The sequence below is a fragment of the Papio anubis genome, unplaced genomic scaffold, assembly GCF_008728515.1.
Source record: "Papio anubis isolate 15944 unplaced genomic scaffold, Panubis1.0 scaffold282, whole genome shotgun sequence".
Taxonomy (NCBI): domain Eukaryota; kingdom Metazoa; phylum Chordata; class Mammalia; order Primates; family Cercopithecidae; genus Papio; species Papio anubis.
In genome coordinates this window covers 1-117,184 of record NW_022162912.1, presented here as the reverse complement: position 1 = coordinate 117,184, position 117,184 = coordinate 1, and the positions used below count along the sequence as shown (strand labels likewise).

At 44.1% G+C, this 117,184-nt stretch overlaps 3 protein-coding genes across 4 annotated transcripts; 1 reads left to right on the top strand and 2 right to left on the bottom strand.

Annotated features, from left to right (window-relative positions):
* Nucleotides 1-5,260: 5,260 nt before the first annotated feature.
* LOC101006239 (succinate dehydrogenase cytochrome b560 subunit, mitochondrial) lies at nucleotides 5,261-43,951 on the bottom strand. The gene is made up of 5 exons (XM_031661877.1): nucleotides 43,880-43,951; nucleotides 35,685-35,741; nucleotides 31,148-31,249; nucleotides 19,532-19,593; nucleotides 5,261-5,448 (listed from the first exon to the last, which is right to left on the bottom strand). Exons 1-5 carry the CDS (start codon nucleotides 43,897-43,899, stop codon nucleotides 5,276-5,278), a joined length of 414 nt encoding a protein of 137 aa, XP_031517737.1. The 5' UTR covers nucleotides 43,900-43,951; the 3' UTR covers nucleotides 5,261-5,275.
* Nucleotides 43,952-48,632: 4,681 nt separating this feature from the next.
* Nucleotides 48,633-70,990, top strand: MPZ (myelin protein zero). Of its 2 annotated transcripts, XM_031661875.1 has the most exons (7): nucleotides 48,633-48,813; nucleotides 51,208-51,374; nucleotides 51,705-51,918; nucleotides 52,162-52,297; nucleotides 52,458-52,518; nucleotides 54,252-54,302; nucleotides 70,962-70,990. In XM_031661875.1, exons 1-6 carry the CDS (start codon nucleotides 48,723-48,725, stop codon nucleotides 54,297-54,299), a joined length of 717 nt encoding a protein of 238 aa, XP_031517735.1. In that variant the 5' UTR covers nucleotides 48,633-48,722; the 3' UTR covers nucleotides 54,300-54,302; nucleotides 70,962-70,990. The 2 variants fall into 2 exon arrangements, with proteins under 2 accessions (XP_031517735.1, XP_003893018.1); XM_003892969.4 differs by lacking the exons at nucleotides 54,252-54,302; nucleotides 70,962-70,990 and adding an exon at nucleotides 52,649-53,863 and having other exon boundaries at nucleotides 48,663-48,813.
* A 5,792-nt stretch (nucleotides 70,991-76,782) lies between these two features.
* Nucleotides 76,783-101,953, bottom strand: LOC116272961 (Purkinje cell protein 4-like protein 1). The gene is made up of 3 exons (XM_031661876.1): nucleotides 101,694-101,953; nucleotides 78,510-78,564; nucleotides 76,783-77,895 (listed from the first exon to the last, which is right to left on the bottom strand). Exons 1-3 carry the CDS (start codon nucleotides 101,700-101,702, stop codon nucleotides 77,753-77,755), a joined length of 207 nt encoding a protein of 68 aa, XP_031517736.1. The 5' UTR covers nucleotides 101,703-101,953; the 3' UTR covers nucleotides 76,783-77,752.
* Nucleotides 101,954-117,184: the final 15,231 nt, after the last annotated feature.

Sequence of the window (117,184 nt, the reverse complement as noted above, 5' to 3'; positions counted from 1 at the left end):
GGTTCACGCCATTCTCCTGCCTCAGCCTCCCGAGTAGCTGGGACTACAGGCGCCCACCACCTCGCCGGGCTATTTTTTTGTATTTTTTTAGTAGAGACGGGGTTTCACCGTGTTAGCCAGGATGGTCTCGATCTCCTGACCTCGTGATCCGCCCGTCTTGGCCTCCCAAAGTGCTGGGATTACAGGCTTGAGCCACTGCACCTGGCTTGTGTTTTGTTTTTTAGAGACAGAGTCTTGCTCTGTTGCCCAGGCTGGAGTGCAGTGGCCGGATCTCAGCTCACTGCAAGCTCCGCCTTCCGGGTTCACGCCATTCTCCTGCCTCAGCCTCCCGAGTAGCTGGGACTACAGGCGCCCGCCACCACGCCTGGCTAATTTTTTGTATTTTTAGTAGAGACGGGGTTTCACCGTGTTAGCCAGGATGGTCTCGATCTCCTTACTTCATGATCCGCCTGCTTCGGCCTCCCAAAGTGCTGGGATTACAGGCGTGAGCCACTGCGACCGGACCGGCCTGTTTTCGTATTTTAAGTAGAGATCGGGTTTCACCGTGTTAGCCAGGATGGTCTGGATCTCCTGACCTCGTGATCCACCCGCCTCGGCCTCCCAGAATGCTGGGATTACAGGCATGAGCCACTGCTCCTGGCCTCTAAACAATTCACTAATGTACACTGTGAATCTCCAAAAGACAGATATAATATGCATGATTTCCTAGATACAGTCAATCTCAGAATCTTTTTATAGAGGGAAACTGTTTATCAGAGGACTAGTATTCTAAAGTATACTCTGAGATCTAGAACACTATTTCTCAATTTTGTTTTGACTGTGACCCCACTAAGAAATACCTTTAAAATTGGAGCCCAGTAGATATGTATATATAATATAGCAAAAGCTGATAAAACAATATTTACCATTACTGAGTGGTACCATATATATACAAATACATATATATTTATATATAAATAAATTTCATTTAAAAAATACATTTTTTTTTTTCCTTTTTGTGGAGAAAGGGGTCTCATTTTATTGTTCAGGCAGGTCTTGAACTCCTGGGCTCAAGCTATTCTCCCGTCTCTGCTTCCCTAAGAGCTGGCATTACGGGCGTGAACTTCTGCACCCAGCTTCTCCAATGGCACCATCTTGACTCACAGCAACGTCAGCCTCCCAGGTTCACTGCCTCAGTCCCACCAGTGGCTGGGACTACAGGCACATGCCACCATGCCCAGCTAATTTTTGTATTTTTAGTAGAGATGGGTTTTCACCACATTGGCCAGGCTGGTCTCGAACTCTTGACCTCAAGTGATACACCCTCCTCAGCCTCCCAAAGTGCTGGGATTATAGGTGTGAGCCACCGCGCCCAGCCCCTGCTTATATTTTCTATTCTATTTAAATTTCTTTTTTTGTTGGTAGCATGCCACTAAATTGGTTTTCTACCAATTGAGTTAAAACCCACATTTCTTTTTAATATTAAAAAATAGAGACAGACTCTTGTTATGTCTCACCCAGGCTGGTATTAAACTCCCGGGCTCAAGCAATCCTCCCGCCTCAGCCTCCCAAAGTGCTGGGATTACAGGTGTGAGCTATCTCACCCAGCCCCCACTGCACAACCCCCCACCTTTTAAAAAAGTTTTGAGACAGGGTCTCACTTTGTCACATAGGCTGGAGTACAGTGGCACAATCTCAGCTCACTAAGGCCTTGACCTCCCAGGTTCAAGCAATCCTCCTGCCTCGGCCCCCCAAGTAGCTGGGACTACAGGCACCCGTCACCATGCCTGGCTAATTTTTTGTATTTTTGGTAGAGATGGCGTTTTGCCATGTTGCCCAGGCTAGTTTCGAACTCCTGAGCTCAAGCAATCCACCCACCTCGGCCTCCCAATGTGCTAGGATTACATGCGTGAGCTACCACACCCCCGGCCCCACATTTAACAAAACACTAATTTTGACTCTCTTGTGTCTTAGGGATATTAACATATTAATATTATATTATAAGTCACTAAATGAGCCCCTAGGGCAAATGTAGTCTTCATTTTCCACACTTCCCACATACATGGCACCTTAACACACACATACACACATACGCCTACAGTCTGAGTGTACAACTGCCTAAATTAGGAGTCAGTTCGGAGAAAAGATGGAGAGAGTCCAGGAAAAAAAAAAAAAATCAAGATGAGAAGATGCCTTCACCTCAACCCTCAAATAGCTTCTAAGTAGGAGATCAAGAGTCAAGCAGATTCCACAAAGAGTTGTTTTACTTAAATAAGGACAGTGTTTCTATTACAGAGTTGAGTCCTACAGGGTAGTGGTAGTAGGCGGGGATATTCCGTAGAATGCCACAGACCCTATAACCCCCTACTCTTTCACTCCTCACTCCCCCATTAGATCTTCTGGCAAGTCAACAATCAAGTTCAGAGGCCAAAAACTACAGACTGTCACAGAAAACACAAAATCCTGACCCACACTCACAGCCAGTACTTGCTAGAAGAAAAAATAAAAGCAGACTTAAGGATCTTTAGGTTCTTCACTTCCCTCAACAAAAAGATTACCATCACAAGCAAGAACCAGGGCAGAAAAGCTCTAAGTTCTGCGATTTTGTAAAACCTCCCCTCTCTTCCCCCCATATTGAGACAAAGACAAATATAGGGCAAGTCTCTGCCTGAGCCAAAATATGAACAGAGGAAGCTGATCAGCTGATTTTCTTTACAGAGCTTTGTTCTGGAGAATAGGAAGTCATTAATGGAAATGTCCTCCCTCTCTACCGCCTCCCCCTCAGGGAAGTGAAAAGTCATTTTAAATCAAACTGAACACTGCCCCAGGGAACCGTTGATACAGACACTTAATTTAATAAGTCATTTAGTCTCTCATCTTTTTTATTCCATTAAACTTGCTATTGGACCAGACTGAAATCCAGAAAGTGCTTGTCTCTAATGCTATGATTTGGAAGTAATAAAAAGTCAAATTAAGGCAAAAGCATCCATCTGACAGTTGGTTCAGGTTCAGAATTAATGAAAATACAGAAACAACTGAATTTTAATTGTCTTTTTGGAAGCAAAACTAGGGAGACTACAAAATATAAAATCCCTCTTTCTTTTTTGTTTTGGGACAGAGTTTTACTTTGGTCACCCAGGCTGGAGTGCATGGCATGATCTTGGCTTACAGAAATCTCTGCTGCCTGGATTCTCCTGCCTCAGCCTCCCAAGTAACTGGGATTACAGGCACACACTACTACCTCTGGCTAATTTTTGTATTTTATTTTATTTTATTTTTTGAGACAGAATTTTGCTCTTGCTGCCCAGTCTGGATGGAGTGCAATGGCGTGATCTCAGCTCACTGCAACCTCTGCCTCCCAGGTTCAAGCGATTCTTCTGCCTCAGCCTCCCGAGTAGCTGGGATTACAGGCATGCACCACCATGCCCAGCTAATTTTGTTTTTTTAGTAGAGATGGGGTTTCTCCATGTTGGTCAGGCTGGTCTTGAGCTCCCAACCTCAGATGATCCGCCCACCTCGGCCTCTCAAAGTGCTGGGATTACAGGCATGAATCACCACGCCCGCCTATGTTTTTTTTTTTTAGATGGGGTCACTCTGTCACCCAGGCTGAAGTGCAGTGGCACAATCTCAGCTCACTGCAACCTCCGCCTCCCGGGCTCAATCGATCCTCCTACCTCAGCCTTACGGGTAGCTGGGACCACAAGTGCACACCACCATAGCTGGCTAATTGTAGAAACCAGTTTTGAGCAGACCATGAGATCACACAGGAGGCAACGTGGACAGTTTTCACTCTATTAAATGATTCCTGCCATGTGCGGTGGCTCGCGCCTGTAATCCCAGCACTTCGGGAAGCCAAGAGTTCAAGACCAGGCTGGCCAACATGGCGAAACCCCATCTCTACTAAAAATACAAAAAAAAAAAAAAATTAGCTGGGTGTGGTGGCGGGCACCTGTAAGGCTGGCCAACACGGCAAAATAAGGTCTCTACTGAGATTGCACCATTGCACTCCAGCCTGGGCAACGGAGCAAGACTTTGTCTCAAAAAAAAAAAAAAAAGAAGATTCCTAAACTCAATATTAAAACCTGGGATTCTTGGCACCCAGTTTCTATTAAAGTTGGCCCCATTCTGTCCAACAGCTCAAAACAAAAATGCAATATAATGTGTAGATAAGAAAAGGTAAATCTATTTGAGTCCCATCAGAAGCATTACTCTGGGTCAACAGGAACATAAGAATGAAAGCAGCAACAATGTTTATCTAGCTCATAACTGAATCCCCCGTGTCTACAACAGTACCTGACACATAAATAGGTACCAATTAATATTTATCTCATAAACATGCATTCTATGCCTTCAGGGATCTCTTTTAATAATATACCTCTCAAAAATGAAGAGTTCAGCAGGACACAGTGGCTCACGTCTATAATCTCAGCACTTTGGGAAGCTGAGAGGGGTGGATCACAAGGTCAGGAGTTTGAGACCAGCCTGGCTAACATGGGGAAACTCCATCTCTACTAAAAATACAAAAAATTAGCCAGGCGTGGTGGCATGTGCCTGTAGTCCCAGCTGCTCGGGAGGTCGAGGGAGGAGAATCTCTTGAACCCAAGAGGTGGAGTTTGTAGTGACCCAAGATCACACCAACTGCACTCCAGCCTGGGAGACAGAGCAAGACTTTGTCTCAAAAAATAACGTAACGTAACGTAACGTAACGTAACGTAACGTAACGTAACATAACATAACATAACATAACATAACATAAGGAAGAGTTCACAATGAGACCCTGCAAGTATCTGTGAGGCCTATACCATTGCTCAGCTACACCACCAGCAGGACTGCTAGAAAATACACAGGGGAACTTGTTTGACTTTCCCCAAGAGGGCTTTGAGTCACAACTAATCTTAAGAACAGCACTAGTTGGGCGTGGTAGCTCACGCCTGTAATCCTAGCACTTCGGGAGGCTGAGGCAGGTGGATCACCTAAGGCCAGGAGTTTGAGACCAGCCTGGCCAACATGGTGAAACCCCATCTCTACTAAAAATACAAAAATTAACCAGGAGTGGTGGCACACGTCTATAACGCCAACTACTTAAGAGGCTGAGGCACGAGAATCTCTCGAACCCAGGAGGCAGAAGTTGCAGTGAGCTGAGATCGCACCACTGCATTCCAGCCTGCGCAACAGAGCGAGATTCCAATCTTGGGAACAACAACAACAAAAAAGAACAGCACTAAACCCAGTAATGAAGGAGGGAATCCTCCCAGTCTCCCCACTCCCTTCACAGAGAAAATGTGCAAATCCCCAATTAACTTACCAAGTGTCGGATCCCATTCCAGGTATGATACATGAGAGGGAAGACGAGTGCAAACTTAGCTGTGTGGATCAGTGCTGGCCCCAGACACAGGGACTTCACGAGTTCCAAATAAGACTCAAAGTTCCCAGGGAGTAACAGGGCCGACATGCCAAAAAGAGAGACCCCTGAGGAGAAAACCAAGTAGTTCGTCACAGCTGCTCACAAGTTACAACTAATATGACACATAAAACTGGGACCCCTGGCACCTCATACAATTCTAAACCATTTTGAAATGGAGAAGATTTTTGTTTTGTTTTTTTCTTGAGACAAGAGTCTCATTCTGTCACCTAGGCTGGAGTGCAGTGGTGCAATCTTGGCTCACTGCAACCTCCACCTCCCAAGTTCAAGCAATTCTCCTGCTTCAGCCTCCTGAGTAGCAGGGATGACAGGTGCCCACCACAACACCCAGCTAATTTTTGTATCTTTATATACGGGGGTTTCACCAAGTTGGCCAGGCTGGTCTCGAACTCCTGACCTCAAGTGATCTGCCCACCTTCGCCTCCCAAAGTGCTGAGATTACAGGTATGAGCCACTGTGCCTGGCCTTGAAAAGGAGAAGATTTAAACTCATGTTCAAGTTTATAGTGGGAGACAGACTACTTGGGATCTGATCATAAACTAAATGTGCCATATGTTTTAGTACATTATTCCTCCTTTCAACATCCCTCTCATTAAAAACTTCACCTGCCAGTTCAGAAGTCATGCCTTGCTATATCATCTAGTTCATCATCTAAGTAAGAAAAGGTAAAAACAGTGTACTCAGTTCAGAGAAAAGTGAGAAAAAAAATTAGGTTCTCTTTTTTTTTTTTGAGACAGAGTCTCGCTCTCTTAACCAGGCTAGAGTACAGTGGCGTGATCTCGGCTCACTGCAACCTCTGCCTCCTGGGTTCAAGCGATTCTTGTGCCTCAGCCTCCCAAGTAGCTGGCCTTAGAGATGCATGCCACCACACCTCACTAATTTTTGTATTTTTAGTAGAGACAGAGTTTTGCCATGTTGTCTAGGCTGGTTCGAACTCCTGGCCTCAAGTGATTCGCTCACCTTGGCCTCCCAAAGTGCTGGGATTAGCAGCATGAGCCACTGTGCCTGGCCCATTTTTTATCTTTATTTTCTAGTGTTGCTACCTCTGAAGAGAGAAAAAATTTAAAATCATTCAAATCTCTATTACACAAAAATTTAAATTAAAATGAATTAGAGACCTAAATGCTAGAGCTAAACTGTAAAACTCTCAGTAGAAAGCACAGAAATAAATCTTCATGATCTTGGATTAGGCAGTGGTTTCACAGATGACACCAAAATCATAAATGACAAAAGAAAAAACAGATGAATTGGATTTCATCAAAATTACTAACTTCTGTGCTGCAAATAATACCATCAAGAAAGTAAAAGGACAACCCAAAGGAATGGGAGAAAATATCTGCAAATCATGAAGGACTTTTATCCAGAATATATAATGAACTCTTACAACTCAATTAATAAAATGACAAATGGATCTGAATAGACCTCTTTCCAAGGAAGATAAATAAACGGCCAATCAGTGCATGAACAGATGCTTAACATCATTAGCCATTAGACAAATGCAAATCAAAACCATAATGATATAATATAAATACTATGTGTACATATTTGGAAGATTATTTCCTTATGTGAAAGAAAAAGTATGAATACTTTAATGTCTGACAGGGCTACATTATTTGTTGGGGCTCAGTGACTATCAACCACCAATGACTGACAAATCAAGTATAATAAATATGAAACTCAAATTAGAAATAAGATGTTATCTTGGCTGGTGCAGTGGCTCATGCCTGTAATCCCAACACTTTGGGAGGCCGAGGTGGGCAGATTATTTGAGGTGAGGAGTTCAAGCAGCCTGGGCAACATGGTGAAACCCCATCTCTACTAAAAATACAAAAATTAGCCAGTTGTGGTGGCACACGCCTATAGTCCCAGCTACTCGGGAGGCTGAGGCAGGAGAAACCCTTGAACCCAGGAGGCGGAGGTTGCAGTGAGCTGAGATCGCACCACTGCACTCCAGCCTGGGCAATAGAGTGAGGCTCCATCTCAAAAAACAAAACACAAACACACACACACACACACACACACACACAAAGAAATAAGACGTCATCTGTAAAATGGGAATAAAATTTAAAAAAAAAGAAAAAGAAAAAAGTAAGAGGCCAGTTGTTTCCTATAATCACCAAAAAATATTTTGGGGAAGCAAAAAAGAGTACCCACACCACAACTCCCAGAGACCCTGATTTGACAGTTTGGGATCATTGTTAGAAATGTGGTTTTCAAACTGTATACCAAGCTGCCCTAGGGTACCACAGCAAACTCACAGGTCCTACAGGATACTTTACATATTCAAATGAACCACAGTGATACTTAACATCTGTTGGTCATCATGTGAACCACTACTAGCTCAAGATAGTTCGGTTTTAACATTAGATGTTAGATTTCTTACAATGATCACATCTTCGCAAAGCTGGGTTTTCAACAAAAATGAAGCGCTGTGTGAAAATCAGTGTGGAACAAGAAATGAGGCTGGCAGTGTCCAATCTGATTTCTAAGGTTGGAGGAGTTGTATAATATCCAACAGCATATACATCCCATTAGTAATTAATTATGATTGGCTGGGTATGGTGGCTCTAACTGTCTTTTGAATTTCAGTGCCAACACAAAGCTCTGAAACTTCAATAGCCAAACATATGCCTTAGATATCTGGGCAAACTCATCCCTGATCTAGGCACCAAATGGGACAGCAGGCTCATAGCTGAGTCCTAGGGATGGCCACATACCAATATTAACCAACAGAAGACCAGACCCTGATATGGTGTTATCCTAGGATAACACCACCTACTCTCAAACGACCTACGAGAGTTAAAACTCATGGAAATACTAGGATGTGAATAACAGTGTCTTCAGCTTTTGTCTTCCTATGAATAATACAGAATTATGTCAATTAGTTTAATCAATTCAAAAAGAGAAGACTGCCTCTAAATAAGTCAAATGTTCCCAAAATCATTCTACTACTACATACCCCCACACCAATTTTTTCTTTTCTTTTCTTTTCTTTTCTTTGAGATGGAGTCTTGCTCTGTCACCCAGACTGGAGTGCAGTGGCACAAACTCAGCTCACGGCAACCTCCGCCTCCCAGGTTCAAGCAATTCTACTGCCTTAGCCTCCGGAGTAGCTGGGACTACAGGCATGTGCCACCACGCCCAGCTAATTTTTTTGTATTTTTAGTAGAGACAAGGTTTCACTACGTTAGCCAGGCTGGTCTCAAACTCCTGACCTCAGGTGATCCACTCACCTTGGCCTCCCACCCGCCTCGGCCACTTCAGTTTCTTAAGCTCTTAAATGAAGATACTCCTGTTTCTCAGATTATTATGAGGGTTAAATAATTATGTAAATGTTTAGTAAATAATGGCTACAGCAATAGTCGTATTTGAATTAGGTGGTGTTTTTCTGATGGGTTGAGTCCTTAAACAAAAAACATAAAATGATACAGTGTCTGCATATACACAGAATAATGGTTACTTCTGACTGGTGGGATTATGGGTAACTTTTCTAACTATACATTTCTATAATATTTTCCTTCTTGGCAATATGTTCTTGTAATCAGGAAAAAAAAATTTTTTTATACAAATCTCTGGGAGATCAAGGAGATCTGGAATTATTACCAGATTCCAACCCAGATATAATTAAGAGAGAGATCATGTTGGCTGGCTGCCTCACTAATTTTTCAAAAAGACTCCACCTCTTCAAACAGGAATATTAATCAGTTAAGTCAATTGAAAGCTACTTTAGCCAAAGCTTTAATCATTACAAGTGAAAAACATATGAGAATTAAATATGAGATTTTCTGAATTCTCCTCTGATGTTCGGTATACTGGGAATCAGGAAACCGACCCCACTCCTAGAACTGGAGTGCCTCAGGAGAGTCCTCTAACAGCTAAACAATTTCAATTGGGAAAATAAAGCCACTGAAGTTGTCCCATCTAATCACTAAGAAAAATTAAATGGTGCTTTTTCTTGACTGCCAAGACCAGTTCCTGCTGGCCCCACCCCATTAAGTCCTATATATGTAACTGTGCAGACTGTCAGCAAGTCCTATTGTTACTTCCAGAAGTCATCATAAGCTCTTTCAGACACTTCTTCCTAGCAAGCCCCTGCAGATGTCACAGCAAATGAAAAGAAAACACCTAAAAGAGCCTTCATGAAGCTGTCCAACTGATGATTAAAACTCAGTGTGACAGCATGTAACTGTTCTTTTATATACATTGTTGTTACACTAATCTCATCATGATGTATTCTGCCCATCTGCTTCCCCACAGATCCTCTCTCAAGGTCAAGAGTATTCATGCAGTGAGGTAAAGTAAAGCATTTCTGAGAAGCATCTTCTCTTCTGGTGGGAGTTTTGCCAGGTCATCCCAACTTGGTAATGCAAGGACTAGATGTAGCAGTCAGCAGTTGTGAAATAGGAAGGGCTGAGAAGGACTTTTTAAACTACAAATAATCACACATTTTCTGAGAGGTATAAGATTAACTATTCTGATTATTAATGTAAATAATAATCACCACCAAGCCTGTACTGGGAATTTCATATACAGTATTTAATTTTCATAATCCTTAACAGGCATTAAGTAGAAAAAGAAATGATAACGTAGCAGACTGAAAAGTAACTACAAGATCTCTCAAGAGAGCTCAAAGATGACAAGAACTCTTGTTGCATTTTCTACAGCCCAAGGCCTACCTTCAGGCTTGTCAAAATTACGAGAGACTAAAGTATAGAAGATAGATGGCAAAACCTCTTCTAATAACCAAAATCCAAGACCCAGAAAGCCAAATTAAAAATAAGCAGATTACAGCAAATGGAGGAAATAATTTTGACAGAAATGTCATTTAGGCCAAGCTGAGGCTGGATAAACCAGAATCACACATGCACCACACACACTTCTCCACTGACTAGATAATTTGTGCCTTCCAGGTTCAATGTCTCTCTCCTTTGACTCTAGAGAATAAACACTGAATATCTGGTTCCTTGGCCTTCTCTTTTTTCCTTTTTTGTTTCTGATTACCCATCTCCCTCTTACTGTCACCACCACTCATCTCATTCTTTGTCCCTCCCAAGAGGCAGGTCAAACCCAGATGCCTACAGGAGCCAAAGAGATGTGTGAATCAAACAGAGCAATTAAGGCCATATAGACTAGTGGTGCTCATAGAAAACTGCTGGACAGGGGAAGTATGTATGTTCCACCTAAACGCACTCAAATTTCATTTCTTTTCATCACAGTACAAAGAAACAAAGTACATCTGTTGACCAAGCATGGCCCACAGGCTGCCAGTTTGTATCCTGAGAAAGAATATAATACTACCAACTGAATTATTGCCTTACTTAATTTCAATCACATTCTGATCTTATGTCTCTAACACATTTGGGTTATCTTGATTTTTTTTAAAAAATACCATTATTTGGTATAATTGAAACATGAAAAAAATGTACATATTTAATGCATATGTTTTTATGAGTCTGGAACTTTCATTGATGTTTTAAGCTACACTACATTACTCAGTGGCATGCATAAACTTTTCTTTTTCTCAAATGCAGAGCAAATCATATCCACTATGAAAGAATTTATACTAGTTTCAAGGTCTCTAAATTCTAACTGTTGCCCCATACATGGCAAAAAGGTATTATCAAGGCTGGGCATGGTGGCTCATGCCTGTAATCCCAGCACTTTGGGAGGCCAAGGTAGGCGGATCGCTTGAGCTTAGGAGTTGAGACCAGCCTGGGCAACACTGTGGAACTTCATCTCTATTTTTAAAAAATTGTTTAAAAACTAGGCCAGGCACATGGCACACCCCTGTAAACCTAGCACTTAGGGAGGCCGAGGCAGGTGGATCACCTGCAGTAAGGAGTTCGAGACCAGCCTGGCCAACATGGTGAAACCCTGTCTCTACTAAAAACACAAAATTAGCTGGGCATGGTGATGTGTGCCTGTAAGCCTAGCTACTGGGGAAGCTGAGGAAGGAGAATCACTTGAACCAGGGAGGCGGGGGTTGCAGTGAGCCGAGATTATGCCACTGTACTCCAGCCTGGGAGACAAGAGCGAAACTTGGTCTCAGAAAAATTTTTTAAACTAAAGAGAAAAAAAAAGGTATTATCCAAATTTGTGGACAAAAAAACTGAGGCTTGGTGGCAGGTGTAGTGACAAATAACTTTTTCAAGGTAAGGTCTCACAGTTAGTGACAGAGTTAGAACTGAATTCAGATCGGCCTCATTCCAAAGTCTGCAATTTTTCACTTTTTCTATACTCAGTCTGAATAACCAGGATTTCTAAAATATAACAGATGATATGTAAGAATCAATAACTAATATCCCATCTCATGACAGGCCCAGAAGAAAAACACAGTTATTTTCAAAGCCCATCAGTTACTTTATGAATCTAAATCTTTTGGCTTTTCTAGAGAATAGGCTACCTGCCTGAGCAGCAAGTTTGCCTACAAATTCAGGCAATCTCTCACGAAACTTCTGATTCTTCCATCTGACCTTGTTTTTATTTTATTTTTTTATTTTTATTTTTGAGATAAAGTCTTGCTTTGTCACCCAGGCTAGAGTGCAGTGGCATGATCTCGGCTCACTGCAACCTCTACCTCCTGGGTTTAAGCGATTCTCATGCTTCAGTCTCCCAAGTAGCCCAGATTATAGGAATGTGCCACCTACACCCAGCTAATTTTTTGTATTTTTAGTAGAGATGGGATTTAGCCATGTTAGCCAGGTTATACTCAAACTCCTGGCCTTAAGCGATCCACCTGCCTTGGCCTCCCAAAGTGCGGTGTTTACAAGCATGAGCCACGGCACCTGGCCTGACTCTGTTTTTAAAGACTACCCAAAACATTCAGGACCATTCTTATATCCATTCAAGCTAATTATACAATTCATATACAGATATATGAATATCTATATATATTGGTTCAAAGCTTAAAATATCTGTTGTTTAGCATCTTTATTATCTCTTCCTAATCTCATGCTTTATGTTATATGTTTTATCTGTTATTTACGCTTTCCTAGACTCATTCATTATTGCAGCTTCAGCTATCTGCCATTCTCAAAGCATGTACCTAATTTCAACTAGACTTTTTCTGTCACTATGAAAAATCCTGAGTATTTATTTTTTTTACTTATTTATTTTTGAGACAGAGTCTCGCTCTGTCACCCAGGCTGGAGTGCACTGGTGCAATCCAAGGTCACTGCAACCTCTGCCTTCCAGGTTCAATCAATTCTCCTGGCTTAGCCTCCCAAATAACTGGGATTATAGCCACGTGCCACCACAACTGGTTTATTTATTTATTTATTTATTTTGTATTTTTAGTAGAGATGGGGTTTCACCATGTTGGTCAGGCTGGTCTCAAACTCCTGATCTCAGGTGATCCACCCGCCTTGGCCTCCCAAAGTGCTGGGATTACAGCCGTGAGCCACCGCACCCAGCCCTGAGTATTTTAATCCTTATGAAACCTAAGCAATGGAAGAGTGCTATTAGTCTCCTCTTTCAACCTTTTAAAACATTGTAGGCCAGGCGCAGCAGCTCATGCCTGTAATCCCAGTACTTTGGGAGGCAGAGGCAGACGGATCACTTGAGGTCAGGAGTTCAAGACCAGCCTGGCCAACATGGTGAAACCCTGTCTCTACTAAAAATACAAAAATTAGCCAGGCATGGTGGCACACACCTGTAGAACCAGCTACTCGGGTGGCTGAAGCAGGAGAATTACTTGAACCTGGGAGGAGACAGAGGCACAGAGGGCCATGATGGTGCTATTGCACTCCAGCCTGGGCCACAGGGCAAGACTCCATCTCAAAAAAAACAAAAATTTTAAAGTTCCTTTTCAATAAATTCTATTTTAAAGTCAAACTAGTGTTAACATGTTTTTTAAAATTTATATATTAGCCATAAAATCTCTATAGTTAAAATAAATAATTTATTTTGTATTTATCCAGGCCAGCTTGTCCTGTTACTGGAACTAAAGAGAATATGAACTTTTAATGGCTTATCATGGTCTACAGCATGGCAATCAGAGTCCTTCACCGTCTGGCCCACTTTCTAGCCTTATCTTCCATCACTTCTCCCATAAACATAATTTTTTTTTTTTTTGAGTCTCACTCTGTCATCAGGCTGGAGTGCAGTGGCGTGATCTTGGCTCACTGCAACCTCCGCCTCCTGGGTTCAAGCGATTCTCCTGCCTCAGCCTCCTGAGTAGCTGGGACTACAGTCGCACACCACCACGCCCGGCTAATTTTTGTATTTTTAGTAGAGATGGGGTTTCACCATGTTGGCCAGGATGGTCTCAATCTCTTGACCTTGTGATCCACTTGTCTTGGCCTCCCAAAGTGCTGGGATTACAGGTGTGAGCCACCGCACCCGACCCCATAAACACCATTCTTAAGAAACAGACCTCAGCTGGGTGTGGTGTCTTGGAATGGTTGTAGATGCCTGTAATCCCAGCTACTTGGGAGGCTGAGGAAGAGAATTGCTTGAACCCAGGAGGCGGAGGTTGCAGTGAGCCGAGATCGCGCCACTGCACTCCAGCCTGGGCAACAGGGCAAGACTCTGTCTCAAAAAAAAAAAAAAAAGGAAAAAAACACAAGATTTATAAAAAGTTAGCAAATAAAATAATTACAACTGCCAGGCGCAGTGGCTCACGCCTGTAATCCCAGCACTTTGGGAGGCCGAGGTGGGCGGATCACAAGGTCAGGAGACTGAGACCATCCTGGCTAACATGGTGAAACCCCGTCTCTACTAAAAACACAAAAAATTAGCCAGGCGTGGTGGCGGGCGCCTGTAGTCCCAGCTGCTGGGGAGGCTAAGGCAGGAGAATGGCGTGAGCCCGGGAGGCGGAGCTTGCAGTGGGCCAAGATCATGCCACTGCACTCCAGCCTGGGCAGCAGAGCGAGACTCTGTCTCAAAAATAAAAATAAAATAAAATAAATAAAATAAAATAAACTAGAATAATTACAACTTGTGTAATAAAAGCTTTGTAAGAAACAACACAGTACAATAAGAACTATGAAGGAATAGAGTACTGTAAAACAGAAATAAGGAAGCTTCTACTTTAAACATGGTGGTAAGCAAAGTGCTCTTTGAGTTAACATTTTGCTAAGATGTAAAGGGTAAGAAAGAACTAACCAAGCACAGTGCAGCAAGAAGTCAGAGTGGGCATTTCAGACTAAAGAAACAAAACATGCAATGGCTCTCAGGTGGGAAATAATTTTGCCTGTTCCAATGAGTTCAAACACCAGTGTGGCTGGAGCATAGTAAGCAAAGGGAGGAATGGCAGGAATGAGTTAGGGAAGAGCCAGAGCTGGCAGGGCAAAGGCCATGGTGGATATTTGAATTTTAATCTAAGTGCTAAAGTGAACACAGTCATTGGGAGAGTCTAAGAAAGGGAGTGACATGATTCCATTTATTTTCAAAAGATTTTTCTTTTTGTTGTGTGAAAAATGGATGGGACGAGGGCCACAAGAATGCAAAGATCACAGTTGCCGGAACTGACTTCATTTCAGACCAAATGATCCAGTTTCTCTTGCCATTCGGTCCAGGGCACACTATCTTCTAAGAGACAGTTGCTATTAAATGTATCATGTTTCTCATCCTTGTTTCCATAAAGCAACACCAAGAGCATAAAGTTTCTTGAAATCCCCAGAATTCTGAGATAGGCATTATTAATATGCCTATTTTATAAGGAATAAGCTGAGGTTTAGAGAATTAGGTAATTTGCTTAAGTCATGCACCTGGCAAAAACCTGTTCCTTTGTGATTTTGATGGAGGGACCTTCAGCATTTGAAGAAAACAGTATAACTACTACTCTATAGAAAACAGCTACTATATTCTATCATGGAATTAGGAGAGAAAGTTTGGGAAAAACAGGTGATATGCTGATGAATGCAAGGCCACCATTCAAAGGGGTAAAGACAGAAAAAATACAACTTTTTTCTTTTTTTTTTTTTTGAGGTAGGGTCTTGCTGTCATCAGGCTGGAGTGCAGTGGCACAGTTATAGCTCACTGCAGCCTTGAATTCCTGGGCAATCCTCCCTACATCAGCCTCCCTAGTAGCTGAGACTATAGATGCATGCCACTACTCTGGGCTAATGTTTTAATTTTTTTTTTTTTTTTTTTTTTTGAGACGGAGTCTCACTCTGTCGCCCAGGCTGGAGTGCAGTGGCACAATCTCAGCTCACTGCAAGCTCCGCCTCCTGGGTTCACCCCATTCTCCTGCCTCAGCCTCCCAAGTAGCTGGGACTACAGGTGCCCACCACCAGGCCCGGCTAATTTTTTGTGTGTTTTTTTAGTAGAGACGGGGTTTCACTGTGTTAGCCAGGATGGTCTCGATCTCCTGACCTCGTGATCCGCCCACCTCGGCCTCCCGAAGTGCTGGGTCTTGATAGGTTGCCCAGGATGGTCTCGAACTCCTGGGCTCAAGCAATCCTCCTGCCTCAGCCTCCCAAAGTGCTCGGATTACAGGTGTGAACCACTGCACCCTGCCCAAATAATTCTTCAGTTGTGAAAAATACTCAATTCTAGCCAATACAAACGTGTGTGTGTGTGTGTGTGTGTGTATATATATATATATATTTTGAGACGGAGTCTCGCTCGTCGCCCAGGCTGGAGTGCAGTAGCACGATCTCGGCTCACTGCAAGCTCCGCCTCCTGGGTTCACACCATTCTCCTGCCTCAGCCTCCCGAGTAGCTGGGACTACAGGCACCCGCCACCACGCCTGGCTAATTTTTTGTATTTTTATAGAGACGGGGTTTCACCATGTTAACCAGGAAGGTCTCGATCTCCTGACCTCGTGATCTGCCCGCCTCAGCCTCCCAAAGTGCTGGGATTACAGGCATGAGCCACCGTGCCCGGCCCAGATGAATATATTTTTTATCATCATAGTGTATAAAAAAGTCAATATCCTTTTTTTCATGTAGTGGTGACACATATATTGAGATAATAAGGGAAACTACAGCCTAATAAATAAACTGCTCTTGTTCTTTCAGTGATTTTTAGGATTAAATCTGTTCATCAATATCACCAAACTGAGTAGAAAGCATCCATCTAGAAATTCCTTAATCAATCTAAAAATTTCTTATTCTAAGTAAGCAGAAATAAAAATAATTATGAATCTACAGTTAGAATAGCCTAATCTTGAGATTTTCCCTATTATCCCCACCAGCTCAGTGCCAGCAGGTTAAAAACCAGGAGCTACATATGGATTCCTAAAAACACAAATCATCCTTATACCTCGATTCCATCATCCCTTTACCAACCAAAAGAATGAAAAAGAACAGAAATGATGCCATCAGATCTTAGATAGGAGTCTCTATCCTTATCAACAAAACTACATATATATGTCTATAAATAGACATATATAAATATACACACACACACACATATGAGATTGCAAATAGCAGAGGCTTAGATTCAGATAATTGCTGCCAATGTCTCATCAGCAGCTCCTTAAATACAGGATCCCTACACTAGAGCCACTAGCCCTACTGATGACCACATCAGTTAAAAACATAAGTCTACAGAAGCCTAGGAGAGATCCTGCAGGGTTTCAGAAGACAGAAACAAGAGCACTTTTCCAATACCACCATTGCTTTGACAAAGCAAAAGTCAAGAGAAACTCCCTTTCCTACCTCAACAGCTCTATTTGGCACCAAATTTCTGGAGCAAGAGCACACTTACGCGCTGGGACCTGAAGGCTGCCATCTGCTCTACTCTGTACAAATGGGCCATCTCCTGGCAAGACTGTAATGATGCCTCATGTGATGAATAAAACTTAGGCATTGCTCCCAGGCTAAAGTACCAAAAGAGACGAGATGGAGGGGCTCAGACAAAGCTTTACATAAGGTAAAACAGTGGGGCTTCTGTCTCTCAGGTATATGTTTCATACCGATTCTAGGCAAGATATTTCCTCTTATTCCCTAGGATGAGGTTAAAGACATACTAAGGGGCTAGGCACAGTGGCTTACGCCTGTAATCCCAGCACTTTGGGAGGCCGAGGTGGGCGGATTACCTGAGGTCAGGAGTTCAGAAACCCCATCTCTACCAAAAATACAAAAATTAGCCGGGCATGGTGGTGGGTGCCTGTAATCCCAGCTACTTGAGAGGTTGAGGCAGGAGAATAGCTTGAACCCGGGAGGCTGGTCTCATGAGGCTGCAGTGAGCCAAGACTGTGCCATTGCACTCCAGCCTGGGCAACAAGAGCGAAACTCCGTCTCAAAAAAAACAAAAAAACAATAAAACAGACATACCAGGGAACTATCCACAGGAGAGAAGAGTTTGTACACACAGCAGGGATTTACACACTGTTCTAAGTCATAACCTCATTTTCCTTTGCCAGCAAAGGTCCTAGGACTATCAACTTGGAACAGAAGTCTTGTTGAATATGTGCTAACAGTTCATTGGAGCACTTCTTTTAGAAAGCACTCCACGTGCTCGCTTCGGCAGCACATATACTAAAATATAGAAAGCACTCCACTATTCCTAGTTTGCATCTGTTCTCCCTGTGGATATATAAGGGCTAGATCACCTTTGCTGGGAGAGAACACAAGTTCCCCCAAGGTCTCATGGAGACTAATAGAGAACAAACTCAGATTTACCTATGCAACACTCTAATGTCCGATAACCTCTTCTTGCTCCCACTGAACTGAATAGCATTGCACAGAAATGCCAGTTGAAATACAATACTAGTTAGGCAGTTATTACAGTCAGTATGCAGGGGACCAAAATAAGATACTTCTAGAGCCAGAAAGTATGATTATAAACAGAATAGAAATTTAGGACACAAATATATAAAACACATTAACAAAAAAGAGAGTGGTATTCATTTTGTAGTCACCAAATATTTACTAAATTATCTACTGCATTCTAGGTACCATACTAGATGATTAGAAATACAAACAGATGCAGTCTAAGCCCTCAGGGAACAGACAATCCAGTAAGGAAGAACAACAATGAACAAGTAAATGACAACCATGATTATGAAAGAAAAACTAGAATGCTTTGAGAGTGTGTATCTAGGGAACATAATCTAGTTTTTGTTTCTGGTTTTGGTGGGGGTAGGAGAGCAAAGTATGCTATAAGGCTAAATAAAGGAAAGCTAAGAAAGTAAAAATATGTTACATGCATATTCTTGTGAGAAAATAAATACATAAAAATAAAAAAGCAAAAATGTCTATGTCTCCAGCACCAGCCAGACATAATTTTAAATCTAGCTGACCCTCTTGTAAAGTATATCCCTACTGTGAAAAGATACACCAGATCCCAGAAAACTGATTTTAATTGGCACTCCACATAATAAACCTTCCTACCTAAAAAGGATGTACTAATTATCTAAGACCAGTAAACAATTCACTCTGTAGCTGCAGTTCATATTATATAAATGAATGAATAGACATTCTGATCTGTAAATCAAGATTTTGTGAGACTGACCAGTGAGCTAGTCTTTGGGGGACTGAGCAAGTCTAGGTGATAAGAATGGGTGCTAAAACTGACCTTCTGGAAAAATAAGGTTGATTATTTATCTTGGACTGTGTTCCATCAACGATCAGTCAGCCAGCCCATCTCTATTACATTTCTCTGCTCTCTTTATAATTTCTCTTTATAATTTCAATAAATACAATATCAGGAAGTGCTAGGGAATGGTTTAAAAATTTGCTAAGAAACTAATCTGGGCTAGGCGCAGTGGCTCATGTCTGTAATCCCAGCACTTTGGAAGGCTGAGGCGGGTGGATCACGAGGTCAGATCAAGACCATCCTGGCTAACACGGTGAAACCCTGTCTCCATTAAAAATACAAAAAATTAGCCAAGCGTGGTAGCACGCGCCTGTAATCTCAGCTACTCGGGAGGCTGAGGCAGGAGAACTGCTTGAACCCAGGAGGCAGAGGTTGCAGTGAGCTGAGATCGCGCCACTGCACTCCAGCCTGGGCAACAGAGCGAGACTGTCTCAAAAAAAAAAAAAAAAAAAAGAATCTGAGCACAGTGTAAACTCATAATTAATTGTTAAAGGGATGAAGGAACAATAAACTTAAAAGAGATGTATTGTTCCCTCTAAATCAAGTGCTGAGTTTCAAAGGAAGCAGAGACTAGGACCAGTGAAACAGCCAAGTTTTTCAAAGAAGCCCATGTATGTGTGTAAAAACATATATATACATACCTGCACTCAAAGCAATACCAGTGCCACGGTGGCAGATGGACATCGCCATGGGAAGAGACCAACTGTAAAGAAACACACAAAGACAATTTTAAAAAGGAAAAGATAACACCATAGTAGAGAGTCTATCTTTGCAAAAATATAAACTAATTCTGAAACAGGCACTTTTTTCTTTTTTCCTGGATACAGATTCTCACTCTGTTGCCCAGGCTGGCAGCGAGCGGCACGATCTCAGCTTACTGCAACCTCCGGCTCCCAGGTTCAAGCAATTCTCCTGAATAGGTAATATTTTCTTTAAAAAAAAACAAAAAAAAACAGCTTTTGCGTTCCTGTCTTTTCATTTTTTTTTACCCTGGGAACAGAGTCTTGCTCTGTCGCCCAGGCTGGAGTGCTGTGCCACGATCTCAGCTCACTGCAACCTCTGCCTCCCAGGTTCAAGAGATTCTCCTGCCTCAGTCTCCTGAGTAGCTGGGATTACAGGCACCTGCCACCAGGTCCGCCTAATTTTTGTATTTTTAGTAAAGAGGTTTCACCATCTTAGCCAGGCTGGTCTTGAACTCCTGACCTTGTGATCTGCCTGCCTCAGCCTCCCAAAGTACTGGAATTACAGGTGTGAGCCACCGTGCCCAGCCATGTTTCTACTTTTTACTTTAAAAATACAAATCTGGGCCAGGTGCGGTGGCTCACGCCTATAATCCCAGCACTTTGGGAGGCTGAGGCGAGTGGATCACCTGAGGTCAGGAGTTCGCAATTAGCCTGATGAACATGAAGAAACCCCATCTCTACTGAAAATACAAAATTAGCTGGGTGTGGTGATACATGCCTGTAATCTCAGCTACTCGGGAGGCTGAGGCAGGAAAATCGCTTGAACCCAGGAGAAAAAACAAAAAACAAAACCCTGTATCAGGATTAGGTTAAAAAAAAATAAAGAAAGAAGAAAACAGATTTAGGGAGAAGGATCCCTACCTTTACCAGACTGCATCACTGATAGGGCTAAGGAAAAAAAAATGATTATAACTCAAAAACTCCTTTCCCAAGGAGAAACATGAGTCAAAGACACTCATTAAAGTTGGAGGTAGTGTAGTGGCTCACACCTGTAATCCTAGTACTTTGGGAGGCCAAGGCGGGGGTGGGGGGGGGGGGGGGTTGAGTTCAGGAGTTCAAGACCAACCTAGGCAACATAACGAGACCCCCATCTTCACCAAAAAAAAAAAAAAATCTGGGTGTGGTGGCAGAGGCCTGTGGTCCCAGCTACTTGGGAGACTGAAGTGAGAGGGTCACTTGAGGCCAGGAGCTCCAGGCTGCAGTGAGCTATGACTGTGCCACTGTACTCCAGCCCGGGGTGGGGAGAGAGAGACAGAGATCTTGCCTGCAAATAAATAAATACAGTTGGTACAATTAGAAAGTAATCACTATAGGCCGGGCGCGGTGGCTCACACCTGTAATCCCAGCACTTTGAGAGGCGAGGTGGGCAGATCGTGAGGTCAGGTGTTCAAGACCAGCCTGGCCAACACGGTGAAACCCTATCTCTACTAAAAATACAAAAATTAGCCAGGCGTGGTGGTGCATGCCTGTAATCCCAGCTACTCGGGAGGCTGAGGCAGAGAATTGCTTGAATCCAGGAGGCGGAGTTTGGCATAATCATGCCACTGCACTCCAGTCTGGGCGACAGGGCACGACTCCATCTCAAAAAAAAAAAGAAAGTAATCACTGTAATACCAACTGGGTCCCTCTGTTTCTCCAGGTATAACACTGATGGAAGAAAACCTGAGTTTCATTTATCCACAGTTTCATATAATATATGGTCATCCTTGAATCCTCCCTTATTATATGCCCCAAAATATCCAAACTGAACATACCACTTATTTCCTAATAAATTACCTATCCCAAATGTTTATATCCAATCTTCTAGATTTAGTATATAGTTCTTAATCCACAGTAGTTCTGAAATACTTTTTGTCATCAAACCTCTTTTTAAATTATGAATCATCAACTTTCCACTGAAGGACAACCAACATTGTTATTCTAGACCTAGTTCTCATGCTCAAGAGAGAACTGGTGGGTAAAATGGAAAGAACAAGAATCTGAAGAAAGCTAACACTCACTTTGGAATGTTAGCTTAGACAAAGAATACTTAGCGTAATCAAACCATATCTTCAACACTTTAAAGAGAAATAAGGAGGTTAAAAAGATCTCAAAAGAAAATTCTGCCTACATAATGAAAATGGTCACAGTAAGAAAGGAGTATTTCCAAATAAATTAAAAATATTAATACTAGCTAGATACCACTCTGATCAACTCAGATTTAACAACAGAAATATAAAAGGTGGAAGAACAGCCACATAACCAAGGACAGAGAACGATGACATAATTTGGTAAGAAGAATCAGGAGACCGAAACCCAAAATGAGCTGAGGCTTGCAAAAATTTCAAGGACAACAAAAAAAAGCTTTTAAAATTGTATTCTGACACAGAGAGCCTCCTAACTGGGATGAACAATTTTATGCTAATTGATGACAGAGTGTGAACAGATTGCACAACTATTTTATTTGTCAAAGAGAATGATTATCAGCATGAAAAAGACAGAACAAATATTGATTTGAAAGACTTGAAACCCTAAAGAGGTGAGGAAATTGGAAGATTCCAAACAAACTTGGGGCTCTGGGACCAGATGAATCAAATCCCTTGACTGAAAGAGCTAATAGAAGAAACATATGCACTGTTCTGGAAATGTTTCAGAAATACTGATACAGAAAATGGGAGTCATATAATATGAAACTGCTGAATTCAAATGTTACCCTAATTTTCAAAAACGGTAAAAATCATAGCCTGGCTAGCCCAGTAATGACAAGCTAAAATATTTTGTTTTCTAAAAATAACCACAACATTATTTCCAGTCCTCCATGATCTTCCAGAATCTTGTCATTTCTCATCAAGCAAGTATTTAGCCTCTACCCTTGAACCTGGGCAGGACTTGATGACCGACTGCCTCAAAAGTAGAATACGGCAGAAGTGATGCTGCATGACTTACAAATTCTCCTTCCTTCCTCATGCTATGTGGAAACCCAAAGTAGCCTACACAGATATGTGAAAAGACCTATGTGGAGAGAAAATAAGGGCCCCATCCAACAGCCAGAATCAACCCAAGACATTTGAGTGACTGGATCTTCAGATTAATTCAGGCCCTAGCCTTTGTGTTTTCCAGCTGAGGCCTCAGGCATCATGGAGCAAAGACAAGTCTTCTTCACTAGTCCCTGTTTGAACATTAGGTAAGAGTCTAGTATAGAAAATCAAGATGTGGCCAGGCACAGTGGCTCATGCCTGTAATCCTAGCACTTTGGGGGGCTGAGGTGGGCAGAATGCCTGAGCTCAGGAGTTTGAGACCTGGGCAAGACGGCAAAAAAAAGTCAAAAAAACCATTTCTACAAAAAATACAAACATTAGCCGGGCGTGGTGGCATGTGTCTATAGTCTCAGCCACTTGGGGGGCTGAGGAGGGAGGACTGCCTGAGCCTGGGAGGTCGAGGCTGCAGTGAGCCGTGATTACGCCACTGCACTCCAGCCTGAGTAACAGAGGGAGACTCTGCCTCAAAAGCAAAAAAACAATAAAAAATACCTCCAGAAAGTAAAAACATTTCTCCAACAGCCAAGACTGCCAATGGCCAATAAGTACATGAAAAGATGTTTAACATCACTAACTGTTTACTTCTAGGCCTCTTTCAAAAAACCCGAAAAATGGGTAATAGAAAATATGACTTCAGGTATCTCAGATATCTTTCCCTGACATGCCAATCTGGATATAGCCCTGTGTTCCCTGCTGCTATTTTTCCCCCAAGTATGTCTGGAGTTACATAACCAGAAAAGCAAATAAGGTAGTGAAAGACTCACCTCACCAACCTAAAACCATTCTTTATATGACCTACGAAAAAAGGCCAGGGCTTTAAATACGGATTCAGAATAATTTGGGATGCTCTTTTGTCTTTTTCACTATAATTATTCCCCAAAACTTTTTTATTTTTTTTTTTTGAAACAGAGCCTTGCTCTGTCGCCAGACTAGAGTGTAGTGGCGCGATCTCGGCTCAGTGCAAACTCCACCTCCCGGGTTCAAGCGATTCTCCTGCCTCAGCCTCCCGAGTAGCTGGGAATACAAGCATGAGTCACCACCACCAGCTAATTTTTGTATTTTTAGTAGAGACAGGGTTTCACCTGAGATCAGGATGGCCTTGATCTCTTGACCTTGTGATCCGCCCACCTTGGCCTCTCAAAGTGCTGGGATTACAGGCATTGAGCCACTGCATCAGGCCTTCCTAAAACTTTTATCTCTTAAAAAAGAAAGTTTCACGATTGAGCAGCAAGAAATGAGATCACTTATTAGCCTCCTTCTGTTTTAGTGGCAAGTCCAGTTTCTACAAACAGGATTATTCCTGGAATCTGGCTTGGAAAAAACTGAAGGATTATGGTATTTGTGGAGGTGGTTAAAAAATGGGCAGACTCACTGGCAGGAACCCAAGAGAGTAGCAGAGCTCAAGATGCTTTGCTGGGTTAGCCTAAAAAAACAAAAAACAGATTTACAGGGACTTATCTTCAAAGACATCAGCAAAAACCACTGTCAATGCCACTTTTGAAGATGAGATAAACAGAGATGTATGTATATATGCATGTATGATGTATGTATCTACTTATATATACACACATGTGGTATGTGTGTGACAGAGACTGCATACACATATATGCTATCTCTATCCACAGAGAGGGCCTAGAAGCAATGACATCCTAGTAGCAATGAGCACATCTAGCACCCAGACACTGATTTCCCAGGAGTCATTTTGAAGAACTCCTATTGGCCAGGTCTGGGACAATTTGAACACCAAAATAAATAATAACGAAGTATAATCCTTTGGGGAAATTAATGCTTGATCCATGTTATCCTTGAGTCCATACTGATAAAGAAAACAAGCTTTACCCTATCGCAACAAATAAATCTAGAAAATATTATTATAATATATAAAATTAGTAACATTACATTTGGCAACTATCACAGTAATAAATGATTTAGGCAAGTACCTCCAACAGATACTGGTGAGTAAGTATCTCATAAGAAAGAATATTTAGGTTTCTAAGTATCTCCTGCCAAAATATGTATTAATAAATAAAACATCCTTATTCAGTAACTTTACAGGAGAAATCTAGCAGACACATCTTAAACAGTGACAAAAGTTAACATCACCAGTAATGGGTTAAATCAGCAGCAGCACATGCCTCCTGATACAGTGTACTGACAGAAGTATAGTATTACTGCAGGCGTATTCTTGCCAAAAATGTATAAATCATGAAACACCAAACAAACCCAAATTAAGGAACATTCTAAAAATGTCCAGGTCATAACAAATAAGGAAAGACTAAAAATCTCTCCCATACTGTAGGAAAAAGAAACATGACAACTAAATGTAATATATAATTCTAGGTTCAATCTTAGGCCTATAAAGGACATTAATGGGAGAAGTGGCAAAATCTGAATGGAACTAAGGTTTAGATAGTAACACTGTGATGGCTGTACTTTGGAGACTGTCTTGCAATTGAGGAAATGCATACCCAAGTATTAAGAAGTTGTAATAGGCAGAATAATGGCCTCCTTAAAGATGTCCATGCTCTAATCTCTAGAACCTATGAATATGTTACCTTTTATGGCAAAGGGGAATTAAGGTTGCAGATGAAATTAAGGTGCTAATAAGACAACCTTAAGATAAACAGACTAGGCTGTGTGTGGTGGCTCACACTTGTAATCCCAGAACTTTGGGAGGCCAAAGTGGGAGGACAGTTTGAGCCCAGGAGTTCAAAGCCAGCCTGAGCAACATGGCCAAACTCCATTTCTAGAAAATACTTTAAAATTAGTCAGGCATGGTGGTGCATGCCTATAATCCCAGGTACTTGGGAGGCTGAGCTGGGAGGATCACTTTAGCCTGGGAGGTCAAGGCTGCAGTGAGCCATGATTATGCTCCACAAGTTTTATTAAAAACTTGTAGAAAACTTGTGCATTTCAGCCTGGGCAACACAGTGAGAGACCCTGTCTCAAAAACAAAACAACATAGACTATCCTAGATTATTAGGACAGGCCCAGTGTAATCATAAACGTCTTTAACAGCAGAGGAGAGAAAAGAGAAAAAAGAAAAGCAGAAGAGGCTCACAGAAGAAAGGCATCAAAGAAGAAATGAGATGACGGAAGCAGGGTCAACATGATGTGACTGAGGAACTCAATGCAGCATTGCTGGTTCGAAGACTGAGGAAGGAGGGCAGAAGCCAAGGAATTCAGAAAGCCTCTAGAAGCTAGCAAAGGCAAGGCCATGGATTCTTCCCTAGGGACTCCAGAAGGAAACAGAACCCTGCCAACACCTTGATTTTAGCCCAGGGAGATCTTGTCAGACTTCTGACCCACAGAACTATAAGGTAATAAATTTGTGTTGTTTTAAGTCAGTAAATTTGCAGTAATTTGTTATGGCAGCAAATAGAAAATCAGTATAGATTGTGGTGACTAGAAGAGGAATGCAGCTGTAATGAATACCCAAAAATGTGGAAGTGCCTTTGAAATTGGGCAGTGGGAAGGGACTAAAAGAATTTTTAGGACCATGATTTTTAAAAAGCCCAGACTGCCCTGAAGAGATTTTAGCAGAAATATGGATTTTACCAGTTGTGCTGGTGAGGATGTGGAGAAACTGGAACCCTTATACACTGCTAGTGCAGCCACTTTGGAAAACAGTCTGGCAGTTCCTCAAAATGTTAAACATAGGCTGGACGCCATGGCTCACGCCTGTAATCCCAGCACTTTGGGAGGCTGAGGCAGGTGAATCACAAGGTCAAGAGATAGAGACCATTCTGACCAACATGGTGAAACCCTGTCTCTACTAAAAATACAAAAATTAGTTGGGTGTGGTGGCGCATGCCTGTAGTCCCAGCTACTCAAGGGCTGAGGCAGGAAAATCACTTGAACCTGGGAGGTGAAGGTTGCAATGAGCTGAGATTGCGCCACTGCACTCCAGCCTGGTGACAGAGCAAGACTCTGTCTTAAAAAAAAAAAAAAAAAAAAAAAAAAAAGTTAAACATAGAGTTACCATATGATGCAATAATTCTACTCCTAAAAAAAAATGTTAAACATAGAGTTACCATATGATGCAATAATTCTACTCTTAGGTATATACTCAAGAGAAATGAAACATGTGTGCACACAAAAACTTGTACACAAATAAATGGTCATAGCAGCATTATTTGTAATAGCCAAAAAGTGGAAACAGCTCAAATGTCACTCAGTTTATAAATGGGTAAATAAAACATTGTATGTACATACAATGAAATATTATTCGGCCATAAAAAGGAAGAAAGTACTGATATATGCTAAAATATGGATGAACTCTGAAAACATTATGCTAAGTAAAAAAAGCCAGTCACAAAGGACCATATATTGTATGACTACATTTAAATGAAACGTTCAGAATAGGTAAGTTTATAAGATGGAAAGTAAATAACTGATTGTCTAAAGCTGGGACGAACAAAGGATTGGTGGTGATGGCTAAAAAATGTAGTGTTTCTTTCTGGAGTGATGAAAATATTCTAAAATTGGCTGGGCAGGGTGGCTCATGCCTATAATCCCAGCACTTTGAGAGGCCAAGGCAGGCGGATCACCTGAGGTCAGGAGTTCGAGACCAGCCTGGCCAACACAGTGAAACCCCCCATCTCTACTAAAAACACAAAAATTAGTCAGGCGTGATGGTGCACATCTCTAATCCCAGCTACTTGGGAGGCTGAGGCAGGAGAATCACTTGAACACAGAAGGCAGATGTTACAGTGAGCCAAGATCATGCCACTGTATTCCAGCCTGGGTGACAGAGCGAGACTCCACCTCGAAAAAAAAAAAGAAAAAAAGAAAATATTCTAAAATTGTGGTGATGGCTGAACAATTCTGCATTTAACAAAAGCCACTAAACTGTATGCTTTCAATATGTGAACCATATGATATAAAAATGTATTTCAAAAAGGAAAATATGAATGTCAATTCAGCTAGTAAAGGCTCAGAAGGAAATTAGGAACATGTTATTAAAAACTTGTGGAAAGGGGATCCTTGTTACATAGGGGCAGAAAGTTTAGCAGAATTATGTCCCACAATAATGTGGAAAGCAGAATTTACTAAAGTGGCAACCTGATTTCTTTTTGCTCTTTATAGTAAAATGTGAAAGGAAAGAAACAGACTGAGGGAAGAGCTGTTAAATAAAAAGCAAGCTGAGCATGGTGGCTTGCAGCTGTAACCCCAGCACTTTGGGAGAAAAAGGTAAGAGGATCGCTTGAGCTCATGAGTTCAAGATCAGCCTGGCTAACATATTGAGACCCTGTCTTTACAAAAAATTAAAAACTAGCCATGTGTGGTGGCATGCACCTGTAGTCCCAGCTACTGAGGAGGCTGAGTCAGGAAGATCACTTGAGCTCCTGGGAGTTCAGGGTTGCAATGAGCTATGATCACATCACTACTACACTCTAGCCTGGGTGACAGAGTGAAAGCCTGTCTCTTAAATAAAACAAACAAACAAAAAAACAGGACTTAATGATTTGGGAAATTCTCAGCCTTCCCAGCAAAAATGCCTGTAATCCCAGCACTTTGGGAGGCCAAGGTGGGCAGATCACAAGGTCAGGAGCTTGAGAGCAGACTAGCCAACACAGTGAAACCCCATCTCTACGAAAAATACAAAAAATTAGCCAGGTGTGGTGGTGTGTGCCTGCAATCCCAGCTACTTGGGAAGCTGAGGCAGGAGAATAGTGTGAACCAGGGACGTGGGGGTTACAGGGAGGCAGGAGTTACAGTGAGCCGAAATTGCGCCATTGCACTGCAGCCCTGGCGATAGTGCGAGACTCTGTCTCAGAAAATAAAAAAAAAAAAAGATATTCACTGTAAAGGCCTGGCACAATGGCTCACACCTATAATCCCAGCATTTTGGGAGGCCAAGGCAGGCAAATCACTTGAGCCCAGGAACTTGAGACCAGCCTGGGCAACATGGTTTTATAGAGATGGTGAAACCCTGCAAGATTCTTTTTTTTTTTTCTCCTGGAAACAGAGCCCAGGCTGGAGTGCAGCAGCACCACAATCTCGCAATATCGGCTCCCTGCAACCTCCACCTTCCAGGTTCAAGAGATTCTTGTGCCTCAGCCTCTCAAGTAGATGAGACTATAGGTGCACCACCACACCAGGCTAATTTTTTGTATCTTAGTAGAGACAGGGTTTTACCATGTTGCCTAGTCTGGTCTCAAACCCCCAAGCTCAGGCAATTCACCTGCTTTGGCCTCCCAAAGTGCTAGGATTACAGATGTGAGCCATCGCACCTGGCCCCCACAATGTTCTCAAGAATGTTATACCAACAGAAATACTGTCAGCATAGACTAAAAGTGACAGAGAGAAAATGAAAAGAAGACTGTCATACCCCAAAAATTCTACAGACAAAAAAGAGGCTGTTAAAAATGACTAGCTGCAAAAGCATGTGTCACCTTTCACAAAGAAGGATAGCGGATGGAGCTATAAGCCCAGAGGGCAAAGCCAATAGCCGCAAAGGATTATTCTCAAGCCTTGAAATCAAATGGTGTTTGCCTGGCTAAATTTCAAACTGGTTAGAACCAGAGACTCCTTTTTTCCTTCCATTTTCTCACATTTTTTCTTCTCTTGACCTGCCACTTCAGGACACACTTTCTCACTTTTTGAGCAGGAATGTCTACAGTTGTTATACTATATCTGTCCCACCACTGTATTTTGGGAGTATGTAACTTGGTGCTTTAGATTCACAGATGAAGAAAAAATGTTCCTGAAAAGGGACTATACCCAGAGCCTCACCCATACCTAGTTCAGACGGGGAGATTTAGATGAAATTTTAAGACTTTGAGATGAGGCTATAATAGGTTGAAACTTCTGGGGCCACTGGGATGTGGTGAATGTATTCTGTCATGGGACAGACATAAACTTTGAGGGCTAGAGGGTAGACTGTGGTAGGTAAAATAATGCACCCACCCCTCTGGAGATGTCAATGTATTAATCCCCAGAACCTGTGAATATATTATCTTATATCACAAAAAGAACTTTGCAGATATTATTAAATTAAAGACCTTGAGATGGAGGCATTGTCCTGAAATATTTGGGGAGGTCTAAATGTAATGACAAGGGTCCTTGAAAGGAGAAAAGGGAGGCAGAACAAGTCAGAGTGATACAAAGTGAGAAGGACTCTGCTATGGCTTGCTTTGAAAATAGAGAAAGAATGCCATAAGCCAAGGAATGTGGATGACCTATAAAAGCTGGAAAAGGCAAGGAGCCTCTGGAAAAGAATGCAGCCCCTGCAAACAACTTAATTTTAGCCTAATGAGACCTGTCTCATACTTCTAACCTAAAGAATGGTAAGACAGTACATCTTTGTTATTTTAAGTCACTATGTTTGTGAAACTTATCGTAGCAATAGAAAACAAATACAGGGACCAAGCGTGGTGGCTCATGCCTATAATCCCAGCACTTTTGGAGGCTGAGGTGGGTGGATCACTTGTCGCCAGGAGTTTGAGACCAGCCTGGACAACATGGCAAAACCTCATCTCTACTAAAAGACAAAAATTAGCCGGGCATGGAGGCTCATGTCTGTAATCCCAGTTATTCAGGAGGCTGAGGCACGAGAATCGCTTGAACTCAGCAGGCAGGGGTTGCAGTGGGCTTAGATTGCACCACTGCACTCCAGCCTGGGTGACCAAGCAAGACTCTGTCTCAAAAAAATAAAAAAAGAAGAAAACGAATACAGGAATAATACTTGGATATCATCATCATTGCAACTTCTTCTTATATCATTCAGACATGTTAACGAGCTGGGAATCTGCTTGTTAGCATGTCTGAATAATTTAAGAAGTTGTGGCCAGGCATGGTGGCTCTCACCTGTAATCCCAGCACTTTGGGAGGCCGAGGCGGGCGGATCACTAGGTCAAGAGTTCGATACCATCCTGGCCAACCTGGTGAAACCCCATCTCTACTAAAAATACAAAAATTAGCTGTCCGTAGTGGTACGCGCCCATTGCCCCAGCTACTGGGGAGGCTGAGACAGGAGAATCGCTTGAACCCAGGAGGCAGAGGATGCAGTGAGCCGAGATCGCACCACTACACTCCAGCCGGGCAACACAGCAAGATTCTGTCTCAGAAAAAAAAAGGAGAATTATTTGCAAAGTTGCAACTTCTATATAACTTCGCATATATACCATATACCTACCATATAAAAGTATATGGGAACTCTGTATGTTATTTCTGCAATGTTTATGTAAATCTGAAATTGTTTCAAAAATTTTTTAATTAATGGGAATTATATTTTGACTTACTAGAATTTTCTAAATGGTAGTTTTGAAAAATAGATTACCCTTGTAATGACAGAAGATAGAATTTAGTCATCTCCGTATTAAAAAGGCATAAGATAATTCTTATGTTATCTCCCTCTACCCTGAAGAGTTCACCTCATCTACATAGCAGTATTTTAGTTGAGTAAAAGTGAGGGAAGTTTCAGGTAGGCCAAAGATCAACCTTCAGAACTTTCACCCACTACCTCTAGATTCTCTGGCTCCAGAGTCCTTACCTGTAGATAGTGATGTGGGGAGATACAGGACGGTTTGAACTTATATTCTTATTCCAGAACCGCTCCATCTCTTCTTTGGCTGTGGTTCCCAAAGGAACAGCACTAAAATAAAACCAGAAAGTTTGAAAAGAACTGAAAGTAAGCTTGGTTTAGTATTTTGCATAATGTTTTGTTAAGTCAATATTTTACAATACTGGCCAGAGGCATGGTGGCTCACGCCAGTAATCTCAGCACTTTGGGAGGCTGAGGTGGGTGGATCACCTGAGGTCACGAGTTTGAGACCAGCCTGACCAACATGGAGAAACCTCGTCTCTACTAAAAATACAAAATTAGCCGGGTGTGGCGGTGGGCGCCTGTAATCACAGCTACTCGGGAGACTGAGGCAGGAGAATCGCTTGAACCCAGGAGGCAGAGGTTGCGGTGGGCCAAGATTGCACCATTGCAGTCCAGCCTGGGCAACAAGAGCGAAACTCCATCTCAAAAAAAAAGAAAAAAATGTTGCAATATCTTTTTAGAAAAGGTTTTGTTAGGGAAGCAGGAGCCTAGAAGACCCAGAGTGACACTATTTTAAAATCCACTCCATCTTGTTATAGCAACACAAAACAGAAAATAATAATAAAAATAAAATAAAATAATAGGCCAGGCACAGTGGCTCAAGCCTGTAATCCCAGCACTTTGGGAAGCCGAGGTGGGTGGATCATGAGGTCAGGAGTTCAAGACCAGCTTGGCCAACATGGTGAAACCCCATCTCTACTAAAAATAGAAAAAAATTAGCCAGGCGTATTGGCGTACGCCTGTAATCCCAGCTACCTAGGAGGGTGAGGCAGGAAAATCGCTTGAACCTGGGAAGCAGAGGTTGTAGTGAGGCCAGATCACACCACTGCACTCCAGCTTGGGAGACAGAGCAAGACTCTGTCTCAAAAAAATAAATTAAATAAATAAAATAAATAAAAATAAAATAAATAAAATAAACTCCATCTTAAAACTAGCAAAGCACATTCCTTGCCAGTGACAACCCACGGTTCTAAGATGTTTACAGCTAAGGAAACAGCTTGGTAATACCTGCAAGGACAAACTGCAACAACATAAAGTCCAGATGTCCCAATACCCATAACAACATATGCTTTCAAAATAATTACAGTCACGCTTTGATGTACTTACACACTAAAATGTCAAGGATACTTTTCTTTAAATCAATAATAAATTTTGTCATGCTCTCTGGTCCCCTGCATGTAGGCACAGTTTAGTTTAGTCCTTACATAGACAAGATCTCTATATAAGGAAAACTTAGGCCAGACATGGTGGCTCATGCCTATAATTCCAGCACTTTGGGAGGCTACGGTGGGCAGATGACTTGAGCCCAGAAGTTTGAGACCAGCCTGGGCAACATGGCAAAACCCTGTTTCCACAAAAAATGCAGAGAAAATTTAGCCAAGCATGATGGTCTGAGCCTGTAGTCCCAGTTACTCAGGAGGCTGAGGTGGGAGGATCTCCTGAGCCCAGAGAGGTAGAGGCTGCAGTGAGCTGTGATTGCATCATGGCGCTCCACCCTGGGCAACAGAGCAAGACTCTACCTCAAAATATTTTTAACAATTGGCCAGGTGCAGCGACTCATGGCTGTAATCCCAGCACTTTGGGAAGCTGAGGCAGGCAGATCACAAGGTCAGGAGTTTGAGACTAGCCTGACCAACATGGTAAAACTCCATCTCTATTAAAAATATAAAAATTAGCTGGGCGTGGTGCTGTGCACCTGTAATCCCAGCTACTCAGGAGGCTGAGGCAGGAGAATCACTTGAACCCAGGACGTGGAGGTTGCAGTGAGTCCAGATCACGCCACTGCACTCCAGCCTGGTCAACAGAACAAGACTCTGTCTCAAAAAAAAAAAAAAAAAGACTAAAAATTTAAAAATTAAAAAAAAATAAAACCTTAAAGACCTAAACAATATATAAATATATACATATATATGTGTGTGTGTGTATATATATATTTTTTAAAAAAAGAGAGAGAAGAAAAAAAGAAACTTAAAGACAGCATGTTCCCCCAGTTGTTTTCTGAGGACACCCTACTATATAATTGAGTAGTTTCTAATAAACTTGCTTCTTTTCACTGCACTTTGCTACTCACCTTGAATTCCTTCCTACATGAGATCCAAGAGCCCTCTCTTGGGGTCCGGGTCAAGACCCCTTTTCTGATAACAGTATGGTGGGCTGGATAAACCCACAGTATTAGGAAAACATGTTCCTCCGCTTACCTTATTTTTATACCAACTTTAATTCCGTTAACCTGAATCATCTGATGAGGTCATATCAGACAATAACTCTGTTTTGTTTTTTTTTTTTTATTTTGAGATGGGGTCTCGCTCTGTGGCCAGACTGGAGTGCAGTGGCGCGATCTTGGCGCACTGCAACCTCCACCTCCTGGATTCAAGCGATCCTCCTGCCTCAGCCTCCTGAGTAGCTGGGACTACAGGCAAGTGCCACCACGCCCAGCTAATTTTTGTATTTTCAGTCGAGATGGGGTTTCACCATGTTGGCCAGGATGGTCTCGATCTCTTGACCTCATGATCTGCCTGCCTTGGCCTCCCAAAGTGCTGAGTTTACAGGCATAAGCCACCGTGCCAGGCCGATAACTCTGCTTTCTAATCCCACCCAATACACAGGTCTGGCAATGAAAGCACAACTTCTTGTTGGGTGGCAGGGCAAGCATATTTTTTAAATATTCACATAAATGGATTATGCTTTTCCAAGGCCACGGTTTTATCTCATACATTACCATCTGCTCTCATCTGGCTTTTCAAGATTCCCTTTCAGGTTCTCAAAAATCAAGAACTAGATTCAGCTCGGTACCTTAATAGTTTCTTGGTTTTGTCACTGGGCTAGGTTGAACCCAACTATTAAACAGCTATGCTCAAGCTATGCACAATTCTGCATTGCCCCATCCAGGTGATCCTCTTATCTCAGCCTCCCAAGTAGCTGGAACTAGAAGCGCACACCACCACACCCAGCTAGTTTTTGTATTTTTTGTAGAGAAGGGGTTTCACCGTGTTGCCCAGGCTGGTCTCAAACTCCTGGGCTCAAGCGATCTGCCCACCTCAGCCTCCGAAAGTGCTAGGATTACAGGCATGAGCCACCATGTCCAGCCTACTAAATTGTTGAGGATAGCTGTTTCTCATTGATTGATTGGTTGAGACAGGGTATCCCTATGTTGCCCAGGCTGGTCTTGAACTCCTGGGCTCAAGGGATCCTCCTGCCTCAGCCTCCCAAAGTGCTGGAATTACAAGTGTGAGCCACGACATCCAGTCTTTTTTTTTTTAAATAGAGATGGGGTCTCACTCTGTTGCCCAGGCTGGAGTGCAGTGACATGATCATAGCTCACTGCAGCCTTGAACTGCTGGACTCAAGCCATCTTCCTGCCTCAGCCTCCCCATAGTTAGGACTATAGGCACACACCACCACACTCAGCTAATTTTTTTATTTTTTAATTATTTGTGGAGACTAGGTCTCTCTCTGTTGCCCAGGCTGGTCTTGAATTCCTGGCCTCAAGCAATCCTTCTGCGTAGGCCTCCTAAAGTGTTGGGATTACAGGCATGAGCCACCGTGCCCAGCTGATTGTATTTCTCTAAAATATATTATTTGGGACAAATGAAAAATCTGAAAATCAACTGTATATGAGATAAGAGTTCATCAATGTTAAATTTCCTGAATTTGATAATTATGCTTATATAATTATACTGCATTATGTAAGACAATTTCTTTGTTCTCAGGAGAAATATTTAGAGGTAAATAGTCATGATATTCACAACTTACCCTTAAAGCATTCAGTGAAAATACTAATAATTAAATATATATTAGGCTGAACTACACTAAATCATTAATATTTCACCAGCTTTGACCTAAAAAAATAAAAATTTCATATGGCATAATCTAAAATACAAAAAAGCAAGATAAGCAAACACAATAAAATGTTAACAATTGGCAAATGTGGGTGAAAGGTATATAGAACTTCATCCTACTATTCGTATAACTTTTCTGAAAGTATAAAATATTTCCAAAATAAAAAGTTTTTAAAAAATAACACAAAGGCAATTGTTGACATCAACAGGCTGAGAATAAATATATAGCATGAAAGTCCAGGTGCGTGGCTCATGCCTACAATCCCAGCCAAGGCAGGGGGATCGCTTGAGCCCAGGAGTTCAAGACCAGCATGGGCAAAATGTGAAACCTCGTCTCTACAAAAAATACAAAACATTAGCCAGGCATGGTGGCACACCACACACCTATAGTCCCAGCTATAGGAAGCTGAGGCTATGGCAAGCCCTGATCGTACCACCGCACTCTAGCCTGGGCAATAGAGTGAGAGCTTATCTCAAAAACAAACAACACACATACACACAAACGATAAATAGTGACCACAATTACTTAAGTTTCAGTCAACTGTCTATAACTGCCCACTGTTGTACATATCCATCAAATCTAAGTCAACAATCTATTGCTCTTCCCTAAGGAAAAAAAATAATTTTCAGACTTAGAGACTTACTTTCTGATACAGAGCTGAGGGCTAAAGTGGGCTCGGAGGCAATGACGACCAACATGTCTGCAAGATAAGAGAATCAAAAATCAATACACATTTAGAGATCAACTTTAGTATATCAACTTCTCTATTTTTAGGGGTGAAGGGATAGATTAAAAATAAGATAAAAACAATGACAGTATCAGTGTCCTTGATACCATTTTCTAGTTGAAAAGCTACAACTCTAACTTGAAAATAATGAGAAATATTACCTAAAAATGCAAAATAAAGTTTTAATCAAACACAAATAATGCAAGATAAAAGAATAAGAATAATCACAGTTGGTAATGTTCAACAGAGAAATAGAGAAAGTGATTTTTTAAAAGCTAGGTCTTACAGGAGGTGATGTCTAAGAGACAGGGTTAACACAACAAACAAATAAAAAAAAACAGAATAAGCCCACTGGTAACTGCAACCATATAGCTTAGCTTTAGCAGAGACCTACTACAATGGATGAATTTAAAAGGTCAGGCCAGGTGCAGTGGCTCACGCCTGTAATTCCAACACTTTGGGAGGCTGAGGCCAGTGGACTACTTGAGCCTAGGTGTTCAATACCGCCTGGACAACATGGTAAAACCCCATCTCTACAAAAAACATGAAAATTAGTTGGGTGTGGTAGTGCACACCTATAATACCAGCTACTCTGGAGGCTGAGGTGGGAGTATCACTTGAGCCTGGGAGGCGGAAGTTGCAATGAGCCAAGATCGCACCACTACACTCCAGACTGGGTGACAGGGCTAGACATCGTCTCAAAAAAAAAAAAAAAAAAAGGTTGAAGAGTGCAAGGGGCTTGTGAAGAGACCTAGCTAAATATTAAGCCAGGTCATTTCAGGAACTAACATCAATTAAACTCCATATATCCTGAATGAATTTCAAGTCAAAAAGTCTTTCATGTAATTACAATCATGTGCAAAAAAATGGGAATAAAAAAAATTTTTTACTGACCCCATGAAAGTTTTCTACTTAAAAATTGCTATTTTTGAAATGTATACATCAGTGCCAGAATTGCTTTTCAAGTCAGTAACTAAGATGTGCCTAGGCATTCTATCTAAGGAGAATTTAACTGATCCAAAGTTTACATGGTACAGGTTGAGCACCCCTACTGTGGAAAATCCAAAATCTGAAACCCTCCATAACCCAAAACGTTTTAAGTGCTGACATGATGCCCAAAAGAAATGCTCATTGGAGGGCCGGGCGCGGTGGCTCAAGCCTGTAATCCCAGCACTTTGGGAGGCCGAGACGGGCGGATCACGAGGTCAGGAGATCGAGACCATCTGGCTAACACGGTGAAACCCCCTCTCTACTAAAAAATACAAAAAACTAGCCGGGCGAGGTGGCGAGCGCCTGTAGTCCCAGCTACTCGGGAGGCTGAGGCAGGAGAATGGCGTAAACCCGGGAGGCGGAGCTTGTAGTGAGCTGAGATCCAGCCACTGCACTCCAGCCTGGGCGACAGAGCGAGACTCCGTCTCAAAAAAAAAAAAAAAAAAAAAAAGAAATGCTCATTGGAGCATTTTGGATTTCAGCTTAGTGATACGCAACCAGTAAGTATAATGCAAATACTCCAAAATCTGAAAAAATTCGGAAATCCTAAATACTTCTGGTCCAAACAAAGCTTTTCAGAAAAGGGATGCTCATCGTGTATTATGAAAAACACACAACCATTATACCCTTCAGTCACATCATTATATCAAATCTTTCCAAAAGCATTTAAGAAGGTAAATAGAGTGAATTTCTGGAACTAAAACTTAAAAATACATTGATTCTACAAAAGTTTATTGCATATCCACTACTTGCAAGGCACTAGGATACAAGATCTCATAAAGATCTAATGATCTTCTAAAAAAGCTCATGATGTCCCTCACACCATTGATATTAGATGCACAAACTTTTCAAAAGTTGTATGCTTCACATTAGTACACTAGAAGGGCCCACTATTTGAAGGAAAAAATCTAACCAACACTTCCTTCTTCAGCTCTTCCCTCTTTCCAGCTTTGAAGGCAAGAGGTGAATACAGACATTGTATACCCAAGGCTCCCAGAAAGAAGTGGGAACAAATCTCTTTTAATCAATTGAATTGTGACTCTGAAGTTGCAGGGCACGCATTCCTCACACCAGGCTAGGCCCAGTCACTCAGCTACCCAGCAAGAGTTTGCAGATGTGGGCTGGAATCTATGGCGTGCCCTCTCTGTCTAGCGCTATTGTTTCCGAGACAAATATCAATGTAAACTTTCTACAAGGCCCTCACAGAAACTAGCTGCACAAATGCCATAACCTTATTTGAAATCTGACAAAAGTAATTATCTATCCTTCCCTTTCATGTGAAAACAGGAACTCTGTATTTTTAATTGACAAGCCAGAACTTATAATTTCTAGTTATTGCTGCCCCTTCTAAATGCATTAACATGTCTCCCCAAAATGTAATCATTGCTCAAATCATTTTTTAAACTCTTCTCTGGATTGAGGCAGCAACGGTAATGTAAAAATAACATTGGAAAGTAAAAAATCAAGCCTGAAATCTTAGAATAAGTTGTATAACTTGAGTGAGTCATTGAGCATCAGCGTTTTCAATTATAAAATAGCATTGATAATACCTACCTTATTGGTTGCTGAGGGGACTGCACAAGAAAACATACAGGAAAGCATTGTCTAAACTACAAAACACCACATATATATGTAAGATATTATCACTGGTCTCCCTAACGTCTTTAGAATTTGCATTGCATTCTTTCTAAAACCCTCAGTGGTGACAAAAATACTCATCTACTGAAAATAAATTTGATTTCTGGAAAAAAAAGTTATTCAAAGCCAAGTCTATGTGATCAAACTGAATATCATTTTTAGTCCAAAACAAGATGTGACTATAATTTATCTTATTATAGTCATATATTATATGACTGTAATATAATGAGTTTCTAAACTTGATCTGATGGTATACCAAAAAGTTTCAAAAATGTCTAGGTAACAGCAACAATAAAATAGATATATAACTTTGAATGACATGATGAATAATAATTTGTATACAAAAGTTCTTGTTAATGATTATTACCACCCAACTACCAAACTATAAGCTAAGTCATCCTTGATTTATTTTCTTTCACCACCCCTCCATATGTATGCATGGCATCACCCAATCCTATCATTAATAGCTAGGAAAATTCATTCCAATCCATTGCTATAGTCTATATCGTCTTCATTTCTCACTAGGACTGTAACAAGAGCTCCTGAACTGATCTCCCTTGCACCGATCTCTTATATATCATTCAATACCACCAACACTAATTTACTGAAAAATAAATAAAATAACATGGTTTCATCATTCTTCTGCCTAAAAGTCTTTAACAATTTCCCACTGCTTACAGTGTAAGATCCAAACTGTGGGCAAACAACGCACTTCACAATGTGGCCAACTCTCTGTACCTAACCTCCCACAAATTTCTTTCAATCCACTGTAATTCTGCCACACTGAACATTACATTACGTCCAGATACAGCAAACCCTCTTTTGACCACATGCTCATGCTGTTCTCTGACTAGAGCCTCCCTCAGAGCCTGTTACATTCATCCTTCAAAACTCAATTCCTAAGGGCCAGTGTGGTAGCTCATGCCTGTAATCCCAGCACTATGAGAGGCCAAGGTGGGTGGGTCACTTGAGGTCAGGAGGTCGAGACAAGCCTGGCCAACAGGGTAAAACCCCATCTCTACCAAAAATACAAAAATTAGCCAGGCATACTGGCACACCCCTGTAATCCCAGCTACCTGGGTGGTTGAGATAGGAGAATCACTTGAACCCAGAAGGCAGAGGTTGCAGTGAGCCAAGATCACACCACTGCACTCCACCCTGGGTGACAGAGCGAGACTCAGTCTCAAAAAAAAAAAAAACCAATTCCTGGATAGTAAGATCACCACTTCTTTAGCCTTACTTGCTATGTCTGCCATGCTCTCACACTTGTTTATATCTATCAATATTTCTTATGTGGTTTAATAATTAATCTATTTATCTCCCTGCTAGACTTTGAGCTCAAGGATAGGACTCAAATATTTTGGATCCATAGTACCACAGTACTTTAATTTTTTTAATTTTTTTGAGACAGAGTTTCGCTCTTGTTGCCCAGGCTGGAGTGCAATGGCGCAATCTCAGCTCACAGCAACCTCCACCTCCCGAGTTCAAGTGATTCTCCTGCCTCAGCCTCTCGGGTAGCTGGGATTACAGGCATGTGCCAGCAATCCCGGCTAATTTTGTTTCTGTTTTTGAAATGGAGTTTTACTCTTGTAGCCCAGGCTGGAGCGCAATGGCGCAATCTTAGCTCATTGCAACCTCCACCTCCCAGGTTCAAGCAATTCTCCTGCCTCAGCCTCCCAAGTACCTGGGATTACTGGCACCCACAGGCACCCACAACCATGCCAGGCAAATTTTTGTGTATTTAGTAGAGATGAGGTTTCTCCATGTTGGTCAGGCTGGTCTCGAACTCCTGACCTCCAGGAGTGATCCTCGCCTGACCTCCCAAAGTGCTGGGATTACAGGCATGAGCCACTGCACCCGGCCTTGGATCCACAGTACCTATAATAATGTCTGACACATAGAAGAGGCTTAAAAAAAAAAGGAGGCTGGGGTAGCGGTGGCTCCAAGCCTGTAATCCAGCACTTTGGGAGGCGAGGCAGGATCCACGAGGTCAGGAGATCGAGACCATCACGTAACCTGGTGAAACCCGTCTCTACTAAAAATACAAAAAAACCCAGCAGGAGGCAGTGTGAAGCCTGATCTAGCCTTTCGGGAGGAGGCTGAGGCAGGAGAATGCGTGAACCCAGGGGAGGCGGGCTTGCAGTGAGCCAAGATCTGGCCACTGCACCTAGGCGACAAATGAGACTCGTCTCAAAAAAAAAAACGGTTTGTGAATGAATATGCTTATTTTAAAAAGCAGTTTCATAAATTGAGAGTTAAACCTTAATATTTAGAGGCATTTCACATACAGCATTAAATACAATGAGTACTGGCCAGAGAGTAACTCTTGGGGACTTTGTGCTTAAGGAGCATGAACATTATTAGACAGAAGCCTAGCTCTCCTTAGCTTAGTTCTCTAACTCCTTGGCCTTGGCAAGTCATTCCTTGACTAACTGCCAATGGTTTGTGATACTTGGCTGGTTGTTCATCTCTAGCTGGTCCCTAAACTGTTTAGAGAATATACAAAATAGAGAGCATATATTCAAAAGCCATGACAATACAATACTCTGATAACTAATAATTCTTAATTAGCCAAGCATTAAACATATTTACATGTGGGGGAGGGGGAAGGGGAAGGGGAAGAAGTTGGTCAAAGGATACAAAATTTCAGTTAGATGGGAGGAGTAAGTTCAAGAGATCTATTGTACAACAGGGTACATTGTGTTTTGTTGTTGTTGTTGTTGTTGTTGTTTTTGAGACTGAGTCTTGCTCTATTGCCCAGGCTGGAGTACAGTGGCATGATCTCGGCTCACTGCAACCTCCGTCTCCCAGGTTCAAGCAATTCTCCTGCCTCAGCCTCCCAAGTAGCTAGGACTACAGGTGCGCACCACCACACCTGGCTAATTTTTGTATTTATAGTAGAGACGGGGTTTCACCCTGTTGGCCAGGATGGTCTTGATCTCCTGACCTCATGATCTGCCTGCCTTGGCCTCCCAAAGTGCTGGGATTACAGGCATGAGCCACCATGCCCAGCCACAATTGTTATTATTATGTTAATATGTTGTTATTATTATGTTAATTATAGTTAATAAGCCATTGGTCAGGCCTTGTGGCTAATGCCTGGCTCAGGTGGATCACCTGAGGCCAGGAGTTTAAGACCAGCCTGACCGACATGGTGAAACCCTGTCTCTACTAAAAATACAAAATTAGCCAGGCATGGTGGTACATGCCTGTAGTCCCAGCTACTTGGGAGGCTGAAGCAGGAGAATTGCTTGAACCTGGGAGGCGGAGGTTACAGTGACCCGAGATCGCGCCACTGCACTCCAGCCTGGGCAACAGAGCAAGACTCCATCTCAAACACACACACAAAACCAAGGCATTGTATACTTGAAAATCACTAAGAATAGACTTCAAGAGTTCTCCCCACAAAGATGTAATGCGTATGTTAATAGCTCCACAATGTATATATATTTCAAAACACCGTATTGTACACCATATATACAATTTTTATTTGCCAATTAAAATAAGTAAATATAATTTTTTTAAAGTTTAACCAAAAATAAAATAAAGGCCAGGCATGGTTGCTCATGCCTGTAATCCCAGCACTTTGGGAGGCCGAGGGAGGTGGATCATGAGGTCAGGAATTCAAGACCAGCCTGGCCAAGATAGTGAAACCCTGTCTCTACTAAAAATACAAAAATTAGCCAGGCATGGTGGCATGGTGGCAGATGCCTGTAATCCCACGTGAGCAGAGATCGCACCGCTGCACTCCAGCCTGGGTGACAGACCCAGACTCTGTCTCAAAAAAATAAATAAATAAAAAGAACAAAAAAAAGAACAAAAAAAAGTTTAACCAATATTTCTCTTAAGTGGGCCCAAGTTATTGCCATTTGCAACACAAATGAGGAAACCACAGCCATGGAATCAATGACCTTGACTTGTCCAAAATAAATGTAGAACCAGAAATCAGTTCCTAGGATTTCTTAGAAGATACTTTCCTTTGAGATTAAATCAGCACATTATAAACAGTTCCAAATCCCTCTAGCGAAATGGAATTAGACTGGGAACTTCTATCAAGAAAAAAAAAATTTTTAATTCCTCATTTCTCCTCCTAAAAAAAGCCCTTATGAGAAAAAGAGGTGTCCTTTCGATGAGAGCTTCAGATTACCACTAATGAAAAATATACCTTTCTTGGCATTGAATCCTAGTGTGGATGGCGCTGCACAACTCAAAATGATACCGTATGGATACACTTAATGAGTATAAAGATCCTCAGCTTCTAAATACTAATCCCAAAACTCCTAAAATGAACTGTTTGGAACCAATATGATCATTTCAAACTAAATGTTAATTCTACCAAAACCCCCTAACATCGATACCAAAATATATCAGAGATATCAAAAGCATTCAATTATGGTCAAACCATCTGGAATAAAGAAGGCAGCACTGGCAAGACAAGCCTTGGCATACCTTAGAAAGAAGATACATATGGAGATGAAAAACAGGGCGAAAACGAAGGACTAAGATATCCCTGATTTCAACTCCAAGAGGAATCATTTTGCCGCAGAAAAACTAAACAAAGTCCCTCTATTTTTAAACTGGGTGATTGAAGTGGAAAGAGAAATGAGAACACATTTGGGGAAATCAGGGATTGAAATCTCAACAGCATTGAAGCTAACTTTCCATAACAAACAATTTCCAAAAATAAGGCTGGCACAAAACTATGCGGGGATTTGTACCAGGCGTGTCTAAAGACGCTAGTCGCTGTGACTAGAGAGGCTGAGTTGAGAATGAGACCTAGATAGCGGAAAGTTGAGAATGAAAGAAAATCTAGGGTATTTCTCTGGACAACTAATTCACATTTTAGAGAAAAACTGGGACACTCACTCTCCTTCCCAAATAAAAAGATGAACTAAAAATGAATTGCCCGGGCTGCTTTGGGGCTGCAGAGGTCTGCCCTGGGTGCTAATGCTAATCACCACCCCAGTAGGGGTCCAGGCCTTCTGCACCGTTTGCCAGCAGCCGACTGGGAACCCAGACAGCGCCCACTCACGGCGGGAGCAGCTGCTGTTTGAAGGCATTCGAAGCAAAGGCAAAATACACCAAGATCTCCCTCTCCGAAGCTAAATGTCTAAATACGCTCTCGAAATCGTAGGACCCATGGGTGGCTGACCTTTAAGTTATTTTCTCAGAGCTCCGCTCTGGATGCAAGCCCAAGAGCAATTTGCGTTAGAAGTACTAGACGAGGTGGGGAAAACAGAAGGGGCAAGAGCCGAGCGCCCCTCGATACGAAATCAGCGACCCCGAAGCCCTATGGAACGCACGGGAGCGGCTGCGGGGGACGGGAAAAGGGGTCTCTAGGATCCCCGAGCGCTTGGCCTCCACACCCATGGGTCCTTTCCCTGCCCAGGCACAGGATAAAGAGTTATCAGCAAAACGTGAGGGGCCAGTTCAGGTCTCCGGAGGGCCGCGGACACCAACTCCTAGTCCCACACTAAAGTCACCTCAGCAAGATCGCAGCCATCTTGGGTTCCGGTCTGGACGGAAGTGACGCCAGGAGGCCCCGCCACCTGAGGGCGGAGGCGCGCGGGAGGGGGTTGGAGTTGGGGGTGTGATGTGGCCAGTCTCTTTAAGGCTGTGGAGCTTCTCCGCTCAGCTCTACCCAGCTGGTTTGCTGGTTGTTTTCTGGGGGGGGGTTTTGTTTGTTTTTTGTTTTTTTGAGACGGAGTCTCGCTGGTCGCCCAGGCTGGAGTGCAGTGGTGCGATCTCGGCTCACTACAAGCTCCGCCTCCCGGGTTCACGCCATTCTCCTGCCTCAGTCTCCCGAGTAGCCGGGACTACGGGCGCCCGCCACCACGCCCGGCTAGTTTTTTGTATTATTGGTAGAGACGGGGTTTCACCATGTTATCCAGGATGGTCTGGATCTCCTGACCTCGTGATCCGCCCGCCTCGGCCTCCCAAAGTGCTGAGATTACAGGTGTGAGCCACCACGCCCGGCCGTTTTCTGATTTTTTAGTCTCCTTTCCCGCTTCCTGCCACTGACTTCTACCGAAATTTGCCAGGATTTGGGCAGAAACGCCGCTGGCTCAAAATCTGCAGTCTACGTTCCACCTGCGTACATACTTATTTTGCATCACACTCCCAAACAGCGAACGGCGGACTTGTTTAGATTCTTCCTTAAGGACTTCGCAGTCTGTTGCGTTCCTCCTGCCTCCAGGTCGGCCTAAAAACGTGATTGGCCGGTTGAGACACCCAAGAAAAAAGATACTTTGGGCTCCCTCCCGTTCTAATACGAAGCTTTAACCAGACAGATACATAAATTGTGACCTAAGTTGAGGAATGTGGAGAGGGGCCTCGAAAGGCCCTTACGGACCACCATTCCCGAAAACGAGGAGCCTCATCTAACCACCTCGGTTAGACCGCACAATTCCTGGGTTTGAGCTGCCACATGAACCAGGCGCCCACTAGCCGAGGACAATGCTCCCTTGTTCCTTGTTTCAGCGCTGTGTGGGTGACACCCCCAGCTAGAAGAAGCCGGAGTGAGGGGGAGAACACGCTTTGATTTATATATATATATACAGTTTTAAGGAACCCAAGCACAGGAATCAACTGCCGAGCACTCAAGACTGAAGAATGAAGAAGAGCAAATGATAAAGGAAGGAAACAGAGAGCAAAAGTTCTTGACTGTTGTGGGGAGTAGGGTGGAGAGGAGTAAAAGGGACAGCCTAGAGCAACTCCTATTTTTACAAAAAAAAATACTCAATTATATTACTATTCAGATCTCATGTATATTTAGCATCCCTGCACTTCAGCATTTAAATAGCACAAATTCACTTATTTCTGCATCAGATGACTAATACTACTTTGCGTTTCTGTAATGCTTGACAAAGAAAGCACATTCATACACTTTAGGATTGGAAGAGGCTCTCTAATCCAATCTTCTATCCATGCAGGGATCTCCTCTGCAACATCCCTGACAGCTGATCTTCAAGACTCTACCCCCCCACGTTCAATGATGGGTACCTCAAACAACAAGTTTTATTTAAAACAACTTATTCGTTAGAAAGTTATATTTAAATAACAGTTTTGTGCTATCGAACCTCCAGTCATTGACTTGGCTCTCTGAAGCTTCACGTTAACAAACCCAAGGAATGCCTCTTTCACTCAGATCTTTTTTGGCTTTTTTCTCTCTTTCTTTCTTTTTCTTTTTCTTTTTTTTTTTTTTTTTTTTTGAGACAGAGTTTCACTCTCTTTCCCAGGCTGGAGTGCAATGGCGCTGTCTCAGCTCACTGCAGCCTCTGCCTCCCAGGTTCAAGCGATTCTCCTGCCTCATCCTCCTGAGTAGCTGGGATTACAGGCGTGCACCAGCATGCCCTGCTAATTTTCTGTATTTTTAGTAGAGACGGAATTTCACCATATTGGCTAGGCTGGGCTCGAACTCCTGACCTCAAGTGATCCACTGTCCTCGGCCTCCCAAAGTGCTGGGATTATAGGTGTGAGCTGCCGCTCCCAGCCCGCTTAGCTCTTTAAATACTAATAATTTCATTTAGCATGTAGTTACGGACTTTTTCTTAGTCCATGAAAAGTTCTGTAGGGGGTTCAAAGATACAGATGTTTGTATTATCCCCAAGAAGGTTATAGTCTTAGCAGGATCAATAAAGAAATGCGACAAAGAAAGTAGCAACAACCCCTTGAAAAGGGTATAGATAAAAGGAGTGGTTAAGTCAGGAGAAAATGATGACTTACAGTTGGGAGGTGGAGTTAAGTGGAAATTTTGGAGGGGAGAGTTTTGGGTTTTTGTTTTTTTTGTTTTTTTTGGGTTTTTTTGTACTTTGAATTGCTGTTTTATAGAAATGTTGACTACAACACCCTGTAAACATTTGTCAATGATGATGATTTTGCCTATGGACTTCATAAGCAATCCCATATTTAGAATTCCACAACCCAAATCTAATACTATTGACCAAACCCACCAGGACTGTAGTCTAATGAGATGCCAGGAAGGTGCCAGGACACTGGCCTTCACTGGGTGAGCCTGCAGTGGTCTCATAGCAGGAATAACAATGACCACCCCACTTAAATTAACCTCTAGAGGTCAGGCACGGTGACTCACACCTGTAATCCCAGTACTTAGGGAAGCCAAGGCAGGAGGATCACTTGAGTATAGGAGTTCAAGACCAACCTAAGCAACATAGTGAGATCCCCATCTCTACAAAAAATTTAAAAATTAGCTGGCTGTGGTGGTGCCTGCCTGTCACTCAGCTAATCTGGAGGCTGAAGCAGGAGGATCGCTTGAACCTGAGAGGTTGAGGCTGCTGTGAGCTATGACCACACCACTGCACTACAGCCTGGGCCACAGAGCAAGACCTTGTCTCTGAAAAAAAAAAAATTTTGTTTTTTTTAAACTAGCCCAGCATGCTGGCATGTGCCTGTAATTCCCAGCTACTTGGAAAGCTGAGGTAGGACAATTGCTTGAGCCTCAGAGGTCAAGGCTGCAGTGAGCCATGATCATGCCACTGCATTCCAGCCTAGGCAACAGAGCAAGACTGCCTCAACAAACAAAAAAACCTCAGCTCTGGTTATGTAGACATCCCCATTGCTGACTCCACCCCAACACCTTTAGATTCTCATGATGTGCCAAATTGAATTCACCTTCTTTCACCTGTCATTTAAGGCCTTTCACAAATTAACTTCAACTTTCCTGTCTGGTCTCATTTCCGACTATGCCACTTCAAGTCTCCCCAAATCAAGTCAAAGTGGATGGCACAAGATCTGCCCTGAATATATCCAACACTTCAGAAACCTACATCTTGTATATACACACATACACAAACACACACACACACACATTCTCTCTCTTTCTCTCTCTGTCTCTCTCACCTCTTTGTCCTTGCTTTTGCTGTTCTATCTTCTGGTAACCTCCCCATCTTCCTTTCCAAAATGACAGTCATCCTTCAGGACTGGTTCATATCTAACATTGTCTCCCAGACACAACTATTCTTCCCTCTGAACTATTTATTTGTTTGACTATTTACTTATTTATTTATTTTTGAGACAGAGTTTCATTCTGTAGCCCAGGGTGGAAAGCAGTGGCGCAGTCATAGCTTGCTGCAGCTTTGATTTCCCAGGTTCAAGCGATCTTCCTGCCTCAGCCTCCCAAGTAGCTGGGACTACAAACATGTGACAACATGCCCAGCTGATTTTTAAAAAAATTTTAGTAGAGGCGAGGTCTTGCTATGTCACCCAGACAGGTCTCAAACTCCTAAACTCAGGTGATCCTCCTGCATAAGTGTACCAATACGCAAGTGCTGAAATTACAGGTGTCAGTCACTGTGCCTGACATAAACTTCATTTATTAAATAAAGTTTATTTTGTCTTTAATATCTCATATAACTTACTCAGTCTTCCTGATGTTGCAGTTGTGTGCACTCCTCTTTTGTATTCCCAGCATTTTGTTCATTACTAATGGAAGTATCATGGCTTATTATAGTTGACTGTTGATGGGTTTGTCCTCTGATCTTCCCACCTCCACCTCCCCAAACCAAATTTTCAACTCCTTGCGGGAAGGACTTAATTTTTATTCCTCTCTCTATTACCTGCATTATCATACTTTACATATTGCTGGCACTCAACACAATTTTGTAGCCTTGAAATAAACTGAAATGGACTTCAACAGCAGCATGAAGCACTGAAGGACTTCTCGACAAAGAGGGAAAGGTCAGGGGCTTCTTGCCTGGAAATAGTCCAGTGGAGAAAAACATCTATCTGGGAAGAATTGCACAGGATACAGGGAGGTGTGAGGAATAAAACTCCCATAGGACTTGGTCATCTCAGGAAGTCTATAATGCAGCCCACATTAGTGGAGATAACAAGGGATACCCTATTTTCAGAGTTCTCTTGGGAAAACCTGCCTCTAGTTGCTACGGCTCTGAGGCAGCACCTCTCAGGCAAGGAGACTGAGGAGGAATCCCTTTTTATGGCCTTTAAATTAAGGTTCCCTATCTATCCCTCAGAGAAGTGTGTCTGTGTCCCTGTTTTTGTCCCTCTCCTTCACCACCCCCCCGCCCCCCGCAACATTCCAGCCTGGGGCAGGGGGAGGCCAGTGGACACAAAGCCCTCTGTGTATGGGGTGGTATGTGTCCCCCCACCCCTCCACCCATACTATACAATGCCCCTTCTGCTCCCTGCACTCTGCCCCCCTCCCCACCACCTCTCAACTGCACATGCCAGGCTGCAATTGGTTACTCGCTGAGGACAGCCCCCTCATGCTGGGGCTCCAGGGGATTTTAAGCAGGTTCCAGGAACCCCCCGTTCAGTTTCTGGTCCCCCACTTTCTCAACCCCACAGATGCTCCGGGGCCCTGCCCCAGCTATGGCTCCTGGGGCTCCCTCATCCAGCCCCAGCCCTATCCTGGCTGTGCTGCTCTTCTCTTCTTTGGGTAAGTGGAGCCACCCTACTCTGGGAGCCTTGGGACTCAGGTGTCTCTCAGCAATCCCCACTGCCTTTGCTGCACTCCCCACTGCAACCAAAGAAAGAGCAAGCAGGAGCAGGAAGGTGACATTATATTCAGAAAGAAAAAATATGCGGCCGGCCGGGCACGGTGGATCACGCCTGTAATCCCAGCACTTTGGGAGGCCGAGGTGGGAGAATTATTTGAGCCCCAGGAGTTGGAGACCAGCCTGGACAACATAGCCAGACTTCATCTGTAAAATTTATATATATATATGAAAAACAAGAAAAAAAAATGCATTTAGAGGGAGGCGGTAGAGGTTTTATTTGAAGAGAAAGGGTAAAAGAGAGTGTAGCAAGCTTCCCTGAGTGGTAGGCATGGCTGGACCCAGGTTGGAAATAGTAGCATGCCCCCAGAGCCATGGTGGGAAGCAGTGTTAGATTGTGTAAAGGAACAGGCTCAAACATCACCTGGGTTTGATTCCCACTCGTCCCCTAGCAGTGCAGGAGGTGCCTTAACCTTAGTTTCCCAGAAGGAAAAAGAGAGTGTGATCTAAGTAAGGAGCCCAGATTTGTGGTCTCAGCTCCTCAGACTTTTTGTCTCTTTGTGGCTCCTCACCTGTTGTGTGGCTGAATGGAGCGAGATTCTATGAGATTCTGGGATCTTATCCCTCTAAAGCTGTCTTCCTTCATAAGCTGACCAGCCCTTTCCTTGCCCCTGGCAGATGTTGGGTGAGCAAGAGGTCAAAGCAGGATTATTGGAATGGCCCCTTCCCTTCTCTGAACTGCCCTGAATCCTAGTGCAATGAGTGAGCCATAGGCAAGTGGGGGTGGTGGGGAGGACATCAAGGGAAAGGGGGCTGGCCAGGATGCCCACAGTTCTCTGCTGTCAGCTGCTTGAGCCCTAGACTCTTCTGGGTTGTACTGGGCTATTTGGGGGTACCCTGAGAAAATGTTAAAGATAGAGAGTTGGAGAAGGGCATAGTGAGGGAAATAGGGGGAAGGAATATTGGTGTATAAGGAAGAGGGAGAGTTCTGTCTCAACACTTGTTCCACTCATAGAACCATTGAGCAGAGCTGAGAAGGGCAATGGCTGATATTGTAACAGGAGGAATAGAAGTTATAGCCAGTGAATTATCTCCCGTGTTACACAAGGGGGATTCCCAAGAAGGTTCTAAGGTGGAAGTTCCAGGAAGTAAGTACATGGTATTGCATGCTGAGGTGAGAGATTCAGGACAATTGGGGTGGAAGTAGGGGTGGCATGGGCCCCCCAACATTGGTCAGACAATGGGACTTTGTTTGGTTGCCACCTCCCACTCCTGTAGAACAAAAAGGTCTACAGTTGCCCCTCCCTGGGGCCAGCCCACACACATAGTCTCTCTGGAATGACCTTCCTTGTGTGGGTAAGTCTTGGGGGTGGCACTGGGCCAGAATGGACAAGAGGAAGGTGAGGACGGTTGAACCACAGAGGGCTCACATGTAGAGTCATCTGAGCTGTAGGCTTAGGGTCTTGCTCTGCACCCAGCTGAGAGGGGTATGAGGTCCTTCCCTTCCTGACTTCCCAGTCAAGAGCAAGCTGTATGGCAACCACGGATTCAGCAATGAGGACAGTTGTACCAAGGAAGAAGACTTATATTTTCTAGTTATCTTCATTTTTTTCTGCAAGAAATTTGAGTTTGCTGTATTGCAAAATCCAATGCAGCTGTTAAAATAAGATTAATATCTATGAATCAACAGGGAAAGCTCCTCCAGATACATAAGTTCTTAAGCAAAAAAACACTAGAATACAATGCAATATGTATGTAAAAAAAAATCCACAAAACAAAACTATTTGTTGTAAGTACATGTATGTCTTGAGTTTATTGAGTTTATATTGAGTTTGTTTCATATTAAATGGATAACTTGTTACATCTTGGAAGGGAATACAGGAAAAGAATTTATTGGGCTGAGTGTCAAAGGAGACTTTTGTTTTTATTTCTATTGCTTGAATAGTTTATAAGAACACAATATGTATTATCTGTATAATTTATAATAAATTTTAAAAATTTAGAACACTGCATCTAAAGGATAGCTTAAGAGTTAGATACTGACCCAAAGAAGAAATGAGACTTAGAGACGGAACCCAATCTCTAGAAGTCCTCAAGAGAATTCTGTTACTGCTGATTTCATCTCCTCTACAGACATGCTGAAGAGAGCTTGACAGATACAGCATTTATGATCAGCTGTTCAGTTAGTCCCCAGAGACTTGAGGCTCAGAATTTGTTGTTTCTTTCCAAATTGGCCTCTGACCTGTGACTCGGCCCTTGATTTCCTACTGATTTCACTTCCTCTGTATCCCTTACTGGGCCCATAAGTGCTTCTGATCCCCACTTTGTGCTTGCAGTGCTGTTCCCGGCCCAGGCCATCGTGGTTTACACCGACAAGGAGGTCCATGGTGCTGTGGGCTCCCGGGTGACCCTGCACTGCTCCTTCTGGTCCAGTGAGTGGGTCTCAGATGACATCTCCTTCACCTGGCGCTACCAGCCTGAAGGGGGCAGAGATGCCATTTCGGTGAGTGCCTGGGGGAATCCTGGGGTTGGAAAACAAAGTGCTTCAAAGAACAACAAAAAAGATAACTTGGGCTAAGGAGGGGGAAATCCTTTTTGAGCCATAACCCCAAATTTGGCAAGGTAAATAGCAATCTTTGTCACCCTGACTACATTGTCCTCCCTTCCCCAGCAGTACCCTTTCCAGCCCAAGATCCCTTACCCTGAGGCTGAAGCGAAGCTTTTTTTTTTTTTTTTTCCCCCTCCCCTTTCTGTAACAAATTCTGGAGCTAAGCTTTGACAGCTGTGTTCTCATTAGGGTCCTCTCACATGCTTCCCCCCTCATTCCTCATAGATCTTCCACTATGCCAAGGGACAACCCTACATTGACGAGGTGGGGACCTTCAAAGAGCGCATCCAGTGGGTAGGGGACCCTCGCTGGAAGGATGGCTCCATTGTCATACACAACCTAGACTACAGTGACAATGGCACGTTCACTTGTGACGTCAAAAACCCTCCAGACATAGTGGGCAAGACCTCTCAGGTCACGCTGTATGTCTTTGAAAAAGGTGTGAGAAGGGATGGGGACAAGGGTATGGGAAGCAGTTTGGGAGGGGATCAGGGAGGACTGACAGGCTGGGGGAAGAGGCAAAAAGCCCGCCCTAGGGACCTTCATTCAGGCTCTGGGAGCGTGGGCAGAAGGCAGTTTTGGCTGGGAGTCCTACATCCTCAATGCAGGGCATAGACGCGGACTAGGAACCACAGATACAGGGCCCTGCTCATTCTCCCACTTCTTTTCTCACCCCTCCTAGTGCCAACTAGGTACGGGGTGGTTCTGGGAGCTGTGATCGGGGGTGTCCTCGGGGTGGTGCTGTTGCTGCTGCTGCTTTTCTACGTGGTTCGGTACTGCTGGCTACGCAGGCAGGCGGCCCTGCAGAGGAGGCTCAGGTAAGGGGCGGAGCCTAGCTCCCCTCCCACTCTCCCCACTATCCCCCATCTGGGCGGAGACTACTCCAGTGAGTGGGAGGGCCAAGGGGAAGAGGAAGCTGTGTCCGCGGTGCAAGGGGTTCCAGCGAGGCCAAACGTACAGCAGTCTGTCTTCTTGCAGTGCCATGGAGAAGGGGAAATTGCACAAGCCAGCAAAGGACTCGTCGAAGCGCGGGCGGCAGGTTAGTGGGACTTGGGGCCTCGACAAGATGGGAAGGAGAAACCTGGGAGCCGCCGGGCAACAGTGAGGGGTGGGATGGGAACAGTCAAGCCCCAATCGCTCGGTGACTGATGTGTGCGCCCCTCCGCCAGACGCCAGTGCTGTATGCCATGCTGGACCACAGCAGAAGCACCAAAGCTGCCAGTGAGAAGAAGGCCAAGGGGCTGGGGGAGTCTCGCAAGGATAAGAAATAGCGGTTAGCGGGCCGGGCGGGGGATCGGGGGTTAGGGGTGGAGTCCGCCAAAGGCTCAAAGGTGGTGGTCATCGAGATGGAGCTACGAAAGGATGAGCAGAGCTCGGAGCTCCGGCCTGCTGTCAAGTCCCCCAGCAGAACCAGCCTCAAAAACGCCCTCAAGAACATGATGGGCCTGGACTCGGACAAGTGATCGCCACCCCCTACCCCACGCCCTGCCAGAGCAGGGGGACCTAGGCTCCTCTTACCCCGGTCTAGGTGCTTTCCCTCCTTGCTCCCCCGCCCTGCCCCGCCCTCACCTCCCTTTGAGATGTAAGTTTCATTCCAGAATTCATTCCCCAGGCAATTGTATTCTCCCCCACCTTCACCCCTGGCTTTCTGGGAGCCCAGGAGCTAATCCTACCCCTCACCTGCCCCAGGGGCTGTGTGTTTGGTGCTTGTCCGCCTGGGCACCGAGAAGAAAGGCACCTTGATACCCTCTGCCTCAAGTCCAGGCCACCTGGCATTCCCATCTCCTGCATCCCCCAGCCTGTCCCCCTGGCTGTTTCCCTTCCCTCCCTTCCCTCTACCAGGTGGCCCAGCTCCATACTCTGTCCCCCCCAGCTAATACCCAGAGCACTCAGATCAGACTCTCCTTCAGGGTTTATTTAGGTTATTTTTTTTTTATTTTTTAATCCATTCTTTGTTTGTTTACCTGTGCTCATCCTCTGCCCTTACACCCATGACTGAGGACCAATGACGTCATGTGGCTTTTGCAGTTTGTCACCCCCACTTAAGTCCTTAATGAAGAGCCAGCCCAAGCAGAGGGGCCCCTCATCCTCACACTTCGGTATAGCATCGGTGCCCCCTGACCACTTTGGAGCATTGTTCTGGGACTCCAGGTCTTGAGAGAAAATGGATCCTCATAGGTCAGGGAGTGGAGGAGGGGGAAAATGAGCCTTAAGAAATGGTTTTTAAACAACCAAACAAAAAGTAGGAAAAACAAATGGTTGGGGGGGAGGAAGAGGCTGCACTCCAGCCACAGGGGATTCTTAGGATTTTTCTACATTCTGTATATTTCTTCTCAAACCTCCAAATGTCCTTAAATGTTTAATAAACACTGACATTTCCAGAAGCTGCTGCCTTGTCTACGATTTCCTAGTTCTCCTGGGAATAATTCCTGCCCCTTATCCCATCCCCAACCTTCCATACTTGGCTTCAGTTGTTGAGTTTGTTTTTTGGGGGTGGGGTTATATGGTATACTAGAAAGAACTCTGAAATAGCCTCACAAGACACATTCATACCTTCAATATCAGTGAGATTATACTACGTTGTAAAGTCTATCAGTCTCTGCTTTTATATGAGTTAAAACGCAGAAGCTGTCTTCACCAAGATCTGAATTTTAAAACATCCCAGCCACTCTCTAGCTGTGTGATCCCCAGGACAGTTACCTGACTTTGGTAAGTTTGTTTATGTACTCGTAAACAACTGAGATAATGATATCTGCCCTGCTTAATTCCTAGGGATTTTGTAATAATCAAATGGGATCCTGTGTATGGAAAACTTTGTAAACTGTAAGTTGATATACAACTAAATATTAAGGTGTTTAATATTTGTTTCTAGTGCTTGCCTAAGGTAGTACACTTTACAAATTAGCACAAATCCCATTCACCTCTCTAAACAGACACTGCTTTGTTTTGTTGGTACATGATTTTACCTCTGTTTACCTATTAATAGGTATACTGTTAATATCTCATTAGCTAGTTTGTTGGTATGTCAATTTAGGTATGCCATTAATATCCTGGTATCCTGAATTGATTGTGGAAAGACATATATGTATCATTTTCCCCTGGGAATTACCAATGGCACAAGAAAAACCAAAATGCCCACAAGTAATTTCTTCTCCTTGTTAAGAAGCTAAAGATATGATTAACACCAGCTCTACCAAAACCCAGAGTGCTTCCATTTGTTTGAGGGGTGTCTTCAATGTCTTAAAAAAAAAATTAATCTTCCTTCATTTAAATATAAAAGCTAATAGATTATATATAGCCTTTTGTTGGGGGGAAGTGGGAGAGGAAACTTAGTCACAACCCAGTAATAAAGTTGGGAATATCTTAAGCCCAAGATTCCTTATTAGTTAAGATGCTAAACTGTCCATTATTCATTAGATAGTTGCAGCTGGGTTCCTTGCTTATACTTCCCAGGCTGTCAGGAGAGTCAAATGAGGTAGGATGCGTTGGCTGACGCCTGTAATCCCAGCACTTTGGGAGGCTGAGGCCGGCAGATGACTTCAGGCCAGGAGGTTGAGGCCAGCCTGACCAACATGGCTAAACACCTCTCTAAACGTCTCCACTAAAAATACAAAAATTAGCCGGGCATGGTGGTGCACACCTTCTAATCCCATCTACTTGGGCAGCTAGGGCACAAGAATTGCTTGAACCAGGGAGGCGGAGGTTGCAGTGAGCCGAGATCATGCCACTGCACTCCAGCCTGGACAACACAGCGAGACTATGTCTCATTTAAAAAAAAAAAAAGAGAGAGAGAGAGAGTCAAATGAAACATTATGCTACTTATGAGCTAGAGTATAGCCCAAAGCTTCTCATTTAATTACACTTTTGTTCTAAAATTTATCAGCCACCTGCATTTTGCTAGCTCAGTTTACCCAATTATTTTAATATTTATTATTCCATCAAGAATCCTGGTACCCTGGGACAACATTTTGCAACCTTTGCATTAGGCATTTTCACAAGCATTGCACACTTAATGTGGATTTTTCCAGGACTCCCCATTTTTCACAATCCTCAACAAAGTAAGCCACATCCCCCTTTTCTTTCCTCTGCAGTAAAGCATTAACTAAAGTCTAGAATAATGATTCAGGTAAAGGGAAATCACATTGTTATATGGGAAACTTTGAATCCCATCTGATTATTACTTTGAAATAAATCGTTCACAATCCTCAGTGCATTGTTAATAATAGCAATAATGTTGCCCAAGCATGTGAGCACTTTAAGAATAATTTACAGCCTTTTTCAGTGTTAACCATGAAAAAAAATCCAAGATTATAACCCAATTTATGAATATACATACAAAAAGTCTAAATAAAATATTTGCAAAAGAGAATTCCACAATGAGTTAATAAAACAATGAATTACGACCATGAAGAATTTATTCTGGGAATGAAAGAATAGTTCAGTGTTAGGAAATCTACTAACAGAATGTTATATTAACATGGGGAAAAAACGTAATTCTATCAAGAGGAGATGTAAAAAAAAAAGCAATTGTTTTTTAGTAGCTATTCCTACAAAACATTCTAAGTAAAATAGGAATAGAAATAAACATAATGGAGACTATTTTTCAAAAATCATTTAAAAAGCATATTAAATATGAAACATTGCAGCCATTGTCATTAAAACAGAAAAAAGACAGTACGTACATTATCACTGATAATATTCAATATTATATTTGAGGAATTTAGCTAGTGTAATAAACCAAGAACGAGGAACAACCTGTATACATAGATGAGAAACTTATCTTTATTTGCAGGTAATATAATTGTGTTTCTAGGAAATCCATAAGATGCAACTAGACAAGTATTGAACTAAGAAGTCAATCTGGTGGTGTGATTACAAATTAAATTAATTTCAGTCTATAACTAGAAATCTAGCTAGAAATGAAAATAAGGGGGAAGCCCACTGATGACAGTAAAAAGAATAGAAACAAAAATTAACAAGAAAGGTACATAACCTGTATGAAAAAAATTATAGTATTTATTAAGTAACAATATATGAAAGTTGTCAGAATCAAAATGGAGACACTCGTGTTAAAAAAGAAAAACAGGGCCAAGCGCAGTGGCTCATGCCTGTAATCCCAGCACTTTGGGAGCCAAGGTGGGTGGATCACTTGAGGTCAAGAGTTCAAGACCAGAAACTCCATTCTACTAAAAATACAAAACATTAGCCAGGCATAGTGGTGCTCGCCTGTAATCCCAGCTACTCAGGACGCTGAAGCAGGAGAATCACTTGAACCTGGGAGGTGGAGGCTGCAGTGAGCTGAAGTCATGCCACTGCACTCTAGCCTGGGCAACAGAGCGAGACTCCATCTAAAACAAAAAACAAAAAACCAACAAACAAAAACACAAAACAAAACAAAAGAGAACTCTGACAAACAGAGCCAGAGAGAGCTATGAAGAAACAGGTTCTTATGTATAAATACTTGATAACAAAAGCTATGACAAAAGAATGCAAAATGGGGACTCAGGGGAAAGAGTGGGTGAGGGTGGTGAGGGATAGAAAAACTACAAATTAGGTTCAGTGTATACTGCTCAGGTGATGGATGCACCAAAATCTCACAAATAACCACTAAAGAACTTACTCGTGTAACCAAACACTACCTGTACCCAAAAAAACCTATGGAAATAATTTTTTTTTTTTTTGAGACTGAATTTTGGTCTTATTGCCCAGGCTGAAGTGCGATGATGTGATCTCGGCTCACTGCAACCTCCGCCTCCCGGATTCAAGCGATTCTCCTGCCTTAGCCTCCCGAGTATCTGGGATTACAGGCATCCACCATGCCTAACTAACTTTTGTATTTTTAGTAGAAATGGGGTTTCACTATGTTGGCCAGGCTAGTCTCAAACCCCTGGCCTCAGGTGATCCATCTGTCTTGGCCTCCCAAAGTGCTGGGATTACAGGCGTGAACCACCACGCCCAGCCAGAAATAATTTTTTTTTTTAATTCTATGAGAAATAAACATTAAATGTTTTTGAAATATTCTCTTTCCCCCATTAAATTATTAAATTAAATGATAAATCTATTTGGATTAGGCTATAATCAAATGGCTTTCTGATCTCCTTGCAAATGAATTTTGCCTACTATATTGCAGCCAAATTTTTTTCTTTATCTTTGCATGTTCTCACTTACAAGTGAGAGCTAAGCATCAGGTACATATGGAAATGGGAACAATAGACACTGGGGCCTATTTGAAGGGAAAGAGAGGAGGGAAGGGCTGAAAAACTACTTATTGGGTACTGTGTTCACTACATGGTGATGGCATAATTTGTACCCCAAACCTCAGCATCACACAGTATACCAATGTAACAAAACTGTTCATGTACTCCCTGAATCTAAAATAAAAGTTGAAATTAAACGAACAACACAAAAAAAAATGGAAAAACTGCAACCTTGCCCCAAAGGCTGTTCACAACCTTACACAAAAATTACATCTACAAGGACATCTGCCCAACAACTGTCTGTCAACTCTCCAACTGGCATTGTCTTTATTGATTATTGTAGCAAAGGATAATTATTAATATTTCAAAACAATTATGTGAGCCTCCTCGTTTTGCCTTTAAAAACCTTTGTCAGCTGGGCACATTGGCTCACGCCTGTAATCCCAGCACTTTGGGAGGCCAAGGCAGGTGAATTCCTTGAGTCCAGGAGTTCGAGACCAGTCTGGGCAAAATGTTGAAACTGCCATCTCTACAAAAAATACAAAAATTAGCCTGTCGTGGCCAGGCGCGGTGGCTCAGCCCTGTAATCCCAGCACTTTGGGAGGCCGAGGCGGGCGGATCACGAGGTCAGGAGATTGAGACTATCCTGGCTAACATGGTGAAACTCCTTCTCTATTAAAAAATACAGGCCGGCAGCGGTGGCTCACGCCTGTAATCCCAGCACTTTGGGAGGCTGAGACGGGCGGATCACGAGGTCAGGAGATCGAGACCATCCTGGCTAACACGGTGAAACCCCGTCTCTACTAAAAAATACAAAAAACTAGCCGGGCGAGGTGGCGGGCGCCTATAGTCCCAGCTACTCTGGAGGCTGAGGCAGGAGAATGGCGTGAACCAGGGAGGCGGAGCTTGCAGTGAGCTGAGATCCGGCCACTACACTCCAGCCTGGGCGACAGAGCGAGACTCCATCTCAAAAAAAAAAAAAAAAGAATTAGCCGGGCATGGTGGCAGTCGCCTGTAGTCCCAGCTAGTCTGGAGGCTGAGCTAGGAGGAGAATGGCGTGAACCCGGGAGACAGAGCTTGCAGTGAGTCGAGATCGCGCCACTGCACTCCAGCCTGGGCGACAGAGCGAGACCCTGTTTCAAAACAAACAAAATAATTAGCCAGCTGTGGTGGTGCGTGCGTGTAGTCTCAGCTACTCGGGACGCTGAGGCAGGAGGCTTGCTTGAGGAGGTGGAGGTTGCAGCGAGGCGAAATCGCACCACTGTGCTTCAGCCGGGGTGATAGAGCAAGATCCTGTCTCAAAAAAAAAAAAAAAGCATTTCAGTTTAGTGGTAAATGAATGGATTATTTAATATATATATTGGCATTGGCACAATTGACTTATATGCCTGGAAGAAAACAAAGTAACATTTTTTTCCCCTCACATCCTATACAAAAATAAAATAAAATTTTTAAAAAGACAAATATTAGAAGGAAATAAAAATATTTGTTTAATCTCCAAATGGGGAAGGTCTTTAGGCAACACAGGAAATCCAGAAATCATAAAAGAAAGTGATAAAAAGTTCAACCTCCCGAGGCTGTGGGCCCTGAAGATGTGGCGCTGTATAGTAGCCGCTGCCTCATAATTCCTGGGCGCTGTGGCCTGGGCGCTGTGGCCTGCGCCCAGTGCCCTCCTAGAACAGCAGGTGGCTCCCCCAGACTTGGGGTGGGGGCCCTGCCAGCTCCAGCACCACCCTTGCCCGAGTCTTTTAACCTGGGGGTTAGCATTTTAAAGAGACCCTGCAGGAGTTCTGGCCTCTGACTAACTGCCCCACTCCAGCAGAGGCCTGCGGGAGACTGTAACTAGTGATGTTCGTACAAGCAAACACTCTGTTTTGTGGTTTAAGGAGAACAAAGTTGACTACATTAAAAAAAAAAAATTCAATCTCTCTCTTTTTGGTTTTTTTTTTTTTTGTTTTTTGTTTTTTGAGATGGAGTCTCGCTCTGTCACCCAGGCTGGAGTGCAGTGGCACTGAAAGAAATCAGGCACATTCCTCAGCCCCAGGCTCAACACAAACAGGCCCAGTACAAACACATCCCACCATATATCTCTCAACTTCCTGAGCCCAGTACAAACACCACCTGGAAAATCCCCGATAAGGACACAGCCGTTTGTGGTTTTACTGAAAGCGCGGGAACCAATAGAAAAACTACTAAATGTATAACTTAAAATGTAAACCAACTGTAATGCTGTAACCAAAAGAATTCCCTTGTTCCTCTGTAACTTTACGTATCCTATTTACATCGGGTTATAAAAAGCAAGCACTCGCATTGTTCGAGGCCCTCTTGTATGCTGTGGAATGGAGGGACCAAGTTCGAACTTGCAGTAAAAGATCCTTGCCGCTTGGCTTTGACTCTGGACTCTGGTGGTCTTCTTTGGGGAACAAACGGTCTGGGCATTACAGCACAATCTTGGCTCACTGCAACCTTCGCCTCCTGGGTTCAAGTGATTCTCCTGCCTCAGCCTCCCGTGTTGCTGGGACTACAGGTGTCCACCATCACGCCTGGCTAATTTTTGTATTTTTAGTGCAGACGGGGTTTTGTCATGTTGGGCAGGCTGGTCTCAAACTCCTGACCTCAAGTGATCCTCCCACCTCGGCCTCCCAAAATGCTGGGATTACAGGCATGAGCCACCATACCCAACCTATTTCAACCTCTTTAATGGCAAAATACATTATAAACAAAGGCATTATAAATACATTATAAACAAAGGCAAAAGGCAACTGGTGATGATGTATAAAACATAAGACATATGAAATGTCTTTCTACACATTTCTTTTTCTTTTTTTTTTGAGATGTCACCAGGCTGAAGTACAGTGGTGAGATCTTGGCTCACTGCAACCTCCATCTCCCAGGTTCAAGCAATTCTCCTGCCTCAGCCTCCTGAGTAACTGGGATTACAGGCACACGCCATCACGCCCAGCTAATTTTTTTGTATTTTTAGTAGAGACAGGGTTTAACCACATTGGCCAGGATAGTCTCGACCCTTGACCTCATGATCCGCCTACCTTGGCCTTCCAAAGTGCTGGGATTACAGGCGTGAGCCACTGCGCCTGGCCTCTACACACTTCTTAATATCTCCGAAATTTCTACCTCCAGATACTGCCCCATTTCTCTGCTTCCCTGTATAGCAAAACTCCTTGAATAAGTCTAGGATACTATCTTTAATACCTCCCATTCTCTCTTCAACCCACTTCAATCTTGTCTCTATCCTCATCACTCCATTAAAACTGCTTGTTTCAAAGGGCATTAATGATGCTTGTTTTGCAGATTCAGTGGTCACTTTTGTCTTCCTCATCCTCTCAGCAGTATTCAGCATTACCAGCCACTTCCTCTTTCTGTTAACACTTTGTCTCATTTTTTTTTTTTGAGACGGAGTCTCACCCTGTCACCCAGGCTGGAGTTCAGTGGCGTGATCTCGGCTTACTGCAACCTCTGCCTCCAGGGTTCAAGCAACTCTCCTGCCTCAGCTTCCTGAGTAGCTGGGATTACAAGCGCCCACCACCACACTAGGCTGATTTTTGTATTTTTAGTGGAGACAGGGTTTCGCCATGTTGTCCAGGCTGGTCTTGAACTCCTGACCTCATGATCTGCCCACCTCGGCCTCCCAAAGTGCTGGGATTACAGGCGTGAGCCACTGTACCCGGCCAACACTTTATCTCTTGACTTCCCTGAAACACACTATCCTGATTTTTCTCCTGCTTCTTTGAGATATGTATGTTAACTTTCTTTTTTTTTTTTCTTTCTTTTTTTTTTTTTTTTTGAGATAGTCTCATTGTGTCACCCAGGCTGGAGTGCAGTAGCAGGATCTCAGCTCACTGCAAACTCTGCCTCTGGGGTTCAAGTAATTCTCTTGCCTCAGCCTCCCAAATAGCTGGGACTACAGGCATGCACCACCACACTCGGTTACTTTTTGTATTTTTAGTAGAGATGGGGTTTCACCATGCTGGCAAGGCTGGTCTCAAATTCCTGGGTTTAAGTGATCCGCCCACCTCGGCCTCCCAAAATGCTGAGATTACAGGCGTAACCACTGCACCTGGCCGATAAATTAACTTTAAATCAGAGAGTGCAACAACTGGAAAACTGAAGGGGTGGCCTGCCCCTCCACACCTGTGGGCGTTTCTCCTTAGGTGGAACGAGAGACTTGAGAAAAGAAATGAGACACAGAGACAAAGTATAGAGAAAGAAAAAGTGGGCCCAGGGGACCAGCACTCAGCTTACAGAGGACCCACGCTGACACCGATCTCTGAGTTCCCTTAGTATTTATTGATAATTATCTTTGCCATCTTAAAGATAAGCGAGTGGCAGGACAATAGGATCATCAAAGGGAGAAAATTAGCAGTAAGACATATGGATAAAGATCTCTGTGATGGCTGGGCGCGGTGGCTCAAACCTGTAATCCCAGCACTTTGGGAGGCCGAGGCGGGTGGATCACGAGGTCAGGAGATCGAGACTATCCTGGCTAACATGGTGAAACCCCGTCTCTACTAAAAATACAAAAAACTAGCCGGGCGTGGTGGCGGGCGCCTGTAGTCTCAGCTACTTGGGAGGCTGAAGCAGGAGAATGGCATGAACCTGGGAGGCGGAGCTTGCAGTGAGCCGAGATCACGCCACTGCATTCCAGCCTGGGAGCACAGCGAGACTCCATCTCAAAAAAAAAAAGCGAGTCCCACCTTATGCCGTAAGGCGGTTTTCTCCTATCTCAGTAAACAGAGCATACAATCGGGTTTTACACCGAGATGTTTCATTGCCCAGGGACGGGCAGGATTTTTAACCAGCAAGCTGCCTTCAGGCACTTGTTTAACAAAGACACATCCTGCACAGCCCAAAATCCATTAAACCTTGAGTCACCACAGCACATGTCTCTTGCAAGGACAAGGTTGGGGGTAGGGTCACAGATTAACAGCATCTCAAATACAGAACAAAATGGAGTCTCTTATGTCTACTTCTTTCTATATAGATACAGTAACAGGCTGATCTCTCTTTCTTTTCCCCACAGAAAACATCTTTTGTTTGTCCTATATGTTTGCTTATTCAAATAATGCTACAATTGATTGTCACCAGACAACAATCACTTTGAACTGAATATTCCCCTTTAGATGAGATCTAAATCCTCACTTCCCTCATTTCCTTACCTGCCTGACCACTATGAACATATAAGTTTGCTACCCTGCCTTAAAACATCTGAGAAATTATTGGACAAATATTCATGTGTAGAAGTAAGGTTGGAGGAGGAAAGGCATGGGCAGACTACACACACAGAGCTTTTCACGGTTCTTCAAATAGGCCAACAGTTATTGTATTCATCCCTGATTATGTTAATTCAGTCATAGTCCCACCAAATATTCTGTGATGTAGTGTTATACCCAGACCGTTTGTTCCCCAAAGAAGACCACCAGAGTCCAGAGTCAAAGCCAAGCGGCAAGGATCTTTACTAAAAGTTCGAACCTGGTCCCTCCATTCCACAGCGTACAAGAGGGCCCCGAACAATGCGAGTGCTTGCTTTTTTATAGCCCGAAAGTTACAGGGGAACAAAGGAATTCTTTTGGTTCCCGCGCTTTCAGTAAAACTTTGAACGGCTGTCTCCTTATCGGAGACTTTCCAGGTGGTGTTTTTACTGGGCTCAGGAAGTTTGAGAGATATATGGCGATATGTGGTGGGATGGGAGGATGGGATGTGTTTGTACTGGGCTTGTTTGTTTTGAGCCCGGAGCTGAGGAATGTGCCCAGCTCCTTTCAGTAGACTATATTGTCAAGTTCACTTCCAGTAACTCGTCTAATAATATAAAAAGAAGAGAAGAGAGATGAATAAATGGCTAACATAAACACATATCTATTATAATAAGCAAATAGAAAATAGGCCAACTTCCTACAGTTCAGTCCTCATTTCCATAATTGGATCAAAAGCCATATTCCACTTCTTCTACTCATTCTATATTTCCCCACTCTCACTCAGAACCTCAGATGGTCAGAGTTCTTCACTGTACAGGGACCCAAACTTCCATTTCTCGCTCAAGGTCTGAGTTCTCAATTGTCTTGCCTTTTTTGTTTTGGTTGCTATATTTGTCCATTAACCTTTACTATTGGGCTGGGAAGTACTAAGTGGCACTCCCAGGGAATCCCCTGTGTTCTGGAAATAACTTTCCTTGTCCCCACTGTGCAGCAATTCAATTTCCCCTATGTAATCAGGATCAGTTACACCAGCCAGCGGAATATAGTAGCCCTCCTTTATCTGTGGGCGATGCATTCCAAGAACTTCCTGGATGCCTGAAACCAGGGATGGTACTGAACCCTATATATGCTATGTTTTTTCCTATGCATATATATCTATGATAAAGTTTTTTTGTTGTTTTTGTTTTTTTGAGTTGGAGTCTAGCTCTGTTGCCCAGGCTAGAATGCAGTGGCACAATCTTGGCTCACCACAACCTCTGCCTCCCTGGTTCAAGCGATTCTCCTGCCTCAGCCTCCCAAGTAGCTAGGATTACAGGTGTGTGCCACCACATCTGGCTAATTTTTGTATTTTTAGTAAAGACGGGGTTTCACCATGTTGGCCAGGCTGATCTCAAACTCCTTACCTCAGGTGTTCCACCCACCTCGGCCTCCCAAAGTGCTGAGATTACAGGCATGGGCTACCGCGTCTGGCCTGTGATAAAGTTTAATTTACCAGTTACGTGCAGTAAGATACTAACATGGATAACTACTAATAATAGAAAATAATTATAACAGTATGCCAACATCACTACTCCTGCACTTTGGGGCCATTATTGAGTAAAATGAGGGTTACTTGAACACAAGCACTTGGACAATTGATTTGATAACTGAGATAGATACTAAATGACTAAAGGGCAGGTAATGTATACAGCATGGATATGCTGAACAAAGGATAATTACGTCCTTGGCAGCATGAGATTTCATCACGCTACTCAGAACAGTATGCAATTTAAAATTCATGAATTGTTTATTTCTGATTTCTGGGATTTTCCATTTAATATTTTCAGACCACAGTTGGCTGTGGGAAACTGAAACTTTGAGAAGTGAAGCCATAAATAAGTGGATGGGGGAACTATTATAATCCTTTTGTTTGACTTTTTTGTTCAGTGTCATATAAAGCCCCAAATGGCCAGGTGGCATTCTTGTCTTCCAAGTCAATGAAACCATTGCTGTGTTCACTGGTGGACAAAATCTTCCTTTGGAGACAAAGTCCTCCAAACCAGCAGAGTCCAAAGCTGCTGGGAAACAAAAGTTCAATGAGTGGGTTATTAGTGTAACAGTGGAAGAGCCATTCCCACATCTACTTGCTGACTCCTGAACCCATATATTCTGGCTATAGAGGAAACACCACCATATAATGGCCTCTCATTCAAAGCACATACTGCACCTTGTAAGATAGATCCCCATTGTTTCAGGGTATTGTCTCCCAAGTGTTGCTGTGAGTCTTTAGTAAGTCAGTCCATGTTTTAAATAGGCATCTGCTTCCAGGTGATGAGAAATGTGGTAAGATCACTTAATTCCCTGAACATCGAGCCCATTACTGTACTTCCTTTGCTGTGAAATAAGTTCCTTGATTAGATACAATGCTATAGGGAATGTCATGACTATGGATAAGGCATGTTTTGAGCCCACAAATGGTGGTCCTGGTAATGCATTGTGGACAAAGAAAGCAAATGCATATTCAGAATGTATATTTTGGCAGGACGTGGTGGTTCATGCCTGTAATCTCAGCTACTCGGGAGGCTGAGGTGGGAGGATTGCTTCAGCCCGGGAGACAGAGGTTGCAGTGAGCTGTAATTTTGTGATTGTGCCACTGCACTCCAGCCTGAGTGACAGAGCAAGACCCTGTCTCAAACAAAACAAAACAAAACAAACAAAAAACCCTCTGCCCCCTCCATGATGGAGGAAGGCCAGTGTAAGTAACCTGCCATTAAGCATCAAGTGGGAATGTGGTCCCCTCAGAGAATAGTGTGTATCAGGGACTCAATGTTTGTTTCTGCTCTTGACATATTAGGCACTCAGCAGTAGCATTAATTAGATCAGCCTTGGTAAGGGAAACTCTATGTTGTTGAGCTCATGCATAGGCTCCATACCTGCCAAAATGGCCACTTTGTCCAAGGGTTTATTGAGCAGCACTGGGGATGCCAGGAAAAGAGGCTTTTGGTGGACAGTCACCTGGAACATTAATTTTTTCACAGTCTGCATCCATTCTGTGTTCCATTCATAGATCTCTTCATCTATAATATAAACCAATATAGATATAGATATATGTTTATTATAAGAAATTGGCTCACATGATTTTGGAGGCTGGGAATCCTCAAGATCTGCAGAGAAGTTCCAAAACCTGCAGTCTGCAGGCCTGACTACCAGCAAGCTAATGGCATAAGTTCCAAATCAAGTCCAAAGGCAGGAGAAGACCAATGTCTCAGTTTGCATACCATCAGGCAGAGAGAATGAATTTTCTCTCATTCAGCCTTTTGTTCTATTTACACCTTCCATAGATTGGATGAGGCTCACCCATAATGGGGAGGAAAATCTGCTTCAGATTACTGATTCTAATGTTAGTCTCATCCAGAAACACCCTCACAGACACACCCAGAATAATGTTGAACCAAATATTTGGACACCTTGTGGCCCAGTCAAGTTGACACTTAAAATTAACCATCACATATAACCATTTTCACTTAATGATAAATTGCTGCTTCCTGGCTGGGCACAGTGTCTCATGCCTGTAATCCCAGCCCTTTGGGAGGCAAAGGCATGTGGGTGACTTGAGCCCAGGAGTTTGAGACCAGCTTGGGCAATGTGGCAAAACCCTATCTCTACAAAAAATTCAAAAATTAGCCAAGTGTGGTGGTGCACACCTGTAGTCCCACCTACTCATGAGGCTGAGGTTGGAGGATCAGTTGAGCCTGGGAGGCAGAGGTTGCAGTGAGCTGAGATATCACCACTGCACTCTAGCCTGGTCCACAGAGTGAGACTCTGTTTCAGGAAAAAAAAAAAAAAAGTGCTGCAGCTGGGTGCGGTGGCTCACGCCTGTAATCCCAGCACGTTAGGAGGCCAAGGTAGGCAGATCACCTGAGGTCAGGAGTTCGAGATCAGCCTGGCCAACATGGAGAAACCCCCATCTCTAATAAAAATACAAAGATTAGCCGGGCATGGTGGCAGGCACCTGTAATCCCAGCTACTTGGGAGGCTGAGGCAGGAGAATAACTTGAACTCAGGCGGCGGAGGTTGCAGTGAGCCAAGATTGCACCACTACACTCCAGCCTGGGTGAGAGAGTGAGACTGTCAAAAAAAAAAAAAAAAAATGTTGCTGTGTACACCCAATATTATGGTTAGGTGAGTTAAACAACATCCAGTTCATGAGGAGAAGCTAAGGCCCCGTAGTTACCTGACGTCTTCTAATCTTTTCCTGCTGAGTTCGTTTAAGGGAGCTGAGTGTGCCCTGGTCTACAAATCAAGGTCATATATATATGTGTGTGTGTGCGTGTGTGTGTGTTTGTTTGTTTTTGAGACAGAGTCTCGCTCTGTCACCCAGGCTAGAATGCAGTGCAGATCTCGGCTCACTGCAACTTCCACCTCTTGGATTCAAGTGATTCTCCTGCCTCAGCTTCCCAGGTAGCTGGGATTACAGGTGTGTGCCACCACAGCCAGCTGATTTTTGTATTTTTAGTGGGGATGGGGTTTCACCATGTTGGCCAGGCTGGTCTCGAACTCCTGACTGCAGGTGATCCACCCAACTTGGCCTCCCAAAGTACTGGGATTACAGGCGTGATAAACTGCAACTGGCCCAGGGTCACATATTGAGCACAGTCGATTTCTTCTTTTTTTTCTTTATCTTATTTATTTATTTTACTTTATTTTTATTTTTGAGATGGAGTCTCACTTCATTGACCAGGCTGGAGTACAGTGGCGCCATCTCGGCTCACTGCAACCTCCACCTCCCAGATTCAAGAGATTCTTAGCCTCCTGAGTAGCTGGGATTACAGTTGTGCGCCACCATACCTGGTTAATTTTCTTGTATTTTTAGTAGAGACAGGGTTTCACCATATAGGTCAGGCTGGTCTCCTGGCCTCAGGTGATCTGCCCGCCTTGGCCTCCCAAAGTGCTGGGATTAGACACATGAGCCACCATGCCCGGCCCAATTTCTTCCTTTTAAAAATTATTTTTTAGTTTTAATTTTTTGTATAGATGGAGTCTCACTATGTTGTCCAGGCTGGTTTCAAACTCCTGGCCTCATGCAATCTTCCAGCCACAGCCTCCCAAACTGTTGAGATTATAGGCATCAACCACCACACCAAGCTACGCAGTTTATTTCTGAATTCAGGAGACCAACAGAGGAGCATTAGGGGTCTAAAATAAAATATGTGAGTTATGAATAGAAACGCCTAAAGTTTTAAGGAAGTATTTAGTCTCTCCTATGAATCCTTATTAATCTATAAAATAGAGTAATAATATAACTGTTAGAGAATCAAAGGAAACGTTGAATGTCAAATTATGGTGCTAGAGAAAAGTTATTTACCATAAATACACTAGATTCAGCATCTCCATTAGTACCCTTCTTCAAAAGTGTTCTGAGTCATGGTGATATCTTAAGTCAGATTGATTGGACTGATTGATTGATTGATCTGAGGCATGGTTTCACTCTGCTGCCCAGGGCTGGGAGTGCAGTGGCACGATCTTGGCCTGACTGCAACATTGTACCCCTTGGGCTCTAGCCAATCCCCTGCCGCAGCCCCATGAGTAGCTGGGACTACAGGCAAGCCACTCATGCTCAAGCACTTTTTATTAGGCAGATCACTTGAGCCCAGGAGTCAAGACCAGCCTGGGCACAGGCATACCCCTCTACAAAACATACAAAACTAGCTGGGTATGGTGGCACAGGCCTGTAGTCCCCAGCTATTCAGAAGGCTGAGGCAGGAGGACACTGAGCCCAGGAGATGGAGGCTGCAGTGAGCCAAGATGCTGCCACGGCACTCCAGCCTGGGAGGCAGAGCAAGAAGGGCCCCCAAAAACAAACAAAACAAAAAAAAACAAAACCGCTGTGAATGTAACAGTAATACATGTAAACTGATAGGTATTTAGAGTCTCAGATACCACAAATAGTAATGTCTTGATGATGGATTCCTGAAATGGTAAACAACTCTTGTAAAGTTCTGAATAAACAAATTATGATGTCCCTTCAATCTACACATAACTTGTATTTCTTGGAAATTCAGGATCTAAAACAATGACAAAAATACTTTTGCTTTTTATAAAATGGAGTTGTGTTCTAGGCTCCTTCCAATTATAACGGGTTTTACTTACCTAAGCACACATCCAGCTGGACTTTTCTTTTTTGAGACGGAGTCTCGGCTTCTGTCTCCCAGGCTGGAGTGCAGTGGCGCTGGATCTCCACTCACACTGCAAGCCCGCTCCTGGAGTTCACGCCGCCATTCTTCCTGCCTCAGCTTCCAGTGTGGCTGACTACAGGCTTCCCCGCCACCACTCGCTAATTTTTTGTATTTTTAGTAGAGAGACGGGCTCTCACCATGTTAGTCAGGGATGGTCTCTCATCTCCTGACCCTACATCCGCCTATATCTCTGGCCTCCCAGTGCTGGGATTACAGGCGGAGCCACCGCTACCGCCTTCCAATGGGACTTTTCTTTTGGCGAGCAGAGTCTCTCATCTCTGTCACTCCAGGCTGGAGTGCAGTGGAAGGGACCTCAGCTCACTGCAACCTCCACCTCCCTGGTTGAAGCGATTCTCTGCCCCAGAGTCCTGAGAATCTGGGACTACAAGTGCACACAAGCACGGCCAGCTAATTTTTGATTTTATTTATTATTATTTTTAAAGATAAAGTCTTGCTCTGTTGCCTAGGCTGGAGCGCAGGCACGATCTCGGGCTCTTCACTGCAGCCTCCGGGCCCCAGGTTCAAGCACTCCCCTCCTGTCTCAGCCTCCCGAGTAGCTGGAATTACAGGCACCCACCACTCATGCCTGGCTAATTTTTTATTTTCAGTAGAGACGCAGGTTTCACTATGTTGGCCAGGCTGGTCTCTAACTCCTGACCTCAGGTGATCCTCAAATACTGGTTTCAGGAAAGTGTTGGGCTTATAGGTGTAAGCACTGTGTCTGGCCTCCAATGGGATTCTTTTAAAAGCCAAGTGTGGAGATGTGGGACAATTCTTTTGTAGCAGCAATTAACTGGCTGGCTGCAGTGCATTGTCTAGCATCCTTGGCTCCAAATACCAGGAACCTTTCACCACACCACATCACCCCACCCCACCCTGCAGCCCAACACACACACACACACACACACACACACACACACAGTGACAAGTAAAAAATAATTCCCCACCATCACCTCACCCCACCCCCCAGCCCAACACCACACACACACACACACACACTGATTACCACACACAGTGACAAGTAAAAATACCCCCACAGATTCCCCATAAAATATTCCCAGAGGGCAGTGCACCCCTTGTTGAGAACTGATTTGAAAGAATAAATGAGGGGCCTAGACCTTCCTCTATGAGCATGGAGGAGGCTTCACCTTTTAGTTTCAGGAGTCCACACCTACTCACTGTCATGCACACCAGCTGGAGCCATTGACCCTTCTTTCCTTCTAGGCCTGCATTTCAGCCTACTTTGCAAGTTCTGAGCCCCATTTCTCTATTTCACTTGGAAACCACTTTTAATTCCATGAGAGCCTGGTCACATGTTCCCTAGAGTACCAGGAGAGGCAGCTAAGAGGAGGAGATCAAGGCACTGAGTGATACAATTCTGGAAGGAATCTGCTAGGACAGTCAGGTAAAAGCCAGGATCTGGTTCTTCCTTGGAAGGTGAGGGACCAGAGAGGTACAGATCTTACCTGTCTAGGTTATGAGGACCAAGTGGATATGCAAGAGCTCAGCTAAGGAAACTCTGCCCTATAAGTTAGGCTGGACAACATTCTTGACAACCAATCACTGCCCTTCCTTATCAGCCTTATCAGGGGTGGCTCGGGGAGCCCAATTCTGGAGCCAGACTGCCTGAGTTCTGGTCTAGCTCAAACACTTACTTGTTTTGGGCAGATTATTTTATGTTTATGTGCCTCAGTTTCTTCATTTATAATATGGGGATAATAATAGTATAGTATCTATATGTCATCAAGCGGCAAGAATTAAATGAGTTAGCCATATGTAGCGATGCTTGGGAATGGGATCTGATACACAGCAACACAAATCTTAGATATTACTATTATCATCACCATTCATGTTCTGTAGGTAACATAAGGCTGAGGAATCACCCCAACACCCAGGGGGTGAACATCCCCTGAAGACCCTAAGTCTGATGTAACCTGAGCCAACAAAGTTCACGTGCAGGTAAGGATACTCTCAAGTGATCAAGTGGTGGCTCCCCTTTGCTTCATCGCAGTTGGTGAGTAAGGAAAGCCTGATAATGATGACTGTGATGATGATGATCATGATGATGAAGCATGATGCTGGGAGGAAGGTTCACCTAACCCATTGGTGACTGCAGGAGAGAAACAGCCAACAAAGGGTGAGGGGGCTCTTCCTGCACCCTAGTGAACAGGCTGACTCTACTTATCTGTGGACTGTGAATCTCTGCCTTTACAGATCCGGGTCAAAGCTGCCACCTAAACAACCAGAAGAAAGACACCATCTTACCACAAAAAGCAAACCTCATGACCCCAGCCCTCAGTTTCAGAGGCACAGACAACCAGAGGAACTACATTTGGAGAGAAGATGATGAAGGAAGACAACAGCTCACGGAGAGTGCTTCCTGTGAGGCAGTTTTTCAGGGACTGAGCACAGCAGGGACAAGGGGCACCAGGAACCCTCCACTACAAACAGTTTCAAAAATAAGGGGAAACTCAGCAGGGCAAGAGGGTGGAGAGAATGGCAAATAGGTGGGCACAGAGGCGGCTCCCAAAAAGGACATTAGGGCAGGGATTTGTTGCAAGAGGAGGAGATGGAAGAGATGAAAGTGGAAAGAGCTGAAGCTCCTAGATTGGGGGCAAGATCAAAAGGGGACATCAAGGGTCCCTGCAACAGCACCAACTCTCTGAAATTAGAATTGCAGGATCATCCAGGGGAGCAGAATCCTTCTACCTTTAGCTGCCTGAAACTTTACCAAGACATACATATTTGGACTTCCAGGAACATAGTACAAGTATATCCCCTGCTTGGATTGCCAGACCTCTCCCACATATAGATGGGACTATTATCCCAGCTCACCACCCCTCATGGTTGAAAAAAATCAAAACAGATATCAGTGATATGGATGTGATATTGTGATATAATAAGAAATATATATTTGGTTTCCCTCCTCCAGTTTGGCACAGTGGGTTCCAGCACAGAGCTCACAAAACCCTTAGAATTTCCCAAGTGAGCCAGGTACAGTGGTGCATGCCTGTAGTCCATTTCTCGGGAGGATAGGTGGGAGGATTGCACCTGTGAATAGCCACTGTACTGAAGACTGGGTAACATAGTGACACCTCATCTCTAGAAACAAATTTTTTAATTAAAAAATTAAAGAATGTCCCTGAATGTTAGGAGGAGCATCTTTTGTGTAGTAAGCCCACCCCAGCCTTTTTTTTTGACATGGGTTTTGCTCTTGTTGCCCAGGCTGGAGTCCAATGGCGTGATCTCAGCTCACTGCAACCTCAGCCTCCCAGGTTCAAGCAATTCTCTGTCTCAACCTCCCGGTAGCTGGGATTACAGGTAGCATGCGCCACCATGCCTGGCTAATTTTGTATTTTTTAGTACAGGCCAGGGGTTTCTCCATGTTGGTCAGGCTGGTCTCCAACTCCTGACCTCAGGTGATCAGCCTGCCTTGGCCTCCCAAAATACTGGGATTACAGGCATGAGCCACCATACCTGGCCTAATAAGCCTTTCAGCCTTACCTGTGTTTATGTTAATGAGGTGACTCTCAGAAGATGAAAGCCTGGTTGCCAGAAAACCAACCTTGTGATTAGAAGTTTGGAACTTTCAAGCACCCCAGCCCCCACCAGGCCTTCAGGAAGGCAGAGGCGATTGACTCAAGTAACAATGGTCAATGATTCAATCAACCATGTCTACATAGTAGCAGCCTCCAATAAGAACCTAAACAATGGGGCTTGAGATTCAGAGAGCTTCCAGGTTGGTGAACATGGAGGTGCTGGGAGGGTGGCACACCAGAGAGGGCATGGACACCCCATACACCTTATCCCATGCCCGCTTTATGCATCTCTTGCATTTGGTTGGTTCCTAGGTTGTATCCTTTCTAATAAATCAGTAACAGTAAGTAAGGCAGTTTCTGAGTTCTATGAACCATTCTAGAAAATTACTGAATCTGAGGCATGGTCTTAGGGAACCCCTGATGTACAACCAGTTTTGCCAAGTATAGGTCACAATCTGAGACTTGCAACTAGTGTGAAGTTTGTGTAGTGTCATAGGTAGTTACAGGACACCCAGTTGAATTGTCCAGGTGAAGAACTGCCTAATGGGAAGAGAAAACATTTGGTGTGGAAGTGCTGAATATAAGAGAAAAATGAGTTTTTCTTTGCTTTCTTATAGCTGTTTCTTATGCTTGTATTTTTCTGCTAAGCCATTTTATTTATTTATTTATTTATTTATTGAGACAGAGTCTTGCTCAGTTGCCCAGTCTGGAGTGCAGTGGCCTGATCTCGGCTCACTGCAAGCTCCGCCTCCCGGGTTCCATCATTCTCCTGCCTCAGCCTCCCGGTAACTGGGACTGGTAGCGTGCCACTGCACGCCCTGGCTAATTTTGTATTTTTAGTAGAGGCGGGGTTTCACCGTGTTAGCCAGGATGGTCTCGATCTCCTGACTTCATGATCCAGCCTGCCCGGCCTCCCAAAGTGCTGGGAACATAGGCGAGCCACTGCGACCAGCCTGTTTTTATTATTTTAAGTGAGATCGGGTTTCACCGTGTTGTAGGATGGTCTGGGTCTCCTGACCTCGTGATCCATCCCGCCTCAGCCTCCCAAAGTGCTGGGATTACAGGCATTAGCCACCCAGCGGGCCTGCTAAACCATTTATAAAGACATTCACCAATTCCCCAAATACTCAGTTTTGCTTCACAAAGAAAGCACTCAAGAATAATTCCTCAGTGATTAGTATTTGAGGATTGTAGTTCTTCAGTAGTAGGTACTAGAGGGACGGGAAGAGAAGCAAGGAGTTCTAGAGCCCCAAGATCCCAGCCTCAGCCCAGGGCCCCAGGAGGAGTTATATGGGCATGCTAGAAAGAGAGGCTCAGTTTGAGAGTGCCCATGGTAGAATAAGTAGCCTGGCAGAGAAAACAATGTTTAGAACCTTCATTGTTCTGAACGTATTCATACCATTAAGTTCAGCAAAAGATGCCAAGTCTCTCTTTGGTCAGAAATCTTTCCCAAAGCAATGACTATGTTTTACTACCATGCCCTTTAGTAAAACTATGAGTATGAGTATGAGCATGAGAACAAACAACATTTTAAAGCAAGAGATGATAAAGGGAAAAATCATTTTCAGCACTGTGCTCCAGATCAGTGTGGCAAAAAACAAATAAACAGATACCTCAAGCAGCCCAGAGTCTGCAAGAGAGGAGCTGGTGGCAGATAGCAGCCAGCATTGCCTTAGCACCAGCCGCAAAGAAGTTCACTTCACCAGAAGGAAGCCCCTGCCTTAGTGCCCACAGGGCAGAACAGGTACAGCACCCATCAATTCTCATCACCCCAAGTCCATGGAACAAGGGAAGGAATTACTCCAGCTTTATCAGACACACTGGACACACAGCAGGTGTGGCAATGAGGTTATCCCTTTATTTGCCTATGAGGGATGGGACCGAAGGCCACCATCATTCATACTATTACTCAAAACAGATTCAAAGGTAACAGTAAAATTTCCTCCTTTTCCCTGGCATCCAGAAGAAGTGGGCAATTCCTTTAACACAGGACCTTCCCATGAATTACTGTATGGTCAATTCTCCCTAATATCTATGGCAATGGGCTTGCTAGGCATGAGTAAACTTTTGAGCTATAGGTTACCTTCTAGGGATGGCTGTCCCTTGTTTCCCCATTCATAGCTGCCACATGCTTTACACACACACACACATTTTTTTTTTTTTTTTTTTTTTCCCCAGAAGTTAAGGAGTCTCCCTCTGTCACCAGGCTGGAGTGCAGTGGTGTGATCCTTACCTCATGGCAGCCTTGAACTCCTGGGCTCAAACCATCCCTCCTGCCTCAGTCTCCCAAGTAGCTGGGATTATAGGCATGCACCATCATGCCCAGCTGACTTTTGAGACAGATTTTCACTTTTTGTTGCCCAGGCTGCAGGTGCAATGGCACAATCCTAAACTCCACCACCTCTGCCTCCCCAGGTTCCGGCGTTCCTGCTCAACCTGCCAGTGGCTGAGATTACAAAGATGTGCCACCATGCCCAGCTAATTTTGTGTTTAGTAGAGATGAGGTTTTCCATTTTGGTCAGGTTGTTCTTGAACTCCGACCTCAGATGATCCACCACCTTGTCCTCCCAAAGTGCTGGGATTACAGGCATTGAGCCACTGCACTCAACCTCCCATGCTTTTATATATATATATATATATATATATATTTTTTTTTAAACGGGTTTTGGTCTTGTCACCCAGGCTGGAGTACTGTGTGAGTGGTACCAACTCTGCTCACTGCAACCTCAAGCCTCCTGGGTTCAGCGATTCTCATGCCTCAGCCCCTCCCAAGTAGCTGGGATTACAGGCATTTGCCATCATGCCCAGCTAATTTTGTATTTCTTTAGTAGAGACAGGGTTTTACCATGCTGGCCAGGCTGGTCTCGAACTCCTGAGCTCAGGTGATCCACCCACCTTGGCCTCCCAAAGTGCTGGGATTACAGGCATGGGCCACTGGGCCCCGCCTGACTTCTATATTCTTAAATCAAGAAGGGAAGGGTAAATATGAAGAAGTAAGGGGACTTAGAAATAGGAAGTAGAATGGTCATTGCCAGAGGCTGGGAAGAGGGGAGATGGGGAGTTATTGTCTAAAGGGTATAGGTGTAGAGTTTCAGTTTTACAAGATGGAAAGAGTTACAGAGATGGATAGCGATGATAGTTACACAGTATTACTGAACATATTTGATGCCACTAAACTGTACACTTAAAAATGGTTAAGATGAAAAATGTTATGTGCATTTTACCACAACAAAAACAATTGAAAAGGAAAAAAGGCCAGGCGTGGTGGCTCACGCCTGTAACCCTACCACTTTGGGAGGCAGAGGCAGGCGGATCACCTGAGGTTGGGAGTTCGAGACCAGCCTGACCAACATGGAGAAACTTAATCTCTACTAAAAATAGAAAACTAGCCAGGCATAGTGGTGCATGCCTGTAATCCCAGCTACTCAGGAGGCTGAGGCAGGAGAATTGCATGAACCTGGGAGACAGAGGTTGCGGTGAGCCCAGACCACACCATAGAATTCCAGCCTGGGCAACAAGAGCAAAACTCCATCTCAAAAACAAACAAACAAACAAAAAACCAGATCATTCTTTGCTCAATCTTTAAACGTTTGACTTCTGGTTTTAGCATATAGAGGTAATTTCTCAGCAATTTAAGCTACTTGAAAGCCATAATTTTATGTAATTAGTGGATTAAAATTTTAGTGTAACAGTGGGGCTCTCTAGTGACCAGAGTCTTTTCCTTCCCTTCCATTTGATAAACAAGAGGGAGGGGAGGGGAGAATGTGGGAGGAAGACAAAGCAAGAAGGAAATCTAGGATAGGTCATTTAGGAATCCGGAGCAAGGTTTGTTTTCAGAGGGGTTTGTTTCAGAGGGATGTGTACCCAGCACGCTCTCAGCTGGAAGGAGAAAGGGAAAATGAGCACTCTTGCAGGTGCACCGTGGGGGCGGTGACAGCAGCACAGAGACAATGTGGGTGGCAAATCAAGGTGAAGGCAACGTTGGTAGGGGTGGGGAAAGGGAGGGTTGGCTTCAGTCTGAAAATTGCTCAGGCAGTGTTAGTTTCTTGTGCCACCAGGCAATCAACACAGTTGCTCCTCCACCCCACTCCCTGAGGCCAGCTCAGGCTTATAATCACGTTCCTCCCAAGAAAAAACATTAGTAGAGGTTAAATGACCCCATTTGTGGGGTGATTTATTGTTAAAATTATTAAACATGCTAAAATCACATGGAGTGGCTATTCCACTTTTCCCCTGACTCCATAGTGGGGCAAATGGGAACTACAGGAGTCACTTGGTTTGTAGGGCCTCTGGGGATGGCTAGACTTGGGGGGTAAGAGGTGAGCAGGTTAGCAAAGCCCCAACAATCCTTCATGTAGTACCCTTTTCCCAGCAGTAACGTGTGGCTTCAGAGATTTCCCCCTTCTTCACTTTTCTTTCCTCCCTATATGTGCCGTACTTCTCATTCCCCTGCCTGTGACCCTGGAACCTCTTCTGCTTCGGCCCGTTATGGTCCTAGACTAGATGATGAGGGAGGCTTTTCCTTGACACCACCATTCCAGTCTCCCTTCCATGGAACTAATCTACTCAGCATGCACTATTGTGATAAACTGATTGATTTAGGTCTGCTAGGGGGAAAGGGAGGCTCCAGTCCCCACTGTGGCTTAGATCCCGGGAGGGGAAGTTGGAGTTGGTGCAGAAGGATCTGAAGGGGAAAAAAAAATGTTACCTAAAGTGTGAATGCTGTAACTAGCAGAACAGTGCATATGTCCCACCCTCAGGCACCCTACTCTGAAGGCCTTCCCCTCCTTCCCACATTGTTCTTTGGGGAGACCTCTCAGCCTCGAAGCCTCTTGTTCAACCCTACAGGGCAGGCATAGCTACTGATCAAAGAACCTTATCCCAAGAAGAAATTGTTCCACCCTTAGACAAGTGACTGCTGATTGAAGTCTTCATCTTCTCCATCTCTCTTGTGCCTCTACTTCTGTAATGGCTTGAGGGGGCCAGATACAAGAATATATAAGAGTTGAACTTGCCTCAAGGAAAGGGTAGAGGGACAAGGGATAAAGATACATGGGTGTGGAGAAGGGGAGAGAAGGGACCAGGGTGAAGGTGAAGGGCAAGTCTGGCCATTCAGGAGCTGGGATCCTTTTTCCTTTTCTGAAATCGCCGGAACTTGCCCTGAATAGCAAGGGCAGCCTTCTCTGTTTCGGGTGCTGTCAGATCAATGTCAATCTCCTCCTCCTCCTCCGCCTTCTTGACATTGCCAGCTTTTCCTGCAGATAGTTGGGAGACTCATTAATGAGTTAATCTGACCTGCTCCAGACCCTTTCTCCAGGCCCCCAATACAGTGGGTAAGGTCCACCTTGTGCCAGACTCTGGGGTCCCCCAATTTTTGCTAGGCTTATGAATGCCTGATAATTCCCCTAGAAGTCTGAGTCAAGGTACTAAGGCTGGGAATTAGCTATAGTTACTTAGGGGAGCTCTGCTACTCTTGGACCAAACAATAAATGTCTTCTTTCATCACTTATTCATAAATCCTACAGTTCAAGTTCCAATGCACACTCACTTTCCTCAGCTTTCCCTTAATTTCTGATGGGGATAATGCTGGGACTTTTGATGAGTTTCTTCTTATCTTGTACCTCTCTCCCCCAACACTCCAGACCCAGTTTCTAAAATCAAGGAGTAAATACTGATAGGTTTACTTCCTACGAAAAATAGAAGGAAGCCTATAGATATAGTACTATAGTTCTAACCTAGTCCTTTGTTTCACTTATCCACATTCTTATTCCTTTCATGTCTGACTTTAGGAAATTCCAGACTCACTCTACTTGTCTTCATGTCTCTGTAGTCACCTGCTCTACAAACTGCCTAGCCCAACCCCACTCACCTTTTTCCTCTGGGCCAGCTGCCTGGTTGGTTGCTGGGGACGTTTTGGTATTAAGCTGGAAAAAATATTAGAATATCAGAATATTAGATATTCATGGAAGTAATTTGAAGGCACCATCACCTCAGACCTCTTATATACTCTTAAGCCCTCCTATCACCATGTGCATTTCCTTAGTCTTTTGAGGAAGTGAGTCTTGAGATCAGAGACCAGAGGAAAAGTTACCAAATTCATTCAACAAAGATTTATTGATGCTAGAAAGTGTAGAGGACAAAACAGACAAAGAAATTCTGCCCTCATGGAGCTTACATTCCAGTGTATATAGAGACAAATAAATAAAGCACATAAAATGACTACTGTGATGATAAGTGCTATGGAGAAAAGGCAGGGAAAGGAGGTAGTAAGTACTGGGGTGGAAATGGAGGAATACAGTTTTAGATAGAGTAGTCAGGAAAAGCCTCTCCGAAAAGTTGCATTTGACCAAAGAGCTGAAGGAGATGAGGAAGTAAGGCTCATAGATATCTGGCAGGAGTTTTCAAGGGCTCTGGGTTGGAAGTGTGACTAGCCTGTTTGAGGAATAGTAGACCAATGTAGTTGGAGTGGACAGAGGAAAGAGGAAAGATTAATGGAGATGAGAACAGAGTTAACTAGGGGTGGAAGCAGATTATGTAGGGCTTTAGAAGTCTTTTTAAGGAGTTTGACTGTTACTACAAGTGAGATGAGAAGTCACCAGAGACCTCTGATTTGCATAAAAGGGAAATGAGAAAGGAGGCAGAAAAATCTGTTAAGAGGTTATTGCAGAAAACCAAGCAAGAGATGATGGTAGCTTGATTCAGCATGGTGGCGATGAAGATGGTAAATGGTTGGATTCTGGGAATATTTTCCAGCTATGACCAATATGATTTGTTGATTTGATAAACAGCATTGTGAGAAAGAGATGGGTCAAGGACAATTCCAAATTTTTTTGGCCTGATGATCTGAAAAAAATACAGCTGCCATTTCCTGAGATGTAGGAAACAGGGAGAGGAGGTTTTAGGGGGAGGATAAGGCGCTTATTTTTTAACAAATTTGAGATGGCTATTAATCATCCAAGAGAAGATGCTTTTATTACCAGTTGAATATTCAAGATGAGTTAAAGAGAAGGACCTGGACTACAGATATAAATTAGGGAGCTATTGATATATGGATAGCATTTAAAGCTGTGAGACTGAATGGGATCGCCAAGAAAGTGAGTTCAGATACAGAAGAGGATAAAATCCTGAGGTATCCCAGTGATTAGAATTGTAGAAATTAAGAAAAATCAACAGGATGGAGAAGAAGCCAGGTAGGAGAAAAGCCAAGAGATTACAGTAATGTGGAAGCCATGTGAAGAAAATATTTCAGGGAGTAGAGAATGATTGTGTCTAATTCTGCAGGTAAGTCAAGTACGATGAGAACTGGATTGACCATTTGAGTTTTGCTATGGGGAGATCACTGGTGACACTGATAAGAGAATTTTCCATGAAGGAGGGGAGAAAGGGGAGGGAATGATTGTAATGGGCTCAAAAGGGAAAAGGAAGAGAGGAATTGCAGCAGCAAATATAGAAGGAATTCCAAAAATGGGGATGGGGGTATAACTTCTGGCAGATATGAGGTCACAAGAAGATTTTATTTAAAATGACAGAAATTACAGAATGCTTGTGTTCTTATGGAAACAATCCACTAGACAAGGAAAAACTGTAGGAGAGAAAGAGGATCATTACTGGAATAGGAGAGGGGGGTGAGATCTAGTGCATCAATAGAGGGCTGGCCTTGAATAAGAGCTAGACTAGGATACCCACAGGAACTGGAGGGAAGGCAGAGTTTACAGGCCCAGGCGAAAGCAGAGGGAACATTTGGAGGGAGACCTAATTGCTTCTATTTTTTTGAAGTAAAATATGTAACAAGGTCATCATCCAAGAGGAGGAGGGAAGAGGTATTAAAGAAAGGAAGGGAGAAATACTTACCTAGGCAAGTAGGAGAGTAAATGGACTAAGGAACAGTGATAGGATTGCTAGAGACATTCAGGCCCCTCATAAGGCAGGAGGTCATGAATTTGAAGTGAGAATAATCAGCTGATATGTATGCTTGTTTCCAGGTTCCCTGCTCAGATGGAGAGTTAAACGTAATAGTAAGGCCAGGTACAATGGCATAAACCTGTATTCTCAGCTATTTGGGAGGATCCCTTGAGCCCAGGAGTTCAAGGCCAGCCTGGCAAGACAAAGCAAGACCCTAGCTCTCTTAAAAAATAGTAATTCCCCTTTCTCAAAATTATATTAATAAGGCTACTTCATCTGGACATTCATCAGTCTCAAGGTATGGTTCATCTGGAGACAGAGTCACTCTTGCACTTGGTACCTTTGGAGTCTGTTTATTCACTTCACAATTTTAAGTACTTTATATTTAACAAAATACAAAAACTGGGTGCTTTCATGAATGTTTTCTCATCTAATTCTTGAAACAGCTTAGTGGAGTATTTATTATCATCCCCCATTTTACAGATGCAAACCTTTGTTGAATGACTGCCAGAGGTAAGGGTTTTGCTTTAAGAAACTGATAGAATCCAATTTATGTTCTGTAGATTATGCTGTTTCCATCTCACTTCAATAAATACTTATCAAGCACTTACTTGTGTTCAACACTGTTCTATAAACTAAAGAGGTATAAAAGAAGCAAAAGATTCATTCAACAAATACGTCAGTGCCTAATCACATGGCAAGTATTGTTATAGGCGTTGGGCATACAGCAGTGAGCAAAAGAAAGTCCCTGCACTTATTCAACAAATACATCAGTTAGTGACAAATGCCATGAAAGAAAATAAAGCAGAGTAATCTAGGGAAGTCTCTCTGAAGACTGACATTTGAGTAGAGGCTTTAATGACAATGTAAGAACAAGCTATGTGAATGTGTGGGAAAAGATCCTCTGGGCAGATGAAAGATCAAGTAGAAGGTCCCTGAAGCAAGTTTGTGCCTGTTATGTTCAAGGAAGAGTAAAAAAATCATCACGGGCCAGATGCAGTGGTTCATGCCTGTAATCTCAGCACTTTGGGAGGCCAAGATGGGTGGATTGCTTGAGTCCAGGAGTTCGAAACCAGCCTGGGCAACATGGTGAAACACAATCTCTATAAAAACTATAGAAATTAACCAAGCTTGGTGGCATGCACTTGTGGTCCCAGCTACTCAGGAGGCTGAGATGGAAGGATCACTCGAGCCTGGAAGGTGGAGTTGTGGTGAGCTGAGATCGCGCCACTGCACTCCAGCCTAAGCAACAAGGGTGAGGGAATGGGAAAGGGAAGAGTAAAGAGAAAGAGAGATCATCATGGCTGTAGCTATGTAAGGGAGAAAATATAAGAAATGAGGTTAGGTAGATGGCCAGAATATGTGTCTTTGGAACAAGACAAAGAATTTAGATTTTTTTCTGAGCTGATGAAAAGACATTATAGGTTTGGGGGCAGAGGAAAACATGGTCTGTCATGTTTTTAAAGGATTATTCTGACAAATGGGTAGAAAAAAAGACTACTGGCTGGGTGTGGTGTCTCATGCCTATAATCCCAGCACTTTGGGAGGCTGAGATGGGAGGATCACTTGAGCCCAGGAGTTCATGACCAGTCCAGGCAACATAGCGAGACCCCATCTCTATAAAAAGGAAGAAATAGGCCAGTGCGGTGGCTCACGCCTGTAATCCCAGCACTTTGGGACGCCAAGGCGGGTGGATCATGAAGTCAGGAGATCAAGACCATCCTGGTTAACATGGTGAAACTCCGTCTCTACTAAAAATACAAAAAATTAGCTGGGTGTGGTGGCAGGTGCCTGTATTCCCAGCTACTCGGGAGGCTGAGGCAGGAGAATGGTGTGAACCCAGGATGCGGAGCCTGCAGTGAGCTGAGACCGAGCCACTGCACTCCAGCCTGTGCAACAGAGTGAGATTCTGTCTCAAAAAAAAAAAGAAAGAGAGAAACAGAGAAACAGAAAGACAGAAAGAAAGAGAAAGAAAGAAAGAAAATAGAGGGGCAAGAGAGAAACCAGGGAAAACAATTAAGAGGGTCTCACAGTGGTACAAGCAAGATGATGAGGCCCGGTGGGGGTAGTGATGGAGATAATAGGAAGTATTAAGACTTGAGACAAGTTTCATGGTAAAATAAATTGGATCTGCCTGTATATTTTTCAGTACAGAGAGCTCTATCAAAGATCCGTTCTTTAAAGGGTGGCAGAGGACTTGGAAGTTAGTTGGAGATGAATGTTGGGTTATGAGAAGGCTTGGTAAGATGGAGGATTTTAAATGCTGATGGAAATGATTTAGTAAGGAAGAAAAAAAACTGATGATACAGGAGAGGGGATAATTACCAGAGTGATGTCTCAAATAGGCAAGAGAAAATAGATCTGGTGCATAAGTGGAGGGGTTGCCCTTTGATAGGAATACAGACAGTTTATCTACAATATAGGAATGCAGGCATAGAAACAGGAAAGGTGGCAGATGTAGAAATGTATAAAAGTTTTCTTCTGATTGTTTCCATTGTCTTAACGAAACACGAAAGACAGTTGTCAGCTGAGAGTGAAGAAGGCACAGGAAGTATTAAATGTTTGAGGGAAGAGGAGAATGAGTGAAAGGATTATCTAAGAAGGAGAGTGAGTAAGCTGGTGAGACATAGGATGAGGCAGGAGGATCACTTAAGCCCAGGGGTCTAAGACCAATCTAGGCAACACAACTAGACCCTGAAGATGTAGCAGGATTACCAGATAGCACAAAGGGCACACTGGGGGTTAATGGCCATGAATTTAAGGTGAACCCAATCAAGATACTGTTCCTATCTTCCAGGCTAAGTGATTTTAGAGGAGATAAAAACCCAAATAATATTTATTGTTTATTATATATCAAACATTATCCCATTTAATCCTCTGAAATCTCTAAGATGGCACCCTATGTTACAGTTGAGGAAAACAGGCTTAGAAAGATGTTGAGGAACTTGCCCAAGTCAAATCACACAATAGAAAACAGTGAACCTGGCTTTGGAGCGCAGGTAGACCGACTCCATACTCCTAGCCAACAGGCTGTACTGTCTCCATAAGACCAAATATTGTCACATGCTGACACAAATATGCTAATATGTTAACAATTACTGAATCTAAGTGGAAGACATATGGATATGTATTTAACTATTTTTTCTTTCCTTAAGGAATTGCTTTAATTTCCTTTTTTGGACTTTTCATTGATAGTGTTTAGAGACACCATTGATTTTTATACATTGATCTTATATCTAACAACTTTGCTGAAATCATTTATTAGCTCTAATTATTTGTTTGTTCAAGATGGGGTCTCACTATGCTGCCCAGGCTGATCTCAAATTGGTGGACTCAAGCAATTCTTCCTCCTCAGCCTCCTAAATAGCTGAGATAATAGGTTCAATGCCACTGCACCTGGCTTGAACTATTCTTTCAATTCTGGTAAGTGGTTCCAATAAAACATTACGGGGAAAGAAAATAATAATTTAGAAAAAAAATTATTTAAAATGCTAATGCGATATTGTATTTGACATGGGCAAGTTTTTCAAACTCAGTTATGGTCCAAATTTTGTGTAAGATACATATGTGTGTGTGTATATATATATAAAATATATATACACACAGATTTTCCTTTTTTTTTAAGAGATTAGTCTTGCTTTGTCACCCAGGCTGGAGTGCAGCAGCACAATCATGTCTCACTGCAGCCTTGATCTCCCAGGCTCCAGCGATCCTCCCACCTCAGCCTTGCAGGTAGCTGGGACTACAGGCACACCATTACAGCTCGGTAATTTTTGTATTTTTTTGTAGAGACTGGGTCTTACTATGCTTCCCAGGCTGGTTTCAAACTCCTGAACTCAAGCAATCCTCCTGTCTCAATCTCTCAAAGAGCTGGGTTTACACGCACAAGCCACCGTGCCAGGCCCATATACATTTTCATTTTAAAATCTGGAAGAACATACATAAAGGTGTTCCTGAAACCCTATGGAATTCCTACTTGTTCCCCTTTGACCAAAAGAAAGATTTCATGACAGGAAGGACTGTTCTGAGACTTAGGAGACTGGCCCCGTTGTTACTCTTTCTCTCCCCATAATACCCCTGTGGTCAAATGTTTTTCTATTCTTAGTTTTGCACATAATCGATAAAATGTCCCAATAGTTACTGAGGTGACAACTTCCACAGGAATATTGTCATCACAAGAGGTTTGTCCACACTGTAAAAGTATGACCCGGCCGGGCGCAATGGCTCACGCCTGTAATCCCAGCACTTTGGGAGGCCAAAGCAGGCAGATCCTTTGAGGTCAGGAGTTCGAGACCAGTATGGCCAACATGGCGAAACCCCATCTCTACTAAAAACACAAAATTAGCTGGGCGTGATGGCAGGCAAATGTAATCCCAGCTACCGGGGAGGCTGGGGCAGGAGAATTGCTTGAACCAGGGAGGTGGAGGTTGCAATGAGTTGAGATCACACCACTGCACTCCAGCTTGGGTGACAGAGCAAGACTCTGTCTCAAAAAAAAAGTATGACCTAGATGGAGTATGCAGTTAATAGGATAACAGCAACTGTCCAGACAAGAGGGTCATAGGTTAAGAAGCAAGTTCTATAGTCTCATGATCTCTGACTTCAAATCCTATGCTCTCTTTTCCCAGTAAACCCCGGACTCTGATCCATGATTTAGCCATTATCCCTCTGTCTGACTCTAAGCCTATTCCCTTAATCTATCAGATCTTTTCTCTCACCCCAACCCCTCCTCTTTGAAGGAAAATCTGGACTGATTCTAAATATCTTCCCTTAGGTGGCTGTTTCCTCTACATTCCTTCTCATATCAGCAGACCTTGAGAATAAGCAGGAATGTGTGTCAGGACTAAACCACACAGGCTGCCACCTTCCCTCTGCCCTGCCAGCTGCTTCCCTCCCAAGTCTCTCCTGATATCTCTGGCTCTGGAATGGAGCAGTGGCTCAGCTGCCATCTGGTCCCCCCACCCCCGGGGTTTCTAGCTCCATTTAGGTTACATTTATGAGAGATAATAATCTAAAAGTGGGGGTCTCCACTTGGGAAACCAGAAAAGGATGCTGTAAGAAGAAAACTCCTATTACTCACAATGCCCCTTGAAATTTCCCTTTTACCTTCCACTGAAAGGGCGGCAGGAGCTTTTACCTCCTGACCCTCTTCTCTCTTTCTCTCTAGCTAGTTGTCAAAATAGCCACTCTAGACGTTCTTCTGGATCTAGTTGTTTATGATTTACTGAGGTTAGGGGTGGGGGAAGTTAGATCACAAGTTGTCTGCTCCCACCCTCTATGTGGTGCTCAGTCCTTTATTAGTCCCTGATCTCTGCCTCAACCCTCCTGTTTATCTTCCAGAAATGCAGCAATTTTAGATGAATTAAGGTCCTCTGGTATATGCATCTGCAAGCCATCAGACTAACCATATTTCACATAAACAAAGGAGGCATGGAGGTCCACTCTGGGTGAACAAGAGACCATGTACTCTAGTGTTTCTCACAAAAACTCATACCTCCAGAGGAGTGAGGCCGAACTGCAAGAGCTGTAACAGGTCAGCATTTCTCAGCTCCTCATTCTGGCCAGGTATGGATCACAAACTTCTCAGGTGCTCTTCTACTCCGTTTTTTTTTTTTTTTTTTTTTTTTTGAGACGGAGTTTTGCTCTTGTCACCCAGGCTGGAGTGCCTAGCCTTCTGCTCCTTTCAATACTGAGCTTTTCCAACCAGAAATAACAACAATGAAATGATTTAGCAAATCCTTCCTTCTCCTAATAGGACCCAACTGGGGGAACTGGAAGAAATCAAGGATTTCAGAATGTCTCTTCACTTTACTTTATGAACAATCATATATAATACACTATGTGCCAGCTACTTTTCTAAGCACTTTATAAACACTAACACGTTGAATGATTATTTTAACAGCCCTATAAAATAGGTATAATTATTATTTCTATTTCACAGAGAAGGAAACTGAAGTCGAGAGGTTATCTTGCCCAAAGCCATAGAACAAACAAGCCACAAAGCTAGGATTTGAACCCAGGCAGTCTGGCTCTAGAATCCATGTTCCTGATCATTATCCTATGCTATCTCTCAATCTCCAATCAAAAGTATGAGCATGTATGTGCATGCATATACAATGCTATCTTCACATATACTCCAAAGGAAACTTGGGGAACAGGGTCCAGTCGTGCCTGCCATTATGGGGCAATTTTACATGTTATTAATATTTGACAACCTGATCCCAGACCATGCCTGTCACTCACATTTCTGCTCTGTTAATTGATCTAATCACTCTGATTCTGGTTTTCATCTTAATGTTTGCTCAGTGGGCCTCCTGACACACGAGACTGACTCCCGGAGGACAGCCACAGTTTACATATGTGTTCTTTACTCACAGAGCCAGAACCCAGCCCTTCAGAGTCTGAGAATTCCATGTGAAGGATCATTCTACTGGCTTCTATTTCAAATGCCTCCCTCACTGTCATTCAAGCCTGTTATTCCAAGTTTCTAGTGAGCTTGGAGCTTGGTTCAGTTCAGCCTCACTGCCCACACAGGACTGAATAGGATTTCTGGGGTTTTGTTTTTTTTGTTTGAGACACTCAAGCAATACTCCAGCCTTGGCCTCCTAAAGTGCTGGAATTACAGGTGTGAGGCACCTGCACCCTCCCCAGCCAGGATTAAATGTTTCTCATTTCTCAATAGATACCAAACACTAATTAGCAACTGTGAGGCCCATCAACTCATTCTTTTCCTTAATTTATTTTCCCTAGAAGGTTTCAGTTGCTTTCCTTACCTACTTTCCTATATTTCTTTTTCTCCTTGCTTCTGAGCCTGCTGTGTACCAATGTTCCATTCCATCATCTTGATGATGCTGCCAATTCCCCATGAGTACTCTTTTGTTTCCTCTGCAGCTCAAAGTTGCAGATTCTCCCTTCCCATGGGGAAGAAGGAAAAGAAGGAGAGTCTTGTTGGCTTAAGGGTCTTTTTTTCTTTAGGCTTTGAGATTGCAGAGAGGAACATGACATAGTAAACTTCTCCCTTTCCCTAATACTTTCCCCAGGAGTACCTACCCTTTTCATTTCCTCCCACTTCCAGGAAAGAGAAACACCACACATTTGCCTATCCGCCTCTTCTCAGAGCATTTGTCAGACGATGTCTTGTCCTTCCATCTGAGCTCTAGATCCCATTACCCTTCTCCTCCTCAGGAATCTTGACAATCAGTTCCCTTTACTCTCTTATATATAAAGCTTCCCTCTCTCTTTAAGAAGCAAATAAATATATGACTTAGGATGTCAGTTAAAAAAATAAATAAATAGGCCGGGCGCGGTGGCTCACGCCTGTAATCCCAGCACTTTGGGAGGCCGAGACGGGCGGATCACAAGGTCAGGAGATCGAGACCATCCTGGCTGATACGGTGAAACCCCGTCTCTACTAAAAGTACAAAAAACCAGCCGGGCGAGGTGGCGGGCGCCTGTAGTCCCAGCTAATCGGGAGGCTGAGGCAGGAGAATGGTCTAAACCCAGGAGGCGGAGCTTGTAGTGAGCCGAGTGGGCGCCACTGCACTCCAGCCTGGGCGACAGAGCAAAGACTCCGTCTCAAAAAAAAATAAATAAAATAAATAAATAAATAAATAAATAAAATAAAAGCCTCCCTCAACCTGAATTTCTTTTCCAACTACCATTAGAGAGGAAAGAAGCAGGTCTAGGACAATAGGAATTGTCAATATTGAGGAATAACTTTTGTGTTTTTTTTTTTGAGACGGAGTTTCGCTTTTGTTGCTCAGGCTGGAGTACAATGGTGCGATCTCGGCTCACTGCAACCTCCACCTCCAGGGTTCAAGCAATTCTCCTGCCTCAGCCACCAGAGTAGCTGGGATTATAGGCGCCCACCACCACACATGGCTAATTTTTGTATTTTTAGTAGAGACAGGGTTTCACCATGTTGGCCAGGCTGGTCTTGAACTCCTGACCTCGTGATCCACCCACCTTGGCTTCCCAAAGTGCTAGGATTACAGGCGTGAGCCACTGTGCCCAGCCCAGGAATACCAATATTAAAAGTTTAGGGAAATGCTTTAAAAAAGAAAAAAAGAAATCAGGATCTAGAAGAATTTGCTTAAAAAAAAAAAAAGGTTAGGGATTACCCTGATCTGATCACTATATGTTATATGTATCAAAACATCACTCACTATGTAACCCTATGAATATGTACAATTAGGCAGGGCACGGTGGCTCACGCCTGTAACCCCATCATTTTGGGAAGCTGAGGAGGGCGGGTCACTTGAGGCCAGAAGTTCGAGACCAGCCTGAGCAACATAGACTTTGTCTCTACTAAAAAAAAAAAAAAAAAAAAAAAAAAATTTTAGCCAAGTGTGGTGGCATGCACCTGTAGTCCCAGCTACCCGGGAGGCTGAGGTAGGAGGACCAATCACTAGAACCCAGAGATCAAGGCTGCAGTGAGCTATGATCACGCCACTGCACTCCAGCTTGGGTGACAGAGTGAGAGCTTCTCTCAAAAAAGAAAAAAGAAAAAAAGATCAGGCACAGTGGCTCACACTTGTCATCCCAGCACTTTGGGAGACTGAGGCAGGCTGATCACAAGGTCAGGCATTGGAGACCAGCCAGGTCAACAAGGTGAAACCTAGTCTCTACTAAAAATACAAAAATTAGCTGGGCGCGGTGGCATGTGCCTGTAGTCTCAGCTACTCAGGAAGCTGAGGCAGGAGAATTGCTTGAACCCTGGAGGCGGAGGTTGCAATGAGCCAAGATTGTGCCACTACACTCCAGCCTGGAGACAGAGCAAGACTCTGTCTCAGGGGGCGGGGGAAAATAAAAGAAACAAACTACGGACTAGAAGAAAATGTTTGCAAATCAAATATCTGATAAAAGGCTTGCATCCAGAACAAGTTTTGAAAGAACTTCTAAATCTCTATAATTAAAAACACAGTTTTTTAAAATGGGTATAATATTTGAACAGACATTTCACCAAAGAAGATACATGAATGACAAGCACATGAAAAGATATATAACATCATCATCAAGTGGGAAATGGAAATTAAAACCACAATGAGATATCACCACATATCTATTAAAAATTTTCTGTTTAGTGGTGATACCATGTGGAGGCAAAGATGTGGAGGCAAAGATATAGAGCAACTGGAACTCTCATACGTTGTTGGTGGGAATGCAAGATATAGCTACTTTGGCAATTTCTTAAGCATATATTTACCATACCACCCACCAATCCTATTCCTATTTATCCAAGAGAAATTAAAACTTATGTTCACACATACATTTGTAAATTAATATTTATAGCAACTCTACTTGTAATTGCCAAAAACTAGAAACAACCTGAATTCAATGACTGGTGAGGCCCACTTTCCATCTGTAGATGGCCGTCTTTTGCTATATCCTCACATGGTAGAAGAGGAGAGGGACCTCTTTGGGGTCTCTCTTCTTCTTTTTTTTTGAGACAGAGTCTCGCTGTATCGCTGGAGTGCAGTGGCGTGATCTCAGCTCACTGAGACCTCCACCTCCTGGGTTCAAGCAATTCTCCTGCCTCAGCTGACCAAGTAGCAGGGACTACAGGCACATGCCACCACGCCCAGCTAATTTTTTTGTATTTTTAGTAGAGACGGGGTTTCACCATGTTGGCCAGGATAGTCTCAATCTCTTGACCTTGTGATCTGCCTGCCTCAGGCTCCCAATGTGCTGGAATTACAGGCATGAACCACTGCACCTAGCTTGAGGTCTCTCTTTTTTTTTTTTTTTTTTTTTTTGAGCCTGGGGTCTCTTTTATAAGGGTACTAATCCCATTTATGAGGGCTCTGTCCTCATGACCTAATCACCTCCCAAAGGCCTCACCTAGTATCATCACCTTGGGGGTTAGGATTTCAATATATGGATTTTGGGGGTACACAAACATTCAGATCATTGCACACCCTAACACAGTTGGCTCTGACATGAGCAACTGTAACAACCCAAGTGGTTACTGATGCTCTTGGGATAAAAGATGAAGTTCTTTTTAATTTTTATTTTATTATCATTTATTTTTTGAGACAGAGTCTCTCTCTGTTGCCCAGACTGGAGTGCAGTGGCATGATCTCAGCTTACTGCAGCCTCTGCCTCCTGAGTTCAAGCAATTCTCCTGCCTCAGCCTCCCCGTAGCCGGGATTACAGGACGTGCCACCATGCCCGGCTAATTTTTGTATTTTTAGATGGGGTTTCACCATGTTGGCCAGGCTGGTCTTGAACTTCTGACTTCAGGTGATCTGCCCACCTCGGCCTCCCAAAATGCTAGGGTTACAGGTGTGAGCCACCACGCCCAGTCCTTTATTACTATTTTTTTGAGACAGGGTCTTACTCTTGCCCAGGCTGGAATGCAATGGTACAATCTCAGCTCACTGCAGCCTTGGCCTCCTGGGCTCAAGCAATCCTCGCACCTCAGCTTCCTGAGTAGCTGGGACCACAGGCACACACCACTACACCCGGCTAATATTTGTATTTTTTGTAGAGATAGGTTTTTGCCATGTTGCCCAGGCTGGTCTCAAACTCCTGGGCTCAGGCAGTATTCCTGTCTCAGCCTCCCAAAGTGCTGGGATTACAGGTGTAAGCCACCACACTCAGCCCCAAATCCTTAATATGGCCTAAAAGGCTATACATTACTCAGCCTCTGATTACCTCAGTGACCTCATCTTTGGAACATACTATGTTCCTTCCCACCTCAGGACCTTGGCATATGGTTCTCTTATGCCGGCCTCCTTTTTGTGTCATTAATTCCTATTGATTGTTTTTGATCCTTTACACATGATTTACACTAAGTCTTTTTTAAATAAATGAGGGGGGCTCTCTGTTTTATTTGCAACATCATCTAAGTTTCTGAAATCAAATTTGCTTCCAGACAGTTGAGGGCCTCCATTCTGTAGCCAGTTCAGAGGTTATAGAAAAGGGATTCAGAAGCCAGGTTACTGCTTTCCTTCACTTTAACATATGTGCCTGAAAAGGAGCTGAGAATGAAGGAAAGACCTTCTCATGAAGTATATTTCATATTACCTGTACCTGTAGTACAGGTAATATGTCTTACCTCCCCTTCCCTACCCTCAGCACCCTGCTAGATTTTATTTCCTTTGAAGCACAGTCCATGTTTTCCATTTGTTTGTGTCTAGCCTACAATAACTACAACCTGTGTCTTGTAATAGTAGGTACTTAATGGATATTTATGTGAATTAAAATTTGCTTAGGCCTTATCGTCACATAGAGGATGAGGATAAACGAAAAAAATAAAATAAAATTCTGTTAGGCTTCAAATTCCTGGGAGCAGCAATGTGGCACACTAGTCAGACAGATCTGGATTCATACCCTGGATCTGCATTGACTATCTGTTCAAATCTCAGCTCTGTCATTCCTAGCTCTGTGACATTGGGTAAATTGCTTAGCTTTGCTGTGCTCAGATCTCTCATCTGCAGGGGAGAGGTAATATCTATCTTGAAACATAAAAGGGCAGGGCATAGTGGCTCATGCCTGAAATCCCAGCACTTTGGGAGCCCAAGGCGGGTGGCTCATTTGAGGCTAGGAGTTTCAGACCAGCCTGACCAACATGGTGAAACCCTGTCTATACTAAAAATACAAAATTAGCCAGGCATGTTGGTGCATGCCTGTAATCCCAGCTATTTGGGAGGCTGATGCAGGAGAATCACTTGAACCCCGGAGGCAGAGGTTGCAATGAGCTGAGATCACGCCATTGCACTCCTGGCAACAAGAGTGAGACTCCATCTCCAAAAGAAAAAAAAAAGGTAAAAGGAACTAGAGAAAATGTATGTAAAATACCTAGCACATATTGCAATAAATAGTTATTATTCCAAAGTAATATACCCTGGGGTTGAATATAAGAATAGGTTTAGGTCAAGATGCTGAGGTATTTACTGCAGGGTTAAAATACTAGTGTCAGAGAGTGGAGTTGCCACAGAGTAGTTCTTCTCGAAGTGGAACTGAAAGAGGAAGAGAATACCTGGGATTGCTCGAAGGGCCCTGGAGGCTTATTCTGCTACTGTAGGAGTTTCATAAATGCTCTTTTTTTTTTTTTTTTTCCTCTAAACAAGCCCTAGAAATCACAGTCTCCCTGTCTTCCCAATGTCTGCCCCCAGAAGTGCTGAGAATGGCTCTAAACCTCTGGGAACCCTGAGACATCTCTTTTTTTAAGTTATACACCACAAGGAGAAGGAGATTAGCACTCAGGAGTAAACAAACTATATCTCCTTGATTGAGTCCTTTCGTCCACTTTTGTGTCATGAAGATCATTGTGTAAGTCTATTCCCTGCCTCACCAGATAGTACTGTTGGCCGGGTGCGGTGGCTCACGCCTGTACTTCCAGCACTTTGGGAGGCCAAGGCAGGGGGATGACCTAAGGTCAGGAGTTTGAGACCAGCCTGGCCAACATGGTGAAACCCTGTGTCTACTAAAAATACAAAAATTAGCCGGGCATGGTGGCGGTCACCTGTAATCCCAGTTACTCAGGAGGCTGAGGTGGGAGAATTGCTTGAACCTGGGAGGCAGAGGTCATGGTGAGCCAACATCGCGCCACTGCACTCCACTCCAGCCTGGGTGACACAGCCAGACTCTGTCTAAAAAAACAAAAACAAAACAAAAACAAAAACGAAACATAGTACTGTGGTAGCAAGCACCTAGACAGTCAAAATGGTAGCAACTTTGGTGCTGTTTTCCTGCTACCACTACTGGGGAGCAGATACCCTATAACTCTAGGCCCAATCTTCCCTGCTCCCTTCTTGGGCTGTGTTTCCTCCTTCCTTTGTGGCTTTCATCTTTAACAGTGTTACCACAGCAACCATTGTCACCGGAAAATGGAAGATAGTGTCGCCCCTTCTGCTCCAAGCAGTGAGTTAGAACCCTGGAAAGGATACTACTCAGATTTCCCCATATTCCTCAGCCCACTGGGCTCTTTAAAGAGAGATCATGGGCTGTTAACAGCAGCAACAAACAGGAGCAAGGATCACCTCATCATACCTAGACTACTTATACCTGTATTTGCATGACATAGTTTGGATGCTGTGTAAATAAAAACACATTATAAACACAATTTGGTACTTACTGCCAGAATTACTTAGTTTAGATGAATACGCACAGGAACTCAGAATCCTGTCCTACAGTCCAAGGCAGAAAACCTAAAAAGGGACTGAATCCTAAAAATCCTAAATACTAGCCTTTAAAAATTCCTTTCCTTGCCTTTGTATTGACATAAATCCTAGGCTTCCTAAGCTCCCTGCTAGAGGTGCAGGAAGTGAAGGGGGACAGGAGTTAGTGGATCTGCTTCCAAGTGGTGACAAAGAGGCTTTGCACCCTCCCACTCCAGCCCTGGGACCCTTTTATCCCTTCTGACATATTCTCCTCCAATGTTAAATGAAGGTAACTGCTAAAAAACCTTATAGAGGCTTCTGGGATCCTCTAGTGCCCCTGGAAGACCCTAGACTGCTGTTTTTGCAGCACTGTTGGAACTGTTTCAATTCTTTCAGTGCAGCAACCAGCTGCAGTCCTTAAACAGCTTCAGAAAGACTTGCTCAAGGTCACCCTCAAGATAACAGAAAAAGAACTAGGAATCCTTACTACAGGTTCTACATACACACATTCCTCTCTTAATATATAGACTATTTCCCCAATACCCTATATCTCAGATGCATCCTAAGACAGAATTAGAACCTAAACAGCCCTAGCTCCCAAGCCCCATTGTCTGATCCTCGCCTCTTAGCCACCCCACCCGTTTCCTGGAATAGAAGTACCCCCAACTGGAGTCAGATGCAGAATTCCTTGGCCATGCCAGCTTATGATATGCAGTGAGTCAACAGCCCCAGCCTGTTCCCCCTAGCATGGGCTGCCACAGTTTAATGAGTGGTTATTTGTGGTGCTCTGCACACAGCTTAAAGCTGTGCCTTCACCCCACACTGGGGTATAGGGAATGGGGGAGAGAGAGTAGTGCCAAAGCATCATTTATTACTATAATCTTCAATGTGCATCCCACCCATGGTTAATGTCCCAAAATAAACGTATTAATCCCCCTGCAGCCTACAAAGCAAACACTCAGCTGGAGGGCTTTGTGTGGGAGGGAGGCAGCACCAAAGACAACAGAATGGTAAATGGCACCCTTTTTCCCTGGGTGGGGTACTGGGCATGCCTTCAGGAATAAGCCTAGAGGGAAATAGAAATCAGGCTTCAGTGAGGACACTGCGACAAGGTCTAGATTTCTAGGTACTTGTTTATGGGCACCTTTCTGGGATGCAGATCTTTTAGAAAAGTGGTTTTGAGGCTGGGCGCGGTGGCTGACACCCGTAATCCCAGCACTTTGGGAGGCCAAGGCAGGTGGATCACCTGAGGTCAGGAGTTTGAGACCAGCCTGGCCAACATGATAAAACCCCGTCTCTACTAAAAATACAAAAAAAATTAGCCAGACGTGGTGTCAGGCGCCTGTAATCCCAGCTACTTGGGAGGCTGAGACAGGAAAATCGCTTGAACCTGGGAGGTGAGGTTGCAGTGAGCCGAGATCATGCCACTGCACTCCAGCCTGGGCAACAAGAGCAAAACTCTGTCTCAAATAAAAAAAAAAAGAAAAAGAAATGTGGTTTTCGATCTGCTCTCATTTAGCTTACTTTTGTAACTAAAATAATTCCAGCCGAGTCAAGCCATTTTCAGCAGCAGGTCTGGAGTATGGATTTAGAAAATCATGCACTCAGGATGCTTGAATCCCAGTAAGATTTCATCACTTACCTTGCCAGCCTAATGCATTCTTCTCATTCTTCTTTCCCCATCTTCTTGCCCTTCTTTCTCCCCCCGCCCCAGAGACAGAGCCGTGCTCTGTTGCCTAAGCTGGAGTGCAGTGGCACGATCATGGCTAACTGCAGCCTTGACCTCCTGGACTCAAGCAATCCTCCCACCTCAGCCTCCCAAGTAGCTGGGACTACAGATGCACACTACCATATCTAGCTAATTTTTCATTTTTTGTAAAGACAGGGTCTTGCTATGTTGTCCGGGCTAGTCTCAAACTCCTGGGCTGAAGCAATCCTCCCACCTCAGCCTTCCAAAGTGCTGGGATAATAGGTATGAGCCATGACATCTGGCCTTACCATTCTCTTTCCAAAGTCTTTGAACTCCCAACTTGGAAGTCAAACGGCCAAACAAAAGAGGACTGAATATCCAGAGGCTGTTTGGTCATCGGGTGCACCAATTTTACTTAGACACCGGCTTTCCTGCAATTACGGGAATCAATGATGAACATTGAAATTAAGAACTCATGAAAAGAGGGCCTTCAGGCTCCCTACTTCCTTCACTCCTATCAGCTTACCTACTCCAACCCATTTTCTGCACCCACTTTTAAGGTGACTAGGCATCCTGCATAAGGATGGATAGTACCTGCCCTGACTAGTATTCTACCAGAATGAACCCTGTTGATAAAATATTATCTAATGTTGGTCTCTTGTCTCTCTCCTCTTGCTCAGCATTATTAGATCACACTGCTTATATTTCTTTTTTGTGTGTGTGAGAGACAGGGTCTCACTCTATCGCCCAGGCTGGAGGGTAGTGGTGCCATCATGTTGCCCAGGCTGGTCTCAAACTCCTGAGCTCAAACAGTCCTCCTGCCTCAGCCTCCCAAAGTGTTGGGATTACAGGTGTGAACCACCACACTCAGCCACATTGCTTATATTTCTTTTTTTTTAGATGGAGTCTTGCTATGTGACAGGCTGGAGTGCAGTGGTGCTATCTCGGCTCACTGCAACTTCTGCCTCCCAGGTTCAAGCAATTCTCCTGGTTCAGCCTCCCAAGTAGCTGGGATTACAGGCAGCTGCCACCACACCTGGCTAATTTTTATAGTTTTAGTAGAGATGGGGTTTCACCATGTTGGCCAGGCTGGTCTCGAACTTCTGACCTCATTATCCACCCGCCTCAGCCTCCCAAAGTGCTGGGATTATAGGCGTGAGCCACTGCGCCCAGCCTATATTTCTTATAGAAAGTACTTGGGGCTAGGCATGGTGGCTCATGTCTGTAATCCCAGCACTTTGGGAGGCCGAGACAGGTGGATCACTTGAGGCCAGGAGTTTGAGACCAGTCTGGTCAACATAGTGAAACATGATCTCTACTAAAAAAAATACAAAAATTACCCGGGCCTGGTGGTACATGCCTGTAATCCCAGCTACTCGGGAGCTGAGGCAGGAGAATCGCTTGAAGCCAGGAGGTGGAGATTGCAGTGAGCCAAAATGGTGCCACTGCGCTCCAACCTGGGTGACAGAGTGAGACTCCATCTCAAAAAAAAAAGGAAAGAAAGTATTGAGGCCAAGCATGGTAGCTCATGCCTGTAATTTCAGCGTTTTGGGAAACTGAGATGGGTGAATTGCTTGAGCTCAGGAGTTTGAGACCAGCATGGGCAATGTGGTGAAACCTGTCTCTACAAAAAATACAAAAAAAATTAACTAGGCATGGTGACATGTACCTGTGGTCCCAGCTACAAGGGATGCTGAGGTGGGAAGATTGCTTAAGCCCAGGAGCTTGAAGCTGCAGTGAGCCATGATCGTGCCACTGTACTCCAGCCTGGGTGGGTGAAAAGACACTGTCTTAAAAAAAAAAAAAAAAGGTACCTGAAATATATTAAGGGATTGCATGCTAATTAAATAATTCTGTGGCCAGGTACGGTGGCTCACCCCTGCAATCCCAGCACTTTGGGAGGCTGAGGTGGGCAGATCACCTGAGATCAGGAGTTCAAGACCAGTCTGGCCAACATAGTGAAACCCCATCTCTACTAAAAATACAAAAAATTAGCCAGATGTGGTGGCAAGTGCCTGTAATCCCAGCTACTTGGGAGGCTGAGGCAGGAGAATCGCGTGAACCCCGGAGGCAGAAGTTGCAATGAGCCAAGATCGCACCATTGCACTCCAGCCAGCCCTGGCAACACTGCAAGACTCCAACTCAAAAAAAAAAAAAATTCTGTATTTACTGAAGTAAAATGTTAAAGGAGTCCTATGGAATATTCTTTTGGAATGAGAAGTCAGAAGTACTGTGCCCTAGTCTTGGTTCTAGTACAGTATAAACTTAGATAAGTTTTGGGCCCCAGTTTTCTCACCTGTAAAATGAGAATATTGGACCAGATGATCTTCAGTGTTCCTTAACAAATCTAAAATCGCATCACTAAAATGTTTTGACATTTTATTTGAGGTTTTCTTGGTGAAAGATATATTTTTCTATTTTGAAGAACTTTTTGCAGAACTAAGTTTATTTTTCTCTATGATAAAATAGACTCGTGAAAGACAATTTAGAAACATAGAAAAGTAAAAAGAAAACAGAGGGAGGCATTCATAGAACCACCACCTTGAAGAGACAATTATTCATCTTTCTTCATCCTCTCTGCCTGCAACTCTATCTCCACCACTTCCATCAGTTAGGAGCCTCCATAAGCAGAGGTGAAAGACGCATCAAGTTTGTGTATTTGGACTTCAGCCATATTACTTACGGCTGCCTGACCCTATAAAGATGACATTCTAAGAGCTAAGAAATCACAGCTGTAGTTGAGAGAAGAAATCATCCATATTTCCAAGTTACAGGATGACAGTCATCTACTTCTATCAGCTAGAGGCTCCTGCCTAAGCAGCTAAAACCAGCAACGTAAATGGGAGACTAAGAAAGGGATGAGCAAGTTCTCATTTTCCTCACTCCAAAGCAGATGTTTCCAGAGGTAGAAGGCATTTCTTTCTTTTTTTCTTTTTTTTTTTTTGAGAAGGAGTCTCGCTCTGTTGCCCAGGCTGGAGTGCAGTGGCGTGATCACTGCAAGCTCCGCCTCCCGGGTTCACTCCATTCTCCTGCCTCAGCCTCCCAAGTAGCTGGGACTACAGGCGCCCGCCACCTCGCCCGGCTAATTTTTTGTATTTTTTTAGTAGAGACGGGGTTTCACCTTGTTAGCCAGGATGGTCTCCATCTCCTGACCTCATGATCCACCCACCTCGGCCTCCCAAAGTGCTGGGATTACAGGTGTGAGCCACCACGCCCAGCCGGTAGAAGGCATTTCAATAGCAGTAAGTGACTAGATTTTCTATTTTGTATATCCAATATAACCATAATAAAAGTAACATACCAATGAGAGAGATAAACTTGGATCTCCTCCAAGTCCACACCAGGTTCCCTAACAACTGGTTCACAGGAGACAACAGAATAGTATCATTCTGACTGAACTTCCCTTGTTAAGAAGGTGGCAGATGCAGACACATGTGCACAGGAAAGAGAGTGTGGATCTCCAAAGTGTGATATCCCATTCTCATTAGGTAAGAAGACAGCAAGCAGGATAATGAAGGAGCATCAGGTTTAAGCTGTCCCCTAAATGAGATTTCTAGTTGATCTGTCCCTGCCCCAGTCCCTGCCAGCCAAAACACAGGACAGACACCATGAAGACTGTCACTAGTGGTCCATGACTCCCATTTCAGCAGAATGACTGCTGAACCAAGGGATTCCCCCAGCTAGGCTCCTCGCAGATGAGAAATGCAACAGGATTACAAAAGAACCTGCAATTCTGCTTTAAGCAGCCAGCTACACTGTATGAAAAAGGATTACAGGAAAGAGCCCTCAGGGACTGAACACATCTCCCATTCCCACCCGTCACTGAAACTAGGGAAAAGTTATTAAACCACAGGAGCTAGAGTGTGATCCACAGCAATCAAGTCCTGCCTGCAGCTGTGAATGCAGACAAATTGGAGATGAGTCCCTGCAGCTCCTTCGTGCATGAACGCGCACACACACACTTACAGGGAAATGCTCTACTGCAGTAAAGAGTGACAGTAAAGAGCCACAAAGGCAAGGCAGAGTCAGAGATCCTCCCCAGCAGCCCCACCAGAACCCCTGCATTGTTGGTTGTTCTAGGTCTGGAGACTCCTCCCTGGTTTTGTTCTTCAGTTGAATTAGGAGTCTCTTAAAGACATCCCAAATTGCCTCATTTTATGCAGTTTCTCTGAAGCAAGAAAATAAGCAGTTGGGGGAGGTGAAACTTACGTAAGATTCAAGGTACACAGGGCTTTCCTGGGCCGGGCTCTTCTGCCTGAAAGAGGAGCCCCATGGGGCTGGGCTGAGAGAAATGAAGCAGATTGGAGTCTCCCTAAGAGCTCTGGGCAACACTTCCACCTTTTACCATAGCTTTTACAAGAGGAAGAAAACAGGCTGGGTCGCAGCCCCTAGAGAAGCAGAGACCCCTTTGTGACCTGATTCAGAGACAGCTGCTCTTGGATTTTATAAGTACTCATCCCTGAGACCAGGCTCAGCTCCGTATTAGGAGACAGCTTCTATGACTAAATTGCTAGTTAAAACGAGTTCACACTGATAGCCTAGGAGGCTGGGCATACTTGGGTACACTGACAGTCTCCATCCGTGGATCCTTCTCTCATCATTCTACTGAGACCCTGATGAAGGCTAACCAAATGCAGCTGCTGAGTCAGGAGGGCGCAGACTTGACCTACCCCTCAAACACCAAATTGTTTCCTTTGCCACAAAACAGGCTTCTCATTCCACCAAATACTACCCTAAATGCCAGCCCCTGTAGTGTGTCCTACAAAGGGGCTGTGCACTTTCCCCAGAAAAAACAAGCTAACCACAATTCCTCACGTTGGCATAGCCTTCAGATCACAAACTCCCAGGGGATGGCTTGGATTACAGCTTTCAGATTTAGAAATGCTCGGGGTGGGAGGAGTAGTATGAACCCTAGACCTCAGTGAAAAGAGGGCAAAGAAAACCTCTCTTCCCACATTAGAGCTGAAAGAGGAGGTTGATGAGTTTTTTTCTTTTCTTTCTGAAAGACTGCCATCATCAGAGTCACAACCAGCTGAGGGACTGGAAATCACTTTGGTTCATCTGCAGCCCCCAGACTAGCTGAATTTTCCAGGATAAAATTAGTGAACATGGCAACCAAGACAACACAGCAGTTGGCACTAATTAGCTCCCTGGGTGACAACTTTTGGTAGGAGTCAGTAGAGATCTTCATTTTTACTATCTAAACTGGAACCTAGGCTCCAGGGTCCTATTCCTTCAGTAATCTAATGTCTTTGGGAATTCTTCTGCTAAATTTCTGTAATATTCTAATGGAGGAGGAAAAAAACAGTAAGATACTAGCTAATATAGATTGAGTGCCAGGTCCTGTTTGAAGTATTTGGCATATATTATCTCATTTAATTATTACAACAACCAATATTATCCCCATTTTACAGATAAAAAATGAAACAAAGGTTTTGTACTTTGCCTAAGGCTACATCACAGGTAAGTTGCAGACCTACATACATATCTGACATATAGCAGAGGAGTTAGGTTCAACATAATGACGTGGGTACTAGGAAAGAGGTTGCAGAGGGCAAGCGTGTGATGCCAGTAACCAGACTGACTTCACTTGGGAAGGCTGATCCTTGTTTCTGGAGATGAGACTGTGCCTACAAATAGACAATAGGAGATGTCTTTCCAAAGTCTCTGCTTTGGCCCCCTACTCCCCCACCCCAGGAACAGTGTTCTTTGAAAACAGTAAATCAGTTAATGGACTGGGTCTGGCCACGATGAACACCACAGGGCCTGCTAGAAGACCTAGTTCGTAACAAGCACTGCAGAGGGAGGTCTATTCTTGAAGGGGAAATTTCCCCAGGAGCTGGCAGGGGCTTCTAAATACCCGAAAAGATCCCTCCAACGTTCCTGACTGAATGAATGGAGGGCAGGATACCACCTTTCTAAAAGGGGCATAGTGGCCCTCCCCAGGGGCCAGGGATGGAGTTCTTGTTAGATGCTACGTAAGGAACGTGAGTGCCTTACATCCCCAGGAGAGAAAGGACAGAAGCGAAGTGAGGGGGTAAGGGGAGCCAGACAGATGCAGGGGGCAGTATCCCAAGGGGATGACGAGAGCTCAGCATCCCCACTTCCCGACTCTACAGCCGATTCCAGTTACCCCCAAAAGCACCGTTCACAGTAGGGAGACTGAAAGCACCCCGTCTTCCAATCGTTTCCCAGCGCCCGGAGGTGAGAGCTTTCCTAGGAGGGCAGTGGTGCGCCCCTGGAGGGTTCTTCGCGGCCACGGTCTGCCTCACTCTCCCTCGCCTCCCTGGCATCCCGAGCCTCAGCCCCCTCCCCGCCGCAGCTCTGCCGAGACCCCCGGGGGCGCGCCGCTCACCTCGCTCATCTCCGCAGCTGCACAGGGCGCTCCAGGCGCGGCACGCACAGGTGAGGCGAGGGTCCCTCGGGGCTCCGCGGGCGACAGCTGAGAGTTGCCGGGCTCTGCGACAGGGGTTACGGTTTACCAGGAGAGGCGAGTTAGTGCAGAGAGCCGCTGCTCTGGTGCTGGCACCCGGGATTCTCCGTCGCCCGGCTCCGGCCAGACGACCCTCTTCGACCCGTCCTGTCAGAGCCTCTCGGCGCGCCGCCTCCGACCCCATCTTTTATACTCAGCTCGGTACCCGCCTCCAGCCCGACCAATAGAAGCTCCTCCTACCGTAGCATGACAGCCTCTTGCATCCAATGCTGGCAGGTTTAGAGGTCTGCTGCATTTCCAAACTAGGGTAAGACAGAGAGCGGGAAGGAGGGGGAGACCATCGGGGATGTGCGGACGGAAAATGAACCAGGGGGAGCAAAAAAAGAGAGGAAGGAAGGAGATGTACACGAAGAAAGCAAGGGGGGGAGTGGAATGGAAGGAGTGTGTGAGTCTGAGAAAGAGAAGAGCTGGAAGGAAATTAAGAGGGTACGCGGAAAGCAGGAAACAGTGAATGAAAGGGGTAAAGCCAAGAGATGTTGCAGATTAAGATTTTGTAGTAAGATAGCACCGTGGACCAGAGAACAGCACAAGAGAGGGAGGAAGGCTATGGGAAGAGAGAGAGAGAGACAGAATGAGAGAAAGAGAGAGACTGGAGCAAATGGACAGTGTTCTTCCGCAAAGAACAGAGAAATTGTGAAGTGCCTGTTTGATGTGGAAGATCATAGATCTTAGGAGTTGGAAGACATTTTAGGATTCATCAAATCCTACTGTGTCCGGAGTTAGTTCCTTCTGGTGGGTTCTGGGTCTCGCTGACTTCAAGAATGAAGCTACAAATGTTGGCAGTGAGTATTACAGCTCTTAAAGGTGGCACTGGACCCAAAGAGTGAGTGAGTGAGTGAGTGAGCGAGCAGCAGCAAGATGTATGGTGAAGAGCGAAAGAACAAAGCTTCCACAGTTTGGAGGGGACCTGAGCCGGTTGCTGCTGCTGGCTGAGGTGGCCAGCTTTTTTTTCCTTATTTGTCTGAGCCCATGTCCTGCTGATTGGTGCATTTTACAGAGTGCTGATTGGTTCATTTTACAAACCTCCAGCTAGTGCTGATTGCTGCGTTTTACAATCCTAGCTACAGAGTGCTGATTGGTGCATTTTACAATCCTCTTGTAAGACAGAAAAGTTCTCCAAGTCTCCACCCGACCCAGAAGTCCAGCTGGCTTCACCTCTCAATCTCCCCTCTAAACAGGACACCCCAACTGCTGTTGGAAATTGGGTGATGACCACGCTAGGTAGGGGTCATCTATCTAGCGTGGTCATCCTGCTGGATAGGGGCAAAGAAGGGGCCCTGCAGTGGTAGTATCCTCCGGAGGGGAACTCTCTAGGCCAGCCAAAGGGTCAGTGGGTTGGTCCAGGGGTCCTCAGTAGAAGTTGTTATTGAGCTCATTTGGGGTTCTATTTGTAAGACCATCTGTAGTTTGATGGCATCAATCCTGGAGGAAACAAATTCGACAAGGAGGTTAAAAATACAGGGCCCAAAGGGGAGTAATAGCAAGATGGCTGTCAGGGGACATAGAAATGGGAGAAGCCATGCTGCCCACCTCCAGAGGTTGGTATAAGAGTTTGAAAGGCATTGTCTGATTTCAGAAGCCTCTTCCTGTAAACACCAGGCGGTGTCTCATGCTATCCCTGACTGGTTAGTATAAAAGCAACACTCTTCCCCTAAGAAGGTGCAAAGTCCTCCTTTCTCAGCAGTGAGGAGGTCTAAGCCTCAGCGGTTTTGGAGAGTCACTGCTGCCAAAGAGTCTATTTGGGATTGTAGAGTAAGGATAGATTTTGTTATTTCTTATAAACTGTCTGAGAAATCCTTTGAGGGTGTGTGGTAGTAGGATAATGAAGCAGATAAACCTGCTGTTCTGGTTCCTGCAGCAGCGGCCATTCCTAACCCTATAAGTAGGGGTATTAGTTGTATGGCTCTGCGCTGATGGAAGCTTTGAGAGGCACTGATAGGGTCTGATTTCCACAAGATTAGAAGTTAGGATAATACGTGTTACACTGTTAACTTTTAGCAAACTACTTTTCTTGAAAACCTTGTAAGTTTGGGATTTCAATTATTCTTTGCTATTAATAAGACTTCCTTCAGCCCATATTAACTTAAAATTGGTATAGATGGCTCCTTCCTGATTCTGTAAGTACTTTCAGGTTTGGCTGAGTGCAAACAGCTCACATGTTTGAGCACACCAATTATTAGGCAATTATCCTAACTCTGCTTCTATAAGAGTTGCCTTCTCACTTACCAAATACCCATTGTGTCTTTTTCCCTTAATCGCCCAGGAGGAACCATCTATTATCCCGTCCTGGAGGGAGTTCTTCGTAGGTCTAGTTAGACGTTTATATGGTAATTAATTAAGATTTAGATTCCCTGTTAGGAAACCTACTGGGTTAAGGGATTTTTGATAGGAAGGCTACGGGCTGTCAGTGGCCTCAGTGCTTTTGGACTACACTGTTGTTTACACTGACAACAGGGTGGTATTGGAGTGTTATAGGGTCACAGAGAAGACCTTCAATTATCAATTATAGGTTTTAAATTTACTCTGGCTTCTAAAGGAATAGGGTGTGTGGGGAAAAGAAAGAGATCAGACTGTTACTGTGTCTATGTAGAAAGAAGTAGACATAACAGACTCCATTTTGTTCTGTACTAAGAGAAATTCTTCTGCCTTGAGATGCTGTTAATCTGTAATCCTAGCCCCAACCCTGTGCTTGCAGACATGTGCTGTGTTAACTCAAGGTTTAATGGATTTAGGGCTGTGCAGGATGTGCTTTGTTAAAAAAAGTGCTTGAAGACGATATGCTTGTTAAAAGTCATCGCCATTCTCCAATCTCAAGTACCCAGGGACACAATACACTATGGAAGGCCACAGGGACCTCTGCCTAGGAAAGCCAGGTATTGTCCAAGATTTCTCCCCATGTGATAGCCTGAGATATGGCCTCCTGGGAAGGGAAAGACCTGACTATTACCCAGCCAACACCCTGTGAAGGGTCTAAGCTAAGGAGGATTAGTAAAAGAGGAAGGCCTCTTTGTAGTTGAGATAAGAGGAAGGCATCTGTCTCCTGCTCATCCCTGGGAATAGAATGTCTTGGTGTAAAACCCAATTGTATGTTCTATTTACTGAGATAGGAGAAAACCGTCTCAGGGTTGGAGGTGAGACATGCTAGCGACAATACTGCTCTTTAATGCACCAAGATGTTTGTGTACACACACATCAAAGCACAGCACCTTTCCTTTAACGTACCTATGACACAGAGACCTTTACTCTCATGTTTTCCTGTTGACCCTCTTCCTACTATTGCCCTATTGCCCTGCCACATCCCCCTCTCCGAGATGGTAGAGATAATGATCAATAAATACTGAGGGAACTCAGAGACCAGTGCCAGCACCGGTCCTCAGTCCTCGGAACTCAGAGACCAGTGCTGGCACGGGTCCTCCGTATGCTGAGTGCCGGTCACCTGGGACCACTTTTCTTTCTCTGTACTTTGTCTCTGTGTCTTATTTTCTTTTCTCAGTCTCTTGTCCCACCTGACGAGAAACACCCACAGGTGTGGAGGGGCTGGCCACCCCTTCAAGGGTGCACTGTTTTTTCTTTACTACTTCTCTCTCTCTCTTTCTCTCTTTCCTTCTCTGACTTTCTGTCTTTCCCCTCTCCCTTTCTCTTTCTGTCTGTCTCTTCCACTCCCTCTCTCAATCTTTGACTTTCTGTCTCTTTCTCTCTTTCTTTACTGGTCTTTCCCTGCCTCTGCCAGCCGCTTATGCTGCTGTTCTCCCCTCTCCTTCTCCTTTGGCTTCGGCAGTGTAAGACTGCCACCTCCTTGGGGTTTTGCACTAACTTGGGGTTTTGCAATAACTCCATGATTTCCTTGTGATATTTGATGGGGGTTCCCCCAGAGGTTAGGAAGTCCCTTTCTTTCCGTATTGCAGCATGGGCATGCAGAATTAGATAAGCATACTTGATATCTGCATACACATTTATTCTTTTTCCCTTTCCCAGTTCTAAGGCTCTGGTAAGTGCCACTAGTTCTGCTAACTGGGCACTGGACCCTGGGGGAAGAGGCTTACTTTCAAGTACTGTTACATCACTAACTACGGCATAACCTGCCCTTTGTATCCCATTCTCCACAAATGAACTTCCATTGGTAAATAGGTTAAGGTCAGGATTAGCTAAGGAGACTTCTAAAAGATCCTCTTGGGCGGCATAAGTCTGGACTGTAATTTGTTGGCAGTCATAAGAGATGTTGACAGTCATGCTCGATTGGTTCTCCATCCTCTGGGAGAAAAGTAGCAGGGTTAAGGGCTGCACACGTGTGTATTTGAAGCACCGGTCCCTCAAATACACAAGGAGTAGTGCCTGGTGTCTCAGCAGGCAGTTGTCTGATAGCCATAAACTTCCTTTGGCACCTAGTGTGCCATTTATATCATGAGTAGTCCAGACAGTGAGATCATGTCCTTGTATTATTTTGATAGCCTCTGATATTAAGACAGCCACTGCCACAACTACCCATAAACAGTGATGCCAGCCTTTTGCTACTATATTAATTTCCTTACTTAGGTATGCCACTGGTTGTGGGGTTGTCCTACGAGTCTGAGTAAGGACTCCAAGAGCTATTCCTGCTCTCTCTGTGACATGTAAAGAGAAGTTTTGTCCTGTGGGAAGGCTTAAGGCTGGAGCTTGTACTAGGGCCTGCTTTAAGGTCTTGAAGGCTGTTTCTGCCTCTGGTTTCCATTCTACTAGATAGGTATTTGCCCTCTGGGTCTCCTTGATTAGAGTATAGAGGGGCCTGGCTATCTCACTGTCTCCAGGAATACATAGTCAGCAAAAGCTGGTGATTCCAAGGAACCCCTGAAACTGTTTTAATGTCTTAGGGCAAGGATAAGCCAGTATAGGCTGTATTCATTCTTTGCTGAGAGCCCTGGTTCCTCTGGCTAAGATTAGGTCTGGATATTTGACTTGTTGTAGGCAGAGCTGGGCCTTTCATTTAGATGCCTTGTACCCTTGATTAGCCAGAAAGTTCAGGAGATCTAGAGTAGCCTGCTGGCATGAGGCTTCCAAACTGGTAGCCAAAAGTAAATCATCCACATACTGAAGGACCAGAGTGCCTGGACTTGAGAAGTGGCCTAGATCTTGGGCCAGTGCCTGACCAAACAGATGAGGGCTATCCCTAAACCCTTGGGGCAAGACTGTCTACGTAAGTTGGGACGTGTGGTCTGTGGGATCCTCAAAGGCAAAGAGAAACTGGGAGTCAGAGTGCAGGGGAATACAGAAGAAGGCATCCTTGAGGTCCAGAACAGTGAACCATTCTGCTTCCTCTGGTATTTGAGAGAGCAGGGTATAGGGGCTGAGTACAACTGGATATAGAGGAATTGCTGCCTCATTGATCAGTCTAAGATCTTGAACTAGTCTCCTAGAATTGGGGTGTTGCTGGGACTGCTGCATTTTCTTATTAAGCCTTGAGCTTTTAAATGTCTAACAATATCCTGTAATCCTTTATGAGCTTCAGGCCTTAAGGGATATTGCCTTTGATAAGGAAAAGTGGTGGGATCTTTTAGCCTGCTTTGGACTGGGTGGGCATTTTTTGCCCTTCTGAATTGTCCTTTCAATGCCCAGACTTCAGAGTTGATTCCCTCCTCAAGCAGGGGACAACAAATGTGTAACTTGTTCCCCACATTCATGTAGATAATAGCTCCAGCTTTGGCTAATATGTCCCTCCCTAATAAGGATGTGAGACTTTCAGGCATAACAAGAATGGCATGTGAAAACAGCAAAGTTGGCCGGGCACGGTGGCTCACGCCTGTAATCCCAGCACTTTGGGAGGCCGAGGCAGGCGGATAACCTGAGGTTGGGAGTTTGAGACCACCCTGACCAACATGGAGAAACCCTGTCTCTACTAAAAATTCAAAATTAGCTGGGTGTGGTGGCCTATAATCCCAGCTGCTCGGGAGGCTGAGACAGGAGAATGGCTTGAACCCAGGAGGTGGAGGTTGCAGTGAGCCAGAGATCACGCCATTGCACTCCAGCCTGGGCAACAAGAGTGAAACTCCATCTCAAAAAAAAAAAAAGAAAAGAAAAAGAGCAAAGTCTCCCAATTACAACTGAGGAGGGGGGAGAAATACCTGGTTACAGGCTGTCCCAGGATTCCTCAGATGGCAACGGGCCTTGAGGACAGCTGTCCGGGACAAGAGATTAACACTGAGAAAACAATGCCAGTGTCCAGGAGAAAGTCAATTTCCTGGCCCACAATGGTTAAATGTACCCAGGTGACGACATGAGCTGGCACTTGCCCCGGTCACCCTCAGTGCTGTTGTTGGATCATCTGGTTGGGGGCTTCTGGCCCAGAGAACCTTGTCCTCTGGGGCAGTGCTCCTTCCAGTGATTGCCTCAGCATAGCGGACATGGGTGAGGGGGCAGCTTGTTTCTTGTTGGACAATCTTTTTTAAAGTGTCCTTGCAAACCACACTGATAACACGCCCTACCAGGTGATTGGCCTACTCCATTTTCTGTCGTCTGAACCACCAAGGTTTGTCTGAGGGCCATGACTAAGGCTGCGGCCTTTCTCTGATCTCACTTTTCCTTTTCGGCCTGTTCCTCTTCATCCCTATTATAGAACACTGAAGTTGCCAGGTTTAATAATGCCTCCAGATTTTGTTCAGGGCCCAGGGCTCGCTTTTGGAGCTTTCTCCTGATATCTGTGGCTGATTGGGTAATGAACTCATCTTTTAGGAACAATTGACGCTTGAGGGAGTCCGGTGACAGGGGAGTATACTTTCTTAAGGCCTCCCATAGCCGCTGGAGGAAGGCAGAAGGATTTTCTTCCTTTCCCCGGGTTATGATGGACATCATCTCCTTAGTCCTTCTAGAACACAAGTCAGCAGCAGATGTTTACGACTCCAGTCCCCATGATCTGAGTCAAGGTCCCAGTGGGGATCTATACAGGGAACGGCTTGCTGATCAATAGGGAATTTGTCCCTTTCCAGGTATCTCCAAACTCTCAGGCTGCAGCTAAAGCCACATTCTTTTCATTAAAGGCCAGGGTTTGATCTAACAATAGCATGACATCTCTCCAAGTGAAGTCAAAGGCTTACCCTAGACCCTGTGGGACATCTATGTACCTATCAGGATCATCTGAAAACTTCCCCAGATCTACCTTGATCTGCTTTTTTTTTTTTTTGAGATGGAGTTTCGCTCTTGTTGCCCAGGCTGGAGTGCAATGGTGCAATCTCAGCTCACCACAACCTCTGCCTCCCAGGTTCAAGCGATTCTCCTGCCTCAGCCTCCCGAGTAGCTGGAATTACAGGCATGCACCACCACACCCAGCTAATTTTTTTGTATTTTTAGTACAGATGGTGTTTCTCCATGTTGGCTTGGCTGGTCTCAAACTCTCGACCTTAGGTGATCTGCCCGCCTCAGCCTCCCAAAGTGCTGGGATTACAAGCATGAGCCACCATGTCCAGCCCTTGATCTGCTTTAAATCAAAGGGGGAGAAGGGGACATGTACCTGGGTTGGGCCAAATTCCCCTCCCCCTGCAGCTTGAAGGGGTACGTAACTGATAGCCTGGGGGTTTTTGTGGTCCCTTGGAGATTTCTTTGCTTGTTTCCTTCTAGGTAGGGGAGATTAGAGCAGGCTTATCATTAGTAGGAAGGGGAGCTATAGGGAGGCTAGCCTATGGGGGTAAGCTGAGAGGTCTTTTTGTGGGATGTAAATTGCAGGCTTTGCATAGTTATGGATTCTCCTTCAATGAAAAGAAAGTTTGGACATAAGGTATTTCACTCCATTTGCCTTCCCTCTTACAGGAAAGGTCAAGCTGCAGGATAGTATTGTAATTTATACTTCCCTCAGGTGGTCATTTTTCCCCATCAGAGAGAGAATATTGGGGTCAGCCCATAGTGCAGGAAAAAAAATGAGCTGCCTCTTTCTCAGGATTTGAGGGTCAAATTGGTCCCAAAGGCTTAGGATGCATTTCAAGGGTGAGCCTGTTGATGCCTGAGTGTTTCCCATTTGAAAGGTTTGTTTTTCATCTCCCGCCCAAGAACCCACAATGGTCCCTGGACCCTGCTGATTGGAATAGTTGTGCTCACCGACGCAGCGGCAGAAACACTAGTTTTCCTCCTAAACCACAAAGAGGACCAAGAAAAATCTGATTTAGTGGCCTTTACCAACAACGCATTCTCAAAAACCTGTTAGAGTCCTAAGTGTTATCTCCTGGTAGTATTGGGACCTTACCCCTGTCCTATAAAGATGATATGCCCCAGAAATGGAGTGGAGGGCCATACCCTGAGGGAGGAAAGGGATCTCCAGGGTTGGAAGAGTGACGCCTTTTGTCCTCACTTCTCATCAAATGAATAGGAAGGATATCATTTCTGAGGCTCCCCATATCCTAGCTTTAGGAATAGCCTTTGTTAGGCCCGCTTGTCTGAGGAGGGATCCTAAAAGGATAGTTGGTCTTCCCATCTGACATGGCTTTGGGCAAAAATTATGTCTAATTGGTGAGCCTGGGTGCCTAAAGAAAGGAACTGAGTCCTGAAATTTATACTAGAAGTCATTCTTATAGGAGAAACTAGAAAAGCACCAGAGGCAGGGAGTAATTTTTAGAAGTGGGACTAGCCTCAGAGAAGACACACGGGAAGAAGTTGTCTGACAGGCGTTAGAACCCAGGAGGCAAGGGTCAGGATAGACAGGATAGATGGACGGGTCTTGCTTGGGCAATGTGACTTTGACAGTTCGGCTCATGGCTACAGGGTCAACTAACTTTTTGTCAGGAACCCGGACCTGAATGGGTTTCCTCTCTGTGGACCCTTGGCTCAGCCCAGAAGTACAGGAAAAGTGAAAGCTGGTTCCAGGCAAACCAATGCTCCCAACTCAGAAGAGTCGGGGGTTGTTAGAGAGCCCTTTTCCAGAAAGCCTGACACCCGTGTCTTTAGTCCGGGGGCCATGCTAGTTGCTTTTAACTGGCCGACAGGTGCCCAGCGTTTAGCCCCCGAATTCTAAGGAAAAATAGAACAGACTAGCAAGTGAAAGGGGTCCAATGGTACTCACCACTTGGCAATAGTCCCATCTAGGTTGCCAAGATGTGTCCAGAGTTGTTCCTTCCGGTGTTTTCTTGGTCTTACTGACTTCAAGAATGAAGCCACGGACCTTCACGGTGTTACAGCTCTTAAAGGTGGCATGGACCCAAAGAGTGAGCAGCAGCAAGATTTATTGTGAAGAGCGAAAGAACAAAGCTTCCACAGCATGGAAGGGGACCGAAATGGGTTGCTGCTGCTGGCTGGGGTGGCCACCTTTTATTCCCTTATTTGTCCCCACCCATGTCTTGCTGATTGGTCCATTTTACAGAGTGCCGATTGGTCCATTTTACAAACCTCTAGCTAGCTACCGACCGCTGATTGGTTCATTTTACAATCCTAGCTACAGAATGCTGATTGGCGCATTTTACAATCCTCTTGTAAGATGGAAAAGTTCTCCAAGTCCCCACCCAACCCAGAAGTCCAGCAGGCTTCACTTCTCACTACCTCCCACACAATGTGAAAAACAAAAAACTCGCTCCAACAAAATGAAGGTCTCCAGTGTCCCCTTGAATAGGTAAATGATGCCCCACAAAAGTTAATTTACAACTGTTTATTAATTCAATCTCAGTCTGACAATGTGCTCTCCACTGTGTCAAGGCTGTGAAGCTGTTTTTAAAAAGACACTTCTTAAGACCTTGCACCTATCATTTCCATTAAAATATGCAAGTCCTGTCTCCTAGAGCCTAGCTTGTTTTTTCACACATTTCAGGTAGCAACTCACCATCTGGTGGTCCATATTTGAGTACCCAAACTAGCCAAGTGGACTCTGTCAGAGTGTATGCGGCAGATGTGAAAGATGGGCCCCACAATCCGATCTATATAATTTGTTACTAAATAGTTACTATGCTGTGGGCTGGGCGCAGTGGCTCACGCCTGTAATTCCAGCAGTTTGGGAGGCCAAGGCAGGCGGCTCACCTGAGGTTGGGAGTTTGAGACCAGCCTGACCAACATGGAGAAACCCCGTCTCTACTAAAAATACAAAATTAGCCGGGCGTGGTGGTGCATGCCTGTAATCCCAGCTACTCGGGAGGCTGAGGCAGGACAATAGCTTGAACCCGGGAGGCAGAGGTGCAGTGAGCTGAGATCGTGCCATTGCACTCCAGCCTGGGCAACAAGAGTGAAGCTCCATATCAAAAAAAAGAAAAAAAAAGTTCCTATGCTAAATAATTTTAAGGAAACAATATGATTGGGGAAGATGAGAAGAAATAGAACACCTGGTAAAAGTCATGAACTTTCCGATAACTTCAGTTGCTATTCTTGTTTATCTAAATATCTAGCTTTCTGTTCTTCTTTAAAGAAATCCTTTAGGCCGGGCGCGGTGGCTCAAGCCTGTAATCCCAGCACTTTGGGAGGCCGAGACGGGCGGATCACGAGGTCAGGAGATCAAGACCATCCTGGCTAACCCGGTGAAACCCCGTCTCTAGTAAAAAATACAAAAAAATAGCCGGGCGAGGTGGCGGGCGTCTGTAGTCCCAGCTACTCGGGAGGCTGAGGCAGGAGAATGGCGTAAACCCGGGAGGCGGAGCTTGCAGTGAGCCAAGATCCGGCCACTGCACTCCAGCCTGGGCGACAGAGCGAGACTCCGTTTCAAAAAAAAAAAAGAAATCCTTTAAATTATCATGCCTATAATACTCCTAGGCATTGTAAAACCTCTTAGCCTACTTAGAGCTTCAGTCAGCCAAGGCCACTTTCAGCTTTAGCAGTTATACCCTTTTGATGATTTCTTTCATTGCCTGTTATAACTGTGTCATTAATAGTAGAGCTTCTCTCAGTCAGCAACCATTGATCTCTTCTCAACAACCAGATTCAGGTAAGACCTCAAATAGTCCTTTCTGTAGCTAGATCCCATTTGCTTTTACATTTCCTCTGCTAAGTCAGAAAAAGAGAACATGGAAAAAAGATCACGTCTTTTCCCTCATCCACCTGAAATCCTCTGACTCTCACTTTCCAATGGGAATCCAGTTGCCTAAGTTACTAAGTTTCTAACTAGGATAGCTCCTACACACTCTATAAAACCTACTACTCCAACTTCCCCCACTGTTCTAATGAACCATTAATTAGCGTCAAAAGCTCATCTATAGTGAAGCAGACCTTTCCAAAGTTCTTAAACAGCTATGAAGATTATTAAGAGAATTCAAGATCTGAGATCAGGGATCAGTAACCTTTTTCTGTATCAACCAGATGATAAATATTTTAGGCTTTGCAGGCCACATATGTTCTCTGTCAAGACTACTTAAGTCTCCCTTTATAGCTTGAAGGAGGACATAGACGGCCAGGCGCGGTGGCTCACGCCTGTAATCCCAACACTTTGGGAGACCAAGGGGGGTGGATCACGAGGTCAGGAGATCGAGACCATCCTGGTGAAACCCTGCCTCTTCTAAAAATACAAACATTAGCCAGGTGTGGTGGCATGTGCCTATAGTCCCAGCTACTTGGGAGGCTGAGGCAGGAGAATCGCTTGAACCAGGGAGGCAGAGGTTGCAGTGAGCTGAGATCACGCCACTGCACTCCAGCCTGGCAACAGAGTGAGACTCCATCTCAAAAAAAAAAAAAAAAGAAAGAAAGAAAGAAAGAGGACATAGACAATATGTAAACAAATAGCTGTGGCTATGTTCTAGTAAAACTTTATTTGTGGACACTAAAGTTTAAATTTCATGTAATTTTTATGTGTTACAAAATATTCTTCCTTAAAAAATGTTTAATATTAATGTAAAACCATTCTTAGCTCACAGGCAGCAGGCCAGATTTGGCTCATAGGCCATAAATTGCCAATCTCTGCCTCAGATGACTAAATGCCCAACTATGCTCCAACAGTAAATTGTATAATAATAAATAACAATAAGTCATGCCAGGTGTGGTGGCTCACACCTGTAATCCCAGCACTTTGGGAGGCCAAGGCGGGTGGATCACCTGAAGTCAGGAGTTCAAGACCAGCCCAGCCAACATGGTGAAACACCACCTCTATTAAAAATACAAAAATTAGCTGGGTGGTGGCGGGTGCCTGTAATCCCAGCTACTCAGGAGGCCGAGGCATGGGAATCGCTTGAAACCCTGGAGGCAGAGGTTGCAGTGAGCTGAGATCCCGCCACCGCACTCCAGCCTAGGGCATAGAGCAAGACTCTGTCTCCAAAAAAAGAAATAGTAATAAGTCAAAGAAGACAGGCGCGGTGCAGTGGCTCACTCCTGTAATCCTAGTACTTTGGAAAGGCCAAGGCGGGCAGATCACTTGAGGCCAGAAGTTCAAGACCAGCCTGGCCAACATGACAAAACCCTGTCTCTACTGAAAATTGGCCAGGCATGCTGGCGCACGCCTGTAGTCCTAGCTACTCGGTTGGCTGAGGCATGAGAATCGCTTGAACCCAGGAGGTGAAGGTTGCAGTGAGCCAAGATCATGCCACTGCACTTCAGCCTGGGCAACAGAGCAAGACTCTGTCTCAATAAATGAATGAATGAATAAATAAATAAATAAGTCAAAGAAGACAGGCATCAGCTGGGACCAAAATAATCAAAAACTTCCTGGGGAAAGTGAAATTTGGGTTAGGCCTTAAAGGAAGAGTAGAATATAAACAAATGGAGAACAGGAGAGAAGAAGGAGGAAAAGATGTGTCTCTCTGGTATCTGGATGACAATAAGAAAAAAATGGTGAAAGAAAACTCAGGTTTTGAATGGAGAAATTGCAGGAGATATGGCAGGGTCCTGAGTATCAGAATAAGGAATTTAAATTTAGCCTTCATACAAATAGCACCTTTAGGTTATTCTTGCAGAAGAAACATGGGACTGATTTGACAAGAGAAACACGAAGAGCAGGAAGGCCAAGATGGGGACGCTGCAGTTGTACAAAGTGTAGGATCCTGGGTGAGTGTAGTGACAGTAACAGAAGAGAAGACACAGCATCAAGAAACACATGACATAAGAAATCTACAAGACTTGGTGACTAGAAAGATTTAGAGGAGGATTCACAGTGACTTTGGAATTCAAGATTGGGAAATTGGGAAAATTCTTCAATCTTTCATCGGCTGTTAAGCACACATTATGACCAGGACAGATGCTGAGTGTTGGGGTAGAAAAACCTACACAACATACAGCTTATGGTGTAGTAGGGGAGAGACAGTCATGTGAATGCAAAGGCATGGTATTGTCATAGGTTACCTGATAGAAGTCTGGGCAAGTACAGTGGGAGTCCAGAGAAAGGAACAGAATGAAATGTAATCTGCAGAGGCATCAGAAGTGACTACTCAACCTGAGCCACACAGTGAGACTCCATCTCTACAAAAAATAAAAATAAAAATTAGCTGAGTGTGGTAGTGTGTACCTCTAGTCCCAGCTACTTAGGAGGCTGAGGCAGGAGGATTGTTTGAGCTCAGGAGGTTGACGCTGCATTGAGCCATGATGGCACCACTGCATTCCAGTCTGGGTGACAGAGTGAGACCCTGTCTCAAAAAAATAAAAATAACAAAGAGTGACTACTAAGAACAGCAAGATTTGACCAGGCACAGTGACTCATGCCTGTAATTGCAGCACTTTGAGAAGCCGAGGCAGGAGGATCCCTTGAGCCCAGGAGTTCAAGACCAGCCTGGGCAACATAGTGAGACCCCATATCTACAAAAAATAAAAATAAATTAAAAAAATAAAAATAAAAAGAACAGCAAGATTTCCTGGAACTAAAGTTGTAGATTTTGGAGACATTCACATACTGAGATGAGGGTAAACGAAATGAAGCATATAAACTGTGAACTGTGATGTTAAAATATTAGACATTTTTACTTTTTACCAGAGCCTCATGTAGAAATTAAGCATTAGGGAAGAACATGAAAGAAGGGTAGGAAGGTTAAGATCAAGTTTAGGTCACGGGCGTGGGGGCTCACACCTGTAATCCCGACACTTTGGGAGGCGAAGGCAGCTGGATCATTTAAGACCAGGAGTTTGAGACCAGCCTGACCAACATGGCGAAACCCTGTCTCTACTAAAAGTACAAAAATTAGCCAGGTGTGGTGGCGGGCGCCTGTAATCCAAGCTACTCTGGAGGCTGAGGCACAAGGCTTGTTTGAGCCCAGGAAGTGGAGGTTGCAGTAAGCCAAGATCACACCACGGCACTCCAGGCTTGGTGACAGAGCAAGACTCCGTCTCAAAATTTTTTAAAAAAGGAGCATTTGGGAACAAAAAACCCCACAGTTTCCAGAGTTTTCGTAGTTTTTCCTAACTCATGGGCCTAGAAAAAAGAAGGATCAATTAGAGAAGAAAGAAACAAAGACCTATTAGAAATACAAATGGAGAACCGAGAATACGTAACATCATAGAGGTTAGTGAGAAAAAGTTTCAAAGAAGAGAAAGTAGTTGTTAGGAGGTCAAAAGCAGAAGGGAGGATGGTTGATTGGGAGAAACATGAAAGAAAGCCCATTGAATTCAATAGACCATAGGAGATTGGTGGTAAATTTAAAGAAAGAAGATTAAAACCAGATTATAAGGCTCAAAAGAAAGGAACTCCTCCTGTTCAAAGAAGTGTTTGTGCCAGAATATGGGAGGCTAAACAGGACATAACAGGCCCAGACTGGATATTTGGCTTGATAGATACTTGAGTGAGGTCAGCCAGATAGCAAATGCAAACATAGCAAGTAGGAACAGCAGTTAGGAACAGTTCAGAAGTATGAAAGGAGTCAGGAATAGGACTAGAAGACTAATGTGAGTCTGGCCAGGCAGGAGGATTGCTGGAGCCAAGGAGTTCAAGACCACCCTGGGCAATATAGTGAGACCCTGTTTCTTCAAAAAATAAACAAAATTAGCCAGGTGTGGTACAATGCACCTGCAGTCCTAGCTACCTGGGAGGCCAATGCAGGAAATTCATTCTCTTGAGCCCAGGAAGTGGAGGCCGCAGTGAGTGGTGGTCACACCACTGCACTCCTGTCTGGGCAACAGAACAAGACCTGGCTCAGAGTTTATTTTATTTTGTTTTATTTTTTAATTAATTAATTATATATTTTGAGACAAAGTCTCCCTCTGTCACCCAGGCTGGAGTGCAATGGCATGATCTCAGTTCACTGCAACCTCCGCCTCCCAGGTTCAAGGCATTCTCAAGCCTCAGCCTCCTGAGTAGCCGGGATTATAGGCACCCACCATCACACCTGGCTATTTTTTGTATTTTTAGTAGCGACAAGGTTTCACCATGTTAGCCAGGCTGGTCTTGAACTCAAGTGAGCCACCCGCCTCGCCTCCCGGAGTGGTCATGTCTCAGAATTTTTTTTAAAAAAGCTATGAAAGGCCGGGTGCAGTGGCTCATGCCTGTAATCCCAGCACTTTGGGAGGCCGAGGCA

Coding starts and splice junctions, on each gene's coding strand:
- LOC101006239 (XM_031661877.1), bottom strand. CDS start 43,899: ATGGCTGCGATCTTGCTGAG. Junction 31,250..35,684: donor CCTCAGCTCTGTATCAGAAA/GTAAGTCTCTAA, acceptor GTTTTATTTTAG/TGCTGTTCCTTTGGGAACCA. Junction 19,594..31,147: donor CCCCACATCACTATCTACAG/GTAAGGACTCTG, acceptor GTTTCTTTACAG/TTGGTCTCTTCCCATGGCGA.
- MPZ (XM_003892969.4), top strand. CDS start 48,723: ATGCTCCGGGGCCCTGCCCCAGCTATGGCTCCTGGGGCTCCCTCATCC. Junction 48,814..51,207: donor GCTGCTCTTCTCTTCTTTGG/GTAAGTGGAGCC, acceptor TTGTGCTTGCAG/TGCTGTTCCCGGCCCAGGCC. Junction 52,519..52,648: donor CGTCGAAGCGCGGGCGGCAG/GTTAGTGGGACT, acceptor CCCCTCCGCCAG/ACGCCAGTGCTGTATGCCAT.
- LOC116272961 (XM_031661876.1), bottom strand. Junction 77,896..78,509: donor AGCTGGCCCAGAGGAAAAAG/GTGAGTGGGGTT, acceptor AACTATCTGCAG/GAAAAGCTGGCAATGTCAAG.